This window comes from Pygocentrus nattereri, chromosome 23 (genome assembly GCF_015220715.1).
Source record: "Pygocentrus nattereri isolate fPygNat1 chromosome 23, fPygNat1.pri, whole genome shotgun sequence".
In the NCBI taxonomy this organism is placed as follows: domain Eukaryota; kingdom Metazoa; phylum Chordata; class Actinopteri; order Characiformes; family Serrasalmidae; genus Pygocentrus; species Pygocentrus nattereri.
In genome coordinates this window covers 17020816-17164994 of record NC_051233.1, presented here as the reverse complement: position 1 = coordinate 17164994, position 144179 = coordinate 17020816, and the positions used below count along the sequence as shown (strand labels likewise).

Below are 144179 nucleotides of genomic sequence, written 5' to 3'. Positions count from 1 at the left end.
ATCAGCAGCAGCACACAAACTAGCATCACAGTTGTCACCAACAGTAGTGGACGTAGGAGTCTCAGCAGCTGTGCACATAGGAATCTCAGCAGCAGAACACAAACTAACAACGTAGGAGCCACCAACAGCAGTGGATGTAGGAGTCTCAGCAGCAGCACACAAGCTAGCAGTATGGCGGTCACCAACAGCAGTGGAGATGGGACTCTCAGCAGCAGTGGACATAGGAGTCTCAGCAGCAGGACACAAGCCAGCAGTCCATGGGCCACCACCACAGTGGAGGTGGGAGTCTCAGTAGCAGCACACAAGCTAGCACCACAGGGGCCACCAACAGCAGTGGAGATGGGACTCTCAGCAGCTGTACAGGGACCACCAGCAGCAGTGGACATAGAAGTCTCAGCAGCAGGACATAAGCTAGCACCATAGAGGCCACCAACAGCAGTGGACGTAGGAGTCTCAGCAGCAGCACACAAGCCAGCAGCACATGGGCCACCAACATCAGTAGACGTAGGAGTGTCCAGGGACCACCAAAATCAGTGGAGGTGGGAGTAGTGGACATAGGAGTCTTAGCAGCAGCACACAAACTAACAGCATAGGAGCCACCAACAGCAGTGGATGTAGGAGTCTCAGCAGCAGCACACAAGCTAGCAGTACAGGGGCCACCAACAGCATTGGAGATGGAAGTCTCAGCAGCAGTACAGGGCCCACCGGCAGCAGTGGACATAGGAGTCTCAGAAGCATCACACAAGCTAGCAGTAAAGGGGCCACCGGCAGCAGTGGACATAGGAGTCTCAGCAGCAGGACACAAGCTAGCAGCACATGGGCCATCAACAGCAGTGGACGTAGGAGTCTCAGCAGCAGCACACAAACTAACAGCACAGGAGCCTCAAACAGCAGTGGATGTAGGACTCTCAGCAGCAGGACACAAGCCAGCAGCACAGTTACCACCAACAGCAGTGGATGTAGGAATTGCAGCAGCAGCACACAAGCTAACAGCACATGGGCCTTCAACAGCAGTGGATGTAAGAGTCTCAGCAGCAGCACACAAGCTAGCAGCACAGGGGCCACCAACAGCAGTGGATGTAGGAGTCCCAGCAAAGGAGTCTCAGCAGCAGTGGACATAGGAGTCTCAGCAGCAGCACACAAGCTCGCAGCCCAGGGTCCACTAACAGCAGTGGACGTAGGAGTCCCAGCTACAGGACACAAGCCGCCAGCAGCAGTGGATGTATGAGTCTTAGCAGCAGGACACAAGCCATCAGTCCAGGGGCCACCAACAGCAGTGGATGTAGGTGTCTCAGCAGCAGCACACAAGCCAGCAGCACATGGGCCACCAACATCAGTAGACGTAGGAGTGTCAGCAGCAGCACACAAGCTAGCAGTCCAGGGACCACCAAAATGAGTGGAGGTGGGAGTAGTGGACATAGGAGTCTTAGCAGCAGCACACAAACTAACAGCATAGGAGCCACCAACAGCAGTGGATGTAGGAGTCTCAGCAGCAGCACACAAGCTAGCAGTACAGGGGCCACCAACAGCATTGGAGATGGAAGTCTCAGCAGCAGTACAGGGGCCACCAGCAGCAGTGGACGTAGGAGTCTCAGCAGGAGGACACAAGCCAGCACCACATGGGCTGCCAGCAGCAGTGGATGTAGGAGTCTCAGCAGCAGCACACAAGCTTGCAGCACAGGGACCACCAGCAGCAGTGGACATATGAGTCTCAGCAGCTGGACACAAGCCAGCAGCACATGGGCCACCAGCAGCTGTGGACATAGGAGTCTCAGCAGCAGCACACAAACTAACAGCACAGGAGCCTCCAACAGCAGTGCATGTAGGACTCTCAGCAGCAGGACACAAGCCAGCAGCACAGTTACCACCAACAGCAGTGGATGTAGGAATTGCAGCAGCAGCACACAAGCTCACAGCACATGGGCCATCAACAGCAGTGGATGTAAGAGTCTCAGCAGCAGCACACAAGCTAGCAGCACAGGGACACCAACAGCAGTGGATGTAGGAGTCCCAGCAAAGGAGTCTCAGCAGCAGTGGACATAGGAGTCTCAGCAGCAGCACACAAGCTCGCAGCCCAGGGGCCACTAACAGCAGTGGACGTAGGAGTCCCAGCTACAGGACAAAAGCCGCCAGCAGCAGTGGATGTATGAGTCTTAGCAGCAGGACACAAGCCAGCAGTCCAGGGGCCACCAACAGCAGTGGAGGTGGGACCCTCAGCAGCAGCACACAAGGTAGCAGTACAGCGACCACCAACAGCAGTGCAGATGGGAGTCTCAGCAGCAATGGACATAGGAGTCTAAGCAGCAGCACACAAACTAACAGCACAGGAGCCTCAGCAGCAGGACACAAGCTAGCAGCCCAGGGGCCACCAACAGCAGTTGAGGTGGGAGTCTCAGCAGCAGTAGACGTAGGAGTCTCAGCATCAGGACACAAGCTAGCAGTCCAGGGGCCACCAACAGCAGTGGAGGTGGGAGTCTCAGCAGTAGTGGACGTAGGAGTATCTGCAGCAGCACACAAGCTAGCAGTACAGGGACCACCAGCAGCAGTGGACATAGAAGTCTCAGCAGCAGCACACAAGCTAGCAGCACAGGGGCCACCAACAGCAGTGGACGTAGGAGTCTCAGCAGAAGTCGACATAGGAATCTCAGCAGCAGCACACAAACTAACAACATAGGAGCCACCAACAGCAGTGGATGTATGAGTCTCAGCAGCAGCGCACAAGCTAGCAGTACAGTGGACACCAACAGCAGTGGACGTAGGAGTCTCAGCAGCAGGACACAAGCCAGCAGTCCATGGGCCACCACCACAGTGGAGGTGGGAGTCTCAGCAGCAGCACACAAGCTAGCACCACAGGGGCCACCAACAGCAGTGGAGATGGGACTCTCAGCAGCTGTACAGGGACCACCAGCAGCAGTGGACATAGAAGTCTCAGCAGCAGGACATAAGCTAGCACCATAGGGGCCACCAACAGCAGTGGACGTAGGAGTCTCAGCAGCAGCACACAAGCCAGCAGCACATGGGCCACCAACATCAGTAGACGTAGGAGTGTCAGCAGCAGCACACAAGCTAGCAGTCCAGGGACCACCAAAATCAGTGGAGGTGGGAGTAGTGGACATAGGAGTCTTAGCAGCAGCACACAAACTAACAGCATAGGAGCCACCAACAGCAGTGGATGTAGGAGTCTCAGCAGCAGCGCACAAGCTAGCAGTACAGTGGACACCAACAGCAGTGGACGTAGGAGTCTCAGCAGCAGGACACAAGCCAGCAGTCCATGGGCCACCACCACAGTGGAGGTGGGAGTCTCAGCAGCAGCACACAAGCTAGCACCACAGGGGCCACCAACAGCAGTGGAGATGGGACTCTTAGCAGCTGTACAGGGACCACCAGCAGCAGTGGACATAGAAGTCTCAGCAGCAGGACATAAGCTAGCACCATAGGGGCCACCAACAGCAGTGGACGTAGGAGTCTCAGCAGCAGCACACAAGCCAGCAGCACATGGGCCACCAACATCAGTAGACGTAGGAGTGTCAGCAGCAGCACACAAGCTAGTAGTCCAGGGACCACCAAAATCAGTGGAGGTGGGAGTAGTGGACATAGGAGTCTTAGCAGCAGCACACAAACTAACAGCATAGGAGCCACCAACAGCAGTGGATGTAGGAGTCTCAGCAGCAGCACACAAGCTAGCAGTACAGGGGCCACCAACAGCATTGGAGATGGAAGTCTCAGCAGCAGTACAGGGGCCACCGGCAGCAGTGGATGTAGGAGTCTCAGCAGCAGCACACAAGCTTGCAGCACATGGGCCACCAACAGCAGTGGACATAGGAGTCTCAGCAGCATCACACAAGCTAGCAGTAAAGGGGCCACCGGCAGCAGTGGACATAGGAGTCTCAGCAGCAGGACACAAGCCAGCACCACAGGGGCCACCAACAGCAGTAGAGGTGGGAGTCTCAGCAGCCGTACAGGGGCCACCGGCAGCAATGGACATAGGAGTCTCAGCAGCAGGACACAAGCCAGCAGCACATGGGCTGCCAGCAGCAGTGGATGTAGGAGTCTCAGCAGCAGCACACAAGCTTGCAGCACAGGGACCACCAGCAGCAGTGGATGTAGGAGTCTCAGCAGCAGCACACAAACTAACAGCTCAGGAGCCACCAACAGCAGTGGATGTAAGAGTCTCAGCAGCAGGACACAAGCCAGCAGTGCAGGGCTCATTAACAGCAGTGGAGGTGGGAGTCTCAGCAGCACAACACAAGACAGCAGCACATGGCCCGCCAGCAGCAGTGAAGGGGCCAGCTCCAGGAGCGCTCCCAGCGTATTGACCTATTGGTTTGTACTGTTAAATTAGTTAATGTGGCTGGGTTTTATTTTTAATTCATGTGCCTATGTTTAGAAAGTTATGTTCATTCAGTAGGATTAAACAATATTTGAATGTTTGAATTACTGTTGCTTATGTCCACCTTGGTGGGTACAACTGTGACAAGACATGTATATAGGCAATATTAAGTGGTCTATTTACGGTTTAATTATCCGTAGGACTGAATACATTTGAAATTGGTTTGGTAATTGAATTGACAGATAATATACACTTATAGCAAGCATTGTAGCTTTCATGCCATACAGCTCTTATTAAAGGCCTTAATTATTTGTGTTTTGTAGATGTTCATGTTAGTGTGAATAGGATGTTCCCGTTAAACTGGAATGGAAATCTAGGGGTTTCTAAGGTTTTCTTATGCTGTTCTCTACCTTTTTTGCAATAGATGAAATATTACCGCTGTTCAAATTCTGGAAGAGACCCAAAAATCACACAAAAAAGGTATGTCATGTCTAAATTCATGTTCTTTTAATAATGGTATTTAAATGATTGTGTATATAGATAATATTGAGTAATTAATATTAACTGGTAAAATAAAAATAAATAAAATAAAGTTTGATGGTAAGCTGATGCTGATCAAAGATGGTTCCATAAACGACAGTTTAAGATTTTTAATAGCATGACTTATCCCACTGTTTAGTTTTCTGAAACACTGATTAAAATTCATTTCTATCAGTTCCTTTCTTAAACCAGTAGTTGTTTGTATTTTTGCCACAGCACCCATCATCTTGACTCACCCTAAAACAATGTTTTTCAGCCCTGGTCATGGAGGCCCCATGTGCTGTACTTTTTATTGTTTTACCTGCCCCCAACATATCTGATCCAAGTAATCAGCTCATGACCAGCCCTTTATTGTGTTAAAGCAGAAGGAAAACCGCTAAAATTGGCAGAGGTGTGGTCTGTGGTCCAGGAACATGGTAGAAAAACACTGCCCTAAAACACTTTTGAGCTGAACTAAGCTACATTTAATAGTTTTAATGCACTTGGTAGCTGCTTGGCTCAGGTGTTCATACTGTGAGCAAGCCATGCCAATAAGAGACTTGGCTTGACAGGAACAGAGCCACTGCCTTAAACAATGTAATGGCGTATAACTATCAGAAATTGTTAGGTTGGTGAAGCTACTGTTTATAGTATACAATGTATTTATATTTATATACATTACAATGTATAATGTATACAATGTAATGTATTTTACAAAACATATTTGTATCTCACCTAAAACATGTTATGTTCAAAGAAATAATTCAAATCTAACATTCAAAGATAATGCTAAGGCAGTATTAACAGATTGCATAATGAAAAGCATGCATGAGTAGTGATGTTTTTATTTTCTTGGATTGTGACCAACTTCTTGAAGTTAGTTCTAAAACATCTGTTTTAAAATGGTTGCTTAATATTATGATAACATGAAAACTATTTTAGGTTACAATAGCATGAAAATGTCAAACAATAACATGCAGTTTTGATTTGCAGTGGTTGTTTTTCAGTTTGTCAGACACATACGCTTCGGGAGAAGCGGCTTAGAAAATGTGTGTGTGTGTGTTTGTTTATTTTTTTATAGCCTATATGAACATATTTATGCTTTTTAAAATTATTTTAATATTTTTGCAGATTGATGGGAAACAAAAAACGAGTTTATTATCTATTTTAGAGGCTAAAGGCTGTAAAGACATAGTAAAGAAAAAAGGGTCTGAATACTTATACTGGTAGCAAAAGCTGATTAACATAAGTAACATTCAGTATTCACTCTCTCATGTGTCCTATATGTTCAGAGATTTCCATTCTTAACCTTGCATGTGCTTTAATCACAAAGCCTGGAGGGAAGTTCAAAACATTTCTCTATAGTTACTTACTGGCACTATATTTCAGGACTATTTTTGCTTGCTGATGGGGGTCACATTTTGTGTACTTTTTTATTAATAAGAGCGGCTAAAATGTGAACTTGGTTCTTTTTTACTTGCTCCAGATAATGCTGAGACTGGTGACTATGTTGGTGTAACAAAGCAGCAAAGGATACTCTAAAGAAAAGTTTGGTCTTCAGAAAGGTATATATACACTGCTCAAAAAAATAAAGGGAACACTTAAACAACTCAATATAACTCCAAGTAAATCAAACTTCTGTGAAATCAAACTGTCCACTTAGGAAGCAACACTGATTGACAATTAATTTCACATGCTGTTGTGCAAATGGAATAGACAACAGGTGGAAATTATTGGCAATTAGCCAACCCAGACCTGAATCCAATTGAGCACATCTGGGACATCATGTCTCGCTCCATCCACCAACGCCACGTTGCACCACAGACTGTCCAGGAGTTGGCGGATGCTTTAGTCCAGGTCTGGGAGGAGATCCCTCAGGAGACCATCCGCCACCTCATCAGGAGAACTATTCAAAGAACTATATAGAAATAAGAACAGAAATAAAGAACCAGTTTAGGTACAGCATAATTTTACAATGGCTACTGGTTCTGAGACTACAAAAGAATGTATCTACCTTAGCAGAAGAAACAAAAACTGAGATCTACACACACACACACACACACACAGTATTACTTTTTAATATAATGTCTGGCATAAAACCTGAGAAAACAAAGTAACAGAGATGATCATTTGTATGAATGCCCATCACTATTTAGAATGTGTAAGGCCTCTTATCTTGCTGACTGTCGAAATCTGTACTTTTCTTGTCACGATTAGCCCCTGACTCGGCGCATTCTCAAGTGCCACTGCAAGCTTCCCATAGCTCGAGTGAGCCTTGGGAGCGGCCGAGAGGGTCCTGTGTCTGTGTGTTCCTCCAGGTTGGAGCAGCAGTTAGTCACCTGAGTTCCTGATCCCGTGGCCGCACCCCGCGGCAAGCCTGTGCCTGGGGACCCACCGGCAGTCGCTGAGGTTGCTGCTGCAGGCCCACCTGCCTCTGTGGACGTCTCCGCCCCTTTGTTCCTGGCCCATCCCACCCTTGCCTGTGTCTGCTGTCTCCTGAGGGCCTCCTGTTGCTCCTTTGTATGCTCCCTGTGGGCTTCCTGTTCCTCCTGTGTTCCTTAGGTTGCTCAATTAAATATAAAAATTTTTAGCGACAACAAACTTAGGTTATGTTCCCATTCTTTCCTACCAACCAAATACATAAATATCTTTAAAATTTACTTTCCAAGTAATACATTGGGTCCCACTTTATTTCAGAGAGCTTCCTATAGATTGTGTAGGTTCTTCAGTCATAGGAAAAGAATTAGGACTAAGGGCTAGTTTAACCAGAATTAGGGTTGGATTAGGCATTATTCAGGGCTAAATTGACAGTTAAGAAAAGTTGAATTTAATAGTTATTAGGTTGTTACAGCTGCAAGATGCAGTTACAAATCAAAATTACTGCTTTTCTAGCAAACTTCTGTCAGTTGTGCTGAGTCACAGGAACATGGACAGGTCTCACTGTAGGCAAGAGATGTGCTGAAAAGAATAATGAATACCTAATAAAATTGAACTGCAAAGTATGAAAAACATTTCACACACTTAAACCTCAAATAAAATCCTGGAATCACTACCTTGACTTCTTCTTCTTTCGGCTGCTCCCTTTAGGGGTCGCCACAGCGGATCATCTGCTTCCATCTTGCCCTATCCATTGCCTCCTGTACTTTCACACCAACCATCTCCATGTCCACCTTCACTACATCCATAAACCTTCTTTGAGGTCTACCTCTTCTCCTTCTACCTGGCAGCTCCATCTCCAACATTCTTTGCCCAATATATCCACTATTCCTCCTCAACACATGTCCAAACCATCTCAACCCGGCCTCTCTGGCTTTATCTCCAAACTGCTCCACCTTCACTGTCCCTCTGATCTGCTCATTTCTAATCTTGTCCATCCTTGTCACTCCCAACGAAAATCTCAGCATCTTCATCTCCGCCACCTCCAGCTCAGTCTCCTGTCTTTTAGACAGAGCCACAGTCTCCAAACCATACATCATAGCAGGACGCACTACTGTCTTTTAAACCTTCTCTTTCACTCTTGCTGCTATCCTTCTGTCACACATCAGCCCTGACATCCGTCTCCACCCACTCCATCCTACCTGCACCCTCTTCCTCACCTCTTTTTTGCACTGTCTATTGCTCTGGATGGTTGACCCAAGATATACCTACCAAGGTATATACCAAGATACAACCTCTACTCCTTGCATCTTCACCTTTCCACCTGCCTCCCTCTCATTCACACACATGTATTCCGTCTTATCTCTACTGACCTTCATTCCTCTCCTCTCCCGTGCAAACCTCCAACTCTCCATATTCTCTTTCACCTGCCCTCTACTCTCACCACAGATTACAATGTCATCTGCAAACATCATGGTCCATGAAGCCTCCTGCCTGACCTCATCTGTCAACCTTTCCATCACCATTGCAAACAAGAAGGGGCTCAAAGCTGATCCCTGATGTAACCCTACCATCACCTTGAAACCATTTGGAGAAGCCGCCCCGAAGAATCCCCAGGAGCGGCCACCCCACATACCAGCAGCACGGTGGAAGTTCTGGAGTCCATCGACAACAAGCTATCCAGATTTGACGCGCGCCTGGCTCTAGTGGAAATACTCCACCAAGAGTTTCAGGCCTTGTGGGAGTCAGTGGAGTTCAGCCAACAGCAGGTAGAATCACTCGCTGCAGAAAATGCGGTTCTTAGAGAGTCGGTGAAATCGCTCATCGAGGGAATGACCCGGCTCTCGGAAGAAAATAAAAAAATTAAAGAAACGGTCATTGATCTCCAGTCCCGCAGCATGAGGGACAACCTAATATTTTCAGGAATCCCAGAGAAGGCAGACGAAGACCCGGTAAGTACAGTTAAATCATTCATACAAACTCACTTAAAACTTCCAGAGGACACCGTTAAAAACATCGGCTTCCACCGCGTTCACTGCCTGGGGGGTAAACGGCCGGATGCACGAAGACCCAGACTGATTGTGGCTAAGTTTGAACACTTCAAACATAAAGAGCTGTTAAAGAGCCGCGGCCGGGAACTGAGAGGAACGGACTTTAGTATTAACGACCAGTTCCCCAAGGAGATCCTGGAGCGACGCAAGGTCCTGTTCCCCATCCGTAAGAATTTCATTCAAGGAGGCTCCCGGGCTGTCATTGCAGTGGATAAACTCTACGTTAACGGACAACTCTACCGCGACATTAATATCACACCATGGCTGTACTAATCAGGAGATCTGTATCAACATCGACGCCTTTATCCTAATACTTTATCATATATCACTTTTCGACTAGTATAATAAGACGTGTCTAAGAAAGAATAATTAATGCCGGTTTAATAAGCAGAGTGCCTTAAATAATCTAAATGTTTTCTTCTTTCTTAAGTTGTATTTGTTTATCCTTTTTTTTGTTGTTTTATATGCACTTTCATTTTACGTATCACCTTTTTTTCCTCTCCCTTTCTCTTTCAACACCCACCCAGCGATTTGTTCACTCACTTTAAGCGATTTGTTCACACACACACACACATACATACAGGCATATCTAACAGACACACACAGAGACACACAGCACACACTCACACAAACATACAGGAGACACACACACAAACACAGCACAAACACATAGACATACACGACCGATACATGCAGGCACAGACACACACACACACAGACATATAGTGCAGATACACACACAAAACATACAACACAGGCATACAGCACAATTATACAACACATACACCTTTAGTAAACATCCAACGCTCAAACAGCTAGTTTTAACATGAGTACACTGAGGTTTGTTACATGGAATGTACGTGGAGCTGGTTCGAGGGAAAAGAGATTGAAAATTTTTAATCGGCTAAGCGACTTGCAAGCAGATATTGTCTTTCTACAGGAAACACATATGTCCAAAACACCTACATACACACTGACCTCTCCTCAGTTCCCTCATTCGTACTCAGCCTGCTACAACTCTAAACAAAGGGGGGTGGCCATACTAATTAACAGAAGGATAAACTTTTCCATTAGGAACAATATAACAGATCCTGAAGGTAGATTTATAACACTTAACTTGTCTATTCTAAATATGCATTTATGTATTGCTAATATATATGGGCCAAATGTTGACGACCCCTCCTTTTTTCATAATATTTTCTATATTTTCTATATACTGCACTCTCTGATCATTCTGACACCAAACTAATAATAGGAGGAGATTACAACCTGGTGCTTCATCGACAAGCTCAGATATATATATCGACAAATATCGACAGGCTCAGTACAGCAATGAGTCAAAGGAACTGGCAGTCTGCAGACACTCTAAAACAATATATGAACGACTTTGGGCTCTCTGATGCGTGGCGCTCACATCACCCCACTCTCTGGGATTACACCTTCTTTTCAGCAGTACACCATTCACATTCTCGTTTAGACAACTTCTTAGATAGCAATTCCATTATGATGGATGTCATAGACACTCAGATTCATCCTATCACTATCAGTGACCATGCACCGGTGTCTCTCTCTCTGGCACAGAAAAGAACCACATTAACAAATAGGAACTGGAGATTAAATACATCATTACTTAAAGAACAAGATTTCATTAATTATTTCAAAAAGGAATGGACAACATATTTAGAAAATAACGATCTGCCAGGAGCATCACTGTGTGTTCTTTGGGAAGCAGGAAAGGCAGTAATGCGGGGGAAGATAATATCCTACTGCACACATAAGAAAAAAAAAAGAAAAAATGCTGGTGTTAGAATTGGAAGAAAAAATAAAATCCTTAGAAGCTGCCCATGCTGCTTCACCACAAGAACACACAATGAGCAAGCTGAGAAAACTCAGATTGGAATTAAATGAAATAATAGACAAAAAGACACAATTTTTACTGCAAAGGTTGCGTTGGCAGAACTTAGAACATAGCAATAAATCCGGAAAATTCCTTGCTAACCAGTTAAAGCTAAATAAAGAAAAAACAACTATCTCTTCTATTAAAGTCTCAACTGGAAACATTACTCATGACCCACAACAAATAAATAAAGCTTTTAAAGAGTTTTACAAAGCCTTATATTCATCACAGATTAATCCATCTGACGCAGCTATTGAAGAATTTCTTAATAATATAAATTTCCCCAAGCTGAAAAATGAACAAGTTGTTACCCTGGATTCACCACTTGCTTTATCCGAATTACATGAAGCCCTGCAGCATCTACCAAATAACAAAGCCCCAGGCCCAGATGGATTTCCAGTAGAGTTCTACAAAGAATTCTGGTCTGTGGTAGAACCAACCTTTTTTAGAATGCTAACTCAAATTCAAAATGAGAACGTACTGTCCCCAGACATGAATTCTGCTAACATTAGCCTACTTCTTAAACCAGGCAAAGACCCTACACTGCCTTCCAGCTATCGCCCAATTTCACTCATAAACGTAGATCTTAAAATTATTTGCAAAGTCCTTGCCAGAAGATTAGAGAAAATCACTCCACTTATAGTACATCCTGACCAGACAGGTTTTATCAAGGGTAGACAATCAGCCAATAACACACGCAGACTAATAAACATAATAGATTACTGCACAATTAACAAATTAGAGACAACCATTGTATCTTTAGACGCAGAAAAGGCATTTGATCGGGTAAACTGGAAATATTTATTAGCAGTTCTACACAAATTCATAAACTGGATCAAAACCTTACATAGCTCTCCTAGTGCACGCGTTAGGACAAACGATATCACTTCACAAAGCTTCACTCTGCAGAGGGGCACCAGGCAGGGCTGCCCACTATCACCCTCACTTTTTGTTATCTTCATTGAGCCATTAGCAGCAGCAATTCGACAAAATGCAAATATTAAAGGAATTAACACAGAAACTACAAACCACAAGATAAGTCTTTATGCAGATGATGTATTACTTTTCCTGGAAAACTCCCAAGCTTCTCTCCCGAATACAATTAGACTAATAGATAGCTTCTCTTCTATATCAGACTATTCCATCAACTGGGGAAAATCAACAGTTTTGCCTATAAATTGTAGTTTCCAGACACGACCACCATTCCACTACAATCAGGTAATATTAGATTTTTAGGCATACATGTCTCTGCTAGGCTTTTAGACTTAGTGCAGTTAAATCATATCCCTTTACTGAAAACAATAGAAGATGATCTCAAACGTTGGAACGGCTTACCTATATCACTCATGGGGAGAGTCGCTACCATTAAAATGATGGTTTTACCAAAAATCAACTATTTATTCTCACTAATCCCAAATAAACCCCCTGTTGCTTGGTTTAAGTCCTTAGATTCAAACATCTCACAATGTATGGAAAAATAAGCCATCAAGAATAAGTCTGAAAACTCTACAAAAGCCGAAAAACAGTGGTGGTTTAGAACTACCAAATTTTTATAATTATTTCTTAGCCAATAGATTACAGTACATTTCAAAATGGATCAAATGTGACTTACTAGACAGTCCATGGTTGGACCTAGAACAAGCATTCTGTAGAAAAACAAAACTTTCAGACTTACCTTACATTAGCTCTAATATTAAGCGCCACAATGCTTTTAAAAGCCTTAGTATAAATAGCTCACTGACAGCCTGGTGGGAATTTCTAAAACTAACTCAGTCTCCACTTATTCCATGCAAACTAACACCCATTTGGAACAATCCAGACATTTGTCAGAATAAGAAAGTACTAAATTTCACATCATGGCGTGAAAATGGAATAAAAAATTTAGAACATGTTATTAAAGATGGAAACTTTGTCACATTCCAGGAAATTATATCAGAATATGGAATAAACAACAGTAAATTTCTTGAATATCAACAATTGAAATCCATCATTCAAGAGAGATTTAATCCCAACCAACTAAATTTGGAAATATCAACATGGGTAACTGAATTTTTTATTTATGTACCCCTAAATTATTATCAAAACTGTACAAATTATTGTTAAAATTTGATGACTCAATCTCCCTCCCGATAGCCAAATGGGAACGTGATTTTCTATCAATCCAGATCAAAGCTTTTGGACAGAAATATGTTCAAATATCTTCAAAATAAGTAAAAGCTCCAACTTACAACTTATACAATACAAAGTCCTTCATAGAATACATTATACAGGACAAAGGATGTTCCAAATGGGCCTAGCACAATCAAACATATGCACCCACTGTACAGCCAATGTAACTGATAACTATATGCATGCTATATGGGATTGTAGGCCTGTTCAGGTGTTCTGGCACAGGATATGTGCAGACTTGTCCACGTGGCTTAAATGTTGCATCCCAACTTCACCCAGACTGTGCATCTTAGGAGACGTCAGTGAATTGGTTATGGAGGCAAACACATAACACATAGTTCTCACTGCCCTATGCATTGCCAAGAAAACCATCCTCATTAACTGGAAGCAAAAAAAAAGATCTACATATTACTCATTACTAAAATTTATTATTTGATCACATTAGTCTGGAAAGAATGTCTGCTTCCTCTAAAAACCAGTTGGAGGAATTTAACTCTCTTTGGTTCCCACTGATCAGTTCCACTAGTTAGTTGGGGTGGTTGGGGTGGTTGGAGCTGGGGGCAATGGGTTCCTGACTCAGGCCAGCTTGTCTTCTGTCTCGTTGATGTCTGTTGATGTTTGACTGTTGTTTGACTGGAATGGTTAGGTGCAGGTGTATATAGGTGTGTGGGTCTATATGTAGGTGTATATATGAGAGCAGGTGGATGTGGGGGTGCATATATGTGTGGGTGTATATAGAGCGTGAATGTGTCTAGGTGTACATATATGTCTAGGTGAATGTGTGGGTACACATGAGTGTGGATGTATGTGTGGGACGGGTGTGTGTATGTGTGGGGATGTGTGTGTGCGGGGGGGGGGGGGGGGGGGGGGGGGGGCTGTGTGTGGGTCCGGGGGTGTGTGCCGGTGGGGGTGGGTGTGTGGACGTCTGCGTTCGCACGGGCATGTGGTGTTGTGTGGTTGGTGTTGCTGGGCGGGCTGCTCTCTGCGGTGGGGGTCTGGGCTTGGGCGGGGTGGTGGTGGTCTGTGCTTGGGAGCGGTGGCGACGTGGGGTGTCTCCGTGGCCTCCCTGAGTCGACCTCATCCTGCCTCGAGTGGGGGGGCAGTGAAACGCGGTGCCTCATGAGGTGCCTTCCAGAGGACCATTGCCTCTGGATCTACGTACCCCCCCTCCATCCACCCCCAGACACACACACACACACATACATTACTCCCCCACCCAAGCAAACACACACAAACACACACAGTACTCATACATTTAGGATCCTTGGGGCAGGCATGTCGCCAGGGGTCGATGAGGTTGACCTGCTGTCATGGTCTCACTCGTCTCCTGACGACTGTCTGTCCCTCAGTTTTTACTGCACTTTAGACATTTAGGGCTTTTGAGGGGACGGTGTAGACGGACACCGCAGACCAGTGGCCCGGGGCTCTGCCCATGTTTGCCCCCACACCTGTCCCCCCAATTTTAACTACACCATAGTATCACACACTACCCCACATTCATATACACCAACTCCTGCACTCAACACTTCACTGGGGGTGGAAGGGTGGAAGGGTGGGAAGGTCATCCCTCACCCGTTTCCTGCTCCCTGCCGGGGCGGGGGGTTGGACGCCGGTGCGGGGGCTGGGCCGGGGGCGTCCTGGGGTTGCTGCCTGGGCCCCCACCGCGGGTGGCCTGTACGGCGGTGCCGGTCGTGCGGCATTGTATGTTTGGGCGGGTGTGGGCGTCTGTGCGCCCGCGCGCATTCTTCCCTTGTGTGCGCCCTCGGGCTCGTGTGCAGCCGTGCATGTTCCTCCCGTGTGTGCGCCCTCCCGCACATGTGCACGTTCGTCCCATGTATGCATCCATATACAAGCCGGTCCTGGTTGGGCTTTCCATTTGCCCCCACCTCAGAGGGTGTATGGATGTGGATGATTGTGTGTCTATGTCCTTATCTCTTTCTGTATGGGTGGGTGAACGTGTACATTTAGGGGGGTGGGGGGGTGTATATATGGGTGTGTGTGTGTACATATTGGGGTGATATGTGTATGTATATATGTGTGTGTATGTATGTATGTATGTAGGAGTGTATATATATGTGGGGGTGTGTGTGCATAGGTGTATATATAGGGGTGGATGAATATATGGGGGTGAAGGTGTGTGGGTGTATATATGGGCGAGGATGCATATATGAGGTTGAGTGTGTGTGAGGACAGCTGGTTCTGGGTCGGGGGTTTGTTGTCCCTGGTCCTCTCCCGGCTGCTCCCCTGTGGTTGCTACTTCCCCCCCGGATGGGGGGCCCTTGGGGTTTCAGGGCCTGGCCTGGTGCTCCGGCGTGGCGGGTGGCTCGCTCCCCTGGGTGGTTGGGTTCCGGGGCGGCTCAGGGCCCCTCGGCGGGGATGGGCGTATGAGGCTCTCAGGCGTATGAGGCGCTGGGTCTTTGCTGCTGGCCCGTGATAGGGGGGGCATCCTGGGGGCGTTCCTCTGGTTCCCCTGGACCTGCGCTCCGTGGCTGGGGGGGGTGCTGTCCGGAGTCCCCCTCTCCCTTCCGCTGGGTTGGGCATGCAGGGGTCACTGGAAGGTGCGGCCCTGGGTCTCCACTGCTCCTGGGGGGGCCGCGGCGGGCGGGATTCCCTGGTCTTTCTCTGCCTTCCTCTGGCCTCTGGGGAGATGTTGTCGCCCCCCCCCCCCCCTTCCCTTATCTCTCCTCTCCCTTCTTTACAGATTCCCCTGGCCTGTCAAGTCTGGCATTATGATAACACATTTACAGTCATAAAAATATCACAAATGTATAAACAAAATTAAATTAAATAATTAAAAAATAAAGAAAGAAAGAAAGAAACACTGACAAGATGAGCCTATAATCTATAGTGCTCATTTTGGAAAAGTAAATTTGTTTGGCACAGTAGTGCAGTCTGACCATAATTCTGATTGCAAATCTGCCAGACAAGACAGGCAAAAAAAAAAAAAATTAAAAAATAGCCGACATCAACTGACGTCAAAACATCCCGAAGTTTCTCCAGCTTGCTGTCTAAAAGAGATATATTACCAAAACAGAATTCATTAAAATATCCTGTGATTCTACAGGACTACAGCAACGTCTAGGCCTTGGTGAAATAAATAAAACTGAAATATGACATGAATAAGAGAAGAGCAAAATAAAGACACCGTTTTTGTTAACTTGCTTAATCGTTACATCATAGTGTCATCTTACCAATCAAACACTGAGATGTTGATGATTCTGACAGTACAGGTACCTCTTCAGTCATCTCAAAACGATTCAGGTCCTTTACTGGGAGCTTCTGAAATCATGGCAAAACAGATGTAGACAACCAAAATTAATATCAAAATGTAGGAAAAATGCATGTTAGTCTATCTATGCGCATGAACCGCTGTTACAGTCTTTATAAAAACAGGCAGTATAGTTCACAGGAAAACAATGTTTTGTAGCGACATTGCAATTTTTTTGCCAAAACAACATGGTGGACTGTGTTCATACTGTGCAGTGTGGGCAGCTAGCTGAACAGGACTCTCTACTCACTATGTTGTTTGTTCTGAGACCTCCCGTTGGCTGCAACCTGTCTATGATATCACATGTGTGCTTGGGTCATGGCACAGTATGCAACCATGTGTTGAACTACCTCTCAGCTCATGCTTTCCAAAACTGGGAACAGATAGCTGCACACAGATTTACAAATTAATCTCTGTGTTCCTTGTGGTAAAAAATTAGGTGGAACAGAAAATAAAAATAAGAAACTAGCAAATGGAAAACAAGTTTCAGCCTTGTGTAACTGTGGTGGTATGTGTATTTGTAATTAACGCAAGTAAGAATTTGGTGAATCATCCAGCCATGTTAACATTTACACTCTGGCTAGGTGGCTATAAAGGCTATGCCTTTCTTGGCATACTGTGAACACATTTACAGAGGACAATGATTTACAGAGAACACATTTACAGAGGACAATCCAAACATACTAATGTACATAACTACTGTGAGATAATAGCAAATAGTGTTAAGGACTCTGTGGACTGCCCTGGTTTCTTTGTTTGCCGCTTTGGAGCCCCCTTGTGGCCGTTCCTTGGTAAAATCACCTTCTTTGAGGAGAAGGTTGATAGAATCCACCAGTCTTTTCCCTCTGTCTCCACTCCTTCCACTAGACCACCTCATCTTGTTCTCAAACCCTTAAACTGTTTTTCCTTCTCTTTCCACAGATGCTGTCCTTCAACTGATCAAATCCAGTAACCCAACCACCTGCCCACTGGATCCCATCCCATCTGCATTGTTTCAGTCAAACTCCAAGGATCTACTGCCCTTCATCACTTTTCTCATTGACAAGTCCTTGGCATCAGGCAAAGTTCCATCAACTTTCAAGACTGCAAGAGTATTCCCATCTTGAAGAAACCCATGCTTGACAGCTCTGATGTCAACAACTACAGACCGGTATCACTTCTTTCTTTCCTTTCAAAAATTCTTGAACGTGCAGTCTATAATCAACTTTCTCTCTTTCTCACACAGAACCAGCTCCAGAACCCCAACCAGTCTGGCTTCAAACCAGTGCACTCTACAGAAACTGCCCTCATCGCAGTGACTGAGAACCTCCAATCTGCAAGATCAGCCAAATTGTCATCCTGATCCTTCTTGATCTCTCAGCAGCTTTTGACACTCACCGTATGCTCTGTAGACGTGGCCACAATGAAGAATGTTATTAAATCTCTCACAGCCAATGTGGCAAAACTGGAAGACAGATGCGAGGATCTAGAGGGTAGGTTGAGAAGAAACAATTTGAGACTGATTGGGGTTCCTGAAGGACCGAATTCCTGCTCTACAACCGCGGTAGCGGCGCTGTTGAAGGAGGCGCTCGGCCTGGAAAAGGAATCGCTTCTGGACCGCTCTCATCGGTCTCTTCACCCAAAACCTAAACCTGGAGAACGTCCATGGGCGATCATCTGCAGATGTCATCATTATAAAGACTGTGTGGGCATTCTCCGCCGGGCCAAAGAACTCAAACGGATCAATGTTAAGGACTTCAACATCGCAGTCTTTCCAGACCACACCGCCAAGACAGCCAAAGCGCGAGCCGCGTTTAACGACGTTAGACGCCAGCTTCGGGACATTGAGGGAGCCCGCTATGATCTGCTGTATCCAGCGCGACTCCGTATCATGTACAACGGGGTCAAAAAAGAAGTTGTTTCTGCAGAAGTGGCCAGCAGTTACGTTAAAACTTTGGTTAACGGGTAAATTTTTGTGCTAACAGCTAAAGTATTGAAGGTACTTTAGTGCAGCCACACACGACCTATGTATGTAAGTAGATGATTATACCATTTAAGTTTAAGCTGCTCAAGTAAATGTAGGAAAAAGCGCAGGTAGGATTGTATGTGTATACAGGATAGATCTTTCATTCACTAGTTGGCTCCATTGTTATTATCTGTTTACAACGAGTCTCTAGACAGGGGCTCGCTCCCTCCAACTTAAACACAAGCCACAATAGCACTTGTTCTTAAAAAAGACAAAGACCCAAGCCAATGTAGCTCATATAGACCAATATCTCTACTCAATGCTGACGTAAAGGTGTTAGCCAAAGCCATTGCATCTCGCCTGGAAAATGTGCTTCCCCATATTATTTCAGACGAGCAAAACGGGTTCATAAAGGGACGCCAGCTGTTTTTTAATACTCACACTCTTTTTAATGTTATTTATTCAAAACAAGCGGCCAAACTCCCTGAGCTGGTGATCTCACGGGATGCTGAAAAGGCATTTGATAGAGTTGAGTGGAAATACCTGTTCATGGCACTGAAAAAAATTGGACTCAGACCAAAACTAATTTCATGGATTCAACTCCTTTATTTAACTCCAAAAGCCAGTGTCCACACCAGTGATACTCACTCTGAATTTTTCCCTCTCGAAAGAGGAGCGGTCCGTTGTCGCCTTTGGTTTTTGCCATCGCTATTGAACCGCTGTCCATAGCGCTTAGATCCTCCCCTCTAATTAGAGGAATCATACGAAATGGTATCGAGTACAAGGTGTCATTATATGCGGATGATTTGTTACTATACATCACTGATCCTGAGCGTACTTTACCAGCTGTCTTGAGTATTCTGGAGGATTTGGGTCCATTTCAGGCTGCAAACTGAATTTGGGAAAAAGTGAGTGTTTTCCGGTTAATGCAGCAGCCTGTGATCTGCAGCAATCAGATTTACCCTTTCAGTTCAGCCCATCTGGGTTCAAGTATCTAGGCGTTAACGTGACTCGTACGTTGGCTGGCCTCTCGTCCGCTAACTTCACCCCCCTTGTCCGAAAGGTGACGTCTGATTTCCAGAGATGGGGTAATTTACCTCTTTCACTAATTGGCAAAATCAATGTGGTCAAAATGGCTATTTTACCCAAATTTGTATTTCTATTCCAGATGATTCCTCTTTTCCTCCCAGCGCATTTCTTTAACTCGTTGGACAGTATAATTGGGTCTTTTATCTGGGGGGGGAAACCACCAAGGGTTAGTAAAACTTTACTGTAGAGATGCAGGCTTAGCGGTGGGCTAGCGTTGCCAAATTTACGCTTCTACTACTGGGCTACACACATACACAAGCTTTGTTATCTGTTGGATTCACCCCAATATATATGGAGCAAAATGGAGCTAGCATCATGTAAGAGAACCTCTTTACCTGCTCTGCTGTTTTCATCTTTGCCAGCAAGACCTTCTCTGTACACTGATAACCCAGTGTTGCTAAATATGGTACCAACTTAGACGCTATTTTAAATTCACAACTGCATCTCTCTCGTTACCAGTAAAAAATAACCATCTATTTCCCCCATCACTCACGGACCCAATATTCACAGTATCGTTCGATAAGGGGATTACACAATTTAGACATCTTTATGCAGACGGGGTCTTTAATAATTTCATTAACCTATCAGCCCGGTTCGACCTTCCCAGCTCTCATTTGTTTCGTTATTTTCAAGCTCGTAATTTTGCTTCCAAAAGTTTCCTCAATTTTCCCGACTTGCCAGAAAAACAATGCTGGGAACGTATGCTATCAGACTCTCCTCATCATAGAGGATCTATCTCAAAGATATATAATACCATCTTAGCTTCTGGTAAATATTCAAATACTAAGTTTAAGTCTGAATGGGAAACAGAATTAGGAATACGGATCGCGGAGAGTTCTTGGGATCAAGCTATTGAGAGGATAAGGTCCACTACCTCCTGTGCTCGGCTTGGACTTATTCAGTTTAAGGTTGTGCACAGAGTACATTTTTCTAAAACTAGATTGGCTTCAATATACCCTGAGGTGGAAGATAGGTGTGATAGGTGCCATGGCTCCCCCTGCCATCTCAGTCATATGTTGTCCATATCTGTGCCCAGATCTGAAAAATTTTTGGACACTGTACTGGGAGTGAATCTTGTCCACTGATTAGCATATTTGGAATCTCTGATACCTCACTCACTCTTAGTTGTGGTGCTAGCCGGTTGCGGTGGGCTGAGTGAGGATGAGGTGGGGTGGGAGGGTAAAAATAAAAAAAAATTTTAAAAAAGGGGCAAATACACAACAAAGTAACTAAAGGAAAACTGTTTCTTTTATATTTTTATATAAAATTTATACTTTTATATTATATTTCTGTTGGTTTCATGTTAAGCTGAAAACAGCTGGTTCATGAGATGTTATTTTGCATGCTGGGGATGTTACAGAACTGGAAGCAATAATTCTTGTACTTTGAAAATGGTTACAGGGGTTCTGAGTGGGACATAATACCCTGCTGTAAATTTTTGTGACCATGTGTATATGTATGGGTTAGTCACTCTTCTTAAAAAGTGCCTATTTGTGACTGATGGTTTTGTTGATTACTCTAACGGTAAGGCTACTTACCGGCAAAACTGTACCAGCCTCTCATGTTGCCATTTTGACTGTTAACTCATTGTTATAGTCCATGGTTATGTTTCAGATATATTTGCAGTGCTTTTTTTAATTAAAAAAAAAAAAAAGTACACTAATTGTAAGTTACAACAGAAATGTATACGTTTATGACACAGCGTGATGATAAACAGTCCAAATTATCTAAATCAAGCAAATCAAAAGGGTCTTTAGTCTCCAGTTCTAGCATGGTGGTCATTCAAGCAAGAGTTAAAGCACAAGCGGCCAAGGCTAGAGCCACCTTTATGAATGAAGAAATAGAGTTAAAGACTGAAACTGCTCACCTCCAAGCCAACCTAGAAGCTATGCAAGAGGAAAAGGAGATGAAAGCTGCTTTCGCTGAAGCTGAAATACTTGAAGCAAGCTTATTGGAAGCAGATTGTAAGACATGGAAAAGCCAACACCCATTCCTTTTCACCAACAGTTTCAGCGCACAGCCTATTACGTGTGTGACCAAGTCAGCGTCAAGTCCATTCACCAGTCAGCCAGACCGGATGAGGAAGGCATGGCTTTCTACCTTCTTCCACTCGGCTGTCAAATGTCACCCAAACCTGACGCTGGTCATCATAGTTGGCAACACTGGGCTCCAGGTAGATACTCCCTCAGCAGCCAGCTGCTCCTCAACCACATTGGTATGGTATTGTCTGAGCATGCATGCAGGATAACAGACACCAATATGAGAGACTGATCTCAAGGCTTAATGAAAAGACTGGAAGAAACCTACGGCTCACCAGAAGCTATCGAATATACCCTCTTCTCCAGGTTAGAGAATTTTGGAAAGGTCTCATACAAGGACCCACATAAACTCTTAAGGCTAAACTTCATAAAGGCTAGCGGACCTGTTGGTGGAGATGGAAGCCGCAAAGTCTGATGGTGTCCTGCCTGGGCTCTCGTACCTAGATACCTCCAGAGGTGTCTGCCAGTTCGTGGAGAAACTCCCATTCGGCATACAAAAAAAGTGGAAATGGGTGGGTTCTTAGTACAACCCCAATTCCAATGAAGTTGGGATGTTGTGTAAAACATGAATAAAAACAGAATACGATGATTTGCAAATCCTTTTCAACCTATATTCAATTGCATACACTACAAAGACAATATATTTAATGTTCAAACGGATAAACTTTATTGTTTTTTGCAAATATTCACTCATTTAGAATTTGATGCCTGCAACATGTTCCAAAGAAGTTGGAAAATTCTTTAGAATTTAGGAATTAATTTAGGAATTAGATTTAGGAATTCTTTCTCATAGAATGGGAAAGAATTCCTCCTACAAAGCTTCAACAATTAGTTTTACACAACGTCCCAACTTCATTGGAATTGGGGTTGTATAAGCTCCAACACAAAGTTCCCTTGGCCCCTTTTTGTGTATTTGTGGACTTCATCCTCACCGAGGCTAGAACACAAACAGACCCCAGCTTTGATGCCACATCCTTCTAATCCACACCTGCAAGAACAAACAAACCAGACAAGTTTGTTCCGACACCCGTAACTGATGAACCCAATGTTGATGAGGTTACCCCTAAGTGCACCGAAGTGTGTGGGGATGGAGTGAGCAAGAGATCATGCTTAAAGATATGCCTCATAAATGTGTTCCCTGAAGAACATTATGAAGAGTCAAAGCCTATCTATGCCATACTAGATAACCAGAGCAATTGGTCGCTGGCTAGGTCTGAATTCTTCGAGTACTTTGACATCACAGGAGACGCACAACCTTACACACTGAAGATGTTTGCAGGACTCAAGCAGATGGCCGGCAGAAGAGCCCGTGGTTGAGTCAGTGGATAAGAGGATTTGTCTCCTGCTCCCACAATTTTTGGAATGCAACCATATCCCAAACAACTGTTCTGAAATTCCCACCTTGAATGCAGCTCTTCATCACAGACACCTGAAATACATCGCCAGAGAGATTCCTCCCCTCAACTCAGAATCCAAAATCCTTCTACTATTGAGAAGGGATATATTGCGAGTGCTGGAGCAGGTTAATGGTCCACATGGTGCCCCCTTTGCTCAAAGACTCGACTAAGAGTGGGCCATTGTCAGTGATGTGTGTCTTGGGGGTGCACACAGGCCATCTCAAGTGAAGGCCTTCAACACCTCTATCTTGGAAAACGATTGTCCTACTTACCTCAGGCTGTGCACCAGCAAAGTCCAGAGTCTAGAAAGGCGGCCAAAGATGAAAGCGCAGTACCTAGAGTTTATGAAGAAGCTCCTTGTCAACCAGCACGCTGAAGGCCAAGAGTGCTGGTTCCTTCCATCATTTGGAGTTTATCATCCCAGGAAGCCAGAGCAAATTCACATGGTCTTCGATTTGAGTGCTTCATATGAGGGAATCTCTTTGAATGATGTGCTTCTTACTGAGCCTGATCTTATCAACAGCTTACTGAGTGTGCTGTTAAGGTTCAGGAAGGAACTTGTGTCTGTTACTGCAGATATCCAGCACATGTTTCACTGCTTCGTGGTATGAGAAGACCACAGAGATTATCTTTGCTTCTTGTGGTACCACAACAATGATCCAAGAAATAACATTATAGACTACAGAATGCGTGTGCACGTTTTCAGCAACAGCCCATCCCCAGCAGTCACAGTCTACAGCCTCAGAAGAGCAGCCAAGCAAGGAGAGGCGGAGTTTGGCAGCGATACTAGACAGTATGTAGAACATCACTTCTACATGGACAACAGGCTAAAGTCCTTCTCTACGGAAGCAGAAGCCATCTGCGTCATCAAACGAGCTCAGAAAATGCTCGCCACATCCAACCTCTGCCTGCACCTTGCAAAAGACTTGCGGTTATCGAGACCTTTCCTCTTGAGGATCGCACCAAAGAAATTAAAGACTTAAACCCCCTCACCGATGATCTTCCTCTACAGTGTAGTCTCAGAGTGTCTTGGAACATTGCTACAGACACGTTCACCTTTCGGACCTCGGATGATGAGAAGCCATACACCCGAAGAGGAGTCTTATTTGTGGTCAACAGCCTATATGACCCTCTTGGCTTCTTGGCCCCTGTCACTATACTCAGAGAAATTTCTACACAAACCCAGGACTGGGACTCACCACTCCCCAATAACATAGAAGGGAAATGGACAACATGGAAAACCTCCCTTCAAGATCTTCGGGAGCTCCAGATACTCATCACCCTTACTCATCATTCTCGCTCTCTGATGCTCAAGAAAAAAGAGTTATTCATCTTCTCTGATGCTTCCGTCCAGGCCATTTCAGCAGTGGCCTATTTGAAATTAACCACCAAAGATGGAAAGAGCGAAGTCAGCTTCGTCTTCGGGAAGGCTAGATTGGCACCCCAACTGGAGATCACAATTTCTTGGTTGGAGCTATGTTGGGCAGTTCTCACAGTCGAAATCGCAGAACTGTTGGTGGAAGAAATGGACCTGAAGTTCGATCACGTCACTTACTACACTGACAGCAAAGTGGTGTTGGGATATATTCACAACCAAGCAAGGCAGTTACATGTCCTTGTCATTAAATGTGTTTAACACAAGTGTTTCCCCAAAGAACTGAACTGTATTGCCAAGGGACAAAGTCTTCCATCTCAAAGCAGTCTCAGGAAGCTGTGTCCTGTGGTTGACCGCAGTGGGTTGCTAAGAGTGGGGGGTTGTATTATGCAGTTTGAACTAGGAATGGATGAAATCAACCCCATCACTTTAGACACTTTACAGCTGGGGCCATCCATGCTGCTGGGTTCTGGATCATCAAAGCTAAAAGGTGCATCGCAAGCCTTCTCTACAGTTGTGTCACATGCAGGTAGCTCCGCGGTAGGACAGAACACCAGCAGCCGGCAGAGTGGCTTCAAGCAGCACCGCCTTTTACCTATGTGGGTGTCGACATCTTTGGGCCATGGGAAGTGTCCTCACGCCGCACCAGAGGTGGACATGCCCACAGTAAATGGTGGGCTGCGTTGTTCTGCTGCATGTGTACAAGAGCTGTGCACATAGAGGTCATTGAGACCATGAGTGCTAACAGCTTAATAAATGCCCTGAGAAGGTTTTTCGCTGTCCGAGGCCCAGCAAAGCAGATCCACTCTGACCGGGCCACTAATTTCATTGGTGCTTGCAATGAGCTGAATATGGGTGCCTCAAGTCGCAGTTCAATCAGCATGGAAAGGTATCTTCATAAGCAGCAGTGCAAATGAGTTTTCAACCTGCCCCATTCATCCCATATGGATGACATATGGAAGCATATGGTTGGGATCGCCTGTCGTATCCTCGATTATATGCTTCTCAAAAATCGTTCATCTCGTCTTACACATGAGGTGCTGACGACATTTATGGTCACCGCCGTGTCTTCAGACCTAGAGGTACCAGTTATCCTGACTCCAGCTTTGCTGTTGACAGGAGAATTCAGGAAAGTAGAACTCCTTAAAGAAGAATGGAAACATGTTCAGAGCCTAGCAGAGACCTTTTGGAACAGGTGGCGTCGGGAATACCTTAACACACTACAGTGCCGATGCAAAGTGGCAAGACAGCAGGCCTAATCTCAAGGAAGGGGACATAGTCCTGATGAAGGACAACCAGGCCAAAAGAAACGAGTGGCCCATGGAAAGTGAGAAAGGTAGACATTAGAGTCTTCAAAGATGGAGCCCAGAAAGTTTTCTCTCAACCTGTTACCGAAGTGGTCCTTCTTCCATCTGCTGAGGACTCAGAGTGAAGAGCAAATTAATTTGGGGTCATTAAAGAACCTAAAGAACCGAATGCTAAGGACTCTGTGGACTGCCCTGGTTTCTTTGTTTGCTGCTTTGGAGCCCCCTTGTGGCTGTTCCTTGGTAAAATCACCTATCACCTTGTCACTTACCTCATTTCCAGTTCCAGACTGGAAGTGGTTAAAGAAACAGGAAGTGAATGGTGTGTGCGGTTGACAGAACGTTTTTCTATGTTTTCATCCTTTCCATCCTCTCATATATGCCTATTAAGACGCAATGTCTGTAAGTATATACTTTTTGAGCTTTATATTAATGCTTAAAGTATATTATCCGTAAGTTACAACAGAAATGTATATGTTTATGTTACATCCATCCATCCATCCATCCATCCATCCATCCATCCATCCTCCACTGTTATCCGAGTCCAGGTCGTGGGGGCAGCAGCCTAAGCAAAGAGGCCCAGGCCTTCTTCTCCTGCGCCACCTCCTCCAGCTCTTCTTGGGAGGTGTTCCCAAGACAGTCGAGAGATATAATCCCTCCAACGTGTCTTAGGTCTTCCCTAGGGTCTCCTCCCCGTTGGACATGTCTGGAACATCTCCCTAGGGAGGCGTCCAGAGGCCATCATTACCAGATGCCCGAACCACCTCAGCTGGCTTCTCTCAACGTGGAGGAGCAGCGGCTCTACTCCAAGCCTCTCCCAAATCGCCGAGCTTCTCACCCTATCTCTAAGCGAGAAAGCTCATTTCGTCCACTTGTATCTGCGATCTCGTTCTTTCAGTCACTACCCAAAGCTCGTGACCATAGGTGAGAGTCGGAACATAGATTGACCAGTAAATTGACAGCTTCGCCTTCTGGCTCAGCTCTCTCTTCACCATGATGAACCAGTTTAGGGTCCGCATTACTGCAGACGCCGCGCCAATCCACCTGTCAACCTCTCACTCCATCCTCCCTTCACTCGTGAACAAAATCCCAAGATATTTAAACTCCTCCACTTGGGGCAAGAATTTACTCCCTACACTGTGTTACAGTGTTTTGATAGTCACCTCACATGCTTACCTGTGTGTATTATACAGTATGCCATACCCACCTGTTATCTACTCCTTTGTACCGTTATATTTATATTTTAAATATTGTGTTAGTTTCACATTGTGGTTCAGTAAACATCCAAAACGAGTCCCGGCTCCAACTGAATTTATTGAACTCCATGCTTAACTGACTGGGTAACCTGACCGTTGGTGAGACCAATACAGGTAGCGTGCCATGAAAAATTTGGTCACATTTGGGTGTATCACTAACTAAATGCCATTTGGTTAGATTTGGCTTAAGTTTTTGATAAACCCAAATCTAAAGGCATTTTGTCTTGAGCTTAGCTTAAAACTACGTTGTTTATAATGCAGATATTGCCCACGTAACAAATAAGAGCGACATAACTTACGGTCTCGTGTGCTATGGAATGTAATTTTTTCGTATAGGTCAGCCTGTCAGTGCTCAGACCATATGCCACACAATGCATCAACTCATTCTGCATGGCAATCATCCCAGAAGATAGCCTCTTCTGAAGCTGACGCACAAGAAAGCCCGCAAACAGTTGGCTGAAGGCAAGCAGTCTAAGAACATGGATTACTGGAACCATGTCCTGTGATCTGACAAGACCAAGACAAACTTGTTTGGCTCAGATGGTGTCCAGCATGTACAACCGCAATTCCAATGAAGTTGGGACGTTGTGTAAAACATAAATAAAAACAGAATACGATGATTTGCAAATCCTTTTCCACCTATATTCAATTGAATACATTACAAAGACAAGATATTTAATGTTCAAATGGATAAACTTTATTGTTTTTTGCAAATATTCACTCATTTTGAATTTGATGCCTGCAACACGTTCCAAAGAAGTTGGGACAGGGGCATGTTTACCACTGTGTTACATCACCTTTCCTTTTAACAACACTCAATAAGCGTTTGGGAACTGACGACACTAATTGCTGAAGCTTTTTAGGTGGAATTCTCTCTCATTCTTGCTTGATGTACAACTTCAGTTGCTCAACAGTACCGGAGCTCCATTGTCATATTTTGCGCTTCATAATGCGCCACACATTTTCAGTGGGAGACAGGTCTGGACTGCAGGCAGGCCAGTCTAGTACCCACACTATTTTACTACAAAGCCACGCTGTTGTAACATGTGCAGAATATGGCGTGGCATGGCATTGTCTTGCTGAAATGAGCAGGGACGTCCCTGAAAAAGATGTTGCTTGGATAGCAGCATATGTTGCTCCAAAACCTGTATGTACCTTTCAGCATTAACGGTGCCTTCACAGATGTGCAAGTTACCCATGCCATGGGCACTAACACACCCTCATACCATCAGAGATGCTGGCTTTTGAACTTTGCACTGATAACAATCTGGACAGTCCTTTTCCTCTTTGGCCTGGAGGACATGACGTCCATGATTTCCAAAAACATTTTGAAATGTAGACTCGTCAGACCACAGGACACTTTTCCACTTTGCATCAGTCCATCTCAGATGAGCTCGGGCCCAGAAAAGCCGGCGGCATTTCTGGGTGTTGTTGATATATGGCTTTCGCTTTGCATGGCAGAGTTTTAACTTGCACTTATAGATGAAGCGACGAACTGTGTTCACTGACAATGGTTTTCTGAAGTGTTCCTGAGCCCATGTGGTAATATCCATTATAGAATGATGTCGGTTTTTAATGCAGTGCCGCCTGGACTGGACTTATTACCTGGACTGCTGTAATGCCCTACTGTCTGAATGTTCCAACAAAAGCCGTAACAAGCTTCAGTTACTCCAGTATGCTGTAGCCAAAGTTCTCACAAGAAACAGAAAGTTTTATCAACTTATTCCAGTTTTATCAACCCCACACTGGCTGCCAGTGAAATTTTAAGTTGATTATGAAATTCTTTCACTGACATATAAAGCTTTAAATGGCCTCAACCCTCAGTACCTAAGTAAATTTCCATCTTAATACAAACCATCATGCTTACTTAGATCACAAGGTACTGGCTTACTATTAATACCTAGAATTAATGAAGTTACATCTGGGTGTAGAGCCTTCTCATACAAAGCTCCCCCAACTTTGGAATAATCTTCTAGTCAGTGTTTGGGACTCAGCCCCCATTCTTTAAGTCTAGGCTAAAAACCTTCTTTGGTCCTGCTATTGGTAATTCAGATCTAGGGATTCATGGACATAGAGCATTACAGTAAATTTGGAGTGTTGGTGCTGTTGTCTTGCTGTTATCATGCATTCACTTAGGTTTGCTGACGGTGGAGCTGAGGGGTGCTGACTCTGACATGAGCCCTCATGTCTTTGTTTCCTTCTGGCTCACCCTTTTAGTTAGGCTGTAGACTTGCTAGACCTGCCAGAGGCTCTGCTGTACTCTGTTAACCCTGTAAACTGTAGTCAGTCACTCTTTACAGAACTAACCATCTGAGTGTTTTATTTGCTGAGTTGAAAAGCTGCTCATCCTGTGCGTCTGATGCTGTTGCTTCTTCTGTCTTGATTGGGTACCCACTGCTCACCAGCCTTTTGGACTGGTTTGACCAAACGGGAGCTTCTCACTGTGCAAACCTCACTTGCATGTAACCAAATACTGAGCAGATAGAGCTTCTTATATTCGCTTTGCAAGTTGAAGCTGAACAATATAGAGATATAAAATATTTAAAGGGTAACACACAAAGGGCCTTAAAAAGTCATCTTTAAAGATCGGCTCATTATAGATTTAAAAAACTGTTCCAGTGAAATTGTAAGTGGGAGAGATGCACGTAGACTCATTGAAGTGGTTGAGGCACGTTTCCACAACACATTGTCTAAGTACAACTACAACATACTAGCTGCACTTTTACCACCTTTTACTTATATTAGCTGCGTATTTGTGCCCCACTAATGCAAAATATCCATTTAATTTTATATCAGATGTTGAGTTAATACTTACCGTAGATAATGCTATGACATTCTGTCATATTCTGAAACAATTTTTGTTGTATTGACATCACCGTCTACCATCTCTGGGCTTCTGCTCATCTTGTGATGTCAGAATGATCATTTGCCCAATTCAATAAAGGTTCTCTGTGTCCACTTTCAACTCAACTCCTCAAAACTCTGGAGAACTAAACAAATTTCTCTCTCCTGAACCACAGTTATGAAAGGGAGAATGAAAACCTATTAACCTTCCTGACCTTAAAATGGTGAGTTAGAGGAGAGAAAACACTAAACTGTGCAATGCAGGGCTACTACAGTACCAGGAGATTAAAAGATAAGAGAATTTGAGTCATAGTTTAATCTGTCAAAATTAGTTTAAATCAGAGTTCGGCAACCCAAAGGTTAAGAAGAGCCATTTTGTCCTCTCAACAAAAATTACATCATCTTGGGAGCCACATTTTAAGTCCATTTTTATTGAAGTGATGTTTTATCATCTTGGCTGTAAATATATCTCAGTATGTTCTAATATTCTTGTATAAGTTAAAAAATATAACGAATGAAAATGCAGACTTACTTTGCTCTGCTTTAAGCTATAGCTGCTTTTCTCACATCTCTGGCAAGATACTTTTCCGTAAAAATAGAATAGTTTTTTGTAAAATGTCTCTCAACTTTTTACTTTTTAATGAGGCTGAATAAATCAGCTTCCATTTTCCAGCCTCTTGTTCAAATTGTCCCGTTCCACCTTAAATGGTGCGTAAGGTGCCAGAATGTAAATGTTACACCAAAGTGGAACAGGAAAATTCAAAGAAGAAGCTGGCGAATGAGCTTTGTAACTTTATAGCCAGTATAAGTCCATTTGTCTTTCAATTATCAATGTTCATATCAATGTAAAGCTTTCTCATTACATTTGCATTAGCTACTAGCTAGGCGAGATTGTCTAGGCTAGGCGAGATTGTTGTCTGTGTTACTATAATGACCTGCAGTCAGCTACTGATCTTTAGGGTTAAAGGTTGGTGAATTAGCAGTTATACAATTCCAGCATTTTAGACCATTTATTGTTAAAACTGTGAACTAAGAATGATGAACACAGCTTTATTTTACTAAAAATTCTGCCGTGAACCTGCAACAGGACAGTAAAAGAGCACCTCCAGAGATGTAGGCATGTATGCTGACACCTGGTGTAACTCAATATTACTCAAAATTACTGTATTTATCAATACAAATCGGTCAGTTCAATAATCATAACACATACATCACTGGCATCTGAAAATCTTGTATCTCAGTTTTTCATGTTGTCCCATTACATTAACAGACACACAGACAAACATATACACACATATATTCTAAGGGTTAACAACGACTGCCTCCGGTGCTGTTGACCAGCAGGGTGCCGGTGGAAATTGGACTACTGTAGGTCGAAGACCATCAAAGAGGAGAGGAGGAAGGCGGGTTAGAAAGCAGCGAGAGAGAAGGAAAGGCAGGAGTGTGGAGGTTAGAGTAGGGACTCTGAACATAGGGACAATGACTGGTAAAGGCAGAGAGCTTGCAGACATGATGGAGAGAAGGAAGGTAGATATTCTGTGTGTCCAGGAGACCAGATGGAAAGGAAGCAAGGCCAGGAACATTGGAGGTGGATTCAAACTGTTCTATCATGGTGTAGAGAGGAAGAGAAATGGAGTAGGGATAATCCTAAAGCAACAGCTTGTGAAAAGTGTTCTGGATGTAAAGAGAGTGTCAGACAGGATCAGGAGCCTGAAGTTGGAGGTTGATGGTGTAATTTTGAATGTGGTCAGTTCATATGCACCACAGGTTGGTTGTCAGTTAGAGGGGAAAGAGGAATTTTGGATTAAGATGGATGAAGTAGTAGATGGTGTCCCTAGAGAGGAGAGATTAGTGATTGGTGCAGACTTAAATGGACATGTTGGTGAAGGGAACAGAGGAGATGAAGAGGTGCTGGGTATGTATGGTGTGAAAGACAGAAATGCGGAAGGTCAGATGGTTGTAGATTTTGCAAAGAGAATGGAAATGGCTGTGGTGAACACATATTTTCAGAAGAGACTGGAGAGTAAAGAAGGAGTAAAGGACTTGTATTGTTTGGCTAAACAGAGGTAGAGCTGGAAACGATGTACAGCAGGTTAGGCTGATAAAGGATAGAGAGGGAAATGTACTAGTGAGTGAGCAGAGAGTGTTGAGTAGATGGAAGGAGTACTTTGAAGAACTAATGAATGAGGAAAACGAGAGAGAGAGAGGAGGACAACGGGGGGAGAGATAGTGGATCAGGAAGTGCAGAGAATTGGTAAGGTGGAAGTGAGGGCAGCTTTAAAAAGGATGAAGAATGGAAAGGCAGTTGGTCCAGATGACATACCTGTGGAGGTATGGAGATGTTTAGGAGAGAAGGCAGTGGACTTTTTAACCAGGTTGTTTCACAAAATCCTGGAGAGTGAGAGGATGCCTGATGAGTGGAGAAGTAGTGTACTGGTCCCCATTTTTAAGAACAAGGGTGATGTGCAGAGCTGCAGTAACTACAGAGGTATAAAGTTGATGAGCCACACCATGAAGGTATGGGAAAGAGTTGTTGAAGCAAGGCTAAGGCGAGAGGTTCAGATCAGAGAGCAGCAGTTTGGTTTCATGCCCAGAAAGAGTACCACTGATGCAATTTTTGCATTGAGAGTGTTGGTAGAGAAGTACAGAGAAGGTCAGAAGGAGCTACATTGTGTCTTTGTGGATCTAGAGAAGGCATATGATAGGGTGCCAAGAGAGGAACTGTGGTACTGTATGAGGAAGTCAGGTGTAGCTGAAAAGTATGTTAGGGTGGTGCAGGACATGTATGAGGATAGTGAGACAGTGGTGAGGTGTGCAGTTGGAGTGACAAATGGTTTCAAGGTGAAGGTAGGGTTACATCAGGGATCAGCTTTGAGCCCCTTCTTGTTTGCAATGGTGATGGACAGGTTGACAGATGAGGTCAGGCAGGAGGCTCCATGGACCATGATGTTTGCAGATGACATTGTAATCTGTGGTGAGAGTAGAGAGCAGGTGGAAGAGAATCTTGAGAGGTGGAGGATTGCACTGGAGAGGAGAGGAATGAAGGTCAGTAGAGAAAAGAGGGAATACATGTGTGTGAATGAGAGGGAGGCAGGTGGAAAGGTGAAGATGCAAGGAGTAGAGGTCGTAAAGGTAGATGACTTCAAATATCTTGGATCAACCATCCAGAGCAATGGACAGTGTAGAAAAGAGGTGAAGAAGAGGGTGCAGGCAGGATGGAGTGGGTGGAGACGAGATTAGAAATGAGCAGATCAGAGGGACAGTGAAGGTGGAGCAGTTTGGAGATAAAGCCAGAGAGGCCAGGTTGAGATGGTTTGGACATGTGTTGAGGAGGAATAGTGAATATATTGGTCAAAGAATGTTGGAGATGGAGCTGCCGGGTAGAAGGAGAAGAGGTAGACCTCAGAGAAGGTTTATGGATGTAGTGAAGGTGGACATGGAGATGGTTGGTGTAAAAGTAGAGGAGGCAGTGGATAGGGCAAGATGGAGGTAGATGATCCGCTGTGGCGACCCCTAAAGGGAGCAGCCGAAAAAAGAAGTTCCTAAGTATTTAGCAGTTAGTTTAGTCATGTTGTGAAGTATTGCCTTGCTCTGTTGCTCTGTTCACAGAGCCTTACAGAGCCTTTTATTTGTCTGTTTGCCATTTTGTGTATGATCCTTGCTTTGTTTGATCTTCAACCTTGCCTTTTTGCCTTGCACTTTCAGTATTGTTGTGTCTGCTGATTCGGCCCTGTTTCTGTTTCTGACACCCCTCATGGTTACTGTTTTTATGTATTGGCTTTTGACTGGCTGAATTTGATTTCAGATCCTCCCTTTGTTTAAAAATGCTTTTTACTTAAGTGTAGTCTACGAGCATCTGAATTCTGTCCGAGGACTGATGGAGGACAATACAATACAAATCCCCAATGCTTCCAAATTAATAATTGTTAGTACAGGGTAAGCATCCTTAGAAAAATGTACTTCTGCAATAATTAGTACAGTTTGTTTTACAGTTGGTGATGCAGACAGCAAGCAATTTATTTCTCTCATTTACAAGACAGTACTACATTAACATTATTACAAAAAGTACAAGTTAACTTAGTCGATATGCAGTGCAAAAAATATGATTTAAGTATAAAACGGAAACAAAGAAAATATTAGTGAGACAGTGCCCTGCTGCAAGTCATCTTTTCTGTCTTTTCGCCTAGAGCTTTTGAGTTGTTGAGGAGTTCCCAATTTTATTTAGTTTTTTTTTCTTAAGTTGTTTTTTATTGTCATGATGTGCTAATGTTTTTAAAGATTTGGCCTAAAAAGACTCGTCTCCAATCTATCAAAATACAAAATAGAAAACTACAAAACAGAAACCAAAAGCAGCAGTTTCACTAAAGAAACAGATTGAAAAATGTTCTTAGATAAGGCACTTCAAAATATGAAGAAACTTAAACATATTCTAAAACAATGGTTTCAATAGATTCAGCACTCAAGTATGGAAAAGCAGCATAGAAAAGGCAAAAATAGCCTCTGGGTTCTTTTCTAGATTTAGTCATTTCAGATTTGTTTTTTTTTTTTGTTTTTTTGCTGCTAGCAATGATTTTCTATGTCATTATTATGATTCATATTTCAGATTGCAGCAAGAGACAATAATACCACATTTCTACAAAATGCAGTGTACATTTGGGTCACAGTCCATCAAGATCATGTTTAGATGAAGAAGCTAGAGGTGTTGAGGGGTTCTTATTCTGCTTGTAGCTCTGAAGCAATCCATAAAGTAATTTTTCCAAGAACTTACAATGTATTGTTGAACAAGGAAGGAATGAAAAATTCAATAGTCTAAACCACCTTCAAACAGATTTTGGTAGAAAGCTGAAAAAGATTCCACAGCTTTTAAAAGAATAAGTCTGCACATAACTGATTGTCCCACACAGAGTTCACACGTCAACTTAGTCCTCCAAGTGACTTGTACATTCACTTTTTGTGAAAAGTTACCTCTCATTCGCAGCACATTATGCTGATGCACTTCAAATTTTAGCTTCCACTTATTGCACTTTTTGCTTATTTTGGATATTGCAAAAATACATCAATAAAGAGTATACAATGTAACAGAAGCACAAAAAAACAAATAAAACATCTTTACAGCAATAAATGATAATACTTCATATTTCCACATGGCACAGAAAAACTAGGTGGTCTGCAATACTCTGCAATGAACAGCAGTCAAACGACTAGCAAGTACCACTCATTACCATAAGACAAAGCTTCATACACTGTAGTTGGACCTCTTAGACTTACACATACCTTAACCATGATCAATAATTAGTTAAATCAGGTTTTAGCAAAAAGGCTAAAAAGACTTGGACATGTATCCTATTATTAGATTATAATCTATTTCAACATTATATCAAAATATTCATCCTCTGGTACATTTGCAGACTGTGGGCTACTGATGTGTTAAAGCTAAGGCTTGTTTAGACATCATGCACTACATTTTGTACAAAAAACAACTTAAGCTAAATTACATATTAAAAGCTATGTGCTAGAAGCACACTGTGAATCTTTGATGAATACAAGAACAATGGAGAAAGGCTATGAGACACATAGTCCTCTACATTTTTATTTCACTGTATTCTTCTCTTTATCACTTATTGGTGAAAAATACAACAATTGATTTACTTGGATTTGCCAATGCTGATTCTATGAAATTGTTGTTTAAATAGGATTCCTTAAATAGGATATCCTCCTCTCCTCATAGCCTTGTTTAGTCTATAACCCACTTTTGTGGAGTGGCATCAAAACTTACTGTTCACATACGCTCTTCACAAAGGCTATGGGCATTGTAATGCAGTGTGTTACAGTACACAATATAAAAGTTTACATATTTATATTCACAGAATAGTTTAGTCATTTATGGCAATGTCTTCACCATTATCCTACTACGTCTACATGTAGTGTTTACAAATTTGTGTTTTCTAGTTAAGACTGTTTTAGTTTGCACAGTAACACAATATTGGAACTTAATTCTTATAAAGTATATAACACTTCTATAAAAAGTGCCATTGTGATGGAGAAACAAAAAGCTCTGCAACACCAATTTACTTATTAGGTGAAATTAAATTATTCGAAACATAACTGGATAACACTACACTGTGTATTATATATTATAAAACATAAATGGTGCAAATATTAGAAGATTATTAATACAATATGATTTTTGATATTTTATGTGTTAAAACATCTTGAGTCTACAGAGTTTTAATTAGAGATTTAGTTTTTAATTAGAGAGTACTAATTAAATACTAACTCAGAGGACATCTCAGAGAACTGAGATATGACCATTACCTAAATGCGCTTGTGAGGCATTTTGTAAGACCGGCCTCAAGACACAGTTAATAATTGTGGGCCTCTTTCAGTATGCACAGCAACTACATATACCGTACGCTGTACATTGTGAAAGCAGTCTCTTACCTTACCAAAAGTTAGCCAGGGAAAGTGTACAGCAAAGGTGCCAATACTGCATGTGTAGATGAGCTGGGAGATTTTTTACCAATGACAGGATCAGTCTCTGAAGAAAATGACAAGTCTTGTGTGGAAATAGCCAGACCACTAAGTTTAGCCACTGAGTTAGAACATTTGGGTCTGGAGGATGTAGGCAGTCCAGTGAAGTGTAAGCATGTTTCGTTTTCCTGCGCTTGTTGGCGGACTAAACCTAGCTGTGCCCCATGCATGTTTTCACTGCTGGAGCTGTGTATTATGGCCCAATGTTGCAGGGAAGCTGCAGTGAAGCTTGTGATGGAATGATTCAGAAGGGGAAGGGATGTACTGGGGACTGAGCCCAAGTCTACTTCCATGTCCTCTGTGACAACCTCATCCATGCCCAGATCCATGTGTTCTAGCTGTTCTGGTCTCTGACGTCCAAGCCTGTTTTCTTCGTACAGGTGAGTGTCCTGGTGTAGCTCTGCCAGGGGCATCTCACTCTGCAGGCTTAGCTTCAGTATTGTGAACTCTGTGTCAGGATTGGCAGAGGCCACTTTAGGCCCATCCTCTTCCTGCTCTTCATACATCTCCTGGAGCCCATCCATGTTCTCTGGCTCCAAATGGCATTGAAGGTTACAAGAGGCAAGCTGTTCACAGCTCATAGGGGAGATCAAGCATTGGCAGTAAGAGTCCATACTTGTAGCTGGTGTAGTGACAATCCGACCTGTGCAGTGAGACAGCTGGTGCCTAGAAGCAATGGGTAGCTGGCAGAGAATGGGCAAGCAGCTAAGGTGTTTGGCCCCAGGGGCATGGATGGAAATGCTGGACAGGCCAGCATGGCGCGGAATGTTGTGGCGGTGCGTGCGGCGCTCACAATGCTGCCCGCCCGGCAGATGCAGGCAATCTCGGCATGACTGATAAGAAGGCTTCACTTTGTTTCCGCTGCTAGAACTGTCCTGAACAGATGAAACACATGGGGGGAGGGAGAATGGATGGATGGGTTAGGGGCTCAAACGCAAGGATGGGTTTTTGTAAAGGCTGCAAGAAAAGCAGTTAAAAGGGGCAGAAAGTTCTGAAACCACACAACTTTCTTTAAAATTTTCTAACACACACAGTGTGCATAGCATTCTAGCCCCATTTAAAGTGATCAGAAAACAATTGACAATTAGCCATGGTTTCAGGTGGACTTCACAGTAAGCTGCAGTGTCACAACAGAATCAACTTGGTATGGAAATGATAATGCTGCTGGGTTTTATCAAACTTCACCACATGCCCGTACATGAAGGCTTTGTTGAACAGAGCTAAACTAGAATAAAACATGGCTAGTGAAACAAGAAAGGATTCAATGCACTGACTTAAGAGAATTCATACAGAAATACAAGCACTATCTGTAAGACTTCACACTCACGTCAAAGCCAGAAGGGCAACTGCGTTTGCCAGCCAGACGGTTGCTATTGTTGGTGTTCTCATTGTTGAAGCGGTTTGCATTGGCCAGGCTCACCTCCTCCCTTCCACTGGGAGCTGTCTCCTCCCCCCGAGCCATAGCCACCATCTCTGCCTCTTCCTTCTGTGCCTCCTCCTCGTCCTCCTCCTCTACTGTGCTGAACTCCAGCCTCAAACGCATGTCCTCCAGCGGCTCCAGCCGGCCACAGGTTTGTGCTGCAGTGCCCTCATTGGGCAGGGTCAGGTGGGCTATGGGAAAAGCCTCGTCATCCAACAGGGCATCCCGTTCGACATCCTCAATCTCAATGAAGACATGCTCCATGCCCAACAGTGGCAGGCCACGCACTGGTGTGGATGGTTCGCTATCCAGGGCTGTGTCCGAGAGTCGGCGGAAGTAGTAATTATAGTTGAGATGGTCTGTGGGTTCATCTCCACAGCAAGGGTACACGCTGACATCCTTGTGGCTCCATGTGCACAGCTCTTGCTCAGGGAGCATCTGGGAGCCACAGGCACCTGCTGCCTGGAAGTCCTCCAGAGAGTTGTTGTCACAACCTGGCTGCCAGAGTTTGCTGCAGTGACAAAAAAAAGTGACACAAAAAACAGCTGCATTTTTTACAGCGTTGTTGTATTTTTCTAATCTAATTCTTCATTATGAGAATTTTCATTATACGAATGTTTATGACAGACCAAAAGAAATGGTCTACGAGTATATTATGTAAACATTCACAAAACACAAACCAAGAACATGAATGGACATGAACATAATGTCTACATTAATAGCATCAAAGTTAAAGTTGTTTCATCAGCCTTTTCTTACTTTGAGTCTAGAATGCCTTCATATTCAGCCAGTTGTGTCATTAATGTTGGGTTGGGTTGTGCTATGCTCCTCTTCTGTTTGACAAAATGATACGCCTTCTCCAGTGACCAGCCGTATTCTTTCATAGCATAGGCGATGACAGTGGAAGCTGATCGACTCACTCCCATCTTACAGTGCACTAGACATTTAGAGTTGTTTTTTCTTTCACAGGAAGCAGAAAAAGACATGAAATAAGTTAAGATCAAAATGAAAACAAAAAATGAACACAAATATGAAATTTAAATAAATAAATAAAACACTGCATATAGTACTGTGCAAGAGTCAGAGACCATATTTTTGTTTACTTAATTTCCAGACAAAACAGCAATCAAGTACAAGTTATTCATTTGTCAGTGTTAGAAAAAAAAGTCAAAAACATTTAAATACATAAAATTCTTCAACACTAAGTATATAAAATCTATCAGTATTTAAATTGTCCAATCTTTTCTTGGGTGCACCCTACTGCCACTTTAACTCTCCAATCCTTACAATCTTAAAGAAAAATAGATGTATCTGGGCCCTCTCAACAAAATGTGTTCCCAAAGGTGCCACTAACATTATGCTACCCTTCAAAGAGATCCTAACATACTAACAAATATCTACCCAAATTTGGCTTGCAAACTCATAACTACATAACACTTCCATTACACTGCCATAAACATATTACCATGACAGGTTCAGTAATATAGAAGTGTTAACATTACCATTTCTGTAACTGTCATGACAAATGCTATACTAGTTGATATCATAATAGCTTATGTCACATGCTAATTTTTATTTAGCGTACACTAGTTAACTACACTGCATAAGTCACGACACATAACAACAGTAATATGACACTTATGTTACTGATAAAAATTTGTCACAACAGCATATAAGATCTTAAACGACATGTTTATGGCAGGATTATGTCAATGTTATGTACCAAAGTTCTGGTTTACCAAAAGAGAACAGATATTATAAAGTTGCATGAAGAAGTGGAAAGTCAAATTATAATAACTGAACAAAACAGGAATTTCCATTAAAAAAAAAATATTAAAAGAAGATTCCTAACAGCCACGTAAGGCTTGGTAGACCACCAAAAGTCAAGATCCACTCTGCTATTACCAGAATTAGAATCAAGCTTTATTGGCCAGTTATGCTATGCATACAAGGAATTTGGTTTTAGTTACAGGAGCTCACAGTGCACAGTATCAGACAGACATTCACATATAGGCTAAAGATAAGATAAAATAAATATAAAATATAACAAGATAAAATAAAACCTGCATGCCTACCATCACTTACTCAGACATACACAGTCATACCTGTAAACCTTACAATCTGCAAAGTATGACAGACAGTCTGCTGTCTGTCCCTCCACTGTAAGAAGACAACTCAATGCTATGGGTCTGAAAGGATGCACTGCCGTCAAGAATCCATTACTGAGAGAAGTAAATTAACAAAAAAGAAGAACTCTGCAGTAGAACATTTAAACTGGACATGAGGACTAAGATTTTTTATGGACTGAAGAGTTGAAATCTGAAATCTTTGAAAGCACTATACTGTACACTGGTGAAGAAATAAACAACTTAATGTCCACAAGCCACAGTCAAGTACTGTGGTGGATTACTACAAGTTCAGGGATGTACAACCCCATTTCCAAAAATGGGGCTAAAAACCACTCAGCTTGTTATCAGTGCTCTGGATGACGTCTTTTTCATGGAAGGCCTTGATTGTAACAGCAAGACAATGTCAAACCACATTCTGCATGTATTACAACTGCCTTGCTCTGTTTTAAAAGTCCAGACCTGTCACCCATTGAAAACATATGCACTGTTGTGAAATATGACAAATGAGACCCCCGAACTCAGCCGAACTCCTATATCAAAAAAAAAAAATGGGAAAACATTTCACATTCAGAACTACAGCAATTGGTCTCCTCATTGTGCTGTTAAAAGAAGACGTGATGAAAGACAGTGATAAACATGCCCCTGATTTGCATATCATTGCATTCTATTTTAATTTACATTTGGCACAGTATCCCAGCTTTTTTGGAAATGTGCTTGCATAATAACATCTGGAGCTGGTGATTTCTTTTTGAGTGAAGGCATCAAGAATGCTGATAAGTACAAATACATTTTACTACATCATGCATTTCTCTCTTGATTAGCAAGAAATAAATTCCACACCAAAATACCAACCCAAGCACACTGTTGAGAAGACAACTGTTGAGATGATCAAAAAAGAAGCTGGTGTTTTCAGAACAATACACTGTCCGCTCTAGAGCTGAGACCTCAACATCACTGAATGTGTTGGGGATTATTTTCATCATGAGTGTAACGCGGATCGATGAGGTGGTGAGATAAGTGACTTTTATCCTGGGCAAATCCAGGGTCGTGGTCGAAACAGTCCAAGGTCATATAGCCAACACGAAGCGATCGGGGGACAGACATGACAAGGTAAACACAAAACAGGATACAAATGGTACAAACAGAACAAACACGACAAGCAAACAACGACCAGCGAAGAAAAGGGCAAACACAGGGCTTAAATATACAGGGATAATGAGGGATTGGTGAAAACAATTAGGGGCGGAGTTACAAAACCAAAACAAACGCACATGGACAGGACTGGGAGGGGCCAATCGTGACTATGAGAAGCAAAAAATGTAACCAGTTTCCAAGACTGAACTTTAGAAGAAGCATGGAAATATATCCAAGTATATTTCTTTGACAAACTAAAATCAAGCACTTCGATAAGAATGGAAGCTCTAATAAAGAAAAATGCTGAAAACAATACATAAAAAAAAATATTACATTTAGTTAAGGCCTATGTGTAACTTTATGTTAAATATATGTTTTCTACATTCTTTATTGACAGCAAATTAAATGAAAGGGTGGTCTCTGATTTTTGCACAATACTGTATATCTAATATCATGGGATTGCATATATTAGATAATAATTCATCAACATCCTAATGATGAGTTAAACATGAAACACATAAAACTGAAAAAAATTGAAAGTCACTCACTTGGCTCTCACTATAAAATTGTAGGTTTCATTCCAGTGAGCCAGCAGATCCGTTGCCTCATCATCATAGACATGAACATTGTAATAACAAAATGCTCCTAGGAAAAAGTTGTCAATTTCCTGTGTGACATTAAGGATATAGCCAATCCTGCATCAAAGCACAGAGGTATCAGGCTTTTTATTTTAGATTTTATGAAATGAATGCATACACTTTGCATTCCTTGTTGCACACTAACTGACCCGCATTCTCTGAGCTCCTCAAGGTTGGAAGCATTCCATTCTGAGCCCTGAAATGAAAGATGTTACACATTTTATAGGCTGACAACACTGTATTCCTAATGACCAAGTTACCAGCCCATTAAATTTAGGAATATTCAATGTCATATACATAACTGACAATTGAGCCATTCCAACTTTACCATTATTAAACCTTAATTTGTGGGCAAAATGGTAGGTCACGTCTAGCCTTTATAACTTCAGAATGGTTTAAGATATAAACATGATCCACATATTAGGACATAGCTAACTACCTAACTAGCTAACTATCAAGCATGACATCATCGAACTGTGCCAAATCACCTAAAATCCGAATATGATTGCTCTGCTTTTTGGCCTTCATATTCCAACAAAGGGTTAAAACAGTGACAAGATTCACACATCAGTGCATCACTCCACAGACTCTGCCCTCCCCATCCAGAGTGATTTCGTCCACTTGTGACCATCTAACAGCCACTAATCCAGCTCCAAAATCGCCCAAACCCCACTCACTACTGTTATATTACATCCCTGCTTCTAGGCTTCATATTATAAACAAAGGACTCTTAGGTTACATTGATTTTGAGTTATTACAAAAACCTGAAATTAAATATGCAAATCAATTTGTGATTAAAAATAAAGCCTTTCTTGCTGTGTATCAGAGTTTTAGCACTGAGCAGGAATCCAAGAGGACAGAAAAACAATAAAAAAACATGTCCGCCTTATGCTAATTGTTTATTTTTAGTCATAATAACCTGTGAATCACCATCAAAATGATTGCACTTTCAGATCACAGACACTCCAGACTAACAATTTCTGAAAAGATAACTACTACAGCATTTTAAGATCTCTTTAAATACAAAAAAAAAATACAAAATTGAGAAGGCATAATTTTTTAAAATCAGAAATTATCCAAATTCATAAAGATATCAAACTTTTGTTAGCATTTACATATAAAACAATGGCATATCTGAGTAGCCCAGGGTCTCCTGAAAATAACAACATAAGGCATTTGTGAATCTCATGTAAATACTTCATAATTGCAAAAATTGCCAAAAAAAAGATGATAATAATTAGGACCTTCTAGTCTAACCTGGGTGCACTCTTGCACAGTAAATATCTAATAATTCTATATAATTCCATTAGTTTTTTGTTTGTTTTCTTTTTAATACTAGCAGTCCTCTCATGATGAATGAGATAAAATCTGTTTAGTATATCTCTTGTGACTAAGTACAATCAAATCCTCACAGCTCACAGCTCAAATCCTAACAGAAGGGACCCAGTCCATGTTGATATTCTTAGTATTTGAAGAACTGTTGAGAGAAGGTGTCTACAAACTTTGAGTATGTGAGTGCTTGAGAAATATATTGAGAAACCGATTGACAAAATGTCATCTAACACTAAAGAGACCCTATCATTACATAGTTTTGGAAAAAGGAAAATCAAACCAGGTAAAGGTGGTCAAAGACCAGTGTGGCCTTGTCCATTTGGGCCAGAATGAGCAGCATTTCATTGTCAATGAACTCCTTGTACTCTTGCAGGTTTAAACTCATGTGCTGCTCCAACTCGATTCTAATCTGAGGACAGAGCACAAAAATATCAATTTGTGAATGTTAATTTTATTTTTCAATATGCCAAAAGGAATATGAACTACCAGACCATGAAAAGCATTAACTGCCATTCTAGACCTTAAGGAACAGTATAAGGATTATGTTCTTCTGTTTCAAGTTCACAAAGCTATGTTGAGACAATCTTTGTTTTGCATATAGCAAATGAACAAGTGTCCAATATGCCTTGAAATATGTTAAAACAAAACTATTAAGATGAAAAACTAAAGGATAAACTAAACACATGATAACCTCTTACCTCCTTGGATGTAATATTCTCCAGGTCCTGGATCATCATTACACTTCTTAGTTTTGTTTTGATTAAACATTCTGTTCTTTCTCTCTCCGTTGGCCTGTACATGGCACGAAATAATACCACACTTCATCCATTTGTAACTATTCTTTGTACACATTGGGCTTTTGTACACATTGAGCTTTTTATATTTTATATGGTAATTAGATATCACAATTTACAATTAATTACATCTACTATAAAGACATTTAATGACTACAGTTGTATGCAAAGGTTTAAGCAGTCTTGGCCAGTGTCTGCTGATTTTTTGAGTGAAAAGAACTGAACATAAGCTGTGCAGCAAACTATTTTAAAGGGGTAAAGTCTCAGGATATTATGCCTCCCTTTGACTCTGCTGCTACTCAGGCTCTTGTACTCAAAGTACAAAGTATTGCCCTAGTTTCACTGAATGTACTCAGCATTGTTAAACTGCCTGTCCTGTTGTGTTTTTGACCTGATTTTTTATTTTTTTTTGCCTATGTTCTGAGTTGTTACACAGGACTTAAGTTCTTAGGCCTTAATTGTGTCATTAAGACTAGTCAGGAAAGTTAGGAATTGCCTTTAAGAATAATTATGGGCTCATCTAAACAGCTGGCTGAATACCAAAAAAATAAACAAATTTATGCCTGCAGGGGCAGGCTACAAAAATGTCAAAGTGCGTCCAGCTAGCAGCTTTCACTACAAAATGGAATTAAGAAACAGCAGTCAAGAGAAGATCTGGAAGACTAAGAAATTTCTTAGATAGAACTGCTTGTATGCTGGCCAGAAAGGCAAAGCAAAATTCTCATATGACAGCAAAGGATCTGCAAGAAGGTTTATCTGACACAGGAGTAGTGATGCACTGCATCTACATGGAAGAGCCAGCATAAACAACTCCTACTTCCAGCCTCATCAAAACAGTCAACGTATGAAGTGTGCAAAGCAACATGCAGATAAGCCAGAGGCTGCAGTCTGATGCACTAAATATCAAACTCTTTGGCTACAATCACCAAAGGTATGTCTGGAAAATGGATTGCATTTAGGTCAGCAAATTCAGGAAGCAATGTGATAGTCAACAGAGAAAAGCTAAAAAGAAGTTGGATTTACAACAAGACAATGATCCAAAAAAAATGCTGAAATAACAAAGAAAAAAGATTTGCAAGCTTGACTGTGAAAGGAAATTATTTTCTCTTTAAGTAATTCAAATATAAAGGAGCTTTACATTAATATTTACAGAAAAAAAGGTAAAAAATGTAAATAGTTACAGTGAGTCCAAGAAGTATTTGATCCCTTGCTGATTTTCTTTGTTTGCCCACTAATAAAGACACTATCCTTCTGCACTTTTAATGGTAGATATATTCTAACATGGAGAGACAGAATATCAAGACAAAAATCCAGAATATAATTTTAAAGAATATATTTTAATTAATTTGTATTTCAATGAGGAAAATAAGTATTTGATCCCTCTTGCCAAACACACTCAATACTTAGTGGCAAAGCCTTTGTTTGCAAGCACAGCGGTGAGACGTTTGTTGTAGTTAACCACAAGTTTAGCACACACACCAGGGGGAATTTTGGCCCACTCTTCTTTGCAGATCCTCTCTAAATCACGAAGGTTGGTGGGCTGTCGCTTGGCAACTCTGACCTTCAGCTCCCTCCATAGATTTTCGATCGGATTGAGGTCTGGCGACTGGCTGGGCCACTCCATGACCTTAATGTGATTTTTCTTGAGCCAATCCTTTGTTGCCTTTGCTGTATATTTAGGGTCGTTATCATGTTGGAAGACCCAACCACGGCCCATTTTCAGATCCCTGGCAGAGGGGAGGAGGTTGTCCCTCAGGATTGTGCGGTACATGGCTCCATCCATCTTCCCAGTGATGCGGTGAAGTAGCCCTGTACCCTTGGCAGAGAAACACCCCCAAAACATTATGCTTCCACCTCCATGCTTGACGGTGGGCACAGTGTTCTTGGGGTCATAGGCAGCATTTTTCTTCCTCCACACATGGCGGGTGGAGTTGAGGCCAAAAAGTTCAATTTTGGTCTCGTCTGACCACAAAACCTTCTCCCAATAACTTGGTTCATCTTTCAAATGATCATTGGCATACTTCAGGCGCGCCTCCACATGTGCTCCCTTCAGCAGGGGTACCTTTCGGGCACTGCAGGATGTGAATCCATTGTTGCGCAAAGTGTTGCCAATTGTTTCCTTGCAAACTGTGGTCCCAGCTGCCTTCAGGTCATTTGCTAACTCCTGCCGAGTGGTTGCAGGACGATTTCTGACCGTTCTCAGCATCATTGCCACCCCACGAGGCAAAATCTTCTTTGGAGCACCGGGCCGAGGTCTGTTGATTGTCATGTTATACTCTTTAAACTTTCTGATAATTGCACCAATAGTTGTTACTTTCACATCCAACACCTTACTAATCTTTTTGTAGCCCATTCCAGCTTTGTGAAGGTCAACAATTCTGACTCTGAGGTCCTGTGACAGCTCTTTGGTTTTACCCATGTTGGAGACTTGAAATCTGTGTGATCTGTCTGATTCTGTGGACAGGTGTTTTTCACACAAGTGATTAGTGAGAACAGGTGGCTTCAGGTCAGGTAACAAGTTGATTGGGAGTGTCTAACTGGTCTGTAAAAGCCAGAACTGCTAATGAATACTAAGGGATCAAATACTTATTTCACTCCATGAAATACAAATCAATTAATATATATTCCTTAGATTTATTTTCTGGATTTTCTTTTTAATATTCTGTCTCTCCATGTAAGAATACATCTACCATTAAAAGTATAGAATGATCATGTCTTTATTAGTGGGCCAACGAAGAAAATCAGCAAGGGATCAAATACTTCTTGGACTCACTGTATAGGAGTTTGCAGAAGATGTGATGTTTACTGATTTTCAGTCCATCAACTAACAAAATATGTAACTTGGCCAGGGCAGTCAAAACTTTTGAACTGTACATAATATAATTAACTGCATCATCATATTCACTATATGGTACCCACATCAATTATACACTTCTTCCTTATTTTTAAATAATGACATAAACCATCACTTACTGATCAGAGAACAAGACAGGGGAGTCTGGTCTTGTGGTCTCCAGATTAGTCATTGCATTCCACTCATTGATGCAGCTTTGGTCAGAGAAGTTGCAGCTTTCGTAGAAGCCCATCCAGGTGAGGGCCATGCCCCCAGGGATGTAGTTATACCGGCAAGACACTTCACACGCTTTGTGCAACACTTGTAAAGCTGACCTAGGGGCAGTGAAAATAAATCTAGTGCCAAAATCCAACTAAGTAAGAACGAAACACCACGAAAACCACGAAAACAACATGTGCATTTTTATTGAAAATGTTTCACTAAATGAAAGATATTTAATAAGACAGAGTTAACATACCACATGGCCTGCACAGACACAGGTTTAAAGACATGAGACCTTTCAGCTGTGCTGATACTAAAGCCTCTGGGGAAAGGGAAAAAGAAGGTGTTCATTATGGAACACAGAGTATAAAGTATATTCAAAAAGGTACTTGTTGGACATCACTGACCACTAGGAACTGTCCATGGAACAGTTTAGACTATAAGCACTGACTCCAGCTCCATAGTCACATGTATCACTATGGTACTCTTTCATAAAAGTCAGTCCTAATAATACATGATAATTGTAGCTAAATTTATTTGTATACATTTTAAAACAAGTTTGAACAGTTGAACAATCCATATTGTTGCTGTTTGAACAAAACCTTGTGTCTCCATTTTTTCTGTTTGACATGATTTGAAAATGCTAAGCTGCTCATCCTTCTGGGCAGCAGGGGTGCTGGAGCCTATCCCAGCTGTAATAGGGTGGAAGGAAGGATACACCCTGAACAGGTTGCCAGTCCATCACAGGGCAGACAGACAGACAGACAAACATACATACACAGTCACTCACACACTTATTACTCTTTACATTGTATGTACATTTCATGACAAATGGACCAAAAGAAATGGCCCAAAATTACTTGGAAACAAACTCTGGTTCCATTAACTTACATTAGTAGAAGGACAGTTGATTTTTAACTTCTCCTGTAAACTTACCATTTGGGTGATATGAAACTTTGTTCCAATAGCATCGATATGTAAAGTACGATGTGCAAAAGTTTTAATACAAGTGTATCATAGAAACAGTAACATGTTGACAGCTGTATTGTGCTATGTTTGTGAATCTTTCATACTAGTAACATGCCTCCAGACTGTTCTCTGTCCTGGCACCAAGGTGGTGGAATGATCTTCCCCTAAGTGTCCGAACAGCAGAATCACTTCCTGTCTTTAAACGACGTCTGAAGACCCATCTCTTTACACTACACTTATCTAATCACTAACACTGTCTATTAAAGATCTTCACCTCTTTTATTGTTCACTGTATTTTATTACAAACTTTTTTTCAGCAGGTTTAGTGTTGTGTAGACTCTGTGTTGAGTTGTAGGTATTTTTCTACTTGTTGTATTTGTTTTAGGTCTCAATGCATAGATAACTTCAGGTAGCAATTTAGAGCAAAGCTATTTAAAATTATGTCGACCTTTATTAACATGAGGTATTCTGAAGTAATGACAAGCACTTTTGTAAGTCGCTCTGGATAAGAGCGTCTGCTAAATGCCATAAGTGTAAGTGTAAGTGTAGTAAATACATATTGTGAGCTGAATGCAACAGAATTTCTGTGCAACTTAACAGTTACTCAAAGCAACTCAAAAACAACTGAACATTGGGTTACTCCAATTGATAGGAAAATAAGCAGTCCAAAATCTATCTGGTGACATGGAAATTGAGATATTTCAGAAATAAAGTCTGGGTGTGAATGTAACTACAGGGCGCAGTTTCTACTTTTTTCCCTATAGGTATGGGAGAGTGGTTCGAACCACAGTTTGCCACCACTAAACTCATCAGTGGAAATGCATACAAATATGGATGCTAATCCAAACTTACAAAATTACAAAATGTTGAAGATTACATAAGATTGTGGACATTATTTTATTAATGAAATTAAAACAACCCAGGTTTTTAACAGTATACCAGAAAAAAGTATACAATATGGTAAATGGAATGTCTAAACATAATCTAATACTTATTGCAAGGAATCCGTCAAACATATCAGTATTTCAACTCCAAGGAAGTCTTTACATTCAACAATACTAAGCGTGATGAAAAAGGCTTTTAAGGATGCTATGAAGGCAATAAACTGTTTAAAAAAATTAGTTTTAAACAGAGTCAAAAGAACACACTTCCACAGATGAACGGAGGTATTTAGAATCAGAAAAAAAGGCACTGAGGTCAACCTCAGTAACTGACAGGCAGCTTCACAGAGGTTTATAATACTGAAAATTCAGAAGTAAGAAAGATCATAAAATGATTTAATAAGTGCTAAAGACATATTTCAATCTTTTTTATTCAGGATCACAGAGAGTTACGAACTTGTTCCATCACAAGTTTTATTAATCAATCATTCATAGCATGAAATACTATAGCCAGCTATAGTAACATCAATTTATGAATCTGGCAATCCAGCTGATGTTGCCAAATATATCAGTGTCCTCCCACATGTTTCTAAAATTGTTGAATGTATTTTTCAACAGCTTGTCACATAACTGTCTTTATGTCAGCTGTATCCTATGTAGTTTGGTTTTAGAGCTAATCATTCTACTAATAAAGGTCAAGTCAAGTCAAGTCTAAATTTATTTTTATAGCGCTTTGTACATCAGACATCGCAAACCAGCTTTACAAAAAATCGGGTCCCAATTCCCATGAGCATGCCAAGGGTGACAGTAGCAAGAAAAACTCCTTAAAAGTAAGAGGAAGAAACCTTGAGAGGAACCAAGACTCAAAAGTGGAACCCATTCTTCTCTGGTCGATGCCAGATAGCAAAACAATAACACAACAACAGCCATATGAATACAGGACAGAAATATTTAGTTTACCAATGATACCCAATGACTACTGTTAGTGGCCTATCAGTAAAGTAAGTAAATCTTTATTTATATAGAACTTTTCTAGAATAAGTCAAAAAGTGTTTTACAATATAACACAACAAAATACAAAATTTAAATAAGAAAAAAAAAAGAAAACAGAAAAATATTTTTAGAAATACTTCTATCAGAGTAACAGTGAGAAAGATCTATAAAACCAGTGCCTGTTACCAGTGAAAGCCAGTATTAAGAGAGTAATGCACTGAAATAAGGGGTTAATCCACAAACATCAATGACTCCTATAGAACCCTATCATGATGATATATTAGTATGATTATGTGGAACGCTCAGTGTATTGTGTGGCAGGTAAAACTACATCTATGATTAAATAGCTCTACTGTGAGTCTGTGCAGGCACCAGCATAATGCAAGTAAGGCTTTCTGCACAGCATTGGACAGTAGTAATGTCCATGGTGGCAGAACTGTTCCAGAACACAAGTGAGCAGGGACACCCCATCAAGGAAAATTAAGAAAGGAACATTAACAGTTCATTTCAGCAAAGAACATCAGATCCGAGCAGATCTTGCAATTGCATCAGTCCAAACAGAATGGACAGTTTTGCAAAGAAACATACAGTTAATTGTTGTTTTTTTTTTTTTTTTTTACTGAGAATGTTAAAAAAACAATAAGGTAGGTGTAGATGCTATGTTCTTTGACTTTAGGAAAGCCTCTGATGGCTCATCATGAGGTATTGATAAAAATTTAATTTTTTAATTTAATTTACCTTTAACTTTTCTCTAAAGTCCTTACATCGAATGAAATCATATAGCAAAGACACAACTCCATATGTCAGAGTCCTTTTCTGACCTTTGATGTTGTGGTACCTCAGGGCTCTATTTTAGGACCTCTGTTTTTTAGATTATACATTAACAATCTGCTGTGTACTTACAACTGAGTACTGAGTGTTCAAATGTATGGCAATGATAGGTGGAAGAGACTCATGTTGCATCTAAATGTTAGCATGTCTGTTCTATCTTTTAAAAACATCTGAAAGCTGTGCCAAAGATTGTAACATTTAATCTAGCTCAATTAAAGTATATAAGAAGCCACCTAACTAGAGGACAGCAAAATTATACTTCAGTGCAACGATTCTAACTTGTTTGATCAGTTTGGCACAAGCCAGAGGCACAACTTTAAAATCTATTTTAGAAGTTAATAAACATACTAGACAGAAAACCTAAGACTTGACACCACTGGAAGATTCTTGCCAAATATTACCTGCTGATCTCTTAAAATATGATACATTTCACAAATGCTTGTGTTATGATTTTTATTGGTTTAACCCCACCCTCTCTTGATGCGTTCATTAGTGATGTTTCTGGATCCTGTTTAGAAATGTTTCTTCTTTGAAATTTTCTTCTTTTTGGGAGAGTTCCTAAGCCCATGCAATGATTTCCACAACACAGTCATGTCTGCTTTTAATGCAGTGCTGCTTAAAGGCCGAAGATTACAGCCATCCAATATTGGTTTTCAGCCTTGTCTTTTGCTTACAGAGATTTCTCTGTATGCTCTGAATCTTTTAATGATATTATGTACCATAGATAATGAAATCCCCAATTTTTTGCTTTGCTACAAAGAAATGTTATTCTTGAATTGCTGTTCTATTTACCTCTGGAGTTACCTTCTAAAGGACTCAGCCTGTCTGGAATGCTCTTTTTATACCCAATCTTATTTTTAACCTAATTAACAGTGACATGTTCCACCAGATGTATTTTTAGCATTACACAAATTAACCAGTCCTTTGGCCCTGTCCCAATTTTATGGAAATGTGTTGCTGGCAACAAATTCAAACGGGACATATAGGGGAGAACAGGACACAAACGTAAAACACATTTTATTTTCTGTGAAATAATTGTTAAAACATTTAAGTTGGATTAATAAAGTTTTTTATACACGCAACATATACATCTCTGCTACAAATTAAACACTTTATTTCTACTGGCTACCCTTCATGTACAATTCCACCGAATATGGTTGGAAGTGCAGTGCTTCAATTCACCCCCATGGGTGGGATTAATTGTAACAGATAGGATTAGTTGTAACACTTGCTAGAAAAATCTGATGTATTTGTACAAAGTTAATTCCATATGTTATATGTTCCATATGCTATGTTAAAATGAAACAAATATATTTTACAATTATACAGCGTTATATTATTTATATATCTATCACAGACATTCAATTGCTAGATACACAAACACATATAAAATTATATATGAAAACTGATATGAGACTGTGTGCCAAAAAATTACATTGATCTTTTTTATCCAGTGTCTGACATCACACATCAGTAAAATATGGAGCATTGTTTCTGAATGACTACAGCTTTACAGACTGTTAGTCAATTTCATTAAAATACTTCTTTAAAAATGAAATACTAACATCTGACATATACTAATAAAGTAGAAGAAAATCCTTATTTTTAGATTTTTTTTTTCATTTTAAAATATGTGTAAACATATGAAACAAAAAGACAAAATATACTGGCTTTATTTACTAAAAGTGACTTAGTTGTAACAGTGTCACAACTATCCTTGCAGTATGGAGGATGAACTTAAGCCTAGCTAGCACTTGCTATCACAAACTTGTCACATGCTTCAGAATGGTGCTATGTTGTAAGCTACAAGATGGTGATTAAAGTTATATAAAGTTGGATTTTGTCATTTACACAAACAGCTTATTAACAACAAAAAATGTGTTGAAAAGGAACAACTCTGCACTTTCCATTCATTTTCATTGCATGGTTATCTATATTATTTTTAACATAAAATTGCAAATATGCCAAAACGTTGTTTGCTGGGTTGGAAGACAAATAAGATTAAAAACATTATTTATAATCTTATAAATGGAGCCAAAAAGACATCATATCCAAATAATTGGTATACAATTCTCCAGATACATTAGTTTAGCTAGACAGTTAAGCTATCAAGCTAGCAATGTTAGCTTGCTCTATGTTAGCTTGCTAACTAGCTAGCTAACAATGAAGATAATGGAAATAGAGGTTCTAATAATATATTTGCTGTACTTGAGCATTTTATTTTTAAGTGACAATAGCAAGATGACAAGTTCATATATATTTGTTTCAGACTGATACAGAACAAGGAGAAAACTGACAACAGTAGTGCTAATAATAAGCTGCCTAATAGCAGGGTACAGACTTGATCATTTTGATCACAACGTTAGCCAACATAAATTACCTATTCAATAGCTTAGCTTACTTGGTGATTCGGTTAGATAATGGTACAAGTCAAAATAAGTGGCAACTGGCCACTCTGTGGGGTCATTTTTCCATTTAGATTTTGTATAGATTCATTTTTCCATTTAGATTTTGTGTAGATTTAGTTTCTATATTTCTTTTTAGATAATACAGTCTATGGCTGCTGCAACCCTGAATCCTGAGTCCAGTGCCCTCCTTGAGCCTGGGGTAGTGCATACTATGCTAAAGCCCGCTCACAGAATGCTGCTACTTCAAATCACTCTTTTCTTTTCTACTTTACTCTTTACTTTAACTATAAACTTTCAAGCAGTTTAGTTCCATTACCAGTATGGCTCTGCTAGTTAGTCCTAGAAGACACTTCTAGGGCAGTTAGCGCTAGTAATTGCAAACTCCAAACGTGGTACAGCTTTGTTCATTCATAAAAAAAAGTTTATGTTTGTCAATACCCAATGTAACATTGGGCCATTCTCTATCTGATCAGAACCATTAATCCAACCTTATTTGATCAGAAGTGGAAATTCAGGTGGATTCATTTGAGTGGAAATTCAGATGGACATATTTTTTAAAAAATCAGTTTCTTTCATCTCAATACTAAACAGTCTTTATATAGCTGAAACGACAATAAAGCCTGACGCAACTTGACTTGACTTATGTTGGTCATTATAAACATGTTAATTTTTCAAAATATGTTTCCAAGTAAACTAAAAATAATGAATCTATTATATTATTTAGTAGGCAGCCGAGGACATGTTTCAAGTAAAATGTTATTTGCTTTTAAACTGTCCAGTCTCAGGATTGAGGAGGGTATGTTTCCAAGTAACCAGCTTTACCTCAATGTCTATGCCTCTGTACTCTACACTGTCTCTGCCTCTTTCCTGTATTCTGTTTGGCCAAACCACCCAAGGTAGCAAAACGACAAAATAAGCACTAACAGACTTTAATACTGACAAAAATTCAAACTCTGTATTTACTCATTTTTCAAGTGTTCTGATCATTCATGACATTAACATTAGTCACTGGTGTCATAGCATGTCACTGTCAACATGTCAACATGACAATCTGGCAAAAATTGAGGATGTTGTAAACTGGCTGACTTGGTCAGGTGACCGTGTGCAACTATTTAAAATCATTAAAAAATATGTGGCATTATTTTGACAAAGTGTCAATTATTCAGGCATTAAATCATACAACACCAGTGACACATAGTTGTGTGCTGCCTGATGAACAGCTATTAATAAATTCATTAATTAAAATAAGCAAGTTTAATAGAAAATGCTATGTCAATATGCAACATGAGTCCTGATAACTGTGTGACAACATGTGTCATGTGGCAAATGTATTTATTGAAATAAAATACAGATTTTTAAAACATAGTATAATGTAATCAGGCATAACAACCTTGTGTCTAAGCTCATTGTCCATTTTATCAGGTCCCAGTGCTGCTGGAGTTTTTAAACACTGTGTCCATTCACTGTCCACTCTATTAGACACTCCTACCTTGTCAGTCCACCTTGTAGATGTAAAGTCAGAGATGATAGCTCATCTGCTGCTGCACAGTTTGTGTTGGTCATCCTCTAGTCCTTCATCAGTGGTAACAGGATGCTGCCCACAGGACGCTGTTGGCTGGATATTTTTGGTTGGTGGACTATTCTCAGTCCAACAGTAACAATGAGGTGTTAATAACCTCCAGCAGCACTGTTGTGTCTGATCCACTCAGACCAGCGCAGCACACACTAACACACCACCACCACATTAGTGTTACTGCAGTGCTGAGAATGATCCGCCACCCAAATAGTACCTGCTCTGTGAGAGTCCATGGGGGCCCTGACCACTGAAGAACAGGGTAAAAGGGGGCTAACATATATGCAGAGAAACAGATGGACCACAGTCTGTAATTGTAGAACTACAAAGTGCTCCTATATAGTAAGTGAAACTAAGAAATCATAAGGGGAAAGTATTATTTAATCTTAGGTCAACTGTGTAAATAGTGACTTTTGGAGCTGTGCCTAATATTTTAAACATCTTTTTAAGCCCTGTAACATGTAATACAACGTTTGTGACATGGTTTACCACCATTTAAATGGAAAATTACTCGTAACTTTTTAGACAGATCAACAAAGAACCCATAAATGTGTTACATTAAATAATTTAAAAACATATGACAAGCATTGCTCATAACGTCACATATGCCAATACAATGCTTCACTTATTGCAGCATTTAGTATGATGTGTAGTGGAGCAGTTAATGCTGAGTGGTTACATGTTCAGAAGACCTGTAACTTTGAGTCAGTTGACCAATAGGAGAATGGAGGTAATAGCCCTCTTCTAAAACCTGCTCCTGTTCAAGTGTGCAAAAATTAGAAAAAAATTACATCTGGCAAAACGAGTAATAAATTCATACTCGAATGAGTGAAAATCTTTTTGAAAATGTCAGTTTGATTTAACTCTAATTATTTGTATCTGCAACTCATTTTAGACAGACACTTAATAGTTTGCTTGGATTTTATCGATTTATTTGAAACTTTTGGCACAAACTTAATTCCATAGAAACAGCCACTTGAAATCTCGGATTTGTTGGAGTTTTGACACAAACATTTCAATGTTTTAAGTTAAGCAGATGTGAAACCTCAGAGAGGTTTAAAGAGAATTTTTGCACCCATTATAGTTTTTTGAATGTGAAGAACACTGCTGAGCAAGTTTTGAAGTTTTCAGTATAACCAGAGTGTTTGAGTAAATTCAAAGGCTTGCATGCTAGTTGCGTGCTCAGAGCACTGTCACCCTCTCAAACTGTACTATTAATGTGATATTGAGGTAATATGGTTATTGTCACAGCCCTACATCTTTACATTCTTGCAAAATGGCATTGTATAAAGAATGTAAAACTTAGTTCTGTGCAATAATACAACTTTGGCCCTGCAAACATTTGGTGCAACCACATATGCTGTAAACTGTACCTGTTACATTAGGTAACTGACAAAAATAGTCGATCAAGTGGATCTCTATTTCAACTGTCCAATTAACCACATTCTGCCTTATTTTCTTGTTCATAGATCTAATGATGGCTGAAATCGATAATTTGAAATTATTAAATTCAGCTTGATTAGTTTTAACTGACTATCTCATGAAACGTGTTTAGTGAAGTTGAGACGCTTGCCACTAATGTTTCATTTGAGTTTTATGTGAGATTCATGCGAGTTTCATTTAGTTTCATGTTTTAAGCAACCAGTTACACAAAAAAAAGTTAAACAGGTAAGCCTTGAGCATGTCACTGCTATTTTAGGTTTTATTTCCTCTGTGAGAGCACAGCTATGTGAACTGCAATGCAATTTAAACCAAAAACAGTAAGCATGCCACGTCTGTACCACAGTCATACTGACTGCAATATGCTTCTGTGTTAATGTATGTTTATACTTGTCTTACGTGGCAAGCACTTTAACAAAAGTCACACAAAGTGCAACGTTGAGCTCTATTTGTCTGTTTTCCACAACCACAAGCAGCATTCTGCTAACAGCATGTACAGAATATTACTGTGGCATGAAGCAAGCTCACATCAGCCAAATTTATCCTGTTTAATATTTTACATACAGTAACAGCATAGCAAGACCTTTTTATACTGAAGCATTAAACAAATATTCAAAGTATAGCTACCACCTACTACCCCCTCTTGTGGTGATATTGGAAATCACAGTGGTAATGCACCCAAACATTGTGATATAAAAAATGTGTCGCTCCTACAGCCTTTGCTGTAATTCCTATACTCAATGTTAGAACAATAATGATTATAATAACAATAATTTAGTTTTTCCTCTTTTTTACAAATAATATTTGAGCCACAATTATACCATGCACCCCCACCAAATCTTCATCATGGGAAGGATCACACTTACCCGTCCCCATCAAGGTGGATCTTGGTATCACTCCACAAGGGCAGAACCATTCCAATAGAACACATTTTACTAGGACAAAAATAATACAACTGGTTGTGGCTAAGAAGAGTAGCAGATGACCAAACACAGCATTTCTCTTGAACCCTGATGTGTTTACCTGTCATTGTTCGTGAAATCCATACCAAGCAGTATATTTTCCTCAGTGTTTTGATGGCCATTTGTGTAAACAACCACCATATAGCGCACATAGTCTAAGCAATTGCTCTCCAATCGTACAGCCTGGTGGAAGAGAAAGAACATAGGTCAGGCCCATGCACAACTTGCGATTATCTGATCCAGAAGTATAAATATGACGTTCTCAGATTAACACTAACAATTAATAATTTTCAAACCTCTACTTGAGGAAGCTCTGTATTATTTGTAACTATCATCCAATACCTTGTTTGGTTAATCAATGCTTCATTATTTTAAATTATGTGTGCTGGTGATAGAGATTAACAAATACATGCGACAGCTGGGGGACATCGGGAACCAAATTTTGTTCTTTAAACTAGCTCAAAAGATACTTTTTGGAAAAAATATATTTTTGTTACTTCTTACTATACTTAGGTTTATATGCATGTGTTCCACTGATATATGGTGTTTTGTTTTTAAACAAAGCACACTTACAGCCAAGACAAATTATTTAAATAAACATGCTTAGATGCATAGTGAATTTCTGGGAAATGATTAACATAATTTAGGTATAACATAAACCATACAGTTTTTTTTGTTGTTATTTGCTGTGTGAAGTCTACCAATGGTTGAGCATAAGTAAGCAATTCTGATTGTTCAGGTGTTCTATGTTTCCTTAGTTGTACACACAGAGCTCTGAAAGTTTAGCGTTGGTTGTTGTCATTGGAGTCTGCATTAGGGATCATATCTTCTTACACTAAAATCACATAAATAAGGAAAGATAAATAGTGTAAAAACATAAGATCAAAACTAGAGAATTGATTATGATGTACAACCGCAATTCCAATGAAGTTGGGATGTTGTGTAAAACATAAATAAAAACAGAATACGATGATTTGCAAATCCTTTTCCACCTATATTCAATTGAATACATTACAAAGACAAGATATTCAAATGGATAAACTTCATTGTTTTTTGCAAATATTCTCTCATTTTGAATTTGATGCCTGCAACATGTTCCAAAGAAGTTGGGACAGGGGCATGTTTACCACTGTGTTACATCACCTTTCCTTTTAACAACACTCAATAAGCGTTTGGGAACTGTCAACACTAATTGTTGAAGCTTTGTAGGTGGAATTCTTTCTCATTCTTGCTTGATGTACAACTTCAGTTGCTCAACAGTACCGGAGCTCCATTGTCATATTTTGCGCTTCATAATGCATAATGCAGCACACATTTTCATTGGGAGACAGGTCTGGACTGCAGACAGGCCAGTTTAGTACCTGCACTCTTTTACTACGAAGCCACGCTGTTGTAACATGTGCAGAATGTGGCTTGGCATTGTCTTGCTGAAATGAGCAGGGATGTCCCTGAAAAAGATGTTGCTTGGATAGCAGCATATGTTGCTCTAAAACCTGCATGTACCTTTCAGCATTAACGGTGCCTTCACAGATGTGCAAGTTACCCATGCCATGGGCACTAACACACCCTCATACCATCAGAGATGCTGGCTTTTAAACTTTGCACTGATAACAATTTCCAAAAACAATTTGAAATGTGGCCTTGTCAGACCACAGGACACTTTTCCACTTTGCGTTAGTCCATCTCAGATGAGCTCGGGCCCAGAGAAGCTGGCAGCGTTTCTGGGTGTTGTTGATATATGGCTTTCGCTTTGTGTGGCAGAGTTTTAACTTGCACTTGTAGATGGAGCGACAAACTGTGTTCAGTTCTAAGTAGTGAACCTCACCCCATCCTTGCTTGTGAACAACTGAGGCTTTCAGGGATGCTTCCTTTATACCCAATCATGACACTCACCTGTTTCCAATTAACATGTTCAGCTGTGGAATGTTCCAAACAGGTGTTTTTTGAGCATTCCTCAACTTTCCCAGTCTTTTGTTGCCCCTGTCCCAACTTCTTTGGAACATGTTGCAGGAATCAAATTCAAAATGAGTGAATATTTGCAAAAAACAATAAGGTTTATCCATTTGAACATTAAATATGTTGTCTTTGTAGTGTATTCAATTGAATACAGGTTGAACAGGATTTGCAAATCATCGTATTCTGTTTTTATTTATATTTTACACAATGTCCCAACTTAACCATCAGGAGAAGACTTCAACTGACAGAAGACATTTTAAGATACACTATAAGATGCAAATATCTCATCAACACCAAAAACAGAAAATCAAAGGTTTATGGACAGAAGTTAAGATTATTCAGTGTGATTGGAACACTGATCTTCATCAGTGTGATTGGAAAGGAAAATGTGACAAAAGAGAAGGAAATGTTACGAAATACACAACACTGTCACACCTTGACCATGCACAGCTTCTGGAGGGTCTTCATTGATAATGTAACTGGTGATGAGGGCAACACAATGAATTCTAAACCGTAGATAAACATCTTGATGTTTCATGTCCAAAACAAATACCCTCAAAGAGTGTGTCAATCCACAATGCAGCAGATCAGAATTACACTGTACACTTACACGTACCAGGGAGATAGAAAGGAGCCAGAAAGAAAATGTGGAAAGTTTTTATATATGTATATATATATATATATATATATATATATATATATATATATATACACACACACTATATATATATATATATATATATATATATATATATATATATATATATATATATATATATATATATATATATAAAGAAATAAAACTTTCTTTCTGGCTCCTTTTTCTAACTCCTTTCTAACTGATATATGGTGTTTTTTTTAAACAAAGCACACTTATAATTATTTTAAATTATTACAAATTATTTAAATAAATGTGCTTAGTTAAAACACGCCCAAACAAGCACCAGCTGAAAGAGGTGGTATGTAAACACAACAAATTACACTTTTTACTGTATGGTTGATGTTATATAAAATAAATAAAAACTAAATAAAAGCTGACACTATTTGCTATAGTATTATGCTCATGTTTTGATCTGAAATATATATTTTCTAAACATATAACAAAAATGTAACCATTTTTGCTTCTGTCTCTATATATACACAGTATATAATATACTATATTTCATGTATACAGAATATTCTTTAGATAAAATTTTATTACTCAGTCATGTGTCTATACAAACATATTTCACAGCATACAAATTTTGTTCTGCATCAGATTTAGAAAATGGTATTGTGCTCACTAGTCTAATTTTATCCTCAGAACGGAGAGCGTTAATCATCGCTTGCAGGTGCTGGGGTAGATCACCTACAGCAAAAGGCACACAGAAATGGTGTGTCATTTTATAATGTCACACACACATTCATTTGACACAGTGACTGAAGGTACATGGTGTTGAACATGGAGTTATAATAGCAATTCTGTTTCATCAGCCATAACGTTTTAGGGAATTGTCTAGAATAAGGATAGAACAGAGTCTGCATCTTCAGCAGCAAAGAGCAAAGACAGTGAAAGTATACCTGCTATCTTTTGATGGATTGGTGTTTTGGGGCCCTGGGCACCATGCTGCAAAAAGAGTGCTGCTCCTTTTACCATAACAAAGCTTTCATTGAGACTGAAACCACAACACAAACACAAAATTATTTAGAGTTTTTAATAAATCAAAGTTAATATATAAGGAAAAAAACATGTATGATCCCAACATTTACCTAAGAATTGCCCTTTGACCATCATCTCTCGCCAATTCCTGAAGAAAAAAAAAATGAAATAGAATTTTCAAATATGAGAAAAAGAATCTTATTTCATGTCAGGACTAAGAAATAGATAGGCAAATAGATGTCTATTTTAGAAATTGTTTACATGCACTTCTGGGAAGGTTTTCCACAAGATTTTGGAGTGTGTCTTTGGGAATTTGTGCCCATTCAGTCAAAAAAGCATTTGTTAAGTCAGCCACTGATGTTGCATGGGAAGGCACGGTGTTCCAGTTCATCCCAAGGGTGTTCAGTGGGGTTGAGGTGAGAGCTCTGTGCAAGCCACTGGAGCGCCTTCATACTGAGCTTGTCAAACCATGTTTTTATGGTGCTTGCTTTATGCATGGAGCAAAGTCATTTTGGAACAAGAAAGGGCCTTCCCCAAACTGTTGCCACAAAGTTGGAAGCATATAATCGTATATAATAACATATCTTTGTGTGATGTAGCATTAACATTAGATACACTCAAATCAACCAATGAAGAAGCATAATCATCAGTAAGTTTCTGCTTTGCACTGGGTCCAACATGTTTAGCTACGTCTCTTTCTCTGTCACTAGTGACAGTAGTGTGAATAGTGTAAATAAGTTTCTTTCTTGACGGAGAAGATTATACAGTTAGTTATTTCTAATTTGTAGGTGCACAACTCTACCTATACAATCTTCTTAACACTTTTTGCAAATGAAGTTAGTAACACTATTACATGCAGTAACATCACTAGTGATGGAGAGGGAGGTGTAGCTAAAGATGGTGCCCTCAGAAAAGCAAAGGCTCACTACCTTACTGACACTAATGACATATGGGGCAGTTGTGGGCTGGAGGTAGGAAACCAGCCTTGTGACCGGAAGGATTCTGGCTTGATCCTGAGCAGACAGGACATGACTAAAGTGCCCATGAGCAAGGCACCTAACCCTTAAATTACTCACGCAAGTGAAATGACCTCAGTTGGCCTTATGGTGGCCTTCAGCTATCTCCTGAATTATGAAACCTACATTCAAACTCCCTGATTCTTCATATTCCTTGGATTATTTAACATATATGGTCCACTGGCTCTATTTAGCTGTACCCTATAATTATTTTTGGCAAAATATGTGTCACCTACATTTTCCTATTTGTCTGATGATTTTCAAGATATGTGCACAATATTGGTCTAAAATTGTTAATGTGAGTTTGGAGGTCAAGATTTTTTAAAAATATGGATATTTATAAACAGTATTTATAACAGCTGCCAATTAAACTCTTCTTGATTTAGCCTAATACACAAAAATGCCAATTCTCACGAAACTTATAACTCTAATACTGTACATAATTTTGAGGAAGCCCACCAAAATTGATACCAATTATTCAATTAGGTATGCTACAATATTAAAAAACTTTCTCTATTAGGAATTACTTGGTCAGTTGAGTTGAAATTTGGTCTTAAAACAGTCTGTAGAGTGTGTAAGTTAATATAATAATTATCCAAAAATAAATAAATAAATACATAAATAAATAAAAATCTGGACTTTAATGCCCAGAATGGCCAGAGGACATCAAATAATATGTTTGGCCTGCTTTGTTTTGGCCATGAGACAAAATTGATACAAAACCTACTTTTGCAAACTAGTCCTAGGGATTTTGCTCAATCCTCATATAACTGGTATAAAAAAAAAAATCACAAGTCTGAACCTTAATAATCATCAAAAACATATTGACATCTATAAGCCATATGGAGGCCACATAATTAACCCATCCATCCATCCTCCACCGCTTACCCGAATCTGGGCCATGAGGGCAGCAGCCTAAGCAAATCCCAGCTCTGCCGGAGAGATGCCGAGGCGTTCCCAAGACAGTCGAGAGATATAATCCCTCCAATGTGTCCATCCCTTCGGACATGTCTGGAACACCTCCCTAGGGAGGCATCCAGAGGCCATCTTTACCAGATGCCCAAACCACCTCAACTGACTTCTTTCAATGGCTCTACTCTGAGCCTCTCCCGAATCACAGAGCTTCTCACCCTATCTCTAAGCGAGAGCCCGGCGACCCTGTTGGAGAAAGCTCATTTCAGCCGCTTGTATCCGCGATCTTGTTCTTTTGATCACTACCCAAAGCTTGTGACCAGAGGTGAGAGCTGGAACGTAGATTGACCGATAAATTGACAGCTTCGCATTCTGGCTCAGCTCTCTCTTCACCATGACAGACAGGTTTAGGGTCCGCATTACTGCAGACGTCGTGCCAATCCACCTGTCAACCTCTCGCTTCATCCTTCCTTCACTCATGAACAAAATCCCAAGATATTTAAACTTCTCCACTTGGGGCAAGAATTCACTCCTTACCTGGACAGAGCATTCCACCCTTTTCCAACTGAGGACCATGGTCTCAGATTTAGAGGTGCCGATTTTCATCCCAGCTGCTTCACACTTGGCTGCAAACTGGTCCAGAGAGAGCTGGAGGTCCCGGCCTAATGGCAACAACAGGACCACATCATCTGCAAAAAGCAGAAGTGAATTCCTGAGGCCACCATACTGGACACCCTCTGCCATTTGGCTGTTTCGAGAAATTCTGTCCATAAAAGTTGTGAACAGAATCGGTGACAATGGACAGCCCTTGCAGAGTCCAAACCTGACTGGAAACCAGTCCGACTTACTTCCGGCAATACGAACCAAGCTCCTTCTCTGTTTGTACAGGGACTGAATGACCCCTAACAACGAGCCCCTCACCCCATACTCCCGCAGCACTCCCCACAGGATCCCCCCCAAGGGACACGGTCGAATGCCTTCTCCAAATCCACAAAACACATGTAGACTGGTTGGGCAAACTCCCACGCACCTTCCAGGACCCGGGTGAGGGTAAAAAGCTGGTCCAGTGTTCCATGACCTGGGTGAAACCCGCATTGTTCCTCTTATATCTGAGATTCGGTCTGACTCTTCTCCAGTACCCCTGCATAGACCTTACCAGGTAGGCTGAGAAGTGTGATCCCCCGATAGTTGGAACACAACCTCCGGTCCCCTTTCTTAAAAAGCAGGACCACCACCCCAGTCTGCCATTCCAGGGGGACCACCCCAGATGTCCACGCAATGTTGCAGAGGCATATCAGCCATGACAGCCCTACAACATCCAGAGCCCTCAGGAATTCCAGGCGGATCTCATCCACCCCTGGTGCTCTGCCACCAAGGAGTTTTCCAACCACCTTGGTTACCTCAGCCCAAGTGATGGATGGACCCTTGCTCAGATCTCCAAGCTCTGCCTCCTCTAGGGAAGGATCGTTGGTGGAATTGAGAAGATCCTTCAAGTATTCCTTCCACCATCCAACGACGTCCCCAGTCAAAATCAGCAGCCCCCCAGCCCCCCCGTATACAGTGTTGGTCGGGAACGGCTTTCCTCTCCTGAGGTGCCTGACAGTTTGCCAGAACCTTCTCGATAGTCTTTCTCCATGGCTCCACCAAACTCCTCCCACACCCGAGGTTTTGCATCAGCCACTGCTGAAGCCGCAATCCGCTTTTTTTTTTTTTTTTTGCCTCCAGAGTCCCACAAGCCAACCAGGCCCGATAGCTTGACAGCTTCATTTACCCGAGGTGTCCAACCAATGGGTTTGGGGATTGCCACCACGACAAGCACCTATGACTTTGCAGCCACAGCTCTGATCGGCTGCATCGACAATGGAGGCACGGAAAAGGGCCCACTCAGACTCGATGTCACCGGCCTCCCTTGGTATGCGGTTGAAGCTTTGTTGGATGTGGGAGTTTAAGATCTTTCTGGTAGGTTCCTCTGCCAGACGTTCCCAACAAACCCTTACAACTCATTTGGGTCTGCCAGGTCTGTCTGGTATTTTCCCCCGCCATCTGATCCAACTCACCACTAGGTGGTTGACAGCTCCACTCCTCTCTTCACCCGGGTGTCCAAAACACATGGTCGCAAATCCGATGACACAACTACGAAGTCGATCAATGAACTAAGGTGTCCTGATAACATGTGCACTTATGCACACCTTTGTGTTCGAACATGGTGTTTGTTATGGACAGACTGTGGCGAGCACAGAACTCCAATAACAAAACACCACTCGAGTTCAGATCAGGGAGGCCGTTCCTTCCAATCATGCCCTTCCAGGTCTCACTGTCATTGCCCATGTGAGCGTTGAAGTCATCCAAGCAAGACAATGGAGTCACCACAGGGGATACTTTCCAGTACCCCTCCAGGGTCTCCAAGAAGGCCTGATACTCTGAACTGCCGTTTGGTGCATAAGCACAGACAACAGTCAGAGCCCGTTCCCTGACCCAAAGGCGCAGGGAAATAACCCTCTCATCCACCGGAGAAAACCCCAACGTACAGGCACTGAGCAAGGGAGCTATGAGTAAGCCCCCTCCTGCCTGACGCCTCTCACCCTGGACATCCCCAGAATGGAATAAGGTCCAACCCCTCTCTCTCGAGTCTGTTCCAGAGCCCCTGCCATGTGTTGAGGTAAGCACAACTATATCTAGTTGGTATCTCTCAACCTCATACACTAGCGGTCCCATGTAGCTCATTCGGGGTGAGCCCGGCCGGGACCTATGGGTAAAGACCCGGCCACCAGGCGCTCGCCAAGGAGCACCTCCCCCAGGCCTGGCTCCAGGGTGAGGCCCCGGTAACCCTAATCCGGGCGAGGGAAGCTGGGTTCTGTTGTTGTTGTTCATGTAGGGTTTTTGGATCACCCTTTGTCTGGCCCATCATTGATAACCAAATTATTCCATTAAAATCTGATATCCAAATTATTCCATGAAAGAATCCCAACGCGAGGTAATAACACGCTGGACCGTGTTTACACCAACGTGAGGGATGCGTACAGAGCCTTCCCCCGCCCCCACCTCGGGCTCTCCGACCACATCTCAATCATGCTGGCCCCTGCATACCACCCCCCACTGCGTCGCTCCAAACCCACACAGAAGACCATCACTGTGTGGCCCAGTGACGGCGACGCTGTGCTGCAGGACTGCTTCGGCTGCACAGACTGGCAGGTCTTCAGGGAGGCTGCTGAGTGTGAGGGGGAGCTGGACCTGGAGGAGTACACATCTGCTGTTCTCGGGTACATCAGCAAGTGCACGGAGGATGTCACTACCACCAAGACTGTGACTTGCTACCCGAACCAGAAGCCCTGGCTGAACGCAGAGGTGCGTTCTCTGCTGAAAGCCAGGGATGCTGCCTTCAGGTCTGGGGACTCAGGTGAACTCAGGAGGGCTAGAAGAGAGCTGACTGTTGGAGTCAAGAGGGCAAAAGCAGCATATGCTCTGAAAATCCAGGGACACTTTTCCTCCCAGGATCCACAGAGTATGTGGAGGGGCATCAAGTGCATCACGGACTACAAATCCAACGTTGCACAAAGCTCCAAAGACCCATCCCTGCCTGAGGCTCTCAACAAGTTCTACGCCCGCTTTGAGAATCCTGACACCCCCCCCAGCACCAAACTCACACACTCACCAGGAGAGGAGCCCCTCAGCGTGACACCAGCAGAAGTAAGGAGGACGCTGAGGAGGATCAACCCCCGGAAAGCTGCTGGCCCGGACAACATCCCCGGAAGGGTGCTAAGAGACTGCGCCGACCAGCTCTCGGACGTCCTGGCGGACATCTTTAACGCCTCCCTCATCCAGGCAGCAGTCCCCTCTTGCATGAAGACTGCCACCATCATCCCGGTCCCCAAGAGCTCTGCAGTGACGGGTCTAAATGACTACCGGCCAGTGGCCCTCACGCCGATAGTAACAAAGTGCTTTGAAAGACTGGTTCAGACCCACATCAAAGCCACCATCAACGTCACTGTGGATCCACACCAGTATGCGTACAGGAGGAATCGATCCACAGAGGATGCCATCTCCTCTGTGGTCCACACTGCCCTCACCCACCTGGAGCAGAAGGATTCCTATGTTCGTATGCTCTTTGTGGACTTCACATCTGCTTTCAACACCATGATTCCTCAGACCCTGATAACAAAACTCTCCTCACTTGGACTGAGCTCTTCCATGTGCAACTGGGTCCTAGACTTCCTGACCAACAGGCCGCAGTCTGTGAGGATCCACAACATCTCCTCCCCCACCATAACCCTCAGCACTGGCTCCCCTCAGGGCTGTGTGTTGAGCCCCCTCCTGTTTACACTGCTTACATATGACTGCTCAACTATCCATCCAGGCTGTCATATTGTGAAGTTTACGGACGACACAGCAGTGGTTGGATGCATCACAAACAGAGATGAGTCCAACTACAGGCAGGAGGTGGAACACCTGGAGGGTTGGTGCAGAGAAAACAACCTCTGCATCAACGTAAAGAAGACGAAGGAGATGATTGTGGACTTCAGAAGGGGCCATCATGACCACCTCCCTCTGCACATTGGAGGTTCTGAGGTGGAAGTGGTCGACAGCTACAGGTACTTGGGTGTGCACCTGAGCAGCAACCTCACCTGGAGCAACAACACTTCCACTCTGGTCAGGAAGGCACATCAGTGGCTCTACTTCCTCAGGAGGCTGAGACGAGCTGGACTCAGGAGGGCAGTCCTCACCTCCTTCTACAGATGTGTGGTGGAGAGCGTTGTGTGCTCCAGCATCAACGTGTGGCATGGAAGCTGCTCTGCTGCAGATAGGAAAGCACTGCAGAGGGTGGTGAAGGCTGCACAGAGGATTGCTGGAGTCAGCCTCCCCAGCACCACAGACATTTACACCTCCAGATGCAGGAAAAGGGCTACCTGCATCAGGAAGGATCCCACCCACCCAGCACATGCACTTTTTGTCCCGCTCCCCTCAGGCAGGAGGCTGCGGAGCATCAAGTGCAAAACAACCAGACTCAGAAACAGCTTCATACCAGAAGCTGTAAGGCTCCTAAATTCCAACTGACACTTACAAGAACAAGTACTGTTACAGGCACTGTCACTTTAAAACCGCACTGAGACACTTTATCTAGACACGTTATCCACTGCTCTAAGTCAATATCATGCTGCTATAGCTAACTTGCACTCTGGACTTCATATTGCTGCTAACTTACTACTCTCCCTCTCTTGTGTACTTTCTATTTATTTATCTATTTTAATAACAGCTCTTGGGTGTAAACTGGACCATGAGATCTTAATTTCATTCCACCTCATGTACCATGTGATGCGAATGACAATAAAATCTCCTTGAATCATGTACCATGTGATGCGAATGACAATAAAATCTCCTTGAATCCTTGAATCTGATGTGTTTCATAGTAAAGTACATGGTGCTTTCTTTTACATGAGGAGAAAAGAAAAAGGAAAGAAAAAAATACATTTACATGTGTATACATACATGCACATACATACAGAGAGAATTGTTTCACTTAGATGACATCTGTTGAAAACAAATATGTAATTACTGAGGACCATTTAGTCAAAAATACATCTGATCTTAATTGTAATCTCGCAGTTATATTTTCCATATAGTAAACATTCTTAACCCTTTCTCTCCATTGCATTACCCTGTTTCTAGCTGAGACGGAAGAAAATCGCTGTTATGTGCAATCTTCATTGTTCTAGATATTGACATGGGGAGTTTTTTTTTCTCACATTTGACCAAATCTTTAGGTTTTTTTTACACATTGATAGCTAATTTTGTTTACTCTCCAAGTATCTTGATTCATAAATGATTGTATTGAAGGGATTTATTGATAAAGTATATCTTTGAGTCATCATTAATAAAATGTTTGCAGCAATTATTCATTTAGAAACCATTAAACTAGAGTACAAACTCATTGTAACTGGCAGGCTTAGTTAGGCCTGATGCTTTCAGGCGAGAGGTGTTCATGCCAGGCACTGCTTGGAAAGTTTTGAGAGATAAGCAGACATCGACATGTAGTGAACAGCCTGTTCACTAAAAGCAAGCTAGCTTTTAGTGAGGGAACAGATAAGCAGCGAGCAGGAATGGGTCGTAACTCTTAAGGAATTAAAAAGATGCCCAGCTCGGAGTTGAGAAAGCCATTATGGAGACGTCGTAAAATTGGTCCTCGTCGGACAAAGCATAGAGGTGTCAAAAAGTAAATTTAACATAGCAAATATTATGATAGCCAATGGAAATTCTAGGATGGTCAGAGAGGAGGAGTGAAGACAGCGTCCTGAGGAGGGTCAATGAGTATATTCAAAAAACATTATAAAAACTGATGTAATGTGTTGAATCTTTGCATTTTGGCTATCTGGAAGCAGACTTGTCACTTGAAACTTAATAAAAGCCTTTTTCTTCAAAAGAACCAATGGCTGAAACTTGGTTTTTCATCTTCTTCATTCTTGCAAGAAAATCTTTTAAACCTTTTGGCGGTATTGCTTTTTATACTTTACAAGAACGTTTTTAATCTTTTGATTTAATAACCTTTTTATATTAGAGAAAAGATCAAGTTAAAATTAGAATATTAATTAAAAAGTTAATTACTTGTAACATAATACTACGTCGGAGACCCAGGGTGGAGGCTGGACTGCTTTGGATGCCGACATTTTGGCGGCCCAGTGACGGAGATCAGGAACGAGTCCGCAGGGCGTGATGTGGCACCGATCCAGCGACTGAAACGTCATCCCACATATGAGTGATAAAAACCCCTGCCCACAGCACGCAAAAAGTTAAGAGGTAATGTAGGCACCTGTTATAAAAGTCCTGCTTTAAATGTGGGACTTTTTTTTACTAAGTTGTGTGGTTGCAACATGATAAAATAAATGATTTAAAAGAATTCTATGGTTGCTACATTTATGATTTGAAATAAAATCATTTTTATAGCCATATGGAAAGGAAGGCAAATGAAACTTAATTAAAAATAACAAAAAGGAGTAATATTAGAAATAACTGGGAGGATAAAGTAAGTAGTTTTATGTTGTGAGAATAAAAATATACTGATTGAATTAAGTTGGAAGTTAAAAAAAAAAAAAGCAGAGATGTATACAGACTGCATGTGCGAATTAAATAGTCTGGAATAAGCCACGCATTTGGAAATAATAAAAGCATGCTAGAGAGAGACAAAGAAAAAGCGCTGGTTGATAAAGAGTTAAAACTTTGTTTGTCTGTCTGTGATTTTGTTTAATGAAGTGTGGCCATTTTATGTTTATTTTTTTTGTTTTGTTGAAGCTTCAGAGCTGTTATGGGGAGAGATAATAAAATTACAGGATAAGAACCGAAAATAATGGATGATGAATTACTTGAAGTGCGGTGTAAAGATAGGATAAATTACAAAAGTTTGATAATTCACATAACAAATGTTATGAGCGTTCATGTCAAAAAAGAGAATTTGGAGTACGTAAATGGAGATTATTCAAAACTGGAATGGGATTTGTTTAATATATAGTAATAGATCTTGGTTGAGTAAATATTTAAATGAAAAGTTAGGAGCGATAATCGAGAGACAATTGATTGGTTTAGAAGGTTAAGTGTGGTTTGTCCATGGAGAATTCCCTATTGAGAGAGACTCAGGGCATAAGAACACATTTTTGGCTCGAGCATCGTATAAGAATTGCCAAGGGAGAGAACATTGGCAGTCAGCTACATTGATTGATGAGAAATTGTGGGAGCTAACACAATGGGTTAATTGGGGGAAGAAGCTGAGACAGTATTTCCTAATCATAGCCTAAAAGAGAAAATAAAGAGTGTGTGGAATAAAGATTTATTAAGTTCTATTTTGCTTTCGTTGTTGGCTAGTGAAGTGCCATTACAAGCTGTAGTGAGGTTGGAACCTTTGGCAGACCGTTGCGGTTCCTCATTAGATGTTGGGAATTAGACATTTATTTAACCATTGAGAAAAGAGAAGTGCTCTGGGAAGAAAGTGTGATAGCTTCTACGATAATTAACAGACTTAATGTGATAGAACAGAGTCAGTACAGGGAAATGTTGATGAAACCAGCTGTTACTCTGGAAAAATATATGCATTGGTAAGCTGGAATGAATCAGTTGTTTCTGGAAGAAATGTTCCATGTAGAACAGCGAGAGGAGTACAGTATTTTACAGCTTAGCGTAAAATCTTAGAACAGACCCCATACATCGTATTTTGCAGCTAAACTGCAAAATGGTGATATTACACCTTACGCAAGATGGTAGAAGGACAGTCTGAATCCAACATGTTATTAGAGATTCTCAGAATCAGCCGAACATGGGAGATTATATTCGCTCTTGTCTCCCTTTAAATTAGCTTGGTCAACATGGTAAAGGCGTGGTTGGTGAAGAGTTAGCCATTAAAGCATTGGAAACGTTTATGATACTATAAAGAGGTTGATTAATTAGAATGAATATTTTCTAGATGTCAAAGAGATTGTGTAAAAGTTATTAATATCAAAAATGAGATTTTGTTTTGGCAGATTTTGGCAAGTGCTGGACGGAGTGGCTGAGACAAAGGAGGGGTCTGTAGCACATGTGCAGAACACACGCACACACATATCCTCATGCACATAACCACACCCACAAAGGAGCTCAGAGTCACTCCCTCATTTACGCCCACACATAAGAAGTGAGTGATAAATCACACACACACACACACACACACACACACACACACACACACACACACACACACACACACACGTAGTCTGGCCTGTAGGCTTATAGCATTAAAATAAAATAGAAACAAAAATGGGAATTAAATTGCTAAGCAAGAATCAGGAGAAAAGATAAATGACTTGATGTTATTAAAAGGCATTGCATCTAGAAAAGAATTAGAATGCTGCATGAAAATATGAAACAGGTTAACTCAAAAAGAAAAACAATGGTGAATCATTTGATTGTGATTTGAACTGTGTGACATTGTGAAAATCAGGGAAGAGCAGAGAGCATGGCAGGTATCAATCAACTGAAAATAATGGTAAATTAAGAAATGCCAGAAGTAAAGTGGAGAAGACACAAAATCAACTTGCTGACAGACAACGTTGCCTGGCCATATTACAAGCATTCCGAGAGGGACCCATGCAGTTGAAGGAAAAAGAAAAGAGTCATGCACGGATGATAGAAGCTGAAAATAAAGAAAGTGTATTAATAAAATGTGAAGCAAGACCACCCCCATATGTACCTTCAGTATATTCCAATCTTAAACGCAAGATACTAGCTCGACACTTTCCAGTGATTCAGACAGAAGAAAGGAAGGAAGCACAAGTGCAGATGACAGGATCAGTGAAATTTAATACTGACTCCACAGAGGCATCAGGAGAAGCAATGAGGAGTAATGAAGAACAATTCATAGATTTTCATAGTTAAACATGTCAATCACCACAATTCTATATGTCACAAACAGCATCAGAAATGGAAGCTGAATTATCACATCAGGGTATGGATAGGAGATCTCAAACCCTTGGGATCCCCTTAAACCTATATTCATGCACTGGATCCATGCCAGTGGAAGTAAGCACTCCCAATTTAGCTGCAGCCTCAATGTCAAATTCTCAAGTAAGTAGCTGGACAGCACATCAATCATTACCAAGGTCAGGAAGTGTTATGCAGGCTGAGCCAACTCTCTAACGAATCCATGGCGAAGTGGTCATTGAGTCACTAGAGGATGCTAAAAGAAGACAACAAGCCATAAGAGTTGAAATGGATTTGCTAATCAGAACTACACAAGAGCAACCACAAACACTGGAAGAGCTGAAGCGCTCTACAGAAAATCAAGAAAAAGAACAAAGAGCACACAGAGACAACAGGAGGAAGTAAGTCAAGAGCGGGAGGAGCTCAAGAATGTTATGAAAAGAATATATGAAGGAATTGAACACATGCAGGTAAGAGTTGATGCAAGACAGAGAGTACAGATGGAAGATGAGGAAGAAGAACAGTATGCTTCTGATGTAGAATTTTGCAATGATGGAGGAGTACAGCTCATCAATGTCTATGTAAATGGAGGACCAGGAAATAGAGGAAGAGGAAAAGGAAGAAACAGTGAAAGAGGAGGACTAAATGAGATCAATGAGAATGCCACTGATGAGTATCCCACCACAAGTGGGCGTGATCAGCAATATCAACAACCTCAAATCACATGTTGGACATGTGGAAAAGTAGGACACCTGGTCGTAGCTGTCCCAGTGGACAGCAAGCAGATCAAGATTGGTATTGACGGGGCCCAGAGAATCAAGGGGAGGGGGAGTATCTGCAATTGGAGGCTTCCACATCATCATTGGGGGATCCCAAACTGCAGGTGTCAATCAATGGTCAACAAGCTCTACTTTTCCTGGTGGATACAGGGGCCACACATTCAGTAATTGGACCCGAAGGAGCTCACCTTCCCCTGTCCTATAAAAAGATCAAGATGCAAGGTTTCTCTGGGAAAATGCAAACATTGAAATTTACAGAACCTTTAGAGTTGACCATTGACACACAAAAATAGCTATGCCCCTGTTATATTCAGATACATGTCCAGTTAATTTATTAGGAATAAATATATATATAGATATACTGTGTAAAATGTAGACAATGGATATGTGATTTTGCACTCTAAACAACCCCAATGAGAAGACTATTGCATAATATAGGTCAACAGAATCTTAAAGGAAAATTAGTGTGGCATGAGGAAGCAGAGCAGGCGGTTGAAGCCATTAAAATAGACTTATGTACTGCAACAGCACTCGCCAGCCCAGATTACAATAAAACTTTTCAGTTGTACATAGCTACTAAAAATGGATATGCCAATGCTGTTCTGGCACAGGAACATGATGGTAAAAGTCAACCAATTGTTTATTTTAGCACCCAACTTGATAAGATTGAACAAGGGATGCCACCATGTTATCAAGGGTTGGCGGCAGCAGTATTTGCATATGAAAAAGTAACTTCACTATGGGTCATAAGGTTGATCTCTTTACAAATCATGCCTTACATACCTTGTTAACATTTCTTTTGTGTTGACCAATGCTAGGAGAACAGGATATGATGTTATTCTTTTAGCCTCTGAATTGACAATAAAAAGTGTTCCAAAGTAAATCCAGCTGAGAGATTGGTTACACCTGAGGATGGGGAGCCACATGATTGTGAGTTATTAACCACCTGCTTCTTAAAACCCAGACAAGATGTATATAGTGAGCCATTGTCCGATAACGACTTAATTCTGTTTGTAGATGGATCATGTTTTAGAGGTCCAGAAGATAATTTAGCAGGATATGCGGTGGCAAGATATAGACGTGATAGCAATGATTTTGCAGCTGTAAATGCAGCTTTACAGCCAGCATTCCACAACCATGTTCAGAACAATCAGCTGAAATAAAAGCATTAACTACTGCATGGCAATTATCTAAAGATTTAAATGTGACTATTTATTGTGATTCTGCCTATAGCTACAGTGTTTGTCAGATTTTTGGACCCACTTGGGCCCTAAGAGAGTTTGTACGGGCAGATGGGACAAAAATCTCTCATGGAGAAGCAATAGCAGAATTGTTAAGGGCAATCCGACTTCCTAAAAAACTTAGTTAGCCATAGTTAAATGTGCAGGACATAAAGCAGACAGCTCTGTAGTTACTAGAGGTAATAATTTTGTTGACCAATTAGCTAAAGAAACTGCGTCAGCAGTACTTCAATGTCCTTTAGGTGATCACCCCCGGTTAGGTCGAGCTCTTAGCTTGTCTGACACACAAATGAATATATTGCAGACTTAACTAGTTTAAAAGAACCACAGAACTTAGCTGCCCTATATGACAAAGATCATGAGAAAAATGGGAGCAGTTTGTGTTCTTGACATCTGGTACGGTCCGAATGGCACCACATAAAATATTACATATTTTGATACATGATGCTCAAGGACCAACCCATGTCAAACAAAAGGAAGTGATTAAGTTAATTAAACAAGATTGGTGGTCCCCTTACATGGTTCCAGTTATAGATGAATTTTTAAGCAGATGTGTGCCATGTGCACAATACAATTACAGAAAATCATTTAATGCCCCATTGAGACACATTCCTGTGTCAGTGATGGACTTTGCTGACAAGACTAAGCCAGTAGGCAAATATCGTTATGTTGATGTTTCTTCGTGTTGGATTGAGGCACAAGCGTCTACTAAAGAGGGTGCAGATTCTAAGAGAAGTAATTCCTAGGTTTGGTATACCTGATAAGATCGGTTCTGATAACGGCCAAAACCTTGTTAATAAAGTCATTGACATTATCACACAGGCTTTGAGAATAAAACATAGACTGCAATGTGTGTATCATCCACAATCACAAGGCTTGGTTGAACGTCAAAATGGTGTTTTAAAAGCTAAAATAGCTATTTTATGTGAGGCGAGTGGACAGAAAATTAACTGGCTTAATGCCTTATCTTTAGACTTGAGGAGTATGTGTAACGGATGTGGAAGGTTTATTTTTTTTTATTTCACATAAAATCCTTCCATACTTTTGTCTATTATTTTGGTAAATGTTCTTTATTTATTATCTTCTTTACTTATCCATGTTTTTTTTTTGGTTGATTTTACGTCAGGGACAATTTATTTGAATCAACTTTTGCAGCGAACTTTTATTTTGAAATAGTGGGGCTCGATTTTCGATGTTATTGGTGTTGGACTGCTCGCTATCCTTAGTTCGTGGTAAAAGCTGCGAGGATTGGTAGGTGTTTTAGAGCTCTCCAGAAAAAGTTGTTTTAAAGTTGTTCAAATCAATTTTCATGTATTCAAATGCTTAGTTAAGATGTTTAAAGTTACTAAGAGCGAAACGGCTTTTATTCTGTTGTATTGAGCGTTTGAGAGTGTTTTGTCGAGCGCAGCAGTTTTTTGTGGTTGGATGTAGCCTCAGTTTTCTCAGTCTGCTTGACCAGAGAGAGAGAGAGAGAGAGAGAGAGAGAGAGAGAGAGAGAGAGAGAGAGAGAGAGAGAGAGTTCAGTGCTGTGCTATTGTCACTCTCATTCTGTATACAGGTACAGTAACTTTCCAGTGACAATATATGCTGTTGTGCTGTTTATTTTTAGCATTTGCTTTGTCTTATGAAGTTAAGTGTTTAATAAAAAATACACATTTGCCATATTAGGATATTCATTTCTTTTTTTTTATTTCTTTATATAAGAAAAGAACTATGTGTTGTACAAGATCCATCCATCCATCCATCCATCCATCCATCCATCCATCCATCCATCCATCCATCCATTATCTTCCGCTTCTCCGGGGTTCGGGTCGCGGGGGCAGCATCCTAAGCAATGAAGCCCAGACCTCCCTTTCCCCAGCCACTTCCACCATTTCTCCAAGGGGGATTCCGAGGCGCTCCCAGGCCAGCTGGGCGATATAGTCACGCCAGCGTGTCCTGGGTCTTCCCCGGGGTCTCCTCCCAGGTGGACTTGCCTGTGACACCTCCCGAGGGAGGCGTCCAGGAGGCATCCTAACCAGATGCCCGAACCACCTCAGCTGGCTCCTCTCGACATGAAGAAGCAACGGCTCTAGTCCGAGTCCCTCCCGGATGACTGAACTTCTCACCCTATCTCTAAGGGAGAGTCCAGACACCCTGCGGAGGAAACTCATTTCGGCCGCTTGTATTCGCGATCTTATTCTTTCGGTCATTACCCAAAGCTCATGACCATAGGTGAGGGTGGGAACGTAGATCGACCGGTAAATCGAGAGCCTTGCCTTATGGCTCAGCTCTTTCTTTACCACAACAGACCGGTAAAGAGCCCGCATCACTGCTGACCCAGCACCAATCCGCCTGTCAATCTCCCGCTCATTTGTACAATCACTCATGAACAAGACCCTGAGATACTTGAACTCCTCCACTTGAGGCAAGAGCCTATGCCCAACCCAGAGAGGGCTCTCCACCCTTTTCCGCCTGAGAACCATGGTCTCGGATTTAGAGGTACTGATTCTCATCCCAGCCGCTTCACACTCGGCTGCAAACCGATCCAGCGAAAGCTGAAGTTCGCGGCCTGATGTCCCCAATAGGACCACATCATCTGCAAACAGCAGCGATGTGACCCTGAGGTCACCAAACCGGACACCCTCCATCCCTTGACTGCGCCTAGAAATTCTATCCATAAAAATTATGAATAGAATCGGTGACAAAGGGCAGCCCTGACGGAGTCCAACTCTCACTGGGAACGAGTCTGACTTACTGCCGGCTATGCGAACCAAACTCCAGCTTTGTTTGTACAGGGCCTGAATGGCTCGTAGCAAAGAGCCATGTACCCCGTACTCCCGAAGCACCTCCCACAGAATTCCCCGGGGAACACAGTCGAATGCCTTCTCCAGATCCACAAAGCACATGTGGACTGGTTGGGCAAACTCCCATGAACCCTCCAGAATCCTGGAGAGGGTGAAGAGTTGGTCCAGTGTTCCACGACCAGGGCGGAACCCGCAATGTTCCTCCTGGATCCGAGGTTCGACTATAAGCCGGACTCTCTTCTCCAGTACCCCTGCATAGACCTTGCCTGGGAGGCTGAGGAGTGTGATTCCCCTGTAGTTGGAACACACCCTCCGGTCCCCTTTTTTAAAAAGAGGCACCACCACCCCAGTCTGCCAATCCAGTGGCACCGCCCCCGATGTCCATGCAATGTTGAAAAGGCGTGTCAGCCAAGACAGCCCCACAACATCCAGAGCCTTGAGGAACTCAGGGCGGATCTCATCCACCCCTGGAGCCTTGCCACCAAGGAGCTTCTTAACTACCTTAGCGACTTCGGCCTCAGTAATGGACAAGCCTATTTCCATGTCCCCAGACTCAGCCTCCTCACTGGAGAACGTGTCGGTGGGATTGAGAAGGTCCTCAAAGTATTCCTTCCACCGCCCAATGACGTCTTCATTCGAAGTCAGCAGCACACCATCTCCACTATATACAGTGCTAGTGGCACACTGCTTTCCCCTTCTGAGTCGCCTGACGGTTTGCCAGAATCTTTTCGGAGCCGACTTAAAGTCACTTTCCAAGGCCTCACCAAACTCCTCCCATACACGGGTTTTTGCCTTGGCGACAACTGAAGCCGCAGATCGCTTGGCCTGTCGATACCTGCCAGCTGCCTCTGGTGTCCCACAGGCCAACCATGCCCGGTAGGACTCCTTCTTCAGCTTGACGGCATCTCTCACCTGGGGTGTCCACCACCGGGTTCGAGGATTACCGCCCCGACAGGCACCAACTACCATACGGCCACAGCTACAGTCAGCCGCTTCAGCAATGGAGGAACGGAACATGGCCCATTCTGAGTCAATGTCCCCCACCTCCCCTGATATCTGGTCAAAGTTCTGACGGAGGTGTGAGTTGAAGATCAATCTGACAGGTTCTTCTGCTAGACGTTCCCAGCAAACCCTCACTATACGTTTGGGCTTGCCCGGTCTGACCGGCATCTTCCCCCACCACCTGATCCAACTCACCACCAGGTGGTGATCAGTTGACAGCTCAGCTCCTCTCTTTACCCGAGTGTCCAAAACACATGGCCGCAAGTCCGATGACACGACTACAAAGTCAATCATTGAACTGCGGACTAGGGTGTCCTGGTGCCATGTGCACTTATGGACATCCTTGTGTTCAAACATGGTGTTCGTGATGGACAAACTGTGGTTTGCACAGAAGTCCAAAAACTGAACACCACTTGGGTTCAGATCAGAGAGGCCATTCCTCCCAATCACACCCCTCCAGTGTTGTACAAGATTTCATTTTAAAATATAAATCTGTATTTTTATTATAGTATATTTGATGCTTATACTGTTTGTCTATCTATAGTATGTGTCATGTGAAATTATTTTATAAGCTGTATTATTTTACATATTTTGTAATGTAACCTGAGTTCATGTTAAAAGCTGAGAGGACAGTGTGTGTACATAGGAGAGACAGAGAATTCATTCAGTACTGTGCTTTTGCCAGTCTCATTCTGTATACAGGAATACAGGCAGTGTGTGTCCAGTTTTTCTACTGTTGATGGGGTTAAGGAAGATGATAATCTCAGTCCAAAAGATGATGAATGTAGTATTCAAAGAGATGACTATGAAAAGAACTGTCTCACGCATAATGCTGGTGTAGGTAGTCCAGAGTATGATTCAGACCAGTCATTACAGACAAAATCTCAAATGCTCCTGGTTCATCAGAACACACTAGTACTGAAACACAGTCACATATCACCGACTCACAGGGGGATGTTAGGTCTTGTGCAAGTAGAGTTGTAAAAAAGGTCAGTCGCTTGATTGAGTCTATGACACAGGTCTTTTAATGTTGAGGATTTTGCTAGCACAATTAATCCTTTTGTCAATATAATGCAGAACTTTTTGGAAGGATTGTTTTCATGTTTACTTTGAATTTCAGAATGTAAATGAGGGCCAGGTTACTACACTGCTCAAAAAAAATAAAGGGAACACTAACACATCCTAGATCTGAATGAATGAAATACTCATTGAATACTTTGCTCTGTACAAAGTTGAATGTGCTGACAACAAAATCACAAAAAAAAAAAAAAAAAAAATCAATGGAAATTAAATTTATTAACCAATGGAGGCCTAGATTTGGAGTCGCACACAAAATTAAAGTGGAAAAACACACTACATCGAAGTTGGATCAGCCTGTAATGTCCTTAAAACAAGTCAAAATGAGGCTCCGTATTGTGTGTGGCCTCCACGTGCCTGTATGACCTCCCTATAACGCCTGGGCATGCTCCTGATAAGGTGGCGGATGTTCTCCTGAGGGATCTCCTGCCAGACCTGGACTAAAGCATCTGCCAACTTCTGGACAGTCTGTGGTGCAACGTGACGGTGGATGGAGCGAGACATGATGTCCCAGATGTGCTCAATCGGATTCAGGTCTGGGGAACGGGCGGGCCAGTCCATAGCTTCAATGCCTTCATCTTGCGGGAACTGCTGACACACTCCAGCCACATGAGGTCTAGAATTGTGCTGCATTATGAAGAACCCAGGGCCAACCGCATCAGAATATGGTCTCACAAGGGGTGATATGGTGTACAAGGCACCATATCATTCCAAGAAAATCTAAGGCCTGATCAACCTTGGATTCCTCATGACCTGTTTGGCAGGTAGCTGATATAGCTGAATCAGTGTAAGAAGAAGGTTCTTCATAGCCTGTGCCAGTTATGATTAGATGTGCTTTCCAGATACCGAAGTCTATCTCATATTCTGGAACCAACTGATCAGGATTTCAGTGAAATTTAAGGGGAGATGAATGTAATGGATGTAGAAGGTTTATTTTTTTTATTTCACATAAAATCCTTCCATACTTTTGTCTATTATTTTGGTAAATATCCCTTATTTACTATCTTCTTTATTTATCCATGTTTTTTTTTTGGTTGATTTTATGTCAGGGACAATTTATTTGAATCAACTCTTGCAGCGAACTTTTATTTTGAAACAGCGGGGCTAGATTGGCGATGTTATTGGTGTTGGATTGCTCGCTATCCTCAGTTGACGGTGAAAGCTGAGAGGATACGTAGGTGTTTTTAGAGCTCTCCAGAAAAAGTTGTTTTAAAGTTGTTCAGATCACTATTCATGCATTCAAATGCTTAGTTATGATGTTTACAGTTACTAAGAGCAAAACGGCTTTTATTCTGTGACTTGTATTGAGCGTTTGAGAGTGTTTTGTTGAGCGCAGCAGTTTTTTTTACCAATGAATTTACAGCTACCATTTAGGCTTAAATGGCGTCTTTTTTTCTCACAGCATGTGTACGTGAGACAGACAGACAATTCATTCAGTGCTGTGCTTTTGCCACTCTCATTCTGTATACAGATTTAGCATTTAGTTTTATGAAGTTGTGTTTTATAAAAAATACACATTTGCCATATTAGGGTATTCCTTTTTTTCTTCTTTCTTTATATAAGACAAGAACAATCTATTGTACAAGATTTCATTTTAAAATATAAATGTATATTTTTATTATATCTGCTGCTTATACTGTTTGTCTATAGTATGTGTCATGTGAAATTATTTTATAAGCTGTATTATTTTACATATTTTGTAATGTAACCTGAGTTTGCGGTAAAAGCTGAGAGGATAGCGTGTGTACGTGAGAGAGACAGAGAATTCATTCAGTACTGTGCTTTTGCCAGTCTCATTCTGTATACAGGAAAAGAAAGCGAGAGAATAAATTCCCAGATGTATGGCAGTGTGTCCAGTCTTCCTCTTTTCTGCCGGTAACACAACGCAGAGGGTTTTGGAGCGTAGAGGGTGCAGTTGAGCCGCACATGATAGTATTCACAGGTTACATATGCGTTATGTCAACTAATTGTAATACACATCTCACTCCACATGAGATGCTTACCAGATGGCCAATGCCAGTAACCTATTTGAGGGCACCTACTAGAGGCCCTAGACTCAAACAATTGCAAAAAGAATAGCATGATTATGTTACGTTTGACTAAAATTCATCGGGAAATTTTCCATGATGTAAAAGGTGCAACAGAGGATCGACAGTCAGAAATTAGAGAGGACAGGTTTTAAAAAGTCTTGGAATTGGGTGAGAGGGTCCGTTTAAAGTGGTTTTAGCCACCCCCACAGCAGTCAAGGTGGAAGGTCGGAAGGTGTGGATTCATCTGAACCATTGTTCTGCTGGACCACCAGCACTCTTACACCACCATAGCCTGTTCCACAAGAGGAACCAGGAAGTGCTGAAGACTTTCCTGAAGAAAGTACCAATGGTTAGTCCAGACCATGCACTAGAGCAAGCACAAACACATAGATCTTTAACACCTGACATATCAGATAGTGATGAGTCAGCATCAAGTGTAGATTTACACTTGCTCACATGATAAGACTTTGACACAGATACAGACTCAGATTGAGGTAGAAGAGGGTGTGCAGGAGCCCAGCTGAGTTGGGACAAGTGCAGAGTGGGCGTGCCTGCACTCTGAGCACCAAAAACCTTCAAGAAGGGTAAATACCCACCACCTGCCATAGTCTTTTTACATATAGACTTGTAACTTTAAGACATGCAGAAATGTTCATCCATAGTATGGACCTCAGCTATGAAATACTGACTTTGACTATTACAGAAGGACATGCAACTACTTATAAGTTTGATTTCTGTTTGATGATGTGGCAAAATAGACTTGCCCTTGATATGCTTTTGGCGGAAAAAGGAGGAGTTTGTGTTATTAGTGACTGCTTGTTGTACATTTATTCCAAATAATACTGCCCCAGATGGTTCAGTAACTAAGGCCTTGAAAGGTTTAACTGCTTTAGCTAATGAATTAGCAGAAAATTCAGGCATTGATAATCCATTCATTAAGATGATGGAATCCTGGTTTGGAAAATAGTCCAGTTTGGTTTTAGTGTCCTTAGCAACAGCTGTAGGATTCCTGGCTGTTTGCGGTTTCTGTATAGTTCCGTGTGCACGAGGACTTATGGAGAGGCTGATCGAGACGGCTCTGACGAAGAAGGATGTCAAACACGTGCATCAGATGTTCACTACTATTGATCATGAGGATGACGACCTCTATGACGACATACCCCTGTATGAAAATCTTTCCGATTATAATGTTGAAAATTTTCATATCTAGCTTTAATGAATGATCAGGTGGGCCTGATGTATTAATGACCTCTCGTTCCTGCCTGCAACTAGCCCTTCTACTTGGCGTAAAGTCAATAGGGCAGAAGAGGACACTCCACATTGTCTAAATACCTTGTGATGTTTTGTTTGATATTTTTATGTTGGAAATCATTCATTCACACATTTGTTCACTTATTTTTACTTATTATCATCATATTTTGCCTTCATGCTCACATACTATTTACATGAAACATTTAGCTTTCGCAAGTTTTTGCCTTACCTGACCTTCTGTTTGGACTTCGTTGTTTTGTGTCTAGGGACCCACCCCACAATTACTCTACAAAATTTTAATTTTCGTATGTGTATGAGTCTGACTTGCTTTCCCGGCAGGAAACATGTTGCCCAACTGCAAGGAGTTGAAATTGGACACTGCTGATTGCTGAGGGGCTGAGCCAGAACCGGAAGCGTCCGGGTACCGGAAGGGTCCTTGTTGGGCTATACGGCTATTTGGGATGCCTGTTATGTATGTAATGAGGTCATATATTGTGCCTTTGTAAGCAGAGTGAACTATTTATGCTGTTTGATTGTTTCTTGCCCCATTATGTAGTTCATTAGACTCCTAGTTTGGTTCATTTTATATTATTACTATACTTATGGCACATTGTTATTTGCCATTAGGTGGGTCCTAGGATACAGGCCATGAGTTCCCTAGAGGAGGGAAATGGTTAAGTTTAATTCTTAAAGTTTAAAAATTTTTTTTGATACTTCATATAATCTGTTTTGAATCTTAAGAAATCAGTAATGATTAGTTGGGTACGATTTTTGAAAGAACCTTTGATTTAAGTCAATTTTGAGTTTTGATGTAATCTCTAAGGATTCATATTGTTTTAATTTGGAATAACTTTGAAGTGCTTATACTAACACTGTTTATTAATCAATTTGGTATACTTTATTTTACTTACTAACCAAGTATGACTTACCTTTACAAGTAGTTTTATGGTTTTATATGTTTATCACATGTAACCATGATACTATAATCCATGTAATGTATGAAAAAGAGCTGATACGTATGGAATTTCATGATTAATCATCATGAAGAGGAGGGAAATGAAGGGATTTATTGATAAAATATATCTTTGAGTTATTAATAAAATGTTTGCAGCAATTATTAATTTAGAAACCATTAACCTAGAGTACAAGCTCATTGTAACTAAGGCAGGCAGGCTTAGTTAGTTCTGATGCTTTCAGGTGAGAGTTGTTCATGTCAGGCACTGCTTGGAAAGTTTTGAGAGATAAGCAGACATTGACATGTAAGAAATACGGCCTGTTCACTAAAAGCAAGCTAGCTTTTAGTGAGGGAACAGATAAGCAGCGGTCAGGAATGGGTAGTAACTCTTAAGGAATTAAGAAGATACCCAGCTCAGAGTTGAGAAAGCCATCCATCCATCCATCCATCCATCCATCCATCCATCCATCCATCCATCATCTTCCGCTTCTCCGGGGTTCGGGTCGCGGGGGCAGCATCCTGAGCAATGAGGCCCAGACCTCCCTTTACCCAGCCAATTCCACTAGCTCCCTGGGAGGGATTCCGAGGCGCTCCCAGGCCAGCTGGGCGATATAGTCACGCCAGCGTGTCCTGGGTCTTCCCCGGGGTCTCCTCCCAGGTGGACTTGCCTGTGACACTTCCCGAGGGAGGCGTCCAGGAGGCATCCTGACCAGATGCCCGAACCACCTCAGCTGGCTCCTCTCGACGTTAAGAAGCAGCGGCTCTACTCCGAGTCCCTCCCGGATGACTGAACTTCTCACCCTATCTCTAAGGGAGAGTCCAGCCACCCTGCGGAGGAAACTCATTTCGGCCGTTTGTATTCGCGATCTCGTTCTTTCGGTCATTACCCAAAGCTCATGACCATAGGTGAGGGTGGGAATGTAGATCGACCAGTAAATCAAGAGCCTTGCCTTATGGCTCAGCTCTTTCTTTACCACAACAGACCGGTAAAGAGCCCGCATCACTGCTGACCCAGCACCAATCCGCCTGTCAATCTCCCGCTCCCTTGTACCATCACTCATGAACAAGACCCCGAGATACTTAAACTCCCCCCGTACCCCGTACTCCTGAAGCACCTCCCACAGAATACCCCAGGGAACACAGTCAAATGCCTTCTCCAAATCCACAAAGCACATGTGGACTGGTTGGGCAAACTCCCATGAACCCTCCAGAATCCTGGAGAGGGTAAAGAGTTGGTCCAGTGTTCCACGACCAGGGCGGAACCCGCACTGCTCCTCCTGAATCCGAGGTTCGACTATAAGCCGGACTCTCTTCTCCAGTACCCCTGCATAGACCTTACCAGGGAGGCTGAGGAGTGTGATTCCCCTGTAGTTGAGAAAGCCATTATGGGGAAGTTGTAAAATTGGTCCTTGTCGGCCAAAGCATAGAGGTGTCAAAAAGTAAATTTCACATAGCAAATATAATGATAGCCAATGGAGATTCTAGGATGGTCGGAAAGGAGGAGTGAAGACAGTGCCCTGGGGAGGGGCAATGAGCATATTTGAAAAACATTATAAAAACTGATGTAATATGTTGAATCTTTGCATTTTGGAATGCATCTGGAAGCTGACTTGTTACCTGAAACTTAATAAAAGCCTTTTTCTTCAAAAAAACCAACGGCTGAAATTAGTTTTTTCATCTTCTTCATTCTTGCAAGAAAATCTTTGACGGTATTGCTTTTTATAGTTTGCAAAAACATTTTTAATCTTTTGATTTAATAACTTTTTTATATTACAAAACAGATCAAGTTAAAATTAGAATACTAATTAAAAAGTTGATTAGTTGTTACATAATACTATGTCGGAGACCCAGGGTGGAGGCTGGACTGCTCTGGATCCCAACAGTATCTAAGTGCATATTTGGGCAACGCTCAGTTCCATCTCTATCCTTATGGCATCTTTATCTTGGGATATCCAAGCAACCATTGATCTAAGCTGGGCCGCCCAGTAATATTTTTTTCAAGTTACGTAAATCTAGACCCCCACTTTTCTTTTTAACATAATATTCTTTTATATTTAATTCCAGGTCTTTTGTTCTGCCATTTATTTATTATTTTAAATGTAGAAATAGGGACTTCTAATGGGTAGCGATTGGAACAGAAAACGCAGTCTTGGTAGTATGTTCATTCGTATTGTCTTTACTCATCCTATTAAAGGTAAGTGATACTTTTTTAATCCCACAAACGGGGAAATTCCACCTCTGCATTTAACCCATCTGTGAAGTGAAACACCACATACACACACACTAGGGGGCAGTGAGAACACTTGCCCAGAGTGGTGGACAGCCCTATGCACGGTGCCCGCGGAGCAATTGGGGGTTAGATAAGGGGAGAATTTCCCTTCTTCTAATGTCAGTTTTTATTACATCCATCAGTTTCCCATAGTTGGCCTTAAACAGTTGTGATATGTCAGGAGTAATGACAATTCCTATGTATCTGAACCCTTGATTTGACCAACGGAAAAAGAATTTTCCAGTGCCCCACCAACATCATTGCCTCCGACTTTGATTGGCTAATTTGGTAAACTGAATGCTCTCCATATTCTTTTAAGTTTCTTATCAGTGATATACATCAATACATCAGCTGCATAGACTGAAATCGTGTGTTCTATTTGAACATCTTTTACACCCTTTAAGCTATGATTTGGTCTTATTAATGCAGTTAGCGGTTCAATATTTATAGCAAAGAGCAGAGGACTAAGACAGTCCCCGTCGGACCCCCCTCTCCAAATGGAAAAAATCTGGGCAGCATCCATTCACTCTAACACATGACTTCGTATTAATATATATAACCTTTACTCACTCCACAAACACACAATGGAATTCTATTGCAGACAGCATTTTATACAAAAATTTTCAATTCACAATATTGAAGACTTTCTGAGCATCGAAACTTATTCAGAGTTCTGCCTATTTTTCTTGACACGTTATAACATTTAGTTTTCTCCTTATATTATTAACTCCTTGTCTGCCAGGGATAAATCCCATTTGATCAGCATTAATAAATTTTGCTATAATGTTTTGCATCCTTTTTGCCAGAATATTGGTCAGCAGCTGTTGATCATTACACAACAAACTAATGGGTCTATATCCCTCACAGAACATCAGGTCTTTCGCTTCCTTGTGAATCACTGATATAATGGCCTCTGACCATGTATTTGGTGGGATGTCTTTGTAGAGAGCCTTTTTGCAATGCTTCACCTTCTGACAATGAAGGTAGATGTAAGCTAGTAAGAAAGGCCTCAGGTATGTCATGAATTGTTTTTGATTTAGGCTCTTAATACAAATGTTTGTAGAATGATGCAAAGACATCCGCAATATCCTTTGGGTGAGATTGTACATCCTATATCTAAAAAAAAAAACTACTATCTTAGGAACCACACGACTGGCCTGGGCTTTATGAAGTTGAAAAGCTAACAAGCAACTGGCTCTGTTCCCCATCTCATAGTATGTCTGCTTGGAAAAATTGAAAATTTTGAAAAAAATGAAAATTTTAAAGCTCCTTCGGCTGGGCTCCCGAGTGGGGCAACCGTCTAAGCATTGGCCCTATCATCACAAGATCGCAAATTAGATCCCTGGTGATGCTACAACCATCCGTAGCTGGGAGTCCAAGAGAGCACAATTGGCCTCTCTCTCCAAGAGGGTAGGATGGCACCCCCTTCTCCTCTCATCACTCAACGTGATGCTGGTCAGCGCATGCGTCTGTTAGCTGACGTAACAGATCTGGCGGTTGGTGCTTTCCTCTGAGCATGTTCAGCTGTCCCGTGATGCTGCGGGAGTGGAAGTTCAAAGAAGTGGTGGCTGGTTTCACAGGTTTTGGAGTAGGCCTGTGCTAGCCTCACCCTCCTAGCGTTGGTAGCATCGTGTGATTAGAGGAGTCCTAGCAGGTGGAATTGGAGATGACTAAATTGGGGATAAAATCGGGGTTAAAAAAAACTTCCTTCAGCTTTATATGTGAGGGGCCTATCCGTATTCCTAATTTCTTTTAATTCCAACAGGATGTTGTGCGCTCCTGCAATTTTATGTTCTGTTTCTAATTACTTTATTTTCTAGTTTCATTTGCTCTTCCAGTCTTTTTTTTTTTTTTTTGTCTTGATGCAATCTGGATCATTTTCCCCCTTATGAAAGTTTTAGCTCCTCCCCATAGGAGTGATGGGGTTACCTCCCCATTATCATTTGTCTTGAAATATTCTTTTAAAATCTATTTTAACTTTTGCACTACTTCTGTATTAGTCAATAATGAGACCTTGTTCTGATCATATTCATTTGGTGCATACAAGTTAATAATAGACACCTCTACCTCCACTATTGTGCCTACTACCACGACAAACCTCCTGAATTTATTCTCAGTAACTTTTTCTAAAGAGAAGGCCATTTGATTCGAGCACAACTCACAACTTCTCTTTAATCCAGGCAGTTGTCCCCACCTGCCTGAAGACCACCACCGTTATCCCAGTCCCTAAGAGCTCCACAGTGACAGGACTGAATGACTATCGGCCAGTAGCGCACAAAGTGCTGGCCAGTAGCCCAAAAATCCAGATAGTCACAAAGTGCTTTGAAAGACTGGTTATGACCCACATCAAAGCCAACATTGACGTCACTGGGGATGCCATGTCCTCTGTGGTCCACACTGCCCTCACCCACCTGGAGAGTAAGGATTCTTACGTCCGTATGCTCTTTGTGGATTTCACATCGGCCTTTAACACCATGATTCCCCAGACCCTGGCTTACAAACTCCATACACTTGGACTGAGCACCTCTCTCTGCAACTGGGTCCTGGACTTCCTGACTAACAGGCCGCAGTCTGTGAGGATCCACAACATCTCCTCCTCCACCATCATCCTCAGCACCAGCTCCCCTCAGGGCTGTGTGCTGAGCCCCCTCCTGTTTACTCTTCTCACATATGACTGCTCAGCTCTCCATCCAGGCTGTCATATTGTAAAGTTTGTGGATGACACGGCAGTGGTTGGATGCATCACAAATAGTGATGAGTCTGGCTATAGGCAGGAGGTGGAACACCTGGAGAGTTGGTGCAGTGAGAACAATATCTGCATCATAGTGAAGAAAACAAAGGAGATGATGGTGGATTTCAGAAGGGGCAACACCATCCCTACCCTCCCCTATACATTAGAGGATCTGCAGTGGAAGTGGTCTCCAGCTATAAGTACTTGGGCATACACCTAAGTAACAATCTTACCTGGAGTAATAACACTTCCAGCTTGATGAGGAAGGCACATCAGCGCCTCTAGTTGCTCAGACGGTTGAGGCGTGCTGGACTCAGAAGCTCAGTCCTCACCTCATTTTACAGATGTGTGGTGTAGAGCGTTCTGTGCTCCAGCATCACCGTGTGGCATGGAAGCTGCTCTGCAGCAGAAAGGAAAGCTCTGCAGAGGGTGTATCACTATATCACCCCTAACACGTCACTCTATACATATCACTTAACATCATCAGTATTAAGATGTACACCTTCTATCTTGTACTCATGCTGCTGTGGTTCATGCTGCTGTTATTTGCACCTTTTATTTGCACCTTCTATTTATTATTTATGTTACTTTTGGGAGTTAACTGGGACCGTGAGTACAATGTTTCGTTCCACCTCATGTACCACATGTGATGCGAATAAAGCCTTATCTATCTATCTATCTATCTATCTATGTAAACTGCAAATCTGTTAGAATAATAAAAACAAGTATCAGACATAATAGAAAAAAGAACTTTATACATAAGAAAAAATAAGAACTGACTTCCAAACACCCAACTGGTTTAATGAACATCGTACTAAACAATTTCAGTAAAGACGAAGAGTTGTAACTATAATCTCTCTGGGGAGACACACGCAGTGCTACTGCAACTTACTTACAGCAAATATGCTGTGTTCCAAGTTGCCTATATGCTACAGTGAAATAAGACCAAATAAAATTAAATCTTGCCTACCTCCTCTGAAGGGAAGCTCTTAAGTTATTGTTTAGTTTTTTCCCCTCATATACATGAACCAGCCAAATTTAACTCTTTGTTACAACAAAAACAAAGCCAACAATCATAAACAAGCCTGGTTTATAACCAGTGCCATCTGACAGTTTCGTGCCTACCTACACAAAGCTGTTTGCTGTTTATTTTTCACCTCAAACAAAAACCCTCAAGTCCGGATTCATCATCATTGAAATGCCTGCTCTGTCTAGGTCTTAACACTGGTGTTGTGTCAAATTCGGCACCCCTGTCGTGAGACGCACCCCCTCACAGGAACGCAAAGTCTTTTGCTCGAAAGCAAAGGTAATCCGCTTTTATTCTACATGTATCGATTTGAACAACTTGCAAAACATCACTCTCATTTTGATCAACAACACAATAAATCACTGTTTCACAGAACAGAAACACCCCAGATGTTCCTCTAAAGTACAGTAACTCATAAACAGTTATACAAAAGTATAGTGTAGCCTACATAAGACATAGCAGTCTGCATTGAGCTTGTATGCAGCAAAATGTGTACGTTGCTATCTGCCAACAAAATGTACACATGAATTTCACCTACTTATCATGTCATGTTTCTCACCAGTCTGAATTGGGTTCTTTAGATGTTATACTCTAAAGGAAGTGATGTGTAAACAAACTCATTGCAAATGCAACCCATTATAAATCAGGATACACTCCTACTGCTGCCATGTAACTTGCATGGATACATACCATTTGCAAATACACACTGCTAAAATCATTTAATTTCATTGTAGACTCAAAAGAAAAAAAAATGGCAGGGAAATGCTTTGTATAATAGAACCAGAAATGGCTGGTTTTTGCTAACTTGGTGGTGCATCCCTGAAAATGTATTGCAGAAAACACATGCTGGCCCAAAGTGTATATTACTAATATATTTCATAGTTCTATTCATAAAAGAAGGTTACAAGTGTATGTATTACTATGTATTACTAAAATGTATCATAATTGTGCCAACAGAAAGAAAAATATAGAGGGGTGAAAGTTATAGGGTGGTGCATTTAAAGGCAGTCCAACTGCCAGGAAATGCACCTCTTCTAAATCTGGCTACATTATTATTATGTCCGTGATACTGATACAGGTGTCACAAATTGGTCCCAAATATGTATTACCAAAAATTGTTTTATAGTAGCATCAACAAACCTTCTGGGAAATCCACTGCTTCTCAAATCTGGCTAAATTATTATTACATCCAGGATGTTTATATAGGTTATGCATATTGGTCCCAAAGATGTTGAAGGGAGCAAGAATATGTTTCTCCAATCTATGTCCACAGACATGGTAGTGGCCGATGGTAGAGGAGATGGAACTGGGTATTTCAGTCATTATATAACTGGATGAAAGGTGATCTTTTGGGAATCTTCAAGGCCTTGAGCCTGAGACTCTTGTTGATAAGATTACTAGACACCACATCTTTGTTGACTGAATCTCACCAATGACTTTGTTCAATTTTGTTTCTAAGCCTATCTAAGTTGTATTATAATAGTTTTGTTTTGTAATGATGGATCTGTAATTCAGTTGTGTAGATTGTCTCATTTACATATAATATGAAAAAGCTTTATATGCCTCGATGAAGTGTTAGATGGGGAAGACACCTGTGAGGGCTCTCACCCCACCACTTTCTGTCTTTCTGTCTATCTGCCTTTCTCTCAAGCCTTTTAGCCTGCTGACGTTCTTTAAACTTTGCCTTAGCTGAGACGTTGTGCGTGTGGTTAAGTGAACATAATAATCTGTTGAGATTATTTTTCTCTATGTTTATATTTTCTTTATTGTATGTTTCCTTGGTATGTTTGTTATCCTGAAAAACACATTTTTCTTGTTAAATAAATTTCAAACTTTTCAAATTCAATATATGGTTTAGTTTTTGGGACACATAGCATCACAAATTATGAACGGGTGTTTTTCATACATTTGTAAATTTATATAAACTATGCAAAGCTAAATTACAAACAAAGTTAAAGTTACAAGGGGATGCTGTTTGTGGCACACCACCTTTCACCATTTCTTATATTTGTGTGAAATGACCACTCACTTAACAAAGTATTCTTACATTTAATGGCCAAATAAAAGAAAGGGAAAGGGGGTGTGCGACAAACAGCTCGACCATTGGTCACTGCCAAGCCTCTTCAAAATATTTAAATTAGATTATGGTAGATGATCTACATCCCTTCAACATTTTGGGACCAATATGCATGACCTGTATAAGCATCCTGGATGTAATAATAATTTAGCCAGATTTGAGAAGCAGTGCATTTCCCAGCAGGTTTAATACTACCATGAAACATTTTTGGTAATACATATTTGGGACCAATATGTGACACCTGTATATGTATCATGGACATAATAATAATGTAGCCAGACTTTAAAGGGGGTGCATTTCCTGGCAGGTGGACTGCCTTAAAATGCACCACCCTAAACTTTCTTTCTGTTGACATGCTATATATATCATATCTACAATATGCTTTTAATCAAACATATTTTGGACCAATATTTGATACCTGTATAAGTATAATAGATGTAATAATAGTGTAGCCAGATTTATGAGGCAGTGCATTTTCTGGCATGTGGACTGCCTTAAAAAGCATTCCCCAATAGCATTCTTTCTGTTTACACAACTAAAATATGTTTTTACTCACACATAATTGTGACCAACATCTGAAACCTATACAAGTATCATTGACGCAACAACAACCTCCCAGCCAGATCTAACAGTGGGTTCTTTTCCTGACAGATTGACTCACTTGAAAAGCATCCTCTTATAACCTTTTTTATGAATAGAACTATGAAATATATTAATAATATATACTTTGGGCCAGCATGTATTTTCTGCAATACATTTTCAGGCATGCATCACCAATTTAGCCAAAACCAGCATTTTCTGGCCACAGAAACAATACAAAGCATTTTACAAAGTCATTTTCTTTCTTTTAAGTCTACCATGAAATGACTTTAGTAGCGTGTACTGGCAAACGATATGTATGTATGCAAGTTACATGGCAGCAATGAGTGTATCCCAATTTATAATGTGTTGCATCTGCTGACAGTTTTTTACAAGAGTGTAGATCTAAAGAACCTGATCCAGACTGGTGAGAAAAGTAGGTGAAATTCATGTTTTTTTGACAAATAGCAATGTACAAGTTTTGCTGCATTCAAGCTCAATACAGACTGCTATGTGGTAGAATAGTAAGCATTGGTGTATGTAGGCTACACTATACTTTTGTATTACTATTTACAACTCACTGTACTTTAGAAAAACATCTGGGGTGTTTCGATTCTGTAAAACAGCGATTTATTGTGTTGTTAATCAAAATGAAAGTGATGTTTTGTAAGTTGTTCAAAATCAATATATGTAAAGAAAAAGTGGATTACCTCTGCTTTCGAGCAAAAGACTTTGCGCCTGCGCTCCCATGGTGGGGTGCATCTTGTGGCAGGAGTGCTGAATTCGACAACACCAGATTCCAAATGGACTTTTAGTTGGGCAGGGAATTTTTTCCTCTTTTAGTTGCTTTATTACCTCCCATACCTGCTTGCATTTCTTTTGCACATCCAGCGAGTTGTCCTGATGATTTTTTTCCAGGCTTGTTGGAGTATCGTTTCCTTACGTTAAAATGAAGTTTAGCTATAGCTTAGCATTTAACACTATTATCTCCTTAAAACTCCACACCAATTTGGAAGATCTGGGACTTCATCCATCCCTGTGTCACTGGATCTCCAACTTCCTCACAGATAAACCACAAGCTGTGCGGGTAGGAAAACGCATCTCACCAACCCTCAACACTGGAGTCCCTCAGGGCTATGTCCTGAGGCCCTGCTATATTCACTGTACCCATATGACTGCGTGGTCACTTCCAGCTCTACCACCATTGTCAAGTTCACTGACGACACTGTTGTAGTAAGTCTAATCTCTGACAATGATGAGAGGGCCTACCAGAAGGACCTTGAGCACTAATGTCAAAATAATAATCTCCTTAACGTTAACAAGACTAAGGAGCTGATAGTGGACTACAGCAAGAAGCAGGAGAGGAGCTACCATCCTGTATGGATACATGGAGCTACAGTGGAAAGAGCAGACAGTTTCAAATAGCTTGGAGTTCACATCTCGCAGGATCTGTCATGGTCTGGCCCCATCAACTCTCTGATGAAGAAGGCCCAGTAGCATCTCTACCACTAGACACCTAAGAAACATCAGACTTCCCTCCAAAGTGTTCTGGAACTTCTACACCTGCACCAGGTAGATGCAATGTGGGGAGGCCATGTGGGCCCACCACCCACAAGGTCCAGCATGGGGGAGCGGTGCAGTGCCATATTGGCAGTGGGAGATTGTGGGGAGGCCCTAAGTGACCTAGGCCCCTGCAGCAGAAACTAGCTCTTGGTACATGGAATGTAACCTCACTGGGGGGGAAGGATCCGGAACTTGTGCAGGAGGTTGAGAGGTACCAACTAGATATAGTTGGGCTTACCTCCACCCACAGTGTCAGCTCTGGAACCAAACTCCTGGATAGGGGTTGGTCTCTCTCCTACTCAGGGGTTGCACAGGGTGAGAGGCGCCGGGCGGGTGTGGGGATATTCACAAGTCACGCTGGTGACCATGTAGTTGGAGTTTTGTCCCGGTGGACAAGAGGGTCACCTCAATGCGAATTAAAATTGCAGAGAAGAAAACTTTGACCGTTGTCTGTGCTTATGCACCAAACAATAGGTCAGAGTATTCAGCCTTCTTGGAGCGAGTGAGCGGGGTTCTGGAAAGGGTCTCGCCTACAGACTCCATAGTCCTACTGGGAGACTTCAATGCTCACGTTGGCAATGACTGGGAGACCAGGAGAGGCGTGATTGGGAAGAACAGCCTGCCCAATCTAAACCCGAATGGTGAATTGTTATTGGACCTCTGTGCCAGGCATGGATTGTCCATAACGAACACCAAGTTCAAACACAAGGATGTTCACAAGTGTACATGATACCAAAGCTCCTTGGGTCAAAGGTCAATGATCGACTTTGTTGTTGTTTCATCTGACTTGGGACCATATGTTCTGGACACTAGGGTGAAGAGAGGTGCTGAGCTGTCAACTGATCACCATCTGGTGGTGAGTTGGATCAGATGGCAAGGAAGACTGATGGTCAGATCTGGTAGGCCCAAGCGAATAGTGAGGGTGTGCTGGGAACGACTGTCGGAGGCCCCTGTGCGGAATGATTTCAACTCCCACCTCCGAGAGAGCTTTTCTCATGTCCCAGAGGAGGTAGGGGACATGGAGCCTGAATGGACCCTGTTCAAAACCTCCATTGTGGAAGCTGCCAGGCGTAGCTATGGCCAAAAGCTTGTGGGTGCCTGTCGGGGTGGTAACCCAAGAACCTCCTGGTGGACACCGGTGGTGAGGGATGCCGTCAAGCTGAAGAAAGAGGCCTTTAGGGACTGGTTGGCCCAAAGAACTCCCGATTCAGCAGATAGGTATTGACAGGCTAAAAAGGTGGCAGCTGCAACAGTGGCAGAAGCAAAATCCAGGGCATGGGAGGAGTTTGGTGAGGCCTTGGAAAAAACTCTGACTTCGAATGAGGAAATTGTCGGTCAGTGGAAGGGGCACTTTAAGGACTCAGGGCCAGAGGCTTCTGGGGTGTCAAGTTCCATTTCTCTGGTGGAGATCACTGAGGTAGTTGGTAAGCTCCTCAGTGGCAAGGCACCGGGGGTGGATGAGATTTGTCCAGAAATGCTTAAGGCTCTGGATATTGTGGGGCTGTCATGGCTAACACACCTCTGCAATATTGCATGGACCTCGGCAACAGTACCCTTGGACTGGCAGACTGGGGTGGTGGTCCCTATTTTTAACAAAGGGGGACCGGATGGTGTGCCAATTATCGGGGTATCACACTGCTCAGCCTTCCTGGGAAAGTCTATGCAAAGGTGCTGGAAAGGAGTCTCCGACCGATAGTTGAACCTCAGATTGAGGAGGAACAATGTGGATTCCGTCCTGGCCACGGAACAATAGATCAGCTTTTCACCCTCTCACAGATTGTTAAGGGGGCATGGGGGTTTGCCAACCCAGTCTACATGTGTTTTGTGGACTTGGAGAAGGCTTATGACCGTGTTCCTCGAGATATCTTGTGGGAGGTCCTCCGGGAGTATGGGGTGCCAGGGCTACTACTCCGGGCTATCCAATCTCTGTACTCCTGGAGTGAGAGTTGTGTCCATATACTCGGCATTAAGTCAGACTCTTTCAGTGTTCGCGTTGGACTCCGCCAGGGTTGTGCTCTGTCTCCACTCTTGTTCGTAATATTCATGGACAGAGTTTCAGGGTGGGTCAGAGGGCATTATGTGTGGAGGCCGGAGGGTGGCGTCTCTGCTATTTGCAGATGTTCTTTTGGCGGAATCACATGGATGCCTCCAGCTCTCATTGGAGCGGTTTGCAGCTGAGTGTGAAGCGGTTGGTATGCGGATCAGCACCTCCAAGTCTGAGTCCATGGTCTTGGCCCGGAAAAGGATGGCATGCCCACTCCAGGTAAGGGGAAAAGACCTGCACCAGGTGGAGGAGTTAGGGTTAGGGTTAGTATCTTGGGGTCTTGTTCACGAGTGACGGGAAGAGGGATTGTGAGATCGGCTGTAGGATTGGAACAGGCGGCAGCAGTAATACGGTCTGTACCGTACTGTAGTGGTGAAGAGGGAGTTGAGCCAAAAGGCACAGCTCTCTGTTTACCGGTCGATCTACATCCCAACCCTCACCTATGGTCATGAGCTGTGGGTAACGACCGAAAGAACGAGATTGTGAATACAAGCAGTGGAAATTAGCTTTCTTCGTCTGGTGGGGGGCTACACGCTATGCGATAGAGTGAGGAGCTCGGTCATCCTGGGGGAGCTTAGAGTAGAGCCGCTACTCCTCCGCATTGAGAGGAGGGTCATCTGAGATTCTCTGCTCTCCCAACTGCTACCATGACCCTGTCTGGACTAGTGGTCAACGATGATGGATGGATGGATGGATGGATACACCTGCACCATTGAAAGCATCCTCACATAGAATGTCATAGCTTGGTTTGGAAACAGCACTGGGCAGGACAGAAGGCCTCTCAAGAAGGGGGTGCGGTCAGCTGAATGCATCATTCAGACTATGCTCCCTGACCTGCAGACTGTCTATAGCAAGTGGGTTGAACGAAAGCCAGGAAGATTGTGAAGGACCTCAGCCACCCCAACAATGGACTCTTCTCTCTGTTACAGTTAGGGAAGCACATTCGCTCTCTGAAGGAAAACACAGAGAGAATGAGGAGGAGCTTCTTCCCACAAGCCATCCAAGCTCTAAACCACAACAGGAAATAGGACAAACAGAACCGTCTCATACACATAGACACCCATCACAGACAGGACCCTGCACTAAACATTGTCCACTTTTAATTTATTTCTACTACCTCCTGCTCAGTTGCACATCACTATGTTGCAAATTTTGCACCTTGCACTTTATTTCCAATAATGCCATAAGTACACTGCACATTTCATATCTTCATTGTGTTTATAGTGCATATTTCATAGATGGATATTTTGTTATATACTGTTCAAAAATATTGTTCTTTTATTTTACTGCCATTATTACCTTATTGCTTCATGTGAGTGGGAGATTATCCAAGCTTTTCACTGCTAGTTGTACCATGTGTGACTATGTATGTGACAAATAAAACTAAAAAAAAAAAAAAGAATTTGACAGCCCATTTTGCTCATGTTTATCAGGGGTGCCAATATTTCTGGAGTACACTGTATATACAGTTACATTGAATTTATGTAATCCTATTTGAAACTATTTGTGTGTGTGTGTAAATCACTAGTTGGAAGGTCTACAATAAATAAACATTTTTAGAGTTAAGGGTCCTGTGTGGAGTTTGCATGTTCTGCGTCTGTTCATGTGTCTGCGTGGGTTTCATCCAGGTCTCCGGTTTCCTCCCACAGTCCAAAGACATGCAGTCAGGCCAATTGGACGTGCTAAATTGCCCCTAGGTGTGAGTGTGTGAGTGACTGTCTGTGTTTGTCTGTCTGCCCTGCGATGGACTGGCGACCTGCCCAGGGTGTATCCTGCCTTCCGCCTGAAGACTGCTGGGATAGGCTCCTGATGGAAAGGCGGCTTAGAAAATGGATGGATGGATGGAAAAAACATGATTACTTATCTTTTTCAACAAGGCTTGTGCAGTCTTTAAAGTACAATTACAGTTCAAAAGAAAGTTACACAAAGCCATTTCCAAGAAAACATGACTGCTCTGATTCATTTTGGTGCACTTCTCTATAAGTGTGTGTGATCCTCCTTAAAAGCCCAACAATACTATAAGGCACTCCCACACCAAGACATGGCTACATGACAAAGGTTTGTCCTCTTTGCCATCTAGTGTGTCTACAGTACACTGCAGTGTATCTCTTCATTTCTGTTTCTTTATTACCCATATACTAAAGAGGAAATCTTATGAATTTTTTGCATTAGTAATTTGTTTTTGTTATCAGTATAGGATGCTCTTTAAATCCTTTAGCTAAAAATGAAGAAAATAAGTAAGATCAGATAAGAAAGAACAGTAAGTAAGGTAGTGTGGGGCAACCATGGTTTTCTAGTTCAATATGAATCAGTAAGATCATGTTTATATGTAAATGTTTATGGCAAAATATTTTTACTAAAATTTTCTTAGCGGAAATATACTATAATTCAATTATCATAGAAGTGTTTTGAGATTTTCCACACTGAAGGCCTACCTCTAGAAGCCTTATGACACCGCTGCTTAGAAAAGTAATTCTTTCAGAGTTTAACATCCATCCATCCTCTCTCAGCTGCTTATCTGAGTATGGGTCACGGGGGCAGCGGCCTAAGCAAAGAGGCCCAGGCCTCCCTCTCCCCAGCCACCTCCTCCAGCTCTTCCGGAGGGATACTGAAGCATTCCCAAGACAGTCGAGAGATATAATCCCTCCAACGTGTCCTGGGTCTTCCCCGGGGTCTCCTCCCCGTTGGACATGTCTGGAACACCTCCCTAGGGAGGCAACCAGAGGCCATCCTTACCAGATGCCCGAACCATCTCAACTGGCTTCTCTCAACATGGAGGAGCAGCGGCTCTACTCTGAGCCTCTCCCGAACCACAGAGATTCTCACCCTATCTCTACTCAAAGCTCGTGACCATAGATAAGACTCTTCTGGCTCAGCTCTCTCTTTACCATGACGGACCGGTTTAGAGTCCCCTTTACTGCAGACGCCGCACCAATCTGCCCGTCAACCTCTCATTCCATCTTTCCTTCACTCGTGAACAAAAACCCAAGATATTTAAACTCCTCCACTTGGGGCAAGAATTCACTCCTGACCTGGACAGAGCATTCCACCCTTTTCCGACTGAGGACCATGGTCTCAGGTTTAGAGGTGCTGATTTTCATCCCAGCCGCTTCACACTCGGCTGCAAACTGGTCCAGAGAGAGCTGGAGGTCCTGGCCTGATGACGCCAACAGGACCACATCATCCGCAAAAAGCAGAAGTGAATTCCTGAGGCCACCATACTGGACACCCCTCTCGCACTTGGCTGTTCCGAGAAATTCTGTCCATAAAAGTTATGAACAGAATTGATGACAACGGACAGCCCTGGCAGAGTCCAACCCTGACTGGAAACCAATCCAACTTACTGCCGGCTATACGAACCAAGCTCCTGCTCTGTTTGTACAGGGACTAAATGGTCCGTAACAAACAGCCCCTCACCCCATACTCCGGAGCACTCCCCACAGCACTCCCCACAGGTCTGCCATTCCAGGGGGACCACCCCAGATGTCCACATGATCTTGCGGAGGCGTGTCAGCCAAAACAGCCCTACAACATCCAGAGCCCTCAGGAATTCTGGGCAGATCTCATCCACCCCCGGTGCTCTGCCACCAAGGAGTTTTCCAACCACCTTAGCTACCTCAGCCCAAGTGATGGACGGACCCTCGCTTGGATCTCCAAGCTCTGCCTCCTCTAGGGAAGGATCGTTGGTGGGATTGAGAAGATCCTTGAAGTTTTCCTTCCACCATCCAATGACGTCCCCAGTCGAAGTCAGCAGCCCCCCAGCTGTATACAGTGTTGGTCGGGAACCGCTTTCCTCTCCTGAGGTGCCTGACAGTTTGCAAGAACCTTCTTGGTGCCTGTCGATAGTCTTTCTCCATGGCCTCACCAAACTCCTCCCACACCCGATTTTTTGCCTCAGCAACTGCCGAAGCCATGACCCGCTTGGCCCTTCGGTACCCATCTTTTGCCTCCAGAGTCCCACAAGCCAACCAGGCCCGATAGGACTCTTTCTTCAGCTTGATGGCTTCCTTTACCCGAGGTGTCCACCAACAGGTTCGGGGACTGCCGCCATGACAGGCGCCTATGACCTTGCGGCCACAGCTCCGATCCACTGCATTGACAATGGAGGCATGGAAAAGGGCCCACGTGGACTCTATGTCATCAGCCTCCTTCGGTATGTGGTCGAAGCTTTGTCGAATGTGGGAGTTGAAGATCTTTCTGGAAGGTTCCTCTGCCAGACGTTCCCAACAAACCCTCACAACTTTTCTGGGTCTGCCAGGTCTGTCCGATACTTTTACCTGCCATCTGATCCAACTCACCACTAGGTGGTGATCAGTTGACAGCTTCGCTCCTTTCTTTACCCTGGTGTCCAAAACACATGGTCGCAAATCCGATGACACAACTATGAAGTTGATCAACGAACTGCAGCCTAAGGTGTCCTGATGCCATGTGCACTTATGCACACCTTTGTGTTTGAACATGGTGTTTATTATGGACAGACTGTGGCAAGCACGGAACTCCAACAACAAAACACCACTCGGGTTCAGATCGGGGAGGCCGTTTCTCCCAATCATGCCCTTCCAGGTCTCACTGTCATTGCCCACGTGAGTGTGGAAGTCACCCAGCAAGACAATGGAGTCCCCACAGGGAGCACTTTCCAGTACCCCCTCCAGGGTCTCCAAGAAGGCCAGGTACTCTGAACTTCCATTTGTTGCAAAAGCACAGACAACAGTCAGAGCCTGTTCCCCAACCTGAAGGCGCAGGGAAATAACCCTATCATCCACCAGAGAAAACCCCAACACACAGGCACTGAGCTGGGGAGCTATGAGTAAGCCCACTCCTGCCCGACGCCTCTCACCCTGGACAATTCCAGAATGGAATAAAGTCCAACCACTGAGTCTGTTCCAGAGTCCCTGCTATGTGTTGAGGTGAGCCCAGCTATATCTAGTTGGTATCTCTCAGCCTCATACACTAGCTCTGGCTTTTTCCCTGCCAGAGGGGTCACTTTCCATGTTCCGAGAGCCAGGTTAAGTAGCCGAGGATCGGAACGCCAAGGCCCCCGCCTTCGGCCACCACCCGATCCACATTGCACCAGACTCCCATAAGCGCGTCTCCCACAGGTGGTGGGTCCATGGGAAGAGTTTAACATTGCAAGAAAGAAAAAAAAAAAGTTTTGTATGAAAAACAAACACGTGTACAAGTGGAGCACAGGTGCACCAGTCAACATGCAGTCTAATTCCTCAAATTCCTTTTACTCTCAGCACTAATATAAAACAGCAGTGTTCAACCTTATCCATGAAGCACTGTGTGGTCATTCCAAACTACTGATACACCTCATAAAGTCAAATGATGTGTTATTAAATAATTGTCGGAATAAAAACCCATAGACACTTAAAGGATAAAACTGGACATGCTGCATTAAAACTTCAGTTGTTTGTTAATGCAGTCCACCATTCATTCTGAGTTTATGTCTTCATGTGTTTCAACAAAAATATATTTGCAGTTTTTAGACATAGTTTGAAGGACTGAATACTGAATTTATAGTACCTAATTAAAAAGTAATAAATGAAACATAAAATAAAATATAGCCACAAGCTGCTATGAGCGGGTCAAAGCACTCATAAGCCTAAGTAGCCCTAACTGGCAAACATGTGCAAAAGTCGTTCATAGAAAGGAAACAAGCAAGGCAAGTCAGAAACCGTCTGCTCGCTGCCTTGAGACATCACCTAGGTATAATTATATCGAGACCTGAATTAAACACAACCTTAGAAAATCTCCATCAGTTTGTTTAAATAATTAATTAATATAAAAATATCAGATCCAGTGTCTAAGTGCAGCATCTCTGAACTAAGCTTTGGTTTGTTTAATGTAAGATCACTCAACTCCAAGGCTCTCATTGTAAATAATATAATAATTTATCATAAAATTGATGTATTATGTATTACAGAAACATTGATTAAACCCGAATATTTCTCATTAAATGAAACCACCCCTGCAGGTTATAATTATGTACACAGCCCTAGACTATCTGGCAAAGGAGGTGGTATATGTGTCATTTATAAAAATTCATTAGACATAAATCAGAAACACAGTCTCACTTTCAATTCTTTTGAAATTCTTTTCATAAACATAACCAATCCAACCACAAATAATAGTGTACTTAACCTAATTAGTATTTATAGGCCACCAGGACCTTATTCAGAATTCTTAAAAGAATTCAGTGACTTTGTTGCCGATCTAGCAGTGAGCACCGAGAAATTAATAATTGCAGGAGATTTTAATATTCACTTTGAGAACACAGTAGATCCATGAAAAAGGCATTCTTATCTATCTTAGACTCTGTAGGCTTTACTCAAAATGTAATAGGGCCTCCACATTACTGTAATCACACTTTAGATTTAGTTTTGACTCTAGGTGTTGACGTACATAATCTAACTGTTCTTCCACAAACTTCAGTAGTTTCAGATCATTACCTAATCTCATATGAACTAGGTCTGAGTGAAAATGTATATACATCACCGCATTATTGCATCAAGCTATCTATAACACCAGATACAGCTCACCACTTTATTGAAATCATTCCAGACTTATCAACTGTAGCTTTTCCTTCCAGACCCAACAGAGCTAGACAGATTAACAGACTGCCTAGAAAATATGTTCTGATCAACCATAGATAACATTGCACCTACAAAAATTAAAATGATGCAACAGAAAAAGCTTGGTCCATGGTACAACAATGAAATACGCACCTAAGACAGACAGTACAGAAAATAGAGCGCAAATGGTGACTAACCAAGCTGGAAGTATTTCACTCTGCTTGGAAGCAGGTACAGAAAGGCACTTATCAAAACACGCTCAGCATACCTGTCCTCACTTATCGAAATCAACAAAAACAATCCTAGAGTCTTATTTAGCGCAATGGCAAAACTTACCAAAAACCAGGCAGAATCTGAACCTGAAATACCCGCCAACTATAGCAGCAATGATTTCATGGACTTTTTCAATAACAAAATCGAGAATATTAGACAAAAAGTTCTATCGATACCAGTAACCTACCCATCATCTGGTTTGGCTGAAACATAAAATGTGTTTATAGAAGAGAGACTGGAGACATTTTGTCCGCTTCAGCAGTCAGAACTAGAAACATGCACACTTGACATGATTGTAACAAACTTATTTAAACAAGTACTACCAGCTATAATTAAACCCATTTTAACAATAATTAATTCTTCTCTTAGCCTAGGTCATGTACCCAAATCATTCAAACTAGCAGTGATGAAACCTTTGATAAAGAAGCCAAATCTTGACCCCAATGAATTCTCAAGCTACAGACCTTTTTCCAACTTATCATTTATTTCTAAGATTTTAGAAAAAGCTGTAGCCCAGCAACTCTGTTCCCATCTATTTTAGAACAACATATATGAAAAATTCCAATCTGGTTTTAGGCCCCACTGTAGCACAGAGACAGCTCTAGTTAAGATAACAAATGATCTTCTTGTTGCCTCTGATCAAGGCCACGTATCTCTGCTGGTACTACTCGATCTAAGTGCAGCTTCTGACACTATAGATCATTCCATTCTCTTAGAGACAGACTACAAAACATGGTTGGAATTAGAGGAATAGTGTTATACAAAAGTGAAATATAGAGTTCCACAAGGTTCTGTTTTAGGTCCTCTGTTATTCACATTATACATGTTACCATTAGGCTTAGTTATAAATAGACATGGAATTAGTTTCCACTGCTATGCTGATACACAGCTGTACATATCAGCCAAACCAGATGATAAATCCTGATTAAATAAAATAGAAGATTTGTTTAAAAGATATAAGACACTGGATGCTGCAGAATTTCCTTCTTTTAAATCCAACTAAAACAGAAGTTCGCCCAAAGGCTGCTCGGAATAAATGCTCAGATTTAAAGTTAAATCTTACTGACTTCTCTGTAATACCTGGTTCAGTAGCTAAAATTCTTGGTTTGATGATTGATTCAGATCTAACGTTTAATCAACACATAGGTAATATTACAAGGACAGTGTTTCTTCACCTCTAAAACATTTAAAAGTAAAAAAAAAATGTGTTACCCCTACATGACGCTGAAAAACTGGTACAGGCCTTTATAAATTCAAGGCTAGATTACTGTAATGCATTGTTGTCAGGATGCTCCAACAGGAACCTAAATAAACTTCAATTAGTTCAGAATGCTGCAGCTAGAGTACTAACTAAAACCAGAAAATTTGATCACATCAGCCCAGTTTTATCAGCATTATACTGGCTTCCTGTCAAATTCAGTATTGACTATAAAATTCTCTTATTGACGTATAAAGCCCTGCATGGTCTCTCACCGGAGTACCTGCAAGATCTTATTTCCCATTATGAACCGCCTCGCTTACTCAGATCCCAGGATGCTGGTTTTCTACTGGTTCCTAAAATTCAGAAGACTTCAATGGGGAGAAGAGGTTTTTCTTACAAAGCCCCCAAATTGTGGAATAATTTCCCAGTTAATGTTCGGGACTATGACACAGTCTCAACCTTTAAGCCTAGACTGAAAACATATTTGTTTAATTTAGCTTTTGATAATTTACCTTCCCCTTTAGATAAAGGCAGGGGATCCAGGGGTTCATGGGGATAGAGGCTTATGGTAAACTGAGATGTTGGTGTTGTTGACCCACCACTTCACGCGATCACACAGGTTTGTTGACGGTGGAGTGAGGGTATCCCAGTGTCTCACGGTACTCTCATATCTATGTTACCTTCTGGTTCTCTCCTTTTAGTTTAAGCTGTTATAGTTAGATCTGCCACAGTCACCAGCCACACTCTGGGAGAAATCATATTTATTACAATCATACTCCTGAACAGAACTAATTTTGTCTCTTTACTCTTCCTGAGATAATGACTGCCCTTCCATCCTGCTGAAGAATGACCATCAGGGCCTCCTCCTCACCCTCACCAGCCAGCTCTCCTGTTCATTTGTGCCAACTGAAACACCCTCAATTACATCACTGTGCCATTCAGATGTATCAGCATTGAGATAGGATGGGACTGTTTCAGCTAACTCCCACTTTTCATAAAGACTTAGTCAGAAACGGCCTCTACCAGTGCAGTTTGTAAGGCTTTACCATCCAGTGTTCAAACAGAGATCATCTTAGCTTTTATTTGGTATTTAGCTTATTCAATTGTAAATACTGTTTGACCAGAGGAGGATGGGTCTCTTCTTGTGAGTCTTGGTTCCTCCCAAGGTTTCTTCCTCCAGACTGAGGGAGTTTTTCCTTGCCACCGTCACCTCTGGCTTGCTCACTGGGGGATATGTTATAACTATATGTTTTCAAACTTCTGTAAAGCTGCTTTGTGACAACGCTGGTGTAAAAAGCACTATACAAATAAACTTGAATGGAATTTAATTGAATTAACAGCTCCAAAGAGTGTTAGTGCCTACAACATTGATGCTGCAACAAAACATACTTGCCTCTCCATTGGAAAAGATATGAAGTTATCTTATCAACCACTAGGAGATGATAAAATAAACTCCCTGAGATCTAAACTGGGCAACCTGCAGATTTTAATAATTGATGAAATTTCAATGGTCAATCACAAACTTCTTGCTTATGTTCATGGCAGACAGACAGATGAAACAAGCAGGGGATTATTCACCTTTTGGAAAATTTTCAATCATGGCAGTTGGAGACTTATCAGCTTGGTCCTGTAAAGGGAAAATCTTTGTATACTGAACCTACAGGTGTGAATCTATGGCAGAATCATTTTGCTTTGGCTGAGCTCACAGAGAGAAAAAGACAGAGTTTGCACAGTTGCTCAATTGGTTAAGGAAACGCAAAAGAGGTGAGGTTTTGCCAGAACATGATATTAATATGTTGAAAAAGTGTGAAACGAGTGAAGGAGCAGACAGCACTGATCTCCATATTTATGCAACTAATGAAGAGGTTGATGATCACAACAGGCATATGTTATATAAAATGTGCTCAGATACTACTGTCATTCATGCCCAATATTTTGAGAGGGTGGCTAAGACTGGTCATCTGGAAAGGAAACATGGACATCATGCCACAGTGCACAACACATGTCTGACACAGGCACTGCATATAGTTGTCAACGCACATGTAATGCTGCTTAAAAACATTGATGTTTCAGGCCTTGTAAATGGTGCATTTGGTACAGTTAATGAAGTGTTTCAACAATGATCTGGATTTTCCATCAAAAATATATGTTATATTTGACAATGAAAAAGCTGGTAAAGCATTAAGACCAACACATCCTTGCTTAAAACCTGGACTGACTAAGGCAACAACAATACAACCTGAAGAAGACAGAGTGAGAAACAGTGGTGGTATACGGCATTAGTTTCCTCTGAAATTGGCTTGGGCTTGTACAATTCACAAAGTACAAGGCCTTACTGGGGAAAAGGCTGTGGTGTCACTTAAAAAGATATTTGCTGCAGGACAAGCATATGTTGCTTTATGTCATGTAACCTCTCAAGAAGGACTCAGTATACAAGATTTCAAAGAAAGTGCTATATATGCAAAGGCAGATATTGACACTTTGATGCAAAGCATGCCTGCATTTATTGAACCAGTGATAGAAACAACACCATCTCAATCATCATGCAAAATTGTACTGCACAATGTTCAAGGACTAACATGTCACCTCAATGATATAAGGCATGACAGAAGGTACGTGGAAGCTGATTTCATTTCTTTAACAGAAACATGGTTAAAATCACACTGTCCCACCAAGGAAGTGTGACTCACTGTATTTATGTTTCATAGCCAACCAAGATGTCTTTCATATGACACAAGTGAAGCACTTTTCGCTGAACTGAAGGAGCAACAGCATGGTGGTGTTGGTGTGTATTACAGAGAGCATATTAATTGCAGTATTGCAAATGTACCATATCTGAACATAGAGTGTGTGCTCTTCAGCATTCCCCATCTAAATACAACAGCAGCAGTTTTGTATAGACCATTCTCCTACAAGCTGAGGATTTCCCACAAGAAATAAACGGATTTGATCATTTACATGAACAATTTCTCAGGAGGGAAAATAATCATGGGAGATTTCAATGAAAACTATTTTGTAGGACATTCAATGAGTGAAATCATGGAATATTATGGATTTACTCAAGTTGTAAAAGAAGCCACTACTGAAAATGGCAGCCTGATTGATCACATTTATATCAAAGATGGTGTCAGTGATTGTGTTAATGTTTCTGTTATGCCAACATATTTCCGCTGTCACAGATGTGTTGTACTGAATGTCTTTTACTGACTTCAGCTAATTGCCATGTCATTAAGTAATTCAATTTAAAAATGTTGGGGGGGGGGGGGGTGGAGGGGTAGGGGGTTATAAGGGTAAAATAAAACAGGATGGCCCATGTGGGGATGGATTACAACTGAGGTCAGGGATGTGGCTGCCTCTGATTTCACCATTGCAATTGTTAATAATAATAATAATAATAATAATAATAATAATAATAATAATTACATTTGCAGTAGCTGCATTGTTTAAAGTGAACACTGTATTTTCATTACCGTCAGTTAAAAACTGTTGGCTGCTTTCAGGCCATGACACTGCTGACATACTTAAAATTTCATCACCCTTAACGTAAAACACCTTCCCCCATCTCTGGCTGCCCTGTTAGTAGTTCACAGCACAATTACACACATGCAACTCCAATCACATTAATTCTAATTAACATCTTCAAGTTTTTGCATGTAAAGAAGTGTGCTGTGTCGTGAACCAGTACTGGGTGCCTCAGCTCTTTGAGGGTTTCTTTTTTTTTTTTTGATAGTTTTTAAAATAAGCTATGTGTAGGATATATCAGTATTTGCATGAAAAATATGCATATTTGCATGATTTTTAATTCTTTTTTTGTGTGTTTTTACAATTTAATTTGTTTAACCTTTTGATTTCTAACCTATGAGCCCTGTCTGGGAGTTGAAGACACTATCATCTACTTGCTCAACTGAGTCTACGCTCACCTGGACAAGCCAGCTAGCACTGTGAGGATAATGTTTTTTGACTTCTCCAGTGCATGCACGCCTGCAGCACTGTGTGTCAGACAGAGTTGTCAGCAACATTGGTTCATCCCTACCTTCCACTTCACCCTCTATACCATGGACCTCAGCTACTGCACAGATTCTTTTCACCTTCAGAAGTTTTCTGATGAGTCTGCAATAGTTGGATGTATCAGCAGGGGTGATGAGGGCAACAGTGAAGGACTTTGTCTCATGGTGCAAGCTGAATCATCTGCAGCTCAATGCAATAAAGACAAAGGAACTGGTGGTGGCCTTATTTACCAAAAACTGAAACTTCAAAGTTGCAGTGTGAAACAACTCATTGTCATGAAAAATACAAATGTATCCATTTTCCTCATTATTGATGTATTAACGTGTGTTTTCTTCATGCAGTACTCTTTTTAAAATCTCTAATTAAAATAATGCAAATGTAATTGCATTTCTACTAAGAATAAAGTATTTCCATGACACAATGCATTTTGCATACGTCTTCTGAACTGCTGTGATGAATACTTATTTTTGCTACTATTAAAACATGCCTGGGGTTAACTGACATTTATAAGATTTTATAGCATATAAAGCAAAGGCAAAAATTTAGGTGACAAAAATAAATGTGTAAGACAACAAACGTATAAGTATATAACTTATTTAAATTATAAAAATAAGGGAGTGTATTATAAATTATGTTTTTTTTTTTTTAATGGGTCATATTATTATTACTATTGCTTGCATTTCCACCTGCAGCCTACTTGAGGCAGGTTCAGAAAACAAGAAACTTTTTTCTTTTCTGGTGGGGAGACTTTATGTTATCTATCAATCCCACTGTTGGTGTAAGAATTACCATTTAACATATTCTGCTGGACATTTCACCAAAACCCCAGAAACTCTCTGATCAACAGTCTCAACTTTCCACTGGACTATTCACACACAAGAGCCATAATCCACTCTCATATTTTTGTTGTTGTTTGGTTGTATACAGGATTTGGGGATGCACTCAATACATTTTGAGGGTTTCACCTTATGTTTGTGGCTGTGTTTTCTGTTCTTATTTTTGCATTTCCTTTTGACCCCCTCCCATCGTCCACCATAGGTAGGTGCTGGTTACCCATATTTCCTAAAGGTTTCTGTGTGACCCTATTTTAAGTAGCTGGTTACAAATGGTCTGCTATATGTGGCACCCTTGCAGGGGTCTCTCTACTCCTACTGCACATTTATCACTTGTACATGTTTGGGCCCACCAAAATTGTCTCACATTGTTTCCCTTCAGAGCAAACAATAATATGTAACTGAAAGAAACTAAACATTTAAATGTTTACATTGACACATGATCAAATCAATACTTCACTAAAAGACACTTTTGAGGTAAACATCATTTGTTAACACTAAGCTAATTTGTCAACACAAATACTGCTCCCAAACTTTGTCTAACATAACATACACCAATCAGGCATAACAATGACCACCACCTTGTTTCTACATTCATTGTCCATTTTATCAGCTCCAATTACTGTATAGGAGCACTTTGTAGTTCTACAGTTACAGACTGAAGTCCATCTATTTCTCTGATACTTTGTTAGCTACTTTTTCTTCAGTGGTCCGGACCTTAATGGACCCTTGCAGAGCTGGTGCTATTTGGGTGGTAGATCATTCTCAGTATTGCAGTAACACTGACATGGTGGTAGTGTGTTGGCATGTGTTGTGCTGGTCTGAGTGTATCAGACACAGCAGTGCTTCTGGAGTTTTTAAACACCTCATTGTCACTGCTGGACTAAGAATAGTCCACCAACCAAAAATATCCAGCGCTCTGTGTGCAGGGTCCTGTGACCATTGATGAAGGACTAAAGGATGACCAAAACAAACAGTGCAGAATTAGATGACTTATTGTCTCTGACTTTACATCCACAAGGTGGACTGACAAGATAAGAATGTCTAATAGAGTGGACACAGTGTTTAAAAACTCCATCAGCACTGCTGTGTCTGATCCACTCAGACCAGCACAACACACACTAACACTCCACCACAACGACAATGTTAGTGCGATGATGAGAATGATCCACCTCCCAAATCGTACTTGCTCTGTGAGGGTCCATGGGGGGTCCTGACCACTAAAGAACAGGGTAAAAGGGGGCTAACAAAGTATGCAGAGAAACAGGTGGACTACAGTCTGTAATTATAGAACTACAAAGTGCACCTATTTAGTAAGTGGAGCTGATAAAATGGACAATGAGCACAGAATCAATCAATCAACCTTTATTTAGTCTTGGAGAACATTGTGGGTGCCCCTCATTTATAATGTTGCCGAGTTAATACCGAGTAAGGGATTGATAATGTGTAAGAATATATCAAATGATAAAATTGAATAAATGAAGACTCAGATCAAGTATAAAAAGTGAAACATTAATAATAATAATAATAATAATAATAATAATATATAAAAAATAATAAAACAGAAATTAAAACATATATAAAATGTAAAGGTTAATAAAATCGTCAAAATAAAATGAGGAAGATAAGAAAAAATACTTAAACAAATTTATTAAAATGACAATAAAACAATAATTCATATAAGAACAAGAATATGAATAATAATGGATAAAAATAACAAATAATAAAATAATTTAAATAACAAAAATGGTCAAAAAAATCTGATAAAAAACGGTATCAGGCAGAGTGGAGGTAGAAGTTTAAAATGACCAAGTTACACCAGTGAGCTGAAGTGTAGTGTGTCCTGTATTAAGTTCCACCTTGCTGGTGCACTGTAACTAAAAGCAGATTTTCCCAGTTCAGTAAAAACCCTTGGTACCTGGCATGTAATTCAGCCACTTGGTCGAGTCTGATAAATACCATTATTTACAGATATCACTGAAGTAATATATTCTGGCAAATGACCGGAGAGTGTTTTATGAATGAAAATAAACCAGTGTGTTTCCCGCCGTGTAGCTAGTGAGCGCCAACCAACTTTCTCATACAGGTTGCAGTGATGGGTGTTATAAGAGTCTCAAGTGATGACCTCAGTGCCGAGTAATAGACTGAGTCCAGTGGTTTGAGGGAGATGGCAGATGCGTGTTTGTAAATTACATCACCGTAGTCCATGACAGATAGTAATGTTGCCTCAACAATTCTTTCTCTAGCATACACAGGGAAACAGGATTTATTTCTATATAGATAACCCAGCTTCTGCCTACATTTGCTAAACAATGTATTAATATGGGGTTTAAAAGTGAGTTTATCATCCAGCCATATGCCAAGGTATTTATACTTTGTGACCCTCTCAATGTTGGATCCTGTCAGGGTAGTGATATGTACAGAATTAAAATCTGTATTAATTGATCTGGAAAATAGCATGAACTTAGTTTTCTAAGCATTTAAAACCAGTTTTTGTTTACGCAAAGCAACCTGTAGAGCATTAAATGAGCATTGCAGTGTTCTTATTGCAGCATAAACAGAGTCAGCTTAACAGTATAAAACCATGTCATCTGCATATAGGTGTACTTTGCAGTCTGAGGCAGAGGCAGCAAGTTCATTAACATACATATTGAATAAAACTGGGCCCAAAATAGAACCTTGTGTTTGGCTCCTTTGGATATACTCAAGAAATCTGATTTGTAATTCCTCAGTGCTACACACTGTTGTCTGTCTGAAAGGTAAATTTGGGTCCATTTTAGTGCATTTGTATCAAAGCCAATCTTTTGTTCATTAGAAGAAGAGTCTGATCAACCATATCAAATGTTTTTGAAAAATCAATAAAAATGGCAGCACATTGCTTCTTCCTGTCTATGGCCATGTAGAGATCATTTAGTAGCAGAAATGGAGTTGTGTCTTTCTCTAAAGTCAGACTGACAGTTTAACTGACAGTTAAATTACAAAATTTTCGTGTAGGAATTATTTAAGTTGACTATTAGAAGTTCGAAAATTTTAGCTAAACAGGACAGTTTTGAGATTGGCCTGTAGTGATTTACCTCTGCTGCCTCACCTCCTTTTGCAGGGGAGTTATATGAGCTATTTTCCAGATCCTGGGAATTCTGCATGATAAAAGAGAGAGATTAAAAATATATGTTATGTATTCTAAAATAACTGGGGCTGCTAGATGCACGAAGTAAGGGTCCAGCCCATCTTCACCTATAGTTTTTCGTGGATTAATAGTAGTAAGAAATTTAGTTACTATGATTAGAGAGAAGGGCTGGAGTGTGAAGAGACCATGGCTCTGTGTAGCAGTATTCAGCAGTATACAGATTAGAGTTTGTATTTTCAAAAAAGAAACATGGAGGTGGTCATAATGTTATACCTGATCTGTGTATTTATGTAATATCTAACATTTTCCAGGACACATTTATGAAGAGAACATTAAACAGTCAAATAAAACTGAATAATTAGTAAAGTTAATTTGTCAGTCAACTAACCCAAACAAAATGTATCTGCTGCACTTTTTAGGATAATTCAGGGAATGTTAATTCACTAAATAAAAAAATAGACTTTTATCAATCAGAGGTGTAGCTGCAGGTGTTCTCTGCAAAGCAGGAGCACACCTTTAAATGCTAATTAGTGTGTAGACTGAGGCAAGCTAAATAAACCGGTAGAACCAGGTGTTCTTGATTAGAGACCTGTAGCCACATTTTTTTTTTCAGGTAGGGCTGTAACAGTTTCTGTTCGGGAGCCAAATAAATGCCTTCAAATTCTAAGCTCCATAAGTATGTCAAAATACACTATATTTCCAGAAGTATTTACTCACCCATCCACATCATTGAATTCAGGTGTATAAAACCAAGCATAGGGGGGCACGGTGGCGTGGTGGGTAGCGCTGTCGCCTCACAGCGAGAAGGGCCTAGGTTCGATTCCCCTGCCTTCCGCCCGAGGACTGCTGGGATAGGCTCCAGCACCCCTCCGTGACCCTGACGGAGAAGCGGCTTAGAAAATGGATGGATGGATGGATGGAAAACCAAGCACCTAGGCCTGCAGACTCCTTCTACAAACATTAGTGAAAGAATGGGTCGCTCTCAAGAGCTCAGTGAATTCCAGTGTGGTACCGTGATCGGACACCACCTGTGCAACAAGTCCAGAAGTCAGTACTAAAACTGTCAACTGTCAGTGGTATTATAACAAAGTGGAAGCAATTGGGAATGACAGCAACTCGGCCACGTAAAATGACAAAGTGGGGTCAGCGGATGCTGAGGCGCATAGTGCGTAGAGGTCGCCAACTTTCTGCACTACAGACCTCCAAACTTCATGTGACCTTCAGATCAGCTCAAGAACAGCATAGAGAGCTTCATGGAATGGCTTTCCATGGCCGAGCAGCTGCATCCAAGCCTTACATCACCAAGCGCACTGCAAAGCGTGGAATGCAGTGGTGTAAAGCGCCGCCACTGGACTCTAGAGCAGTGGAGACGTGTTCTCTGAAGTGACAAATCATGCTTCTCCATCAGGCAATCCGATGGACGAGTCTGGGTTTGGTGGTTGCCAGGAGAACCGTACTTGTCTGACTGCATTGTGCCAAGTGTAAAGTTTGGTGGAGGGGGGGTTATAGTGTGGGGGTGTTTTTCAGGAATTGGGCTCGACCCCTTAGTTCCACTGAAAGGAACTCTTGATGCTTCAGCAGTACCATGAGAATGTTGACAATTTCATGCTCCCAATGTTGTGGTAACTGGAGTTTTAAGAAGAGTTTCCTCAGAAATTACTACTTTAAAATTACTAAAGTAAGTTATAGTCATATAAAAAGTTATAGTCGTATAGTTGAGACAGACAGATCTCCTCAGTAGAAAACAGGCCTAACGTTGGACATATGAGACAGAATGAACTTCTGACTCAGACACAGGCAGTGTGTTGTATGAAGGGGGTTTTGAATGGTGGAAAACACCTGGAGTTTAGGAGGCCTGAGGAACACTGCCTGTACAGCATAAATATGAAAACAATCTGTTAGTGATGGTAAGAGTGTATAAATATGGTAAGAGTGCCTGGAAATAAGGGTTTCCAGAAGACTTGTTAAACTAATACGTAATGGGAACCAAAAGGTGATTCAAGCACATATAGTAAGGGATGGGCGGGGTGATGAGCTCACCCCGAAATAAGATATAAAGAAGGATGCTTTGTGGTGATCTTTGCATTTGGTTGTCCAGGAACCATCTTGCCACCTGAAGCTCAATGAATGAAGAGAGGGCCTTTTCCTTCCTTCTGAAAACTCATCATCTGAAATTAGTTTTTTTTTTTTGCAGAATGCTTTTTAGTTTTATAACCTTTCTACATAAGAGAGCAGAATAAATTTAGAACAAAAACTTAACTTAGTTGTAATACATTGCTCAAAAAATAAAGGGAACACTCAAATAACTCATCCTAGATCTGAATGAATGAAATATTCTCATTGAATACTTTGTTCTGTACAAAGTTGAATGTGCTGACAACAAAATCACACAAAAATTATCAATGGAAATCAAATTTATTAACCAATGGAGGCCTGGATTTGGAGTCACACACAAAATTAAAGTGGAAAAACAAACTACAGGCTGATCCAACTTTGATGTAATGTCCTTAAAGCAAGTCAAAATGAGGCTCAGTATTGTGCGTGGCCTCCACGTGCCTGTATGACCTCCCTACAATGCCTGTGCATGCTCCCGATGAGGTGGCGGATGGTCTCCTGAGGGATCTCTTCCCAGACCTGGACTAAAGTATCCGCCAACTCCTGGACAGTCTGTGGTGCAATGTGGTGTTGGTGGATGGAGCGAGACATGATGTCCCAGATGTGCTCAATCGGATTGAGGTCTGGGGTACGAGCGGGCCAGTCCATAGCTTCACAATGCCTTCATCTTGCAGGAACTGCTGACACACTCCAGCCACATGAGGTCTAGCATTGTCCTGCATTAGGAGGAACCCAGGGCCAACCGCACCAGCATATAGTCTCACAAGGGGTCTGATGATCTCATCTCGGTACCTAATGGCAGTCAGGCTACCTCTGGCGAGCACATGGAGGGCTGTGCAGCCCTCCAAAGAAATGCCACCCCACACCATTACTGACCCACTGCCAAACTGGTCATGCTGAAGGATGTTGCAAGCAGCAGATCCTCCACGGCGTCTCCAGACTCTGTCACGTCTGTCACATGTGCTCAGTGTGAACCTGCTTTCATCTGTGAAGAGCACAGGGCGCCAGTGGCGAATTTGCTACTCTTGGTGTTCTCTGGCAAATGCCAAGCGTCCTGCACGGTGTTGGGCTGTGAGCAGAACCCCCATCTGTGGATGTCGGGCCCTCATACCATCCTCATGGAGTTGGTTTCTAACCGTTTGTGCAGACACATGCACATTTGTGGCCTACTGGAGGTCATTTTGCAGGGCTCTGGCAGTGCTCCTCCTGTTCCTCCTTGCACAAAGGCAGAGGTAGCGGTCCTGCAGCTGGGTTGTTGCCCTCCTACGGCCTCCTCCACGTCTCCTGGTGTACTGGCCTGCCTCCTGGTAGCGCCTCCAGCCTCTGGACACTACGCTGACAGACACAGCAAACCTTCTTGCCACAGCTCGCATTGATGTGCCATCCTGGATGAGCTGCACTACCTGAGCCACTTGTGTGAGTTGTAGAGTCCGTCTCATGCTACCACGAGTGTGAAAGCACCACCAACATTGAAAAGTGACCAAAACATCAGCCAGAAAGCATAGGTACTGAGAAGTGGTCTGTGGTCCCCACCTGCAGAACCACTCCTTTATTGAATGTGTCTTGCTAATTGCCAATAATTTCCACCTGTTGTCTATTCCATTTGCACAACAGCATGTGAAATTGATTGTCAATCAGTGTTGCTTCCTAAGTGGACAGTTTGATTTCACAGAAGTTTGATTTACTTGGAGTTATACTTTTTACTTTGAGTGTTGTTTAAGTGTTCCCTTTATTTTTTTGAGAAGTGTATAACATATGTCTGGACTTGGTGCAGAGGCCAAATTGCTCTTAGTCCTGACATAACATTCTGGGGATGGCCCCTTCCAGTTCAAACGTAACTGCACACCAGAGCAAGCTCCATGAAGACACAGATGAGTGAGTTTGGTGTGGAAGAACCTGACTGGCCCACACAGAGCCCTGATCTCAATCCCATCTAACACCTTTATGATAGACTAGAACAGAAATTGCAAGCCAGGCCTCTTGTCCAACATCAGCATCTGACCTCACAAACACATACAAGAAGCATCTCTATTTTCTGTTTCCATGGTGGTGAATGTGAGAGGAGCAGAGCGCTTGCATTCTTGCAAAATTTCTGATGAATAAACACTCACGTGTTTAATTTAGTCCACAATCCAAACTAATGGAAAGAGATATAATATAACAAAAAAATGTGGTGTGGACAAAAATGAACTGGGAAAGAAACCAGCCTGATGTTCTTCAGAGATATTAGCTAGCAAATACTATCGAGGCTGCAGGTACTAAAGCATCAAATCAAACACTGACACTATTCATAATCAGGTTCAGAAGTGGGTAGAGGAGCCTCAAACAGTACTCAAGTAAAAGTATTGATACTTGCATAAAATAATTAAGTAAATCACTGTTGTCAGAATAAAACCTCGTATTTCCAAAATGATAACTTTACAGGAGAAGGAAAAAACCTACTTTACTTTTAATGCAAGTCAATGGAACTATAATTTTTTCCAAGTCATTTTAGGCTGTTTCTTTTTGTCCATTCATAAGAAAATTTACACACAATGCCAAAACTGTAAAACGACAAAAATGGACAGCAGCGAAATGTATCTTTCCCAAAATAACTTGAGTAGTCATTTTACGTGACCTACCACTTCATGGCTGAGTTGCTGTCATTCCCAATCGCTACCACTTTGTTATAATACAACTGACATTTGACTGTAGAATATTTAGTAGTGATTAAATTTCACGACTGGACTTGTTACACAGGTGGCATCCTATCATGGTACCACACTGGCTCCTGAGAGTGACCCATTCTTTCACTAATGTCTGTAGAAGCAGTCTGCAGGCCTAGGGGCTTGGTTTTATACACCTGTAGCCATGGAAGTGATTGGAACAACTGAATTCAATTATTTGGATGTGTGACTACTGAATACTTTTGAATTTCCACCATCAAAACTTATTAAAATTAAACACAAAAAGAAATTAGTATCTAAATATGAATGACTGAAATGTAACAGGTGTAAAAAGATTCCTTTACTTATGTCATTAGCATGATATGAAAAAGTGATTGTAGTCAGTGGCTTACATTTTTTTTTTCCTCGAAAAAATGTTTTGCCCCATTGTCTCCTTAAATTCACTGTCACATTGAATCTATTGCTCCTTTAAATCAAATGCAACCTTAAATCCAAAATCCACTGATAAATTAAATCCATTGCTATATTAATCTATTGCTACTTTAAATCCAATCACCACCTTAAATCCACCCATACCTTAAATCCAAAGACAGTACCTTAAATCTTGTCATAATTTAAATCCATTGCTAAATTAAAACAGCTGTTAATTGAAATCCACTACCAACTTAAATCACTGTGGTTCTACATCAAAAACTATAGGAAAAGAAAAATGTAAACAGATAAGTGCAGAATAATAATAATAATAATAACTAAAAAGGGAAAGTTCATGAACAACCTTTAAGGGGGCTTAAAAAGCCAGCTATTTACATTAAATACCTAAAATTTAATGTTAAAATAATGGAAGACTGTTGATGAAATTCACTGGTAATTAAATTAGCTGCCACATTAAATTTACTCACATCTTAAATCCACTGCCACCTTAAATACATTGACATCTTAAACTTACTGATACCTTAATCTACTTCTACCTTAAATTAATTGATAACTTAAATCCACTGCCAATATATACAGAATATCTGTCCCAGTCACTCTACTTGCAGGACAGATATGACCCTCTCCAAGGCCTCAGTGAAGATGCTAAGGGCAGTGATAATAATGCAGAAAGAACCAGAAGTGTTAGCCCATCAGAGATGGTCTGTGGCCAAAGCAAACACCCTTGTTTTTGAAGATGACTGTTAATGATGTAACCACAAATTCATAGTTTGATTTGAGCCAAACGTCTCTGAGCTGAATGAAAAGCTTCCTACATTACTGGCCACATACAAAACAATGAAGCGCATCATTGTCTGTGTAGGCAAGAATGACACAAGGAAGCAGGAGTCTTTAATAATTTTAATGATCTCTTAAACATACTCAGGACACTTAATGTGCAGTCATTTATGTGGTCCTCTGCCTGCAGGCAGAAGAAAAACATTCTCAAGGCTACTTGGATTAAACAACTGGCTAAAAAAAAACTGCAGGGGAGATAAACTGCTGACAGAGAACCTAATTATTTTCCACAAGCAACATTTCCACCCCATTGGTGGAGACACTTCAGCACAAACACCCAACGACTATGTCATCACTCCAGAGCCACAACATCCTCTCGACACTGAGAATGGTCTATCTAAATCCACTGCCACCTTAAAAATAGTGATATCTTAAATTCTCTTTCACCTTAAATTTTATATTTGCCTCCATCTTAAATTCACTGCCACCTTAATTCCACTGCTATCTTAAATCTACTGCCATGTTAAATCTCCTGTTACCTTAAATTAATTGCTACCTTAAATCCACCGATTCCTTAAATCTAATGCCTCCTTCTTCCCATTGCTACCTAAAATTCTCTGCTACCTTTTTACTGACACTTTAAAATTCAGTGCCACCTTAAATGCAGTTCCACCTTAAATTCAGTGCCAACTTAATGAAAGTTTAATGGATGACTTCTCAGACAGGCTGAATTGCTGCCCCTGATGCCAAACCTGAGTCTAAAAACAGACTTTCTAAAGTCTTTCTTTGCCTTTAAGAGCTATGTTTGGTGTAGGATTAGCTCAACGTTCACTTTCAGTCAGAAGAGGAAGAAAATATACAGAAAGGTATATTGGTATATTATTGTTCAAAAGTAATGTTGCTGTTTATCTATACTGCCAAATTCATCATGGCATACAATTAAAATGAATGGAAGGTTTGAAATGGTGAAGGTTTTAATAGCACAGTAACCTCTTAAACTCCACCGCTGGTTCCAAAATGCACTTATATGCATATTCTTCATAACTTTGATATTTCATAAGCTACGTTCAAAAAGTGGGTGTCATATGACATAACTGCCTTCTTTCCAGTCAAATAGATGTGTAATGTAATTTTAAACCCTTATATTAAAAGAAGCTGAACTCACAATGTTTGTCTACTGATAGTTGACCCAATTTCCACAAATCTGGGCAATAAACTAAAAATAGATGGCATCTCTTCAGTGATCTGCTCTGTAAAATATTTTTTATAAAATAATACAAAGAGCATTTAAGGTTTTGACAGTAAATGGTAAGCATATAGCAATATGTGTATGAGCATAAAACACAAGTTCTGTTAATTTGAGGGGAGCTTTCACAAATAAATAAATAAATAAAATAAAAATCTGCATTTATTTCATGCAGTTACAGAATAATTTGCCTGAATGTGAATTACAGATTTGTTAAGCCATATTTAAAATTAAGTGGTGCAACACAACTTGATTTGAAATAAAATTAGAATAACACATCTGATTTTGTCCTTGCTGGTGTAACCCTCCATAAAAGTAACCCTGATTACATTTAATATGGGTTTAAAATTTGCTGCAACTGTATTAACAGAAAAACCTTGATTTAATTCAAGTTTATACTTAGTCTCTGTTCTAGCACTCATCATTTAATTTAGGAACTTGATTGGCTAAATTTAAGAAACCTAAAAACAATCAAATGGCAAACCAGCAAACACACAACATTGTCTACTTTCTTACAACGTTGCTACAAAAGGTGGTGACCGTTGTCAAAACATGGTGCTGTCAACATCGTCACAACCTCATGGAGTTCCAAGTATGACATAAGGGAACTTATGAGGATTCTAAGAGGTTGTGACAACATACTGACAACATCACCACCATGTTGTCACAGTGTTGTCAGAGAATGCTTTCACAACCTTCTGAGGAATTTTATCTGTGTAACTGTCTGCTGGGAAGACAATGGGAGTGCTTGGTCACCAGGCAGAGTAGGCCTATCCACTGCATGACATCACTGCAGAAGCAACACACAAAACACACAAAGTCTCTCTTGCTGCAGCACGTTCTGCCATTAGTGCCAACACTCAGTGGCTAACAAGTATTATATCTAAAACATAGCATAGACATTGCTACAACCTCTGTTGGGAGGACATTTTTCCAACATTTCCTGGTTATCAATACTCGTGGACAGTTTCAAGGAACTTAAAAAGGAACACGTAGTTAAAGGGGTTATCGTTTTGAAGGTTGCCGTCTGACACAAACATAACCAATCTTAAACATGTCTATGCTCTCTTTTAATTAGGTCAGTTTATAATGTATTTTTTCAGTGATATGACATACAGCCTGCTGCCTAGAGCTTCCAAGTATCGCCAATGAATTAAAAAAAACTTTTTTCGTTTTTGGTCAAATTTATAATGATGCCCTCAACAAGAAAAAGTGCGTTGACAAGCAATCGCGTATAGCTGGCTAACAGGCAGGCATAACATCAGCTAATGAATCTCGTTAGCCACCGGTCTACCCGTACTACCCAACCCAGTGCCTCATCCAGCGTCTGTACATGTAGACAGCAGCAGCTTCAGTGGGTTTTCACTCACCTCCTCCAAGTTTGTGGTCGCGGAGCTGACCAAAGACCCCGCGGTAGGCTTAGAGGAGCGCTGCAGGGTCACCAGAGCCATGGCTGAAGTGGAAGCAAAGAGCTGCCTCCTCTTTTACCGCCCCCCTTAAAAGACGAGGCAGATATTCTCCGTTGCGCTCTCCAGTCTTACGGTTTCAACACACTGGCAAAAGCCATTTTCGGCTTTGTTCCAGTTCAGCTCGTTGCTTGCTTGCGTTAGGTACAAGTGTGATATCGTTGCTCGCTTGCGTTAGGTACAAGTCTGATATTATATTCCGACGTTTCCCCCCTCCCGTATTCCTAAACGCCCGCCCCTGTACTAGGATTGGCTGTAGCCTCCTAACGCTTGTGAATGGGGAAAAAAGATGATGTATAAATAGTAACCAACTGTATCACTTACGAGAGGAACCTTGCTGTTCTATAAAATGCAGACTTCAGTGTGAGTAGGTATTACTAAAATATCCGAGTGTAGAACGTTGAGTTTGTCGGAATACAGGTGGAAAAACACAACACCGGGTGGGGCTTCTCGGCCAATCGCTTTGAAGTGACTCCAACTTCTCCCTGACAACAGCATCCCTGCAGGAAATGCAACCAATGAATCTTATCTCTGAATTCTGGATAACGTGAACTATGTAAACAACTTCATGCTTTAATAGTTTCTAATAACCTACCACGATCGGACTATCACGTGCTGTAGCAGAAGGCATATTTCCAAAGTTGTGGCATAATGGCTTAAAGACCAAGTGAAGATAAAAGGGCTATCAACAGTGTATATACACTCACCGACCACTTTATTAGGTACACCTTGCTAGTAAAAGGTTGGACCACCTTTTGCCTTCAAAACTGCCTTAATTCTTCGTGGCATACTTTCAACAATGTGTTGGAAACATTCCTCAGATATTTTGGTTGGTTATTTGAGTTACTGTTGCCTTTCTATCATCTCGAACCAGTCTGCCTAATGTCCTCTGACCTCTCACATCAACAAGGCATTTTCGTCCACATAACTGCCGCTCACTGGATATTTTGCCTTTTTCGGACCGTTCTCTGTAAACCCTATAGAAGGTTGTGCGTGAAAATCCCAGTAGGTCAGCAGTTTCTGAAATACTCAGACCAGCCTGTCTGGCACCAACAACCATGCCATGTTCAAAGTCCCTTAAATCACCTTTCTTCCCCCATTCTGATGCTTGGTCAGCAAGTTGTCTTGACCACCTCTACATGCCTAAATGCATTGATTTACGGCCATGTGATTGGCTGATTAGCTATTTGTGTATTAGCTGGTGAGTGTATGTATGGAGGACTAAAAATGACAAGTATAAATAAATAAATGAACAAATAAATAATGTAATATATAAATGAATATTTTTTTCCTGAAAAAGGACATTACTTAAATAAATGTCTTGAATTTCACTGTGTGAGCCCGTTTTCAAGAATTTGCCTGGTAACTTCATCTCTCAGAGATGGAGAAAGCGAGAGTTGGACATCCATCTTATATTTTACCGCCAACTGTAATCAAGGCTGACCTCCATTTGGGCCCCACTGCTGGAGACATCACACAGCTGTTCAAAATGTGTGAGATAACAATATCGCCGTAGGATGGCAAGGTATGTGATAAGGTAATTAATACCCAACATGTCCAGTCTGTCTCTTTTTTATTTCATCTTTGTTGTTTGCTAAAAATGTAATTGCAATTATATCTATGTGCAAATTTCTAGAAAAGTACTGAAGCAAGTAGGTTTTGGTTTCCATATTTGACAGTACAGCACACTATATCACTACTGCAAATGTAGAAACAGAAATATCACTGATTAAACTTGCACTTTATCATTAACGTTACAAAAATTATTTTCAATATTGTCAAATGGTCTAACATACTGGATTTGTGCTTTGTTCATAGTTTACTCCTGAGGCAGCCCTGAGAACTTTTAATACTAAATAGCATTGGTTTGACACGTCGACATGTTGTTGTGTTCATAATCTTATACACTATGAAAGGTTTCAACTTTTCCAAATGAAAAAATATGAAAGCTCTCCTTAGAAAAGGTTATACTGAACGTGTCCAGACCTTGTCTTGGTCTGTTTTGATCATACATCTATTGCGTGTTTGTTCATCCTGTAAGGGAGTTCTCTCCTCTTTTGCTCTTTCTGAGAGTCAAGGATAATGGCTGTTGTCTTGCTGTACATTTTCATGTCCATTGAAGAAAATTTGTGGGTTCTTATATTGGGCCATAAAATTGTCTTCACCTCATTTGCTTAAGTTTAAATTCAATCTCATACACATGCATATATGATAAGACAATTTAAAGTAAGCTGTTACATTTATGTAATTTCTGCAGGACACAGCCGCTGGTTGTAGACCATGAGGTTTAAGAAGCCAAGTATTTTTGTTTTCCTTTGAGGTTTTTGTCTCAGACAACACAGATTTAATCATAATCCTTTAATTACAGCTAAGCTAGTGACTGAGCAACTGAGCTCTTGTGATTATTGTGTTTTGTTTGTGCTGTGGTCATGTTTATGTTATGTTGACTATATTTTTGATGATCAGTGTCAACAGTCTATTAACTCCAATGGAAGACAACAATCTGGATGAAACTGTGACCCAAATTCTGCAGCACCATCTAAACTGTGGATATAAAATGATGGTTGGGCACTGTGGACGAAACTAGTCCTGCGTGTTCGTTGATGCAAAAAAAATGAGACAAGTAGATCAGACTGAAGTGAAACAAACTAAGTTTTAATACAGAATTCTGGAGAGGTTACAAACAGAGAACATGCATCATGTATCTCCCAAGTAAGCTCTGACCTCCCCATGTGTTTTGACTCCTTTTATACCCTGAAGCTGAATATGTGTTTGCATATAGGCTGAACCTAAATGTGTACATGTTCCTGTTTAGTGGGTGCAATGGACATAAAGTTTACCATGTATGGATGCGAAAACCTCATGTTCTAACGAAAAACCTCATGTTCTAATGGTTAAGCGCAGACCTACTTCAGTTTTTGGCCTTGGCCGGTTTCCTGTTGTTGCGTACATCTCTGCATATTTGTCACATACTGCCTGTTCTTCGCCTTCCCTGCCATGCTAATGTCATAATGCTTTAAGCGCGAGTTAATGCCTTCTGATAATAATGCTTAAAAGTATGCTACTACAAATATTAATGCTTAAAAGTATGCTACTACAAATATTAATGCTTAAAAGTATGCTACTACAAATGTAAAAATCCACAGCACTTAAATGCACATTGCATCCGCATACAGAGTAAGTGATGGTAGTCATGGCAATATAGTCAAGTAGTCATTCATTGGGTCTAGGTTTAATTTACCAACAGCTTGGGATTTGCACTAATCTACTAACAACATGGGCAAAAAGTTGACTGAGAAACTTTTTTTTTGAGTACACCTAATTTTGTGTTCTATTTTGCACATTATACAACAGTGTGTACAGGAATCTCACCAGTGAAGTTTTTATGGACTTCTTTAATAATAAAATTGAAAATATTAGAAAACAAATTCAACTCACAGTACTAAATCCAACTTGGCTGTCATCTGACGTGGCTGATATAAAACATAATATGTGCTTTTTGCCCACTCCCACAGCTAGAACTAGAGAAGATTATCTACAAATTGCACAATCTGCACATTCGATGCAATTCCCTCAAAGAAGTACTGCTAGTTATTATAAACCCTCTTTTAACTCTAGTAAACTCATCCCTTAGCCTGGGCTATGTACCCAAAGCTTTTAAACTAGCAGTTATCAAACCTCTGATCAAGAAACCAAATCTTGATGTTAGCGTACTGTCTAATTACAGGCCTAATTCTAACCTACCTTTTATATCTAAGATCTTAGAAAAGGCTGTGGCCCAACAACTTAGTCATATCTACATAAGAATCACATATATGAAAAATTCCAATCAGCATTCAGGCCACTTCACAGCACCGAGACAGGTCTAGTTAAGATAACTAAAGATCATCTTCTTGCCTCTGATCAAGGCTACGTATCCCTGTTAGTGCTACTTGCCCTCAGCACAGTTTTAATACGATAGATCACAATATTCTCCTAGAAAGGTTAGAAAACATGGTTGGAATCACAGGGACAGCCCTGTCATGGTTCAAATCTTACTTAACAAAACGTTATCAGTTCGTCAGTGAAAACAATTTATCTTCCAATTATTCAAAAGTAAGATTTGGAATTCTGCAAGGCTCTATTTAAGACCTCTTACTATTTACACTATACATGTTACCGTTGGGCACAGTTATAATTAACTGTGGCATTAACTTCCATCAAGCCTGATGACAAATAAAGAAACAAATACAGATACAGAAAATAGAGGACTGTGTAAAAGACATGAAATGCTGGATGTTATGGAACTTCTTCCTACTAAACAGTAACAAAACAGAGGTTCCTCTTCTGCGTCCAAAATTGAAATAAATGATCAGATTTAATTTTAAATCTTGCTGACTTTCTAGTTACACCTGTTTCAGCAGCAAAAAATCTTAGCTTCATAATTGATTCAGATTTATCATTTGATCAATACATAGGTAGCATCACTAGGACAGCTTTTCTACATCTTCGCAACATTGCCAAGATAAGAAATGCCCTATCCCTGCATGATGCAGAAACACTAGTACAAGCTTTTATTACTTCAAGGCTAGACTACTGTAATGCACTACTGTCAGGATGTACAAGCAAGAATCTAAGCAAACTTCAACTAGTCCAAATCGCCTATTACGAGCCATCACGACTACTCAGAAAAAATGTCACCCTATATTTACTCAATAAAACTGAGGCAACAGATTAAAAGCAATACTATTAAGTAAATATTACTAGGCTTAGTTTTGAGTGAAAACTAATTCATTTTAATTTATGTATGAATAAATACAATATATGAAATAATCCATTTCAAACTACACATAAATATTGAGTGGATTCAAAGTGCAAACTAGAAATAGTAATAAAGTTAACTTGATTATACAGCACATAATCAGCCATATTCATTCAGAGTGACTTACAAGAAGTACTTTGTCTAGAGAAAATATCTTTGCTAGTTACCTATAGGTTAGGGAAAAAGACAGTCCTGAGCTCAGGTACTAAACAAGTCATTGTAGATACCCATAGAAAAGGAACAGAGTTGAACACAGAACTCTGTGCCGTACAATACAATACAATACAGTAATACAGTGCATTCAACAATAAAGTAAATTACAGTACACAGTGCAATACAATAAAATATAATATAAGTGCAGCACAATATATTGCAAACAATACTTAATTCAGTGCTCATTTAAGTGCTGTGTAAAGAGATGTGTCTTCAGTCTGCATTTGAAGACTGGAGACTCTGCTGTTCGGACAGCCAGTGGGAGTTCATACTTGTCTTCCACGTGCCTTGAAGGATGGCAGGTCAAGTCAAGCTGTACTCGAAGCTTGAAAAGCTCATGGTACAGTTTGAGATTTCACCACTGCCATCAATTAGGTAGGGGCTGGTCCATTTTTGGCTTTGTAGGCTAATGTAAGCATTAGGGTTTTAAATCTGATGCGTGCAGCTACAGGAAGCCAGTGAAGGGAGCACAGCAGTGGGCTGACTTGGCTGAACTTGGGGAATTTGAAGACGAGCCATGTTGCCGCATTCTGGATGAGTTGCAAAGGCTTGATTGCCTGCATGGGAAGACCAGCCAAGAGCGAGTTGCAGTAGTCAAGCCTCGAGATGACAAGAGACTGCACTAGCACCTGGGCAGCCTCTCAGGTGAGGAAGGGTCGGATCCTACCAATGTTGTAGAGGAGCTATTTGGTGACCGAGTTCGCAATGTAAGTCGAGAACGATAACTGGCCATCCAGAGTCACATCAAGACTTCTTGCCTCTCCAGGCAGAACAATCAGAGAGTTCTTGATTGAGATGGCAAGATCATGATGAGGACCTGTAGTTGTCCTCTAAAACACAGAGTGCAAAAAACATAAGGCAGTAAGTTTCTTACAACTTAGAAACTAAGTTTCTGGAACACCTCGAATGTGTGTTTCAGTTGGCTGGGATAACTGAGGTTTAGCACGTAGGTCAAGCCAAAGAGGACAGCACAAGCCGTGGCAATATCCTTCAGTCCTGTGATGACCTGCACCCCCTCAATAACAATTCCAATGTCCTTTGGACTGTCATCTGCAGAAGCTCTTATGTTCCTCATCACAACAGCTGCCATTAAGAGCTGGTCCACTTCTAAATCTTCACGGTCGTGCAACATCAAACATTATTTATTACAGTATGAGAAGTGTCAAAAGTCAAATGTGATATCATTCCACACAGAACTCCAGAAATGAACTGGACAAAATTATTGGCATCTTTTCAAAATTGTAAGAAATAATTGGATTTCAATCATGTGATGCTTCTTTAATTTGTATTTGTGGCAAGTAACAGAAATCACATTTTCAACCAGTTTAAATGGAGAAAGGTTCTGTAAATGGTACAATGATGTGCTTTACCAAAAATATCTATTCTGGTCTCATATGTCCACAGGACATTTTCCCAGGAAGGATTGTGGCTTCCTCAGGTAAACGTGATTTCTATATTGCCATCCCCTGTTACTTGCCACAAATACAAATTAAAGAAGCATCAAAGGATTAAAATCCAAATATTTCTTACAGTTTTGAAAAGGTGCCAATGATTCTGTCCAGTCCATTTCTGGAGTTCAGTGTGGAATGGTATCAGATTTGACTTATTTCTGTTTTTTTTTTTTTGTGTGTGTGTGTGTGTGTGTGTGTGTGTGTTGTTCCAATGCAAACAAAAAAATAAACATGTGAATACCAAAGCATTTGTAACTCCAACAAGTTTCTGGGAGAAGGGATGCCAATATTTTTTGTCATGAGGTGCCACACAAACTAAGACTAAGTTCATGCATCTTTAGTTGGGAATCAAGATTATTTACATTGAATTCTTTCATGAAGCCTCCCCAATGTTCTCCAAGGTATTCCATCAGGCACCGAATTACCACCTCTCTTGTGTTCTCTATAGAACCCTGTGATTCCTTGAAAGAAAAACAATATAGCTCATATGCCAATTACAAAGAATTCAGTCTACAAATCAACATCACTTCCATTACACAAAACCATACATTTACAGAGATTGTTAAAAAAAAAATAATAATAAAAAATAAAAAACAGATGAGGATGTAAGAACAGCTCCACAGCTGAGTTTTCTACCAAGCAGTACTTGAATTTCACACTAAAGGTCTTACATCCACAAAAAAATCATCATGATTTGTCTCACTCCTGCCCACAACTGAAACTTTTCTATGCGCTCTCGCCTGCACAGTCCCACTAAGGCAAACAGACATCCAGTTTTTGACACCATCTATTGACAAATACATTCTATATTTGTACTATATTCTCTGCTGAAATAACAGCGGCCATGGCCATTGGGCTCACTGTAAAGTAACTTCAACATCAGCTATTTATTGGCAGTAAACACAAAACAAAAATTAAACTACTGAACAGTTATTTTTTGGGATTTTGTAGGGCTGAGGCCATTAGACTTTAGACTCCGCTGTCTCTAATCTACAAGAATTTGCATGTTGTTCACATGATCAGTTGCATTTCAACTGTTTAGTATGAGATGATCCATTTGAATTGTTTTACTGTTTACATATAAGGTTTAGTGATTGTTATACTTTATTTAGGCTTTTCATTCATTTGCAGGATTTGTCTTCACGCAAGCTTTGTCCCGCTCCCACCTACAGTGGGGTGATTACCCACCCATTCCTGTGCCCGACATGAAAAATTAGTCCCACACTGTAGGAGTAGCCGTAATGAAGACCTGTATTTCACACTACCAGAATGTCTCTTTAAAACATATTGTGCAAACATGTGTAAACATATGAAATTTATTCTGACAGTAGAATTAAAATGAAATCTACTTTAAAGCCACTCATACCAACTGTGAATATACAAAAATAATGAACAGAATAACACAATGCTCTTACTTTCAGAGTAGTAAATATCAACATTTCAAAAATACAATACCTTCAACAGTTCCATCTGTTTTTTTCAGTATTACTCCAAGCGCTCCACCTCTGGCACGAAATAGCGTGAGAAGCTTGGACGTGTAAAGATCCAATGTAGACATGAATTTAGGTTCCAGGTGCACAGCAGTTATTATCTGAAACTCTGCACTGATCTGAGTAGAAGGATGAGCAAGAGATAAAAATAACTATTTTCCAAACATTTTCATACTAAAGAAATTTAAGATAGGAATTGGGGTGAATCATTTAGCCACTGTGTTAACTCACTTGAGAAGGGTCAAACAGGGCAGGCCATCTTTCCTTGAAGTCTTGAACACTTGGACAATGATCGACAATTTCATGTCATCTGTGGGCAAATGTTTTGCTTATCTTTTCCTTGATCACCTTTTCATTGTTTTTCTTCTTTGACTCACTGATTAGCTCTTCCCTTTCTTTCTCCAAGGTCTGCTCATCTTCACCAACTGGATAGGGTGGCAGATAATTGACTTCTGCTGTTCTTGGATTTTTAAAATTTTTTGCTGATTTCCTGTCATTTGGGTGTTTATGTTGCAGAGCATGGCCTGTGTGTGAACTTTGTGTGAAAGTTGCCCATTTTGTACTTAATGCTTGTCTGCCATGCATAAAGGCCTGAAAAATTACCTTGATCCTTCAAACATGGGTGTGCCTTAATGAGTGCTTCAGTGATGGAAAGAATCTGAAGGGCTGATGGATAGGCTGTGTAAGTATAAATTGACTGTGCCAGCTTTTCAAGTATGTCTGACCTGATACTTGGGTTAGTCAACAGTGTGCCATCCTTTCTGTAAGCTTCACTGGCTCTTCCAAGAACCATCTCTGTTTCAGTAGAGAAGCATGGAATGATGAATTCAGTTGGCCATGGCTTCCTTTCTGGGCTGCTGCTTGATGACAGGATGTGTGTGGTTGCAGATGACTCAGATGAGTCAGATAACCCTTCTGCAGTGGTACTTGAGGAAGGATGAGGAACAAGGGATGGCTCTAGGATGTAATTTGAAGCTTTCATTGAGGCTTTCATTGTGTCAATACAAAGTAAGAACCACTGGTGCAACTGTCACAACATTGATTGTTGATTTGTGTTTAATTTGAGCAGTGGAGAGTAAAAAAAAGTAATCAAAATTCGAGTCCAGATACTGGAGGCTCTGATGTCATTGGTAATAGCTAACATCTGCTTGACGGCCACATTCTGCTCTTCCAAGGCCTCTGGTATTCCAGAAGAAAAGGTCAACTTCTCTATTCTGTGATCAAATATTACTCTGAGGACAGCTGGATCCATGTCAAATGGGCCTAAAAAAGTGAAAAATGTCATTAACACTATTGAATTAAGAAGGGACATACTAAAACTTATGACAAATTTGGGGGGAAATCCAAAACATATAAATGTAGTTCAGGATTAAAGTCTGGAACAAATATAACGTTTCAGTGTAACCATGTACTTTCCCTCCACACTATATGCTGCCAAAGGACAGACATCTTGACGGCTTTGGTGATGAACAAGAAATCACTTCGCCACAGGTCTCTAACAGGAAAGATCGGAAATGCTCCTGGTACCATGCATTAAGTTTCTTACCGATAAAGTAGACATTGCTTCTGATGATCACAGCCTGTTTTATCTCAACAAAGTCTGGGGGCCCTCCTGTAGAACCAAATGGCAAAATCATCCCAGCTGAATACTGTGTTCCATAGTATGTTACAGTGTTCGGTGTACACTGTACACTTTTTGTTAGCTGAGTTTCTTAATGGATTCCTGGATTTCACCATGGAGTATTTCCAAAGGTACAGAGAAAACTTTAGCGGTAATTAGCACAAGCTTAACTGCATTTCTTTGCCAATTACAGGCCATCATCAACTGATGCTTTGTTGCAAGTGACAGCAAGACATTTTTGAAACTGCTTGAGAACCTCACAATACGTTTGAAGAACCGATGTTTGGCCTCAAAGCGCATCGTCCATACTCCAACTAGAGGACCAAAAGCCACGATCAATGAAGGATAGTGCTCCAAAAAATGGTGCATGAGTGCAAGTCTCAGATGAGGAAAAAATTCTTGTAATCTCTGTTGGTGTTCAGAAGTTTTTAGGTCAAGGTAAGAAAGACATTCAAGAGAGTGGACAGGGGCCAAGGTGAGTTCTACAATGTCCTTTAGGATCATAAGAATTTGCTTTTTATAACAAACTTTATTAAAGAATATTATTTCAATACAAACATTATTTCAATACATTGTCTCTTTGTGGATCTAGAGAAGGCATATGATAGGGTGCCAAGAGAGGAACTGTGGTACAGTATGAGGAAGTCAGGTGTATCTGAAAAGTATGTTAGGGTGGTGCAGGACATGTATGAGGATAGTGAGACAGTGGTGAGGTGTGCAGTTGGAGTGACAAATGGTTTCAAGGTGAATGTAGGTTTACATCAGGGATCAGCTTTGAGCCCCTTCTTGTTTGCAATGGTGATGGACAGGTTGACAGATGAGGTCAGACAGGAGGCTCCATGGACCATGATGTTTGCAGATGACATTGTAATCTGTGGTGAGAGTAGAGAGCAGGTGGAAGAGAATCTGGAGAGGTGGAGGTTTGCACTGGAGAGGAGAGGAATGAAGGTCAGTAGAGATAAGACGGAATACATGTGTGTGAATGAGAGGGAGGCAGGTGGATAGGTGAAGATGCAAGGAGTAGAGGTCGTAAAGGTAGATGACTTCAAATATCTTGGGTCAACCATCCAGAGCAATGGACAGTGCAAAAAAGAGGTGAGGAAGAGGGTGCAGGCAGGATGGAGTGGGTGGAGACGGGTGTCAGGGCTGATGTGTGACAGAAGGATACCAGCAAGAGTGAAAGGGAAGATTTACAAGACAGTAGTGCGTCCTGCTATGATATATGGTTTGGAGACTGTGGCTCTGTCTAAAAGACAGGAGGCCTAGCTGGATGTGGCAGAGATGAAGATGCTGAGATTTTCGTTGGGAGTGACAAGGCTGGACAAGATTAGAAATGAGCAGATCAGAGGGACAGTGAAGGTGGAGCAGTTTGGAGATAAAGCCAGAGAGGCCAGGTTGAGATGGTTTGGACATGTGTTGAGGAGGAATAGTGGATATATTGGTCAAAGAATGTTGGAGATGGAGCTGCCGGGTAGAAGGAGAAGAGGTAGACCTCAGAGAAGGTTTATGGATGTAGTGAAGGTGGACATGGAGATGGTTGGTGTGAAAGTAGAGGAGGCAATGGATAGGGCAAGATGGAGGCAGATGATCCGCTGTGGCGACCCCTAAAGGGAGCAGCCGAAAGAAGAAGATTTCAATACAAACACATTTTCAGATACAAACTACAAGATCCACATTCATAAATATTTCTACAATATTACACAATTGTTGTATTTACATTAGAAACATACAACACTTATTAAAAGTCCAGCAGAGTCCAGGGGAACTTTCTCTTTCCTTGAGTGTCTATTGTCCTCAGTCTTTTTATCTCACACAGCATTTGTTTATAAACAGTTTCTGCAGGCATTTCACACTGTTCTATAACCATTTTAGAGCGCGTCTTCCAGATCTTACAATTAACAACACAAACAATGAACCAATAAAATTCTAAAACACTTTTGGAAAAAGTTTCACTAAAAATCCCAAAAATTTCACTTTTAACATTAATGTCCAAATTCAGCCCAATGTGCCTGAATTTCCTCCAGATATCTGTTGTTCTCGAACAGTGAATGAAAAGATGTTCAATCACCTCGTCTTCACTACAGTTTGCCATGCTGGATCATGATCTTATGAGTGCCCAGTTCTCAGTTTTTCGGCTTCTTCTTGTACATGTGTAGCGCCCCTTTGCCTGCATTACTGGCAAGACCTCGAGAAACAGGCAAGTCAACTAAATAACTATGGGGCACCCTGAGTTCTTATCAATTGTGGTGATAAAACAGCAGTAGTTTTGATCGGATTGGTTATGAGTACTATTACCTTGTAAATGTCTTGTAAACACACCTTTTTAATCTTTTTAACTAAGTAGTAAGATCACAATGGAACGATGAATTGCAAATGAAATGTCTTTTGACTTTTTTCTTAAAAATGTCTTTAAATGAAATTACAATGAATTAAATAAACCAAACTGAAATAGCCTTGTAGTGTTCCTTTTAAACAAGCTAAATGCACTGCACCACACTCCTTAGAGTGGACTCAGAGCTTAAAATAAACTCAAATGGCTCTTATAGCAATGAACCATTTCTAAAGTTTCCCTTTAAACTGAAAAATATAATCACACTTCAGTTCAATACCAAAGTCACTAGTAAATATCCTACGCTATGCCGGCGTTAAATCTAAACTAAAATTTCCCCCAAAAGTAACCTGTTGCAGGCCTGGTCGTTGCTTGGGTGCGTTGGGGCCTGGAAATTAAACACTGGCCACTTCACTCAAGGAGTAAAATAAAATGAAACGGGCTCTGTACCTGTTCGTTGCGAATAGGAGTGGAGAGTAATAGCGAGTGTTCACGTGCTCACTGCGTGATCATGCCGCTGAAGCGTGGACCTATCGTGGCTCGTTCCTCAGCAGACGCCGCCTGCATGGAGTCCCTCAGCACTAAATCTCCTAGTCCCCACTGTGTCGCTGGTCTCAGCCGTCTTATCCAAACGAAATCTCAACTCCTCCGGTGTTCACGGAAATTCTAACCCCACAGTTCTCAAAGCACAGCCACGGGCAGCTCACTAGCTTTGCAGCAGACCCTCGGCACTGTCTCGGAACCTGGCGTGCTGTCGCACTGTCGCACAGGCCGCATGCAGTTCTCACAAAAGTCTAAGTCTAAAACTCTCAACAAACCGAAGGAAAAGTGTCCTAAAGCACATTACTACAGTCCACTGATTGTTGAAGTGTTCTAGCAGAACTCTTGCAGCAGCTTCTCCCCCATAGCCTGGGAAAATTTGGACTTAGCATATACTAGCAGGAGGAGACAAATGAACTGACTGCCCCTTCACCGTCCTCAGACTAACTCCATCTCTCACTTTTCCCTTCCGATGCGCAACAGTTCAGGGGTCAGTGTCCTCAACCAATCAGAAATTAGGAAAATAATTTGGCAAGTTTCACTAACAGAAATAAAATACAAAAATGTACAAAACAAAGGCATTTGGCCTACGAATAATACTAGTGCTTGAAAATTGCCTTTAAACATTTTTAAACATTTAATCCTTTTAATTCTAAACCTTAATGAATTGAAACCATCCCATATATTGAAACAAACCCAAAATATAGCACAGGGCTACACTCTCCCCCACTTAAATGGTTTACATGTCTCCGTTAAACCTAATTACCATGCCACACGAATGAAAACATGAACTTCAATGACACAGGAAAATGAAATGAAGACTCCCTTTTAACCAATCTTTATGACTACACCCCTATGTACTATAGTCAAAGGCTGGTCTTTAGGTTTCCCTGTCTCGTCATAAGTTAGTCTGATAACAGGCTTAATAGACCTCTTTCCACGTCTAGGGGAAGTTTTCTGAGGTAGGGCTTCCCCATTCACGCTTACAGGAGAATGTCTTTCAGGCTTTGCACTACCAATTGGTTCAACTGGCGTTTCCACCTCATCAGCAGCATCAATCCCACCATCACTAGGGTCTACAATGGCTTCTGACATCACATCACATTCGTTCTCTTCATCATGATCAGACACACTGTCCTGCTCATCAGCAGTGCTTTGTACTTCACACTCGTGGTCTTCTTCAGAGACAGGATCTTCAAGATCTTCATGTTCTGATCTCCATCTGAACATAGGCCGATATTCAGACTCATCCAGCGGATAACCTGCATTGCCCTGAGACCTTGTAACATGTGATTGGCGTGTCACTGACTTGCTTTGACTCCTAGTCACAGGTTTTGTGGTTTGTTCTTGAACATCTGACTCGTCAGAAATTCTCACCAAACTTACAATTGGCAAAATGTTGTCTCTGTGAATAGTTCTCAGCTTCCCCATCCCACTCTCAGGCTTCACCCTGTAGACAGGCAAATCAGGGAGCTTTCCCACTATCACATAGGGTAGAGAGTTCCACCTACTCTGCAATTTATGTTTCCCCTTCAACCCCAAGTTCTTCAAAAGCACTCGGTCACCCTTGGCTAAGACTTGGTTGCGTAGGACTCTCTCATAGTTCTTCTTGTTTCTCAAATGAACTTGAGGTGCAGACTTGGTAGCTAACTCGTAAGCACTCTTTAAGTCTCTTTTGAGATCTTCCACGTAATGTGAATGACAGATTGGTTCTTGATCATCAGTACCGAAACATACATCGATAGGCAATCTGGCCTCTCTGCCAAACATGATGTAGTAGGGCGAATACCCTGTGGCATCATTCTTGGTACTGTTGTACGCGTGTACTAATTGACTTACATGACGACTCCACTGGCGCTTGTGGGTATCTTGCAAGGTTCCCAGCATAGATAACAGCGTTCTGTTAAAGCGCTCTGGTTGCGGGTCACCCTGAGGATGATAGGGTGTTGTCCGTGACTTACGGATTCCCAAGGTCCTCAGTAGTTCCTGGATCAACCGGCTCTCGAAGTCACGGCCTTGGTCCGAATGAATCCGAGCTGGGAGACCATAATGAACAAAGAATTTCTCGACCAATACTTTGGCGACAGTGACTGCTCGTTGATCTTTAGTTGGGTATGCTTGCGCATAGCGACTGAAATGATCGGTCATCACGAGAATGTTGACAAATCCACTGGAGTCGGGCTCTAGAGAGAGAAAATTGATACATACAAGCTCCATAGGTCCTGTGGAAGTGATCTGATGTAAGGGAGCGGCTCGTGGACATGGACTCTTCCACATGATGCACTTCCCACAGCTGCCTATGTATGTCTCAACAGTCTGACTCATCTTCGGCCAAAAGAACCTTTCTCTTATCAGTTCTAGACTCCTCTCTACTCATCATGAGTCATCATGCAAAGCACGGCACACCTGCATTCTGAATTCCTGGGGTAGTAGCAACTGGCGGTGTTCTTTACCAGAAGCCTTGGTTGTCACTCGGCAGAGTAATCCATCTTCAAGTCTCAGTTTCACTCTCTCGCGTTTCAGCAAAGAAACATCTGCATCAGTAGCGTGAGACGGCCAGTGGCCTGTTTTCAAGGCCTCTCTAACTACTTTGAGGACAGTCTTTGAGCTGAGCTCTTTGCAAGTCTTCTTGGGTAAACTGTTCTAGGCGCCCAATGTGAAAGGTGAGTGGCAAAAGAATAGAGCTCAGGAATGCCCTCTGCAGGAACTCCTAGTCTTTCAGCCACACACACATCTTGTTCACGCACTTGACTGCAAAGCGTTTTAATATCACCCTGACACAGTTTCTTCCAGGGCTCTGCGTCAACGTCAGACCAGATGCGTGAGAATAAATCAGCATCAATATTCACTTTTCCAGGCCGATATTTGACTTCAAAGTCATAAGTGGCTAATGCAGCAAGCCATCTGTGACCAGTTGCATTGAGTTTCCCAGTTGTCAGCACATATGTGAGCGGATTATTGTCAGTCATTACCGTGAATCTCACGCCGTATAAGTAATCGTGGAATTTGTCTACCACGGCCCACTTGAGTGCTAGAAACTCGAGCTGGTGGACGTGATATTTTTGCTCCGCAGCAGTCAATCCTCTGCTGGCGATTGCGACAGGACAGAGACCTTCCGGTGAACCTGGTTTAAGACAGCCCCCAAACCTTTGAGACTCGCGTCGATGTGCAGCACGTAGCGCTTGTTAGGATCTCTGAACGCAATCACAGGTGCATTGGTAAGGCATCGGATGATCTCATGGAAAGCTTTTGTGCATGCATCAGTCCATCGTGAGCAAAAAGGTTCAGCCTCCTTGTAGTACTGTTGGTCCTTTGCAACGGTAGGCTTCTTGCCTTTCCTCACAGGGGGATACCCTTTGGTTAAGTCTGTTAATGGCTTAACAATGGAGGAGTAGTTTGCCACAAATCTGCGGTAATAGCCACAGAAGCCAAGGAATGACCTCAGTGATTTTAGGTCAGTAGGTTGTGGCCACTGGGTTACAGCTTCGACCTTAGCCGATCTGTTGCAATCCCATCAGCAGAGACGATATGACCAACATACTTGACTCTGGGCTGACAGAACTGGCATTTGTCCAAAGACACTTTTAGGCCTACTTCCTCGAGACGGTCCAGGACTTTCATGAGTCTCTCCTCATGCTCTTCCAACGTAACACCAAACACTATTAAATCATCAAGATAAACGAGGACTTGCAGCAATTTCATGTCTCCAACGGCCTTCTCCATTAGGCGTTGAAACGTTGCAGGAGCTCCCATCACACCCTGCGGCATACGTTCAAACTGGTAGAAGCCGAGAGGACAAATGAATGCGGTCTTGTCTTTGTCTTCTTCTGCCATTGCAATTTGGTAGTAACCACTACGAAGGTCTAAGACAGAGAACCATCGACTTCCTGCTAAACAATCCAATGCGTCATCGATGCATGGTGTGGTGTACTGATCTGGTACGGTCTTGCTATTCAGAGTCCTGTAATCTATGCACATACACACGTTTCCATTCTTCTTTCATGCTACCACGATAGGTGAAGCATATGGACTCCTAGACTCCTTGATCACTCCAGCGTCTAACGGCTCTTGAAGATGTTTACGCACATCCTCTATGTCAGCAGGCGCCAGGCGTCTGGATCTTTCACGAAACGGACGAGGATCAGTTAGACAGATGTTGTGCTCAACGCCTTTAGCTAAGCCAACTTCCCATTCATGGAGTGAGAACACATTGCGTCGGCAACAGAGCTTTCTCCTGAGTCTCTCTTTCCATTCATTGGGAATAGGAGAATCTCTAAAGTCTTATCAAATTTGGATCCAGTTCTCCAGTGTTCTTGCTTTTCACGATAGGACTTGCCAAATCAGCTGACTGAACTATACCTAGGGGGGTACCTCGAGGTATTGTAATCTCCTTCTTGGTTTCGTTCTGAATCAATAGAGAGAAGCAGTTAGGGTCAATAGCAGAAGCGGGAGCGACTACAGGCTGGAACATCACACCATGAGGTAATGGCACAGAATCACTCGTCTCAACCACAATTATGCCTTTAGGTGCTGGCTGGCTGAGGTCCATCTGACATGGTACACGGCGACTCTCCTGAGGGAAAAGTATCAATTCGTCAGGGCCCATGAACTTCACTAAAGCCACCGAATCATCAGTGTTCGTGTCATTGGCGTTAGGCTGCACCAGTTCTCTCTTCTGGCTAGTGTTGCTGACTTTCAAGGCACGGGCCAAAGCCTCACTCTTCGGACAACCACACAGGTCAGCGAGTCTGTGGAACAAGTTAGCGTTAGTGCCTAGGATCACTGGGACCTGATCTGGTGTGTTAGGCCCAGGGCAAATCAATGCCAACATCGACAGTGTCTCTGACTTCCCCGTTAGCTTTTTTGGAAACTGCATGTCAACTACAATGTATCCTGAGTAGGGATAACTTGTATCACTTAGTCCCCAAATGGCTAAGCCAGACACTGGTTGTATGGGTATATCTGACAAGAGCTTCTCATAGAATTCCTGGAAAATCATATCCCACTATCCAGTATTGCTGTACATGGGTTGCGTTCACTTTCACTTGCACCGTAGAAGGTGGACCAATGAGACCTTTAGGAAGAGGGGCAATTGTGTTTGTGCATACTTCCTGTTTCTTGGAGAAACAGTTGGTGGTCTCACTGTTTGCATTGCCATCATTAGACTGCTTGCCTTTAGCATTGTTAAGCGAAGCTATGAGTCTCTTAATGACTTTTTTCTCATTCTCAGCAGATATGCACTTGGTGGCGATATGACTGTCTTCTCCACATCTGTAGCAGAAGCGCTCACCACCTGCAGAACCCTGACTTTGGCTCTTAGTCCCGACGGCGGCTACCGTAGCCGAAGGCTCAGTTGTATTTCCCTCTTTGGACTTCAACTTTTTGCTTAATTTCTTAATTTTCTTTCGTAAAGCAGCAGCTTCTGACTTGTCATTGCCTGAGTGACTCGGATTAGGCATAGATGTGTAAGCACTAGCTCCTTCGCCAGCTGAACTTGTACTCATCTCAAACACTTGAGTTTTCAAAGCTTTAAAATCAGCCTTTAGCACTTCTATATCCACGTCATCGTCAACAGAGTCATTACACACAGCAACATTCCGAATACGTGCATTCACCTTCCTGCGTGTTTGCTGGTATTCTTCTTCTGTTCTGATTTCAGACAGTAAGTCAAGAAAGGTTGGGGGTTTGGTACGTCTCTCTTTCAAGCGTAGCTGTAGCAGCATTAAGTCTGAGTCAACTGCACCACGAAGCAACTGTTCAATGCGCACTTTGTCTTTATCACTAGCTGAGACCCCTCCTTTCTTCACCACTTTGGCCAGAAAAGGTTCAATTCTGCGAACATAGTCTGACAGCTTCTCACCACACTTCTGCTGTATGAGCCGAAAAGAAAAGTACAGGTCTTCCGCAGACTCAACGAAACCAAATACACTGTCCAACGCATCAAGAAACTCTTGGGCTGTGGCTCCTTGCTTACTGAGGCGTATTGCCTTGACAATTTCGAGAGCAGGCCCTCTCAAGCACTCCAGGATTCGTTGTCTCTTCTCTTGTTCAGTGAGTTCACTCTCTTGAACCATCAATGTTGCCTGTTCTAGCCAATATTCTAGGGATTCCTCCCCAGCTGGGGTGGGAGTGGTTCCTGAAAAGATCCGCAGGCTGCGGTATCCCTGGCTCTCAGCTTGACTTTTAGTAGTGCGGCTGATCACGTCAACCATGGCGCGCAAGACTGACTCATCAGTGGAAGACATGCTTTGGATATCGGCAAGGGTCTTTCCTTCTGACATTAGAAAGCATTGCAACTTGGCTGAGAAGTCCTCAGCAGGAGCAGGAGTAGTAGGCTGTTGAGAATGGCTTATGATCTTCCAAACAGCGCCATCTTTGGGTCGGACTTCAGGAGGAACTACATTTGGATCAATGACTTCCTTGCATTCACAGAGAACTAGTAAGCCATCCCCATCACTGTAAGGCTTGATCCCCCTTACTCTCACACAACCCCAGCATCGGACTGTATGCAGTTCTTCTTCGATTTTGGCCACTTCGAGATCTGACCCCACCCCAACTACTAGTATGGCGTGATTGACCTCAATAGTAGCAGTGTCGCACCACTCAATAAGTTCTACCTGCAGTTTACTATCAGCCATGACTGAAAATTAAGTTTCTAAATCGCAACAAGAATGTTCAAAAAATGCACTAGGACAAAAGAAATAACCTTACAAAAAGGCTCATAACCATCCCAGCGGTGCCTCCATTTTGTGTAGCGCCCCTTTGCCTACATTACTGGCAAGACCTCTAGAAACAGGTAAGTCAACTAAATAACTATGGGGCGCCCTGAGTTCTTATCAATTGTGGTGATAAAACAGCAGTAGTTTTGATCGGATTGGTTATGAGTACTATTACCTTGTAAATGTCTTGTAAACACACCTTTTTAATCTTTTTAACTAAGTAGTAAGATCACAATGGAACGATGAATTGCAAATGAAATGTCTTTTGACTTTTTTCTTAAAAATGTCTTTAAATGAAATTACAATGAATTAAATAAACCAAACTGAAATAGCCTTGTAGTGTTCCTTTTAAACAAGCTAAATGCACTGCACCACACTCCTTAGAGTGGGCTCAGAGCTTAAAATAAACTCAAATGGCTCTTATAGCAATGAACCATTTCTAAAGTTTCCCTTTAAACTGAAAAATATAATCACACTTCAGTTCAATACCAAAGTCACTAGTAAATATCCTACGCTATGCCGGCATTAAATCTAAACTAAAATTTCTCCCAATAGTACCCTGTTGCAGGCCTGGTCGTCGCTTGGGTGCGTTGGGGCCTGGAAATTAAACACTGGCCACTTCACTCAATGAGTAAAATAAAATGAAACGGGCTCTGTACCTGTTCGTTGCGAATAGGAGTGGAGAGTAATAGCGAGTGTTCACGTGCTCACTGCGTGATCATGCCGCTGAAGCGTGGACCTATCGTGGCTCGTTCCTCAGCAGACGCCGCCTGCATGGAGTCCCTCAGCACCGAATCTCCTAGTCCCCACCGTGTCGCTGGTCTCAGCCGTCTTATCCAAACGAAACCTCAACTCCTCCGGTGTTCACGGAAATTCTAACCCCACAGTTCTCAAAGCACAGCCACGGGCAGCACACTAGCTTTGCAGCAGACCCTCGGCACTGTCTCGGAACCTGGCGTGCATTTTTGCATGCAGGCCGCATGCAGTTCTCACGAAAGTCTAAGTCTAAAACTCTCAACAAACCGAAGGAAAAGTGTCCTAAAGCACATTACTACAGTCCACTGCTTCTGTTCTAGCAAAACTCTTGCAGCAGCTTCTCCCCCATAGCCTGGGAAAGTTTGGACTTAGCATATAGTAGCAGGAGGAGACAAACGAACTGACTGCCCCTTCACCGTCCTCCATCTCTCACTTTTCCCTTCCGATGCGCAACAGTTCAGGGGTCAGTGTCCTCGACCAATCAGAAATTAGGAAAATAATTTGGCAAGTTTCACTAACAGAAATAAAATACAAAAATGTACAAAATAAAGGCATTTGGCCTACGAGTAATACTACTGCTTGGAAATTGCCTTTAAACATTTTTAAACATTTAATCCTTTTAATTGTAAACCTTAATGAATTGAAACCATCCCATGTATTGAAACGAACCCAAAATATAGCACAGGGCTACACATGATATCTAGACAGGTGTGTATGGAGAGCACTCCATGTTTTAAATGAGCTTGGGCAGTTAAAATAGAGACATGGTACTGAATTCCCCAATCCAAATGTTTGGTGTTGTAGTCTGTAATGCTGCAGAGGATTGACCCTTGTTATTGCTCTAAATTTGCAGATTTTACATTGCCATCTCATTAGGTGGCACCTGAGAAAAACCCATGATCAGACTTGACCAAGTGATCAAATTTTAACAAACACGATGTCTGCATGACGTCTGTATATGTGATTACATACCTGTACACAGCCAGGTTTCTTAGCCAACAAGTGGAATTTTGTTGTCTCCTGAAAGCAATAAAATAATTTTTTGCCCAATAGCAACTTAATTCTACTCAACATTCTCAACTGTGTCAAAATGTTTTGACAGTTAGCTATATACCGAGCCATTACCATGTTGAATACTTAATATTATGCATCGTCACGACGATGACACTGGAACACCAGCTCGTTTCCTCAATGCAAACAATGAGAAGAGTCTTTATTAGCTAGCTAGCCAACTCACCTCAGGCTGAGTTCAGTGATATTTACCAAGTTACAGGTAAAAAATTGCCAGGAATGAGGTTTAGACCACCAAATAGCTAGCCAGGTGTTAACAAAAAGACGAAGCACATTGTTAGCAAGCTAAGTTTAACCTATTTTTAAAGGAGAAAAGCAAGACGTAACAAATAAAATTAGCTTATGAAACTATTTATCACAGTATTTTTCATAATGTTGTTGGCTTGAAGCAAAAATAATTAATACCTAGCTAGCCACATTTATTCCAACACATTAACTAACTACTTTCATTAGCTAGCTGGTGAGGTAGCTAGATTGATCAATAGAATATGCTTTCTTACCTTAGTGAGGTTAACCTGCAAACTGGATTCCTCCACGCTCTTCCGAAAAGGCTGCTGCAGGTTGCTACGCGCGCATATAACTTCTTTATATTACTTCGTATTCACACAAAATTCTGTAGGTTTAATATTACTCAAATAAGATGATTGTGCTTTACATGAATAAAATAAGTAGATTTTATTCCAAACATTTTAAAATAACATTAACACAAAAAATAGCCACAAATTCAAGAACTCTATTCTGTTAAATACATTTCACATAATATATTTGTATAAGATCTACTGGACCACTGTTTCATTTTTTACAGAGTGCTAGTTTATTAATAGTTCCTAGAATTCGACAAAAATGATGTGTTGGATTTACTTTAAAAAAATCAAGGCAATGTTCTGCATGGACCTTTTTAATTAGACTCAACATGAAGGATTTTTAAGGAAGTTCAACCAAACAACTTTTGCTTCACCAGCTTAACCTTTAGGTTCATTCAACTTAAAATATTATGTCAGGCCAACTCAAAGAAATCAAGTTATTTTAAGTAAAAAAATGAGTTGAACTTACTTCATGTAATGAATTTAAGTCAATGTAAATACTGACTTGTGCAAAACATAGAATGGTAACTTGCACTTATTGAATATATTCCATGCATCCATATATCCCAAATCAATACAAAAAATAAATACTTTTTAAATAAAATTTTAGAATTTTACATGCACACAATCTTTCATACAATGCAATCTTTTTAACTGCATTTTTACATATTTGATTAACTGAGTTAAATTTTTAACACATTAAAGAACTTATTCCAGATGATTAAACATGATATTCTATATATATATATATATATATATATATATATATATATATATATATATTCTATATAAATTATGAATTGCACTAAAACTTCAGAAGTTTAAAAATATTTTAGGAACTTATCATTGTAAGATCTGAACTTGTTTTAGCATTCTTGTTTTTTTCACCTGCAACTAGTGATATAAAACAGAACAAAATCATTGGTTCTGCATGCAGTAGTAAAAGTAACAAAATAGAGAAAAGGGACAATAAACCACTTTGTATAAAACAGCTACTGAAAAGCAAATGAACAAATAACTACTACTCGCTGTCCTCTGTACAGATTCAAATCATCAGTGCAAACTGTACAAACACTTGCAACAGTCCCCCAAAAAGGCCCTAAAACCTGCTGCTTAGTTTTAAATTAGCAACTTGCAATTGAAAGAGTAAGCACCACCTCCTGGTTTCTATATTCACTACCCATTTTTTCAGCTCCGCTGACCATTTAGGAGCACTTTATAGTTCTACAATTACACTCTGTAGCCCATCTGTTTCTCTGCACACTTTGTTACCCTGTTCTTCAGTGGTCAAGACCCCCACAGAGCAGGAATTATTTGGGTGGTGGAACATTCTCACGTGTGTTGTGCTGGTATGAGTAGATCAGACACAGCAGTGCTGCTGGAGTTTTTAATCACTTCAGTGTCGCTGCTGGACTGAGAACCAGCCAACAGTGTCCTGTGACCTGGGATTAGAGGATGACCAACACAAACTGTGCAGCAGCAGAGGAACGATCATCTCTGACTTTACATCTACATGGTGGACCAACAAGGTAGGAGTGTCTAATAGAGTGGACAGTGAGTGAACACAGTGTTTACAAACTCCAGCAGCACTGCTTTATCTGATTAACTCATACCAGCACAACACACACAATACACCTCCACCACATCAGTGTCACTGCGGTACTGAGAATGATCAACATCCAAATAATACCTGCTCTGCAGTGGTCCTGTGGGGTCCTGACCATTGAAGAACAGGGTAACAAAGTATGCAGAGAAACAGATGAACTAGAGTCTGTACAGTCTTTGTAGAACTACAAAGAGCTCCTATATGGTCAGAGCAGCTGACAAATTGGACAGTGTAGAAACAAGGAGATGGTTTAATGAAGTGATTGATAGGTGTGAAATCTCAGTCCAAGAATGTGTGTTTTCAGTCATTTGTGATGAACCCTAAAGTGCATAGAAACAGAAACTAGACAAATTAGTTGCAATGATAAGATCAACATTTCACTGACATTAAAACACAGCCAACAATGCAAACGTGGGGAAGGTTTGTTATAATTCTCTAATCCCACCTTAGGGACTGTTTCCGTTTACTCATAGGTGGACATCAAACTGAGAAGGCCTATTAGAGCCCAGGAAAAATGCAGCAATTAGTGTGAACTTAGTTGTGCTTTACTGAACGATAGCAGATCCTACATAGCTCTCATGCTTCTTTAATGCAGTCTTGTATTCTCTTAAGCTGACTCATGGAACTGGCAGCAAAGCATACATCCGAATGTAGCTTGATGTTAGTCGCTAGGCTGATATAAAGCTGATATGAGCTGGTACGATGACTTGAAATGATATGAAACTGATATGGTCTACAGAAACAAACAGAAGAGAAAAACAATCACAAACTTCTACAATCCCAATTCCAATGAAGTTGGGACGTTGTGTAAAAAATAAATAAAAACTGAATATGATGATTTGCAAATACTTTTCAACCTATGTTCAATTGAATACACTACAAAGACAAGATATTTAATGTTCAAACGGATAAACTTTATTGTTTTTTGCAAATATTCACTCATTTTGAATTTAATGCCTGC

General features: G+C 41.4%; 2 protein-coding genes across 4 annotated transcripts; both read right to left on the bottom strand.

The window, feature by feature from the left end:
- Positions 1 to 34308: 34308 nt before the first annotated feature.
- ssh1b (slingshot protein phosphatase 1b) lies at positions 34309 to 120243 on the bottom strand. Of its 3 annotated transcripts, none has more exons than XM_017721146.2 (15): positions 119942 to 120243; positions 60655 to 60692; positions 60466 to 60560; positions 60189 to 60253; positions 57011 to 57132; positions 56854 to 56922; positions 47149 to 47214; positions 46811 to 47005; positions 43742 to 43835; positions 43324 to 43452; positions 41861 to 41907; positions 41622 to 41768; positions 38570 to 38770; positions 37718 to 38321; positions 34309 to 37265 (listed from the first exon to the last, which is right to left on the bottom strand). In XM_017721146.2, exons 1-15 carry the CDS (start codon positions 120020 to 120022, stop codon positions 36312 to 36314), a joined length of 2907 nt encoding a protein of 968 aa, XP_017576635.1. In that variant the 5' UTR covers positions 120023 to 120243; the 3' UTR covers positions 34309 to 36311. The 3 variants fall into 3 exon arrangements, with proteins under 3 accessions (XP_017576635.1, XP_037389172.1, XP_037389173.1); XM_037533276.1 differs by having other exon boundaries at positions 37136 to 37260; XM_037533275.1 differs by lacking the exons at positions 60189 to 60253; positions 119942 to 120243 and having other exon boundaries at positions 60655 to 60694.
- Positions 120244 to 137458: 17215 nt separating this feature from the next.
- LOC108441568 (paraneoplastic antigen Ma1 homolog) lies at positions 137459 to 139120 on the bottom strand. Its single transcript, XM_017721159.1, has one exon. The coding sequence runs from the start codon at positions 139118 to 139120 to the stop codon at positions 137459 to 137461; it is 1662 nt and encodes a 553-aa protein (XP_017576648.1).
- Between the last annotated feature and the right edge of the window lie 5059 nt (positions 139121 to 144179).

Excerpts from the sequence above, each read along its gene's own strand:
- LOC108441568 (XM_017721159.1), bottom strand. The coding sequence starts at position 139,120 with ATGGCTGATAGTAAACTGCAGGTAGAACTTATTGAGTGGTGCGACACT.
- ssh1b (XM_017721146.2), bottom strand. The coding sequence starts at position 120,022 with ATGGCTCTGGTGACCCTGCAGCGCTCCTCTAAGCCTACCGCGGGGTCT. Across the intron at positions 60,693-119,941 it reads CGACCACAAACTTGGAGGAG|GAATTGGCGAGAGATGATGG; the intron begins GTGAGTGAAAAC and ends TTTTTTCTTCAG. Across the intron at positions 37,266-37,717 it reads GTTGCCCTTCTGGCTTTGAC|GACAGTTCTAGCAGCGGAAA; the intron begins GTGAGTGTGAAG and ends TCATCTGTTCAG.